General features: G+C 42.0%; 1 protein-coding gene across 1 annotated transcript; it reads right to left on the minus strand.

The window, feature by feature from the left end:
- Positions 1-3,022: 3,022 nt before the first annotated feature.
- FSHR (follicle stimulating hormone receptor) lies at positions 3,023-87,265 on the minus strand. Its single transcript, XM_055726107.1, has 10 exons — positions 87,068-87,265; positions 56,009-56,080; positions 32,342-32,416; positions 31,888-31,962; positions 24,273-24,344; positions 22,009-22,086; positions 18,398-18,466; positions 18,210-18,284; positions 13,500-13,685; positions 3,023-7,077 (listed from the first exon to the last, which is right to left on the minus strand). Exons 1-10 carry the CDS (start codon positions 87,217-87,219, stop codon positions 5,847-5,849), a joined length of 2,085 nt encoding a protein of 694 aa, XP_055582082.1. The 5' UTR covers positions 87,220-87,265; the 3' UTR covers positions 3,023-5,846.
- Between the last annotated feature and the right edge of the window lie 56,914 nt (positions 87,266-144,179).

Here is a 144,179-nt window from a genome sequence, read left to right on the forward strand (position 1 = left end):
CCCTCTCCCTCCCCCAGAGCACTTAGGGATGCCCTATGCCACCATGACATCTGCCAGACAAGGGAAAGATGTAGCTGACAATGTGGGGAAGGAAAACTCTGAATCACCTACATAAAAAGAAGATTCCCCCCGCCAAGTCCAGTGAATATGGCAGGGCAGGGAGAGGGATCCATGTATTTCACTCTGATTTATTGAAGTCAGCTGGCTCAAACAGTGACTATTCAAAGCAGAACATTTTAGGCTGGGGAAATGGGGAAATGGCCAGTGATACTCACAACAGTCACTCAGATGAATAACCAAAATGGGAGACAGAAACTGGAAGGCAGCATAGAAGCCAGGAGGACAGGGCCAGGCTCTGTTCAGGGGTGCCCAGCGCCAGGACAGGGGCAACGGACACAGACTGCAGCACAGGAACCTCCATCTGAAGACGGGGAAAATCTTTACTGTGAGGGTGACAGACCCCTGGGACAGGCTGCCCAGAGAGGCTGTGGGGTCTCCTTCTCTGGAGACATTCAAACTTGCCTGGATGTGGCTCTGTGCAACCTGTTCTAGAACCTGCTTCAGCAGGGGCTGGACTAGATGATCTCCAGAGGTCCCTTCCCACCTGATCATGCTGTGATTCTGTGACGCTGATTCTGTTTATACATGACTGTAGGTAAAAGCAGAGCACTTCTAAGCACAGGCAGCTTGAACCATCACCATGGAAAGGATCAAGATGGGATAAAGCTGAGGCAATGAAAGTACAGACACCAAAGGGACACATGCCTGTCTATACAGCAATGGCAAGAAAAGAAACTGATTAGATGTTTGTAGCTCACACACAATGCACTGAATTGCAATGCAAAGGTGACTGGTGATGGTGCAGTGTGCAGCCTGTATGGCCCCTAAAGGAGCTGTCATCCCTTTTCCCGGAGATGGCACATACATGCTATTTGTCTCAATCTTTTGCTTTTTTCTTCGACGATGAAATAAAAACCCAGGACTTGAACTTCCTTCTAAGTTTATTTCTCCATAGGATTTTCCAATGCAAATTGCTATTGCTTGTTCCCTGGGAACTACAGCCAAAATAGCCCCTTTAATGCAGAATTTTAGCACTGGATGTTTGGATGACTCAACAGAAAAGCCCAGCTTGCTCAGCCCTGCTCAGTAATCTTCCACCCACTCATAAATACAGCACGTTCCCATCTGTGCCTGGTCTCATTGTGATCTTGCTATTTTTTCCTGTTCTTTTTTGGTGTGGGTAAGTGATACAGGTGTCCAGGCTGGGGTAACAAAGATCCAGGTAACACATGGCAAAGTCTGCCTGAGACAGAAAAAAAGACAACACAGTGTTTTAGTTGCAACAAGGTTCTTTGAGGCATTTGTCTGATGTGTTGGACCTGTAAACGTATTTTTGTCTCATCCAGCATCATTTCACTTGGAAAACCAATGCTTTACAAAAGGTTTTCAATGGACTTGGGGGAGGGAGGGGGGCAAAGGGTCCTCTGCAGTTTCTTAATGCTTGAAATCCATTCCTGAGCACTTTCATCCCTAATTAAAGGTCACCTACTGGTTCGAGAACAACTGTTAATGAAGAGTTTAATTATCCAGATGACAGCTATAAAATCCTACTCCCTGTGCTTGAATATTTTAAAGCAACAAGGCTCAGATTTTAAAAAATGTGCTTGTAACCAAGTACTTAGACCAAAAACTCATGCTGAAGAAGAGCGCGTATGTGCAATTCACATTTGCATACACAATGGGAGATTACACATGCCCGCATTAAAGATGCAAATCTGTGAGGAGGTTTGTATGTGCTTACTTGACTGTTTGAGCCAGACCCACCTTTCTTTTCTGTTCTTTCGTTCAGGGAGGAATGGTTAAATTATTCCTCGAGGATAAATTATTTCGCATTATTAACTCTTCTTAACAAAGCTGCATAAATTAAATGTAAGATTATCTGCAGTGTTCTCAGTGGAATGATGAGGAGGGAATCTACAGGAGAGGAATGTGGTCAAATGATTTGAAGACTTGCTAAATGGGATGCAAAGCCTCATCTTGCATTCTTAACAAGCTCGGGCATAGACCTGCCTTCTAATGAGCACACCCCGCCTGGCACAGCCGTGCAACCCCAGAGTAATGTTGTAAAGCAAACGGCTCATGTTTCATTTTCTCTACTGAGTCAACTTTTTGCTTTTAGTGATGCTTTTGACCAGCTGCTCCCATTCCCTCTACCTGTAGTGGCAATTTTTGTGATGTGGCCTTTAGTCTGCTGAGCTGGAGTGGCCACATTTCTCGCTCCCCATCACACCACCCGAGAACGTGTGTCTCCAGGAGGTCAGGTACGGGTTCACCACAAGGTACATGCCGGAAGGAATGATGCTTCTATCAGGCAGATGAAGTTTTTTATAGTGTCCTTGCTGCCAGCTCTGATGATATAAGGGCATAAGGGCAAAGATAGTCATAACTCTTTAACTAGGTGTTTTTCTGGGGCTTGGTGGAGACTGAAATCAAGGGATACGTTAAGGGACTGGAGGGAAATCAGAAGGTATGACAACATTTTTGATGGTCACGTTGTCTTTGGAGCGAGCTAGCAATGGGCTCCCAGTTAGAACAACTCCACGTTTTCTCCTGAGCCAGAGCTTGGCTTTGACTCTGTTTCCTTGATACCCGTGGCCTGTCTCTCCCACACACGTGCACACAAGTGCACACACAGGCACACACTTACTTGTATGAACAGAAGACTCAACAAAACAGAGCTCCAAGCCCTGACTATGAAAGCGTGGGAAATAAAATTAGAGTACATCACATAAGAAGAACCATTTATATATATTAAAAAGGAGAAAAATGCTGGTCAGAGTTCTGTCAGTGGTTTCAAACATACCTTTCTGTGCTTTGTTAACTCTCCAATAGGCTGCAGGAAGGTTTTCTTTGCAGAGTCTCTCATCAGGCGAGTTCCATCTGTAGGTCACAGTGACCCGACTGCGGAGGCTGTGCCACATAAATGCAGCTCTCCAGACAGATAAGCAGTAACGTTTATTGCATACTTTGTCAGCGTATCTCTGGCCATACACTTGTTCTCAAGGCACTTTGTTTTGGTATTTGTTTTATTAAAATAGATTTCAGAAAGGGAAATGTAAAATAGTTCAAAGTTTACACACATAAACATGTTAAGTGCTGAGAAAATCCACAACAGAAACCAGCGGGCTTTTTTTGCATTATAAGCGTAACTAAAATGTATCTTTTTTTTTTTTTTTCTTTTACTTCTTTCTTCAGAAAAACCCCACTGCTTTAGAAAACTGCTATAAACTGACCAATGTCCCACACAGGGAAACGCATAGGTCCTACAATGCCCCCCACAGTTTGGAAGATGCTTAAATTTAAAATCCAAAGAACAGTGAAAGCCAAGGAGATCTGAGGACTACAAGACAGAGGTTTTTGTCTTGGCAACCACACGGGCAGCCTCCCAGCTTTGGAGCTGCTGCCACAGCCTGAGCTGCCATCTGAGCTCCTGCACAGCACATGACGGTAGAATGAAGTGTGCCTCAAGCATTTGTGTGCTGTCCTCCTGCTAGGGACGAGGCAACGTGTCCAGTTATGCAGGCTCTACTTTCTCTTCAAGTACCACCCCGTGTCTCTTCTGGACTTCATCCCTCGGGCCCTGGTCTGACTCTGGCTACAAGACACAAACCTGCAAGGTCTTTTTTTCAGGGGTTTTCATTTGTAAATCGTATTCAACTTGGTTGTGATTCTACAAATGTCTGGGCAAAGTTTTTGCATCAAGGAGCTGAGCCGTACCAAGCTCATGTGCCTGATGTAGCAGCTGCCAGAGGGTTTACAAGGCTGGCTTCTAGACCATGCCTGTGCTGCCCTGAGCTGACAGGTCTCATCCTGCTGCCTTTGCAAACGTTCAGCACCCAGGCAAAAAAGTGGGATGCACTACAAGAATTTGCCCTGTTTATCCACAAAAATGGGCTACTATTTGCCAAAGAACACCCCTCATTTTTGGTCCAAGAATATTCAGGAGCCTTTTTTAATGGAATTAGGATATTTGTCGTTTTGGAACATCACCATTCAGACACTTCCATCGGGGTGGGGTTAAATGGCTACACACCAGTACATTGTATGTGACACAAAGCATTTGTGAAGAAATTATTCCTCTAAGGAATCCGAAGAGCTTTCCAGAGATGAACTGCCTTTCCTGTTTTGCTCTTTCATTCTTCCTTCTCCTGGATCTTGGAGGGAGTGTTACTTGTCTTGGGTAATGAAATTTCTGCCCCCAAACACACTGGTTTACACACTAGGAAGCTGGTACTTCCTTCCCTGGCTAGGACTGAACGACTAATCGTCTCCTGCAGTTATTCACATCAGGTTCAGGTGCTGAAATATGAAGATGATGGCAGGAAATTATGGGTAGAAGCATCAAGATTTGCTACTGAAATTTCAGGAGTTGTGGGCAAGAAACATTCAAAGCACATCACCTTTAACCATGAAGATCCTGAAGTTTTCTCATGGGGCAAAACTGTGAATTGTTTGCAAGGTGGGAATGAAGCCCAGACCCCTATCCTGGTGTTTTCTTTATGCCCACATACCCACACAGAGACACGCAATCAGCATGAGAAAACCCTACACAAGCCTAAATCTTTGGTGTGATTTGGAATGATTAACCCTCAAAAAGTTTGATATTCAAACCATGTAAAAACTCTGTATGATCATTGAGATGTTATTCAAAACCCCTGTAAAATCAGGAAATCTCAATTAAGACTTTTTTCTCTTTTTTGTTATTTCAACAAATGCAGCATATGTTTTCTTTCAGGTCTTTCCATCTAGACCATCACCTGAGAATGTGCATATGAAGGACTTTTTTTAGAAGAGAAGGGGAAAGAGAACTTTTAGGATTTCACAAAAACTTTTGTTCAGGTTTTCAAAAGCCATATCTGGATCTGTCGTCCTTTACACAGCCTAGGCAGCATACATAATGCACTAATGCCTCTGTATGGCCAACCTGCTTCAGGTACCATGTTAGAGCAGCCCACTGGCCTGGCCTGCCATAACCCGGGGGCACCAGCCCCACAGTAGTGATTTCAACCCAACTTGGTGAGATCAACTTGAGAAAACACACCCCTTATTGCAATGGGTTTCTCCTGCTCTTGCTCTTCCTCTTTCTTGCCTTGAAACCAAATCAACCCCTTGATCCAAACTCAGATGAAATCTGGTTCTCTGAGCCCACCATTCTAGATCAGCGCAAATCCTACCCAAAGTTGTGCAGACTAAGGCAGGTCCATGCAGCGTGGAACAGCAAACATCAGCACAGCTGGAGATGTCTCCAGCCCCTCTGCTGTGGCCAACAGAAACGGAAACAAACCAAGATATTCTCATCCCTAGTAAGTCTGTGCTGAAGGAGTTGACCTTCTGCCTCCTGTAAGCCCAGGAGGTATGATTAATGAAAAGACCCAATTATCTGTCATTTTTATAACATGCTTCACAGGCAAAAAAATTAATTCTGAATTTTTTTTCATTCAACCATATATAACCACCACTTAATTCTCAATAAGCAGCTAACATCTTCTTAGAACGAAGGGATTCTCTTCCTGTATGGTGGGAGATACCAGTTTATACTCTCGTTTATTTCTTGAGACAAGTCTACACGAACACTCTGGCACATACTGAAGTTCTGTTCTTTGTTCTTCAAGAACTGATGGAGATGATGTGTCATCTCTTATGGCTGTTCACTGAACAAAAATAGCAAAACAGAAATATTTTTTGCTCCTAAAAAATAAGTTTACATGCTATGCTGAAGTCATTATTTAAATTCACAGTTGAAAGTGATTATCACACTGCTTCAGACACCAATTAATGCAAGCAGTTCAGTTCAAGTGATTCAGAGGCACCAATGAATAAATAGTCCCACCACTGCTTTTTAATGCAGGAGGAGGGCAATGGCCATTTCTTGTGTGCAAATTATGAGCAGATGAGGAGGTCTCTGTTCTGTACATCTGGGCTTGCATTTCACAGCAACCAAACTTGCTCAACAGAATGAAGAAATCCCTGCGGAAGGTCTTTGTGAAAATGGCATAGAGGAAAGGGTTAGCACAGGAATTGATGGGGTAAAACAAAACCAGAAGGATCTTGGATTTGGACACTGTGATGAGAGGAACCTTGAGTGAGGCTGATATTGCAAAAAAAGATATTGGTGCCATGCAGAGGAAGTCCGTGAATATCAGTATGGCCATGCGCTTGGCAATCTTGGTGTCACTCTTTGACGAGATGACATTAGGGTTTCTCACAGTAAAGTAGATGCAGATGTAGCAGGCACATATAATAAAAAATGCGAGTACATTCAATACTAGAAGAAATATAACGTAAGCTTGAGAAAATGGTGTTTCTATATCCATGGGCAAACAGATGCTGACCTTCATGTAGCTGCTGACTCCGAATATGGGAAAAAGTGCCACTGTAAAAGCAAACATCCAGCCAAAAATCATGATAATCACAGCATGACGAAGTCGAACCTTGCGGTCCAGTTGCATGGCGTAGGTGATGGTGTGCCACCTTTCCAGGGTTATCACAGTCAGCGTATAGACTGAGAGTTCACTTGCAAACACTGTAAAGAATCCTGCAGCGTTGCATCCTGCCCCAGTTTGCCAGTCTATGGCATAGTTATAATACTGGCTTTTGGTCTGGATATCTACCGATGCGATGAACAGCAGATAGATACCTATGCAAAGGTCTGCAAATGCAAGATTGCACATGAGAAAGCGAGGTACGGTGAGCTTGTATTGACTGCTTATTAAAATAATGAGGACAATAATGTTCCCAGTGATTGCTAAAATGCTGATAAACCATATCAAGACTCGCAGAACGTTGTATCCCATGATATCTTCACAGGGATTGAAAGCATCAGGTTTAGGTGAGCAAGCTACGTTAACTACTTCATTGCATAAACCATAGTCAAATTCGTTCTCTGCTGGGTCAAATCCTATGCCGTAGTTGGAAAAATAATCATCAGCTGCAGATCGTCTGTGTGTCTTATCTCCAGGCTGCTCATCAAGGTCTTGCTTGGCCTGAGACATGCTACATATCGGATGTAATTCGGTGCTGAAATGGTAAAAAGAGTAGAGTTGGATACTAAAAGACATAGCATGAGGCATACTACAAACACAAAATCATCCAGTTCCCATTAACAGCTCAGTTTTTCTGGTTAGATAATTATATATTCTATCTTGGACCTTGAAATTAATAGTCTGGCTGGTCCCTGTTTATAAAATATTACATGCAAGTGTAAATAATTTGGAAACATCATAAAATGTAAGGGAAAGGAAAGCCTGATGATTGCCTTTACTAACAGTCATGATGCTGTTATCCACCTGGATAACACATTGTGTAGGAAGCCTCCCTTATTTCAGCCAAATCGCTCACATAACCTGTCACTGATAAGCTGATTCTTGCATGGAGGAAATACATGATGACAAATTCCGATGTGAGAGTGAACTTTGAAGAACAAGTCAATTCAGCTGCGCCCATAACGAGTTTGTATGATCACAATAATGCTACTGTCCCTTGGTATTACTCTCAAATTCTCTTTTTCCTAAAGTTTTCGACAGTCACTGTGCCATAACTTGTACCTCTGTCAGGGCACAGAACCACTCCAGCCTGTGCCATTCATTTTAAGTATCTCATATCATATTGGAAACTGGCCAGTAACACAAATAAATAGCATCAATAAGTTCATGCAGGTTTCCAAATAATCTCTATAAGCCAGATGCCAACACAGATACAAACACGAGACACAGTAGAACATTTTGCTTAAAATCTGTTCTTCAAAGAAAATGGACTAGAAACCAAGTGAAGCAAAACCAGACCAAGCCAAGTCAAGCCATGCCAAACCAAACCATGCCGAACCAAACCACACCACACTACCCCAAACCAAACCAAACCAACATTTCTATGGAAACAGCAGTTGCTTTTTTTTCTGTCAGAAAGGTTTTTTTTAAACATTTTGATAAATCTCAGTGAAGGCAAGTAAAGGAAAAGAGTTTCAAGAAAAAAATGCCTTTGAAGGTAAAGCTAGTATTTTTTGACAGTTTTATGTTTGGCTTTATTTCCTAGATTATTAACTCGATGCCCTTCTCCATGCCTAGACCAACAGAAGAAACAAATGTTTTGGCTGAGATGATAGAAAGATGATCAGCTCCGTGAAGCTAAGAAATATCAAGGCATATCAACAGGAGATAAAGGGTCAGACTTTAGAGCTGCTTCTCCAAGGCCACCTTTGAAGTTTGCTATCTCAGAAACTTGCATCCATAGCTCTGCACAAAATGGACCCAGACCTAACCTGAGTTAAGGAATAAAACAGGTGACCAAGTGTTGCAAAACCAACGCAGTTCAGCTCTGCCTACTTCCATCTACAGCAATATAGGTGTATAATTTCTGAGACAGGAGCTCAGCTTACCTTCCACCCTGACTTGCAGTACATTTGAGACTTTCCAAGCAAGGTAAGTTGAAATTTTTAAACAATTGCTAGCAGTTTAAAAGGGGGAATTCTTTTTTGTAACCTAATTTTACCCTTTGACTTTGTGCACTCACTGCATCTTCCAAAAATTGAGTTTAAAAGGTCTGCAAGAAAGCAAAACTAATGAAGGCCCAGTACCAGAATGTGAGGGACATTTCCTATGAGGTTCTGAGCATCCTTTGCTATTATCAATATTTTTTATCTTGCCTGTCAACTGAGGCAGAAAACTGATTTTCTGTGAGGTCAAATATGCACTATGAAGGTCACAACAGCAATAACAAGGCTTTATATTTTGCTCCCCTGTGTTTTGCTCGCATAAGGATGAGTGAGGTGTCCGGTGTATTGATCAATATATCAACAGTTCTCTAGCTGAAAGGGAATATATGCTCCAAGGAGAAATAATGGGAGAGAAAGTCCCTCAGTTTTGAGAGCAACAGGCACTTGAGGGCACTGAAAACCACTGCAGCTGGTGGTTCCTCATAAAAGAACTGAAGCAAATGTTTCTATCCAGTCATTTCTCAGGTATGAGCCAAAAATAAACCTTTTGGAACCTGTAGTGATAGGATAAGGACTAACAGCTTTAAACTAAAAGAGGGTAGATTTACACCAGGATTTACACCAGTATTAGGAAGAGATTCTTTACTGTGAGGGCGGTGAGACACCAGCACAGGTAGTCCATGGCAGCTGTGGATGCCCCATCCCTGGCAGTGCTCAGGGCCAGGTTGGACGGGGCTTTGGGCAAACTGGGCTAGTGGACAGTGTCCCTGGCCATGGCAGGGGGTTGGAACTAGGTGGTCCTTAAGGTCTCTTCCAACCCAAACCATTCTACGATATGACCCTATGATACGATATGATTAGCAATTTTCCCCCCAGATTATGGAGGCACTGCCTGGAGCTAAATCTATCCCCTGACAAGACTACTACGTAAGGCCAATTAAGTATTTCTGAGTATTAAAATTCTTTAATTCTTGAATTATTTTACGGTCAGTGGTCCCAAATAAAACGTAGAGCGAGCTGCTCTGTTTGCTGTGAGGATGGGCGGTGAGGGGTGACCCTGCTGGTTACCTGCACCGTGAGCAGATAAGATGGGCAGTTACCTCTCAATGGAAAGAAGAGATGTCCTCTGGTACTGACTGTTCTTTGCCCTGGGATATTTGCCCTCTGGGGTGTGCAGTGCATTCAGAGCAACAAGATAAAACATTTTTTGGCAAGGGATGGGTCCTTTCTTTCTTTGGAGATGGTGGGTATCATAACACAGTTAATTCATTCAGTCCCTTTGTAACATGCTAACTGTTTAACATCGCATCGCTTGGTTCAACCCGCTGAAAAATAAACTAGAGAGAGGACAACTTAAAGAATAACATTAAAATTGGCAGAGTGCTCTGACAAAAATAAACAAAAATTACTACCTTTGTGCAAGTTGTTATTTTATGTGCTTTGTCTGGATCCAGTGACAGCAAGATCTTGTGTTGAGAAACACACTTAGCAGAATAAACGGTCCCGACCTAGGTTCTGTATTGAGCCCTATCTCAAACCAATCATCCTCACTGAAAAGTGACATCAAATGAGTTGTGAGCAACTGATATTATGTTCTCATAAGATGAGGCCCAAACACGACTCCTGATGCTGCCACATTTTTTAAAAAAGTAGTATTTCAAGTGACAGCTCCTCCAAAGAATAATGATCAAGTGTAAGGACAGAGTCATATCAATGTCATTCTTTCAGGCTGAAGGTGATCTTTATGTCTAAGAAAGCCAAAATCTCGCTGAAGTTCATAATGGTCTATGTCAAGTTGAGGGTTTTAACATCCAGCCTCTGCCCTATCTGCACTTCCAGGATATTATTTTCCCATCACAGAAAAATGTGAGGGGGTTTGAACATACTGCACTGGGCTTGTCCTAAGAAAGCAGTTTACCTTCTGCTAGGCTAGAAGTTCAATATTCCAATCTGATAAATCCACAGATCAATATTTATCATGGCATCCTTATTGGAATGGGCAAAAAGAAAGTATCAAAAGTGTCTACGTTTTTAATTTGTGTCTCAGTCTGCTGGAGCTGTGCTTGATGTGACAGACTCCAAAATCTAGAAAGCACTGCTGCTGTGACAGGTTCAAACTCTCCGTTATCAGAACAGTGCCTGTTACATTATCAGAACAGTGCCTACTCCAAGGTGCAGGCAGATCTGGGAGAGGTGATCGAGCATGATCCACTATGGCAACTTATTTTATCTAAGGTTCTTAGACAGAGTGCTGCAAAAGTCTCAGACAGGGGAAATTAACATAAATAGGGCAGCCAGAAAGGAGCCACACATCCCTGATTTCCCATGCGAGCACCAACTGCTGCTGTAATCCTTAGAAATGAACTTCTGGGGATGATGAAACATCCTTTTTATCCTCTCTGGACTACCTGGAAGCATTCTGAGACCCAATCAGCCATGGGAGAATGACCGCCTCCTGTGAAGGTGCACGGTGGGTCAGGTCCTGTCAGGGTGTCACCACCACAAGTAATGCCCGCTGCACTGAACCAAGCATAGCTTTTGCCAGAGAAATGATACGCATCGTGTGACCAAGGACTGCAAACTATTAATAACGCTTAAACAACCCAAGCAGTCTTCAGTGCACTCGCAGCGTGTGCCAGCTGTCAAGAAAACTGCTTTGAGATGAAAGCAGGTGTAGCTACTGTACGTGTGACTCATCTCTGCTGAGGTGTGTGGCCATACCTTTGGTATTCCAACTGATCGAAAATGTGTCTGGTTTCTCTCTTTAAGCTGAAGAGAGGATATCAGTCTCCTACTCATTTCAGTACAAGACACATGACTGTATGAAAGAAATTACCATTTTTAATTGTTTTAAAGCAGTTAACAGGAGGGGTTGATCTGAGTAATTGGTTCTAATAATTTTGCGTTTATGCTTAATATTTTGTAAAAGATACATCTGGTAACTATTAAAAGTTACATATAAACACATTCAACTTTGTTCTGTCGACTAGGGTGGCACAGTTCACACGGACATTCATTCAAGTGATCCTGGCTTACGTATCATAAAGAAGATGATACATACTCCAACTTGAGTACTATTTCTTACCATTGCACCACACCTGCTGCTGCTGGGGACTGTGAAGTTGCTCCAGCAGCAGTCCCACCACCGCGTGGGGCTCCAGCCCAACTCGCTGGCCATCTGCACGTGGGTAACGTGAGCTCTGTGCGGTTTGGTGGCATTTCTCTGCAAAATTACACTTGCCCAGGCTGTGGGAAGGGCTGTCTACATTCTCTTTGGATTCTTACCTGCCAGGGGAGAGGCTTCCAGTGGTGGGGCTATACTAAGGGGGAAGTGAGTGCTGTGAGCTTCAGTGCCCTGGGGCAAGTGTGACACAGAAGATATTTAAAGTCCAGGTGAGGGGACTAGATACTGAGAGCCTACCAGAAGGCTAGGGCCATTTCCTCCTGTAGCTTTCCTTCAACAGTAACTCCTGCCTTGTGTTTGATGAGTCCAGTTGCCTGATTTAAGGGGTGGATTCTGAGATTTGGGTCCTGATTTAACCCAAGCAGCCCAGAAGCCAAGCACCTTCAAAAATATGAATCATGATGATATCAAGGTCCCTTTGCAGATTCAGGACTAAATGTGCTTCCATTGGACTCATTGGAAAATAACACTTTGCCACTGGTGCTGGAAGGACTGGACCCATTCCTGTGTAGCAAGCTACCAAGCACCGTGCCTGCACAAGCCTGCAGAAGTACATAAAAGTGCCTCCTGCTGATAAACTGTCCTAGAAGAAAGTTTAGCATTTTGGATCAAAAATGAGCACAGGGGGATGGATTCTGTCAAATACTTCCCTTATCACTGCAGTCTCCACCACCAGACTTGCACCCTACACAATTTTGCAAACACATGTAGGAGATATTTATTAGCTACCAGCACAAGCAAGATCAGTTTCCATTGCCTGGTGACAGTACAATGCTACAAGTGAAATAAAACGCTACTATTACAATAGAATCTACTAATAGTTTATGCTTCCCCTCTGTCTGGTTTTATTTTTCTTTGAAGTGTTAGGCAAATTCTGAAGACAGTGTCTGGAGTTATAACAATGATCCACTTTTTTTTTTTTTTTTTTTTTTTTTTTCCTGTCATGGCAAATTCCAAGTCTTTGAGGGCATCCAGTAAAGGAAGAACTTCAAACAATTACAAAGGCTTCTGTAGGTACCAGTTCCTCATGACCTCCAGCTGCAAAAATTTGGGAGCTTCATTAGCTAGTTAGCGTGTGCATTTAAATTCTATCTAAGCACCTGAAAATACTCAATGAGCATCATTAATACCTGAAGTCTCACCGCAACTTGCTAACGGAAAATTAAAACAAACATGGAAAATTACTTTGGGAGTCTAAAAAGACCCCTCGCCCTCCCACCCCACTCTGTTGATTTGGGTAAAAGGGGTCAGCTCTAGTTTAACCGTTTCAGAAACTGTGTCCAACAACATTGTGCATGTAGACTTGACAGATAATCTGTGGTGCTTGGTTGGGTGGTGTTCCAATATCAGTGTGGCTTTCTGAGAGAAGAGTTTAAGATCACTCAGTGGTCCTGTTACCCTCCTGGATTGATAGCCAAGCACTGACCAGCTTCTCTGCAAACACAGGTTTTCCTCCAGCTACCTCCTGAAAAGTTATCAAACTTTTTCCTGTGGAATGTCTTCAGTGTGGCTCCAGGCCGGTCCAGGATGGCAGGTCCTGGTGAAAGATGGACCTACGACAGGCGGGGGCTAGAGCTGCAGCTGGGCAAAACACTGATGCTAAGACAGCTATGGAAATTTATTACTTCCCTGTAATGGAGAGGCAGTGCACTGTGCAGCGTGCATAAACCTGTATGTATTATATATTTATTTATCTGCATCCATTTACTTACCTGCACTGAAGAGATTTTCTATTCAGATTTGGAGGAAGTTTATTTAATTTGCTATCAACTGCTAAGAAGCACCAAAAAGAAAAAAAAAACAAAAAAAACCAAAGAAACCACTTACTTTTGTCTTTTCCAGTTTGTAAATGCACAGCAATGGCTAGGATAGGTGAAGTTTGCCTCAATCAAAGATCTAAACTTGCTTAAATCAGGAAGCTTTTTTAAATTATATGTAGACCTTGCTCTTAGCTTCTTAATGAGTTCTAATCCATGACTTGGCAGGAAACTGATTCTTGTCCTTGAAATATCCCTTTAAGAAAACACATGAAAACCTTGGTAAAAAGCAAATTCATTTCTGCTCGGCAGTGGATACGTGTTTTAGACTGTCCTACTCATTCTCAGAGTAGCGATTGGGAAGAGATCAGCTGGAAATCTACACTGAAAAGAGAATCCAGGGATAAATTAGGTGTCCCTCCAGGAAACCTAAACTAATATCCATTGTAAACAACAATCAAGTGATGCTAGTCTGGTCTGGGGAAAAAAAACCCCAAACAAATCTCATAACCTTCTGGGTAAGAATTAGCAGGACAGAAGCCATTAGTGCCATATGATACTGGGTTTAGTAGATGCCCAGCAAATGCAACAATTATCCCAGAATACTGTTACAGGTTAAAAAAGGCTGATGAAATCACAACAGAAGTTTGCTACATGACACACATCATGGGAAGGCTGCTGTGGAAAAAGCAATAAACACAAAGAGAGAGGCTCACGTGGGTGTACATGTATGAGAAGTTGGGGATATTAGGTTTGGTACTCATTTAGAAGAAAAAGAGATTAAAGAGAGACAGGGGTGACATGGTTCAAACTGTGAGAAACAAAAAAATAACATTTCCAGAGGTTTAAAAAAAACACAGCCTGAAGAGAAGAAAGGGGCAAGATTACAGGAGGTTAGGGGAGATGTACCTGTGTGGAAAGCAATCAGTGTGGGACAGGCTATCAAAGGCAGTGACGGAAGCAGCAGCTATGAATGTATTACAGAGAGCATCAGTGGGGCTTTTAAAAGGAAACACATTGCACAAACAGTAAACCTTGACTTGTGCCATGCAGGTGAGGAAAGGGAAGAAGAACCAAAGGTGCTCCATCACCACACTAAGAGATACTTGGGAACCTGTCCCCATGGTTCCAGGGTGCAACAGCTGGGGTAGAACATCCCCACATTTCCCTCACTGCTTCACAGACTGTGTCCCTCAGCTCGTGACAGGAGAGCGTGCTCCATTCTCTTAAGAGCAACAGTAAAAATGAGCTGTACAAAATCACCCTGCCCTTCAGCCCGTGTGTTCTTATGGCTGAGACTGATCCAGGATACAGTGTTTGCTGAGGCTGCTCTGCTCTTCATTCTCCAACAAAAGAAAGGAATTTTCCCTAATCAAGGAATTGGACTGACAATATTTGTAATTTTCTCCATGTCCCCTCCAAGGGACAGTTTCCAATTCATCTGTAACAGTACGATGCCAGGACAACATGTTATTTGATCTCTATTACCCAACACGCACAAATTGTTTTTATTTTCATATTAATGCAATACAGTGATGCCACGTGAGGGGGAGACCAGGCTTTAACAACATGTAATAAAGTTTAGACAGTCGCTATGTACATTTACACCTCTGTTCTCTATCCTAAGAAATGAAATTAATGGCATGGAACGGCTTGGTTTGACCTCCCAGTCTGTACCCCAGGGTGGCCAAGTCTAACAGGTGCATAGGCAGCTAATCAAGCGGTTAGAAAAATGGGTGGTGGGCAAAGGTGATCTTTGTGTCCGTGCTGAGGCTTTGCATCCAGGCTCCGAAGGAAGCAACCGGACCATGAACGGTGGCAGCAGGGGAGCAAACAGACGCCGCTCCACTGCCCCGGGCTGGGGCCACGGCTGCTGCCAGCAGGGCAAGGCAGCCTGGGGGAGTGGGAAACGCTCGGAACTTCGTCAGGTCGGGCTGACAGAAGCCACGCTGTGGTCCTGAGGTTTCTCTGGTCCTGACCTGTTACTCGTGGGAGCTAAAAGCTGATGAGCCATTTTAGGCTATCGATTTCTGACTTAGACAGTTGAAGAAGTAATGAGGTTGCAACAAGCAACCTCGATTGTTTCATGGACTGACTATTGCCCTTCGTGTGCTGCCTAGTGAAAACTGTCACCTGGAGTATATGCACATGACTCAACAGCTAAACAGCAGTTTTCTGCCTAAATTCATAGACAGCACCAGTCATGGCATCGTTAAGAGCCTGTGAAGCTTTACAGGGGCTCATAATTCTGAACAAGAGCATGGGAGATGTTTTCTTTGCCTTGTTAGCTGAAAATCTTTACTGAGTCCAAACTATTATTACACTGGATGGAAATAACAAGTAAATATGAATAGGAATGTCACCTAGACTTAAAAAAACCCAAAATGCTACTGGATTTCTATCCATCTCTAAATAATTTCTTAAGTATTAAAAATTTTTCCATGAAAATTCTTCTGCTAAAATTATTTTGGTTTATCCTCACTTTTGCGCATCAACAGAAGTAAGTTAGGGAAAGTGCATTGCGTACTCCGGCGGGGTTTGTTGGTATTCTGTTAGGGATGGTTATAGATACACCGCTGCAAATCCCTGAACAACAAACACCGACGTCGTGTTGGTGCTTTAGCAACTTATTTCGCTGAGACATCACACGCAGACCTCAGCACAGGGGTTCTTCGGGATGTTGCTGTCTAGTTAGAGGCTTGATAAATTAGATAAACATGATGAACAAGACGATAAAGTGGCAGTAGCAAATCAAACCAGAAAGCATCAGTGACTGGGATACATGTTCTTGTATTATTATTGTTTGGCTGCTAGTCATCAGCCTTGACAGCAGCCGGTGCAGAGCAGCAAAGTGCATCTGACTTCTCTTCCAATCACTTCTCCTTCCCACTGGGAGTCTCTGTTGGATTAGCAAAAATACTGACCAGCTGATGAGGTTTGAAAGGCACATACAGAAATAGCAAGAAATGGCTGGTGGAGCAGAAACCAGAGAGGGGTAGACTGATCAGCGAGAAAAGGTTTCCCTGTGCTTATATCGAACCTGATCTCTGGCTGTGCCGCGGGGGCTCGGCTGCCCAGCCACGGGTCTGCTGGAGCTCTCCTGCAGCCGCCTCGCATGGGCTTCCCGTGAAAGACAAATTGCAAGCGTAGGATGGACCACAGACATACCTTGCCCTGCGTCTGAGTCAGGATGCAGTGAGAGAACTCCTAAGGACTTCACTAAAAGCTGGTGTAAGCCACTACAGCTCCGGGAGCACCAGGAGATGATTAAATTAAACGCTACGGATGAAAATTGAAGCTATGAAACTCCAAGTTGGAAATACAGTGTATTTCTGTATAGAAGGAATATATATAGGTGTGGGAGTAATTAGCTATTTGATTTACTTGCCTACTGTCAGCGCTGAAATCCTTTAACTCAAAACTTGATGTCTTTCCAAAAGAGAAATTCTAATTCAGCCAAGAGCTGCAAACCCGAGAGAGGAATTGATTTGTGAACCTGTGTAGCCTGCACAAGGGCTAGGATGGTGCTTTCTGACATCGCCCTTTGTGTCTGTGGCTCTTTCACCTTATTTCAGTATGTGGAATGACAAAACAGAAGTTGGCATTCAGTGACTGTAGAGCACTGGTTCAGGAAGATCAGGAGTTAAAACATTCTGACGCTCATTCTAATGAAGCGTGGCAGTCAGTGACACAAATTTGATTGCAACAACACTATTTGTCCCAGCAAAGATATGATTATGGGTCAATCATTCCTGTGAGTGAAAGCGTATTCCTGATGTAGTCTGCAGTGACAGATGAGTAAGAAGGCTCTTCTTTCATGATCTCAGTCAGGATAAAAAGGAAGTTTCCCATCTATAGAATAGTGGGTGTATTGGTAACGGAACAGAAAACTTCTTACAGAAATAACCTGGTGTTAGAAATTGAACTATCAAACAAATCTGAACTACAGCCAAATCCATTTGATAAACCTCCAGAATACGACTGAGAAAGCCTCTGATGAACTGGTGAGAGTTTTTTTGTCTCACGAGTTACAGAGACTCCCATGTCTCTGTGGCAGCTCTTGTGTGCTGTGGCTCGTGCTCAGAAACACAAGCAGTTGCGGCACTCACAGGCATTTTCAGACCCCATGGCAAGCCGTGGCTTGAAGCGATGGCTCTGAGATCCATGAGCATCCTGCTGCTGAATTCCCTCCTGCTGAGAGCTCACTTCCCAGCTTATCACACACCCAAGGCACTCCGCTGTAACCGCATGAGATATCTCATACCTCTCTCCGCAGGGGATGGGACACTGCTAGTCCTGTAGGGTAGGGGGCTTATCTTCAGAATATTAAGCTTCAGAGATGCAGGGGCAGACCTTCACTGGTAAGCAATTCAGATTTAAGCTACGAGGACCCCCTCACCTAGTCGTGATTTTGCTCAAGCAAAAAACTAACAGCATTTTTCTCTGGGAAAAAAAACCCAAAGTAGAACTACTCTTACAGAACTTAATCAGCTGTGGAGAGGAATCTGGATCTAAACCCTCGGATCTAAATACTCCCAAAAACTTGAGGACAAAGTGGAAACATGGATTTAGACTGAAATTTCAGTTATGGCTTCAACTTTGGTTGTTTTGGTGTTGGTTTGTGGGGTTTTTTTTTGTTTTTTTATATTCAGAACTACACCCCCAGTTTTGAACTCCAAGGTTTGTGAGATGTTGAAATCCAGACTGGCATTCACATGTTCTTCTCTGTTCTTTTCTAGGGAGTGACTAATGAGAAAAACAGTATCTGAATGTTACTTACAAAACAACAGGCCCATTGGCTCCTTGGAAGACCTCATCCGGTAATTTTTCCAGGTTGCGATTATCACTTAGATTTCTGAAAAACAATGATATTTATGCTAAAACAATCTGAGATTAAGAAAATAGCTTGCAGCATTTACTACCTTCTGATGATTGCTTTTCAAAATAGTAAACAACAGAGATAGTTACAGCTCATCCAGGCAGGTTCCATTGAATGCATGATTCTCAATTTCCTGAATCCCATTTTTATTCAGCCATCTGCAACAGAGAAAAAAAAAAAAAAAAAAAAAAGTTGTGTTCTTATTCACGCTTCTTAACTAAAATGTAATCCAAATCAGTGAAAGGGATCTCAAATTTATTTATTTAATAAAATAAATAATTAATCATTTAATTAATTATTAAATGGATATTCAAATGGTGGCATTTCTACGAATGCTAGGTTGTAAGATCCCATTAGCTGGAGGAAGGCTTTGGAGATGACAGACATGAATGGGGCAGGTGAGCAGGACCTTCGGGGACAATAGCCGGAAGTAGTTTCTGAAGCAAGGGTGGATCTGATGGAGATGCTGCCCTGCTGATGGCTCCCCTGGGAAGGCTGCCGCAAAGTCAGCCAGGCTCTTCCAGGTTAATCCCAGGAAGGGTGAGACCAGGATCTTTTCTACCAGTGCCATTGGTGCCACTTAGTTTTACTTTTTGCAAGATGCTTTTGAAACACAGGGTCATGGCTTAACCTTTGCCAGTTATTAGAAACAAAAACCAGACCGCTATCTGCAGTGGTCTCATGTCGGCTGGGCAGGCGGGGGTGATGCTGACTGTCAGCGAGCAGGGCAGAAGCATGGTGGGGTGGTAGTGGTGCCAAACTGCCCGGGGAGCAGCGGATTCCTCCTACATCTGCTGCCTCAACAAATTATGCTGCCTGTCTGCTCTTCTGCCCCAGTCCTGCCTCCCCGGGTTCCTTCCCCCAAGAGGAGACACAGGTAGTAAACCTGGAAATTGAAGCTCCTGGGGCTTTCTGCCAAGTTTTTACTGTAGTACATTATCTAATTAACATTTAACGTCCTTCCCTCTCTTCCCTTCACAGTCCTAAAAATTTACATTTGGGTCAGTTATATTTATCATCTTTATGGTGCAATCTTTCACCTCACTTTAAACGTCACTTTGCAACTCACGCCCTCTCCAAAAGGCAATGACAGGTCTGATTGATAGCAAAAATGGCCTGATTTAATTAAACTGTCAGCAAACCTGGATGTTTGGTTTCTAATCCACACTGAAAGCTGAGCATGCAGGTGACCCACGTGTCTAAGGTCTGAGGTGGTGAGCTAAGGTCAGCATGAAAATCAGTTATGGGTCTGGCTGGAAGAATTATCCTTTTGACCATGACAGGCAGATGTACATAGCTCCATGTCTATAATGTCTGTCAGGTCAGATCAGCAGAGCTGTCACCGTCCCCTTTGCTTGCAAGCACTATTAGACATGAGTGAGCAGGCACAGAGGAGAGACATGCCCCTGCTTATAATATTTAAAACATTTATTATATTACATTGATCTTGCCCATTTGTAGCTGCCAGGCTGATATATATTAGTACAGTATTAGCACGTACCGCGCTCCCTCACTGAACATGATACTAACGTGATGAGATACTAAGGTTGTAAAATCAGAGTCAGTCTTGCCATACAGTGTGGACCGTACACTTCTGTCACCTGGCTAATTGCATTCAAGTAGTAAAAAGAGAAAAAAAGAAAGAAACCCCCGACCCTATAATCCCAAGACCTCATAATACCACATATAGACAAGTTCTATTTAAGACAGGTTCTCCCCCCACTTCAGCCAGCATCCTTACTGACTTCACTAACTCTCATGTTAGGAACGAGTGACAATGGAGGCGGAGATGCAGAGCTTGGACATATGGGCTTTTACTCACCATTTCATGGCTATTACAGTATTTTTAAAAGACACTTAGAAACTCACCCCGTGCAGGAGGCCACTGCCCCTGAGGTACTATGCACCCCCTATTTCAGGGCAGGAAAGCTCTATTTTAGGCTCTAAGTGGCACGCAGACCTGGAAGCAAGGCGAATTACTTCCATAAATTCCTAGTACTTTTTTACCAAATGTATCCATAGTTCCAGCCTGTGCTGATCCCTTGCACAGCACAAGGTCACATGCAGTCCAAATTACTGGTTTAAATATACGTGGAGCCTGCCACAACTGAACCTGCTAAAATTGTGCCTCCCTAGAATACGGGAGTTTAATGGGTCCTGAGTGTTTTTAATGCCATCTTGACATGCCTGGTTTCACAAAAGGAGGTTGCTGTACCGGTAGCTTTCTATTGCATTGCATAGTGACTCCAGTTTTGTATAGTAACCCAGCAGATTTGGGTCTAAACTGCGGTAAGTTCACCACAGCACAAGGAAAGCCTGATAAGGGACCGTCAAAAAGCACACGTAGGGCCTCTGCCCAAGGGACAGCTACACTGAGCCGGTGGGTGGTGGCACAGCTCTTGCTGCTCCTGCACGCACCAGTAGGCGTGGGGAGCCCCTGGCAGTGGGGCCGTTGCAGAGGCAGAGCAAAACAGCTGGAAGAGGACATGGTCCCTATCCCCAGGCCAGTTCTGCTAGCAAACCAGCAGCCTTAAGTCCTCCGAGAGAACTGTCCTTCAGTGCCCAGGCAGTAATCATAGAAGCAATGAGACATCCTGGGGAGAAAGGGGAAGCCAATTTCATGGTGCTCGAGTGGCACAGAGAGGTCAAATCACAGTAAAAATCTGAGATATTTATCTCACGCCTTAGTGGTATTATGGAAACAGATACAGCGCTTGTTGCACAGCACTCTGAAAGCACGAAGTCCCACCTGAGTAGCAAATATCATTGCAGGAGAAAAAGATAAACCAGTGCATTTGGGGTATCATTACTTGAACATATATTTGAGAAAACTGTGCGCGTTTAAAACTTCAGGGAACTTGATGCAGACGGAGGTTGTGCATAACTGATGGGGAAAAAGGTGAGATAACAGCCGAGTGACTTGTTACTGGCCTCTTTTCAAATATTGATGGTCTGACCTTGCTCCCACCAAAATCAACGTAAACGCTATCAATCAATTGGATCTTGCTTGTTTACTTCAGCATACGAGGTAAACTGCACGCACGCAGTGGGGAATTTTTCCAGTCCGGCTACTGGCTAGGTGAAACGAAGGCAGTTTGTTAGCCAGCAAACATATATATTTTGATATACCGACAGAAAGAATCAAAGGAGCCAGTTAGTTCATTAAAATGCATGACTGTTCAAGTCAAATGTAGAGCCATCTAACCATGCAGCTTGAAACTGCATTGTCAACCAGCCTGTGTCAATGCCTTAACACCGTGTACAAATATCCTGCATTTCAGCAGCATCTACATATATTTTGCCTGAGTAATAAATGTTTTTGAATGATGTGTCTGACTGTAAATATTTATGAGTCGTGCCACCCTTTTGAACACAATTTGTATCACATGGAGCTGTTGTTGTAGGTGGAATATGTTTAACCTTGGCATCAGTAATTACTAAATTTGCTCTATGCTGTGCTTCTCAAATAAAGAGCAGGACTAGAACACAACAACAACAAAAAAACCCAAACCACAAAACCATTCATTTTTCATGGCAGGGAAAGAGAATACTGAGATTTAAGGGGTAGGGGAGAAGTCTAAAATCTCAAATTGAATGTGGAAGCATATGAAATAGTGCCCATCCCCTGGTTTCCTTGACCCTATTCTGGGAAAGAAATGAGCTAACAAGGAGAATAATGTACTTGCAATGTCTTACTCACAGAATCACGCTTTCAGAACTCAGGCCTGTGAATGAATTTCTTTCAATTGTACGTATATTGATATTGTCTTGAATATCTCTGAAAAATAAAATAAAACAGAAACTACACCATTTTGTACCTCTGTGACCCTTTCAATATGATGTACTACTTCATTTACTACAAATCAAAATACTACAGTATTTTCCCTTATATTCGATCTGAGGAAGTGTTACAGGCAGAGGGTAATGACTTAAGGTTTGAAGACATTTTTTCACAGCACAAACCTTCCTGATAAAAAACGCCGGAGCACAGCATTTCCAGCACCCCCATACCTTCCTCCCAAACAAGCTGAAGTCATTCAGATGCGTAAAAGCTTGGGTCTCCCAACCCTGAGGCGGATGACATCGTTCCTCCCGCAAGCCTGCTACCCAGAAAATACAAGCCGAGGGGCTGCGAGGCCACCCCTTCCCGCAGCCTCCCTGCCACGAGAAGGGAACACCGTTAGCCTTTTGGGCCTGCTGCAGGGGGTACCTACCAGTCCAGCAGTCACCCCCCTGCCCATGCCAGCAGGATTGCTTATAATCTTTTTCTGACGATGTGGGACCCCTGTCAACACGGTCTGTTGGGCTGACAAGCAGGAACGGCAGATATACATTCTGTTGCTTGCTCAAAATAGACCACAAATAAGTTAAATAGTATTACTCATGATTTAGACTGGGGATATGGCTGTTTTCACGCTGTTTCTGTTGGAAAGCATGGAACGAAATTAATTATCTGCAAAGCTCGAAATTAAGTGTGGCTCCAGAATTATCTCATGCTGACAGTCGAATGCAGCCACAACTCTGCATTAAGTGACATTTACATAGAGGCCTCGTCCAGCAAACTGAGGGCAGCAGAGGTGGGAATAGGGAGGGAGCACGGCCCCCATACAGGTGAGGTGTACCCCTCTGCTAAGGACCTGCATGAGCCCTTTATAGACATCAACAACTCATCAAGACCTATCTTTGGGTCTTAAATATTGGCACAAAGGAAGCCAACAGGAATTTTCTTATTGACCTCAGTGAGGCCAGGGTTGGAGCCAAGGTCTAGTTTAGGGCTCCAGCAGTACTGAGGGTTGCTTATTCTTACGGGAAAGTGAGGAGTTTCATGTGGAAAAAAACACAAACCACTTGCTCAACAGGACAAAATATTCAAGTCTAGTTAAGACTAATGATAAACATACAAGTATACTGGAGGAAGGCTCTGTAGCTCCGTGTCTGTTGCATTTACTTGATGGTTTCAGGGAGCCCTGAAGTTCTCAGGGTTATGTATGTCAAGCATATTACAGAAATGTATTTATTTTACATGTGTGTATACTATAGTCAGGCATCCCCCTCTATGTTTTCTATGCATTCTTATTTATATTAATGGTCATTGCTAAGACAATTGCAAGGATTAATTTTTCTGCAGCTTGAAATCTTCTAATCAAAGATGTGAACATGCAGAACTTTGCCTGTGTGTTAACAATAGATCTTGTCGAAAGGATGAGACGAAATAGCTGGTTATTTCCTGGGTTTTCTGCTTTAAATTATACTAAGAACTGATTGAAAAATGTATGTCAACATATTTTTCAGTGAAAAAAAATCAAACTTTTTCTGACGTGTATTTTTCACAGAAGAAAAAGTGCTTTAATAGAAAAACAGCCCTCCTTCACACAAAATTTTACACAAATATTTTTTTTCCTTGTTGGCACTGGAATTTTCCATTGAAAAAAATATTTTGTTCTCTGAACAGCTTTACTACCAGTGAAAACACATGAGCATAGCAGAGGTATTTTCCCATGGGTTGGTTGGGGTTTTTTGTTTGGTTTTTTTTTTCCCCACCCCGTGATGTGGCCACTTCTCCACAGAAAACAGCTCTGAGACCAGCAATTCTTCCCATGCTGGCCAGAGAACTGTCACCAGGTGGCAACAAATTTCCACTGCCACCAGCCTGGTTTGTATTTCAACTGGTGAAAGAGGAGTAAAAGGCTGTTACCCATCCCTTGGGCCATCCAGGTAACGCTCTTAGCAAAGGAAGAGCGGTCTGTAAAGTGGAAATTACAATGCTTTGTAGAAGGGAGACCTAGAGAGAACTGAGACCTTTCGGGCCATATTATCAGCAATGCCTGCAAAATGACAACCCAGAATGCTACCGTGAAGATAATAAGCAAACACAAGTGGAATCACTTCTTGAAAGGTTTTGTTGGAGCAGGAGGACATTCAGAGGGAACTTTTAAAAAGTGAGAAGCAGATGTTCAAACTTACAGTAGAACCTTCTGGAAAGAGTGCACCTTATGGACAGCAGGTAGAAACCGGAGGCCAGTGTTTGATATTAACCTAAGGGGGAGAGAACAGATTATTTGCTCTGCCCTAGGAATGAAGCAATGATTAACAAAGAAGAAAGAACATTGGACTTCAGATGGCAGCTACAAAAGGCAGAGTTTAGCCAAAAACCCGGGCGTTGCCCATAGGAAACTTGACATTGTAACGTAAAACGGTTTTCCTCCAAAGCACAAGGTGAATTCTGCCCTGCTGAAGTCAAGGGAGAACCACCCCCCCTTGGGTAATTACACAGTCCCTCCCAATAATCTCAGGAAACTGTTGGTGGTGTTAATTTCCCAGCCATTTTCTAAGAAATCAGCTGCACTGACTGAATTATTTTCAGTCATGAACTATTTTCATAGTAGCTCTTTTAAGACAAAAGTATCAATTCACACATCACAATTTTAACCTTCTACTCTAATAGAGGGTATATTAATTCCACTGGAAATAACAATATTCCCTGAAAGCAAGAGAGAATTAGGATACTTTATTCCCCAGCACCTCAATAGCAAGGAACCGAACGCACGGGAATGTTTCAGCAGTTTGTGAGACTGGAAATGGGTCTGAGCCTCCGTATTTAACTACCTCCACCCTACCACCACGTCGAGCATCACTGGCCTCTGCGTTGTGGTCCCCGTCCGGAAAACGCCACCCCAGAAATGCTGACTCTGCAGGACAACCCTTTGCCCACAGCCAGCAAGGAAACACGGTCACAGGTATCCACAGAGCTATACTACACCTAATTTAAGAAAATATTGTTATACGGAGCATCAGCAAGCGCAAGACAAACATGAGATTGCCATGGAGCCGGAGGCGGTTGGTCGCTGCTGGTGTCTGGAAGGAGGGCTGAGCGCTGGAGGTGCAGGAGGAGCTGGGCTGAGCTGGGCTCTGACCAGCTGCGAGCTCTTCCCAGCCACCAAAATATCTCATTCTGATGCTACCAAACAAAGCGAAAATTTTGGTTCTTGAAAGTTGAATTATATCTTTGTATTTTTAATATGTCAGGTAACAGAGGTAGTAGCCTTTCACTGAGAATATTGGTTCCCTAAAGAACGTATTAGTAGTATATGGAAGGTAATTTTGTTCCTAACACTTAAACAGAACAATATTTTTTCATTACTGGATGTGATTATTTTTTTTTCCCCAGATTCATTCCTGAATAGTTAGATGGTGGTGAACGGGACTGGTTGAGGCTGGAAAAAAGTAACAGTGTTCATTTGTTGTTTATTATGAACCTAGATTATTTCAGGAGAGCTGCAACCTTTCAGGTTTCATAATTTGAACACCTCTATGGGACAACCAAATCCTCCATTTGGGCACTCAGGGTGACACACAGGTCCATAAAATAGTCATTCACTTGCATAATCACTGCTCTGAGCTCCCTGAGGTGGTATCTGGATATCCTCAGATGCTGAAGAGTCAACTTGTTACCCGTCTCATAACAAAAAGCAATGCGTTATATGCAGGAAAAAGAAGTATAGTGAATATTCAAGAAACCAGTTTGGGAGAATTCCTGGCATGTCATGACTGTTTCACCTCACGAGCCAGAGTGGTCTGACATTGCATTAGCTTAAAAATAACAGCTGCCACATGTGACCAGGAAAGCTCTACCAAAATGCCTTTGAAAAACCATTACCTGTAGTTAAATAGAAAGCACGATTATTGATGCAGGTGGATTTCACAAGGCCCTTATTATTTAAAGTACTTCTGCAGTTATATTTTGTAAAAAGAGTTAGCTGAAAAAAATTAGAAGCAATAGAAGAACCTGTAGCTCCCCCCTTACAGTATTTTAAAGTATGCTCTCTAAACTCCTGGAGATGTACAGGTTTTTAGTTGAAACCTGCCTTTAATTTTACATGAGTCATATGCTAAAAATTCATGCAATTCGTTTTATGAGGCCCTTGTTAAATGCGAATTATGGCACGCATTTCCTTTAGTGGGGAAATGAAGAAGCAAACTGCTGCCAAGTTGTGTGCGGCTGTTGCAGGACAGAGAAGACATGAGCAGCTTTCCTTTCTACAATACTTTCCCAAGAAAACCTCAGTCCTCACGTGGCAGTCATGAAAGGCGGCGGTACTCTAAGGTATGCTATCCCAGCACTGCTCCCAGTGGCAACTTACTCCCGACGTACCAAAATGCCATACTGGTTAGCAGGGCTTCCACCATGCGTGTGTGAAAAAAGACATTCAAGGTGATGCCATAGTCCCGGGCTTTCCAGTAAGCCCAAAGTGTTCAGGGCTTAGTTTGTACTGGTGCCAACCGAACATCATGAGGCGAAGAGGAAAGTGTCTTTGACAAATCCTTATGTATTGAAGAACGTCTACAGGTGGCACAAAGCTCTGATTGCACAGAGGCACAGAACAGTGATTAGGAGCAGGAGAGGATGTTCTTTTAATTAATTGCAGAAAAAAGAAGTAAAAAAAAATAATACTTGGCTAGACTGCAGCCTAGACCTTCCCTCTCTTTTTATTCAACCAGCAAATCTCCAGAGGCCTTTAAGTGGATAATCTTGTTAGAATGTAGATAATCCAATTTACTGAATATCTTTCCTGCAGGACAGTTTTGTCAATATATTTACCATACAATGTATACATCCTTAGGAGCCTCACTTTAAACAAGTGTCCTCTTTAATCTTTGTTATAACCAAGTCCCCCATTGCCATGCATAAACAGCTCGGTAAGAACCTGTTTTTCGGATGGCTGATGGCTGCTTTCCAAAGCATTAATTGTCTTTCTGAAAAGGCTTACCGCAGTCAGCACTTAAGAAAACATAGCACCATGATCAGTGGAGGAAAAAAAAGAAAAAAAAATCTCGCAGAAACTAGTTCCTGGAAGATTCTGGCTGCTTATCTCCAGATGTAGCATCACGTCTGCTCTTTTTTTACACCAAATTGGTAGAAGCTATTCTGACAAAACTGAGAATACAGTTTACCTCATCAATTTATTGTGAGTATTTGCTAAATTGCAAACCCAAGGTAGGCAGAGATAAATACAACATCACTCAGGGAGCATTATTTTTGTGTCCCTTAATCATGCTGGTTACTTTATCCTGCATGTGAGCCTGACTCCAGCAGGAGATTTCTCTGCCTTACGTGCCCCAACCTCACAGGCTAAGCTGAGCCTGCAATCCACAGCACTCGCTTCTGGGACAAGGTCTTTAAGCGCGAGGCAGCTGTGCAAAAGGAGCGAGGGCAGCCTCACTTCTTTTGATTGAAGAGCCGAGTCCATGCAAAGGGTCATCGATTTTGTGGGCCTCGCTGCATCTGCAGCAAACACAGGTTTGGATTTAGGAACCCTACCCGCTACACGTGTCAGGTCCTCCGCAAAACAGCAACAGGCAGGTATAAGTAGCCACAAGGCTTCAGACTTGGGCTCTGCTCTCCACCATGCACACTATTTTGCAGATGAAACACATGCTTTTGCAACCTCTTTCCCCTCCCCTCCAACAACCCAGTAGTATGCCCTCAAAATTGATCTGGAAGGAGTGTTATGCTTAAATCTTTCTATCTTAAGCTGAGATTGCTTAATGCAGGACATCCATGACACATCCACTGTAAAAAAACACCAAAGGACACAGGTTACACATGAGAACTAATTTTTGAAAGAAAATAGGTTTGAAAAGCCATCACTGCATTATTAAACAGAGACTGCCACAGGTCTCCCTAATGAGAGCCAGATAAATAATCTTGTACCCATGAAAAGGTCAATAAGGTACCATTTTGAAGCAGTCTGGCTCTTTGGCATATATCCAAGAAGACCAATTAACAATTCTCTTCACTTCTAAAAGACTGGTAAGAAAGTAAAGGTTGCATTTTTCTAGAAGGTTTAGAGTATTTGCATTTTTTTAAGCATTTCCCCCCTCTTTAGTGTTTTTGCCATACTAGTAATGATGATGCAGGAGACAAAGGGAGTGGGGTGAGTGGGAAATACATTTGTACCCAAGCTGAAAGAGATAGAAGCATATTAATGTTCAACAGCTGGCAGCTGTAACGAGCCCGTAAAGCTGATGAGAGGACTGACATGGCTAGCCAGAACTTTTTGCCTGCCCATAGGTAAGACCTATTGGTTATACAACTATTTTTGAAAGAGCACAGAGGAAACATTGCAAGCAACAAGTTGAAAAAGTCATTAAACTGATGGGCTATGGTGCCCAGGCTCAGTCTCAGGCATTAATACTCCTTAATTTTTCTCTTTTTGGGTCTCGCTATACCTCTTTACGCTGTGATATGGGGGTGCCCATGCCAGCTGTTCTGACTGGTGGGGTCAGGCCAGGAAGGGCTGCAAAGGTTTACAGTGGGGTCTATGGCAGAAGGTTGGGCCAAGGACCTCTCTGAGTACAGGGCTTCCATCTCCAGCTCTGCTGCCTTGATGTGGACTGTTTGGGAAGCTGGCACGGACACCAGCTGGGAAGAAGATACACAACACGGGCAACAGGAGTACGTCCGAGTGGGACCAGCATCAGGTTTGCTTTTCCACTCACACACAACCCTGCACAGAGTTGGACAGAATCTCCTAGTCTGTTTTGTGATGAGGAAATTATGAAAGCACTTGCTATTCCTTCCTAACTTCCAGTAGTTAGTGGGAGAATTTAGGCTGTGACATACAAAGTTTTTTGAGTTTCCCTTCAGGGCCTTAAAATTTTTATCATTTCTCAAGTAGCTGTTGGTAGCATTTCTACCCACACAGGTGCTGAACCCTTTTCTCAATTGTTTTAAACTCTCCCACACGTCTACAACCATTTACTTCTGTATTGTGTAAAAAAACCCAAATCAAAACCACAACAAAAAGAACCCAAAACTGAACACTAAACCCATCAACCCATTAACTCCCCTGAGCATCTTGCCTTATATTTTCACAAACTGACCCTTCCTCGTACGCTCTGGCAAGGTGAATACCAGGACTGGGGTACCTTTACCAGCTGCTATTTTGCAGCCTGCTGTCAAGGTTTCTGCTTTCTCTTTAGCAGTCCTGTTCTTTCAAAAAGTACCACTTTCTGCCTTTTCAAGGGAGAGGTTCTAAAGGGGCAAGTGAGTGAAACAAGGGGATGGAGACAATAGCAGCCTTTCCTACAGGAACGTGCCTAGAGAGAGCACGAAGGTATGGCTACGTAGGGAGGGTGACCTGAGCATGATGTGACTCAGCATCACGCTCGGCTCGTTGCTAGTTTGAACGCTCCTATGGGGACTTCGTGTCCTGCTCCCGATCCCTGTGGTGTGAATTGATGTAGCTGCAGTGAAGCCAAAAGCGTTGCACTGATTTATACCCCTAGCACAGCCACCTCAAACCTTGTCATTAGCGCAAAAGACACATTTATCTGTTCAGAGACTCGGAGCCACGAAGCTTGCACCTTTTGTACTATTTATAGTCATACAAGAGGGTTGTGGGTATTTTTTGCCTCCTGGAATGAAGGCACAGAGGGGATGCAGCATAAATCCATTAGTGGAGTAAACACCAAAGCTTAATTTTATCAATTTAAATTAGAGAAAAGCTTTGTCACAAGAATGAATGTGAATTAAGTGGCCATGAATAAAATTAGAGGAAATATTCTAGTCACCAAATCATTGCATTTCTGGAAAAGCCTCCCCTGGAAAAAAAAGAGAGAAATTAGGGAACTGTGGAGTGCATCAAGAATGTCAATAAAGCACTTAATTAATGGGATACATGAAGTGGAACCAGTAGGAAATAGGATACAGTAGCCTGGAGAGTCTCTTCCAGTCCTGTATGCCCACAAGAGAGAAAACCTTCAAAAATACTCCAAATATATTTTCCTCTGATTTCATCTGGCTACTAAAACTAGCTAAAGAGGAGTGGGGAATAGTTAGACAAGCAAACCTCTATATTTTTAATCTGTTGCTTCTATAGATCACAGTATTGCTGCTACAGCTGAATTTTTATACAGGTAGTATCTATGAATGTTTGAGTCAATGCATATAGGAGCATGGAATGACAAAATGTTCAAACAAGGGAGCATCCACTAACATCAAGAGAAAAACTTCCACTACCAGATATTTAAAGTGGGGATTTACCTGTTCCTCATGACCTATAATTTCTGTGCCCCACATCTAAAAAAATCACTGAAATGAGTGTGTTCATTAGTGCATTCATATTTCTTCTTCTTCTTCAATTTTGTATGAGATCAACGTGCTCTCACACTTTCTACCCACCTGTACACCTGACAACTGTACGACCCATAGCAGCTTGTTCTGGGGACTTTACATGGGGTAAACAAACATTGTGGTTTTGTTCATAGGTAGACAGAACTACTCAAAGACAGCAGTCACTGCTGAATGACTATGACTTGAAAGGAGAAAGGCGCTGGATTTTTCCTCATCAAGATGCAGGCTTACAGCTTTATTTCCCTACTGTTAGGAAAATCTGTGTTTCAGTTACGCACATACAAAAGTTAATCAAGATGCCTGGTGGATTTGATAAAGCAGGTACCAGTCAAAATAATACTGGGGAGAGCAACAATCCTACCACAACTCTAACCCCATATTCCACTTCAATGAGAGTTCAGACTATAATGGTTTGTGTAGCACTAAATAGTCCTTATCTCTAAAAAGTGCAAATCTTACATCTCAGATCTTCAAGTTCAAATCCAGAGGAATGCCTCTTGGCATTTTTGAGCCCAGAACCTGTCAGATACTAGTGATTTTCAGAGACTTTAAACACTCATTAGTTTACTGGGAGCTATGCTGATTAGACCACTGACCTGATTTCATCCCGTTTTTAAGAAATATCTAACCGGGCAATTAAGCACTTTTATGTACTCCAATGTAGAGATGGTGATCAGGCTCCTTGGATAAGTAAGGAAAACAAGGCTTATAGTATGAGCAAGGCTTCTGGTATAAGTCAGGAAAACAGGACCTGGGTGCACGTGCTCGGGTGGATGGACACACAGAAGTTTCGTTGATATCTGCTGGGTGTATAAGCTGTTGTTCAGCAAAGAGCGCCATGGGGCTTATTTAAGCTACGGCGATTAAACCCAGTTACTGTTAAACTGAGCCCATTGCACGTCGTTGGGGGTTTAGCGCAGAGGAGAGATTATTAGTCATGTTAAGGTCACGCGCTAAAAGCTTTGAAAATATTTGTAACAGTTTATTTTAAGGATAGATTCAATTATCACCGACTTCTGATGGCAACCCCATGGGGCCAGATGTAGCAACCACAGCTGTGCAAACAGCGCTCTTGAGCAGGCTGGCAAAGACCCACAGCAAAGAGAGGGGAGAGAGGTTTTGTCCCAAAGGTCTCAAGAGGAGTTTCAGCCTAAACCTGGTTTTGTAGACATAAGAAAGGCCCGGCTCCTCTTCTCCTCGCTCCGTTTCAACCTGTTGCTTAGAAAGGCTGAAGGATCTTGCACATGGAACTATGCCATGGAAGGTATTACCTCCAGCTTTTCTGAGCACTGTGTGCGGGTCTGGGAGTAAAAATGTGGATCGGCAATATGCAACTAGTAACAAGGAAAGGGCATAATCCTGTTTATCACCAACGGGTTAGACAGTAACGCATCTGTATCATTCAAAATGACCGTAGTACTTGCAAAGAACAAAAGATCTTACAAATATCTGAGGCTCGGAAGGTGTTGGAAGGCACCTGGATCAATGTACACGAGTTTGTTGGCCTTCTCAATTCTTCTGCAAAGAGGAAATGAAACATTAGAGGAAATGTGTCAATATATTGATCTGAAAATATTTATGGCAGCCCCATGATGTAGTGGTAGTATATGCTAAGATTTTCTTTTTCACAGCAGAAGATCTACATGAATTCTGCCTATCACGGACTGGCAGACCACATCACCTTTTGATATTGGCAATGGTTTGAGGATAAGTTTCAGGCTGACTAGGGAAAGAAAGGGACAGTTAGATAAGAAGATGGAAAAGACAAAAGGAGATTTCAAATGTTCTTGTATTGCTAGAATTCTTCAGAGTTTACCTGAACCAAAATGCCTTTTGTACTTGCATATAACGAATTTTTATAATTGTCTCCTTTGAATTTAGATCGCTCATTACTTACATTTCATGTAGTTTGGGAAGATTGGAAAACACATTTGCTTCTATGACCTCCAAGGCATCATTCTGTGAGATCTCTCTGAAAAATAATTTGAAAGTCAAGATATTTCAAACCACAGTGAAGCAGAGAAGGGAGAAGTGAAAAATGCGCAAGGAACTTCTTCCTAGATGACCGATAAGTTTTAAAACCAAGGTGGAGACCAGATAAGAAAACAGACCCCAGGAACACTGATGAGATGCCACCGAGGCAAACACCAACAGTTAGGAACAGACATCTCCGAGCCTGAGGTTTGTGTCGGTAATAGCGGCCCTGCCCCTCCTGCTGGCACTGCTCCCTGTGCGTTGGCAGTCAGGCTCTACCCACCGTGGGCTGCTGGATGGCTGACATCGCTAACTGCCAATAGAGATTTAATGACATTTTTTAACTGGGTGAAGGGGGAGTGAAAGGTGACTGAAATAAAACCAGCTCAAAAGTTCCCAGGAAACATGACTCAACTTCAGCTGTAGGACATGCTGCCCTCTTGACCCAGTGCAAACTACAGAGTGTAAAAGGAGGCCACCAGCAGCCCCATCCTTATTACATGGAGCTGGAGACCACAGGCATGAAGAAGTCTTCCACACCTTGGAGAAAACCCCCTCTGATCTCAGCTCTATACAGTTAATGCCCGCTTACAGCCACAGGGCTGCAGAACAGAACTGGACCATTTTCTGTTATCAACACACCAGAGTGCATCTCCTGCTGGTCCCGAGTACATATTTCTTTCCTTCCTTAATCTGTGGGATGGCAAAGAGAGGTCTCAGGCTCTGGTGCAATTTAGAGCTCAGGAGTTCTCCTGGTGAATCAAGCGGGAATCACTGCAGCGCAACCTGTGCCCTTATGCTGGCAGCGACCAGGAAAGTCAAGGTAAGGACGGCTATGTCAAAAGATTCCCCACTGCTGTGTTTGGAAACGGCACAAAAATGCTATTTTCCCAGGCTGACGTCAGCTGTAGGAAGTAAAATTTGTAATATGGAAATGATGTGGTGGTAGTGTGATGGTCTATTGGACTCTAATGGCAAGGGAACTGTGCACTTCTGTGGAATGAAACCTCAGATAAACAGTAAGATTGTAAGCTGGCTGGAACTTCTTCCTGGAGATCTTGTTCTTTTGGAATGATGATGGTTGCAAATGGATTTGAACAGGCCTGGGGTAAAAAATAGGTTGTAATGATAGGTGCACAGTCAAAAAAATAATAACAAAAATTATTACAAGTGGTATAAAAACTATTCCACTTCCTTCTGAGTAACAACTGAACCATACCTGACACATTACCTGCCCATTTAAGACAAAAGCCTTGTAAAAGAAGATAAGTTGTTCAACTGACCTTTTCCACTTTAAAAAATGCCTCAATATTTTGATATTTCTTGGTTTAATAAGAAGCTTTCCCTCCTGTTTCCTCAAGTTGATGTTTTTCTTTTTTTCTTTTTCTTTTCTTTTCCTTTCTTTTTTTTTTTTTTTTTTTTTTTTTTTTTTTTTTAATGGAAAAGATCCAGCTCTCCTCTGCTCTGGGAGCTCTAAACTGACTGGAGAACAAGAAAATAAGAGTACATCAGGGCTGACAACAGGCGCTTGGGAGGGTGCAATGAGAACTGGGATTGCTTAGCAGTGCTGACCCACCAGCTCACATGCCAACAAGTTCCTCATTGTTATTTAGGTTTGAGCAGGAACAAAAGGCTTTGCCTGAGACCAGGATTCCTTCATGCCATGCAAGGTACACAGGTATTGCAAGGGATGTTTCAAAGACTTTTTATCATCTTCCTGTTTTCTCAAAAGTGATGTATTATAGAACACATGGTAGAAGCAATCACCCCCCGTGCTGTGTTTATATGACACTACAAGTCACTTGCTTAATTAACTCGTCTAGAAGTTTCAACAACATGGGATGTGTCTCAGACTTTTAAGATTCACTTTGGTTTTGCTTGTGGCAAAACTTCTGCTCTTTTTTTGGTGGTCAGCAGTATATTTGCCATTTCCCACAATCTGAAAATCAGTTGTCTAGAAAAAAGAAATCCACAGAAAAAGCAGAACACTTAATACCAACAAATCCATTTAGCCAGAAGAGACTTCATGCCACGAAACAGCTCAGGGGAAAATGTTGCAGATTTGTTGGCTTTATACAAACAAAAAAATATGTTAATTACGAAACCACAACATGCTAATGACCTCACCCAACAGATAGGGCTGTCGAGGGCAACAATTTTTTATGATCCAATCTGCTATCTAACGTTGGAACAACTTGGACCATATACCTCCTTTAATGGGATGCTTAAACCCCAAAGTTTCTGCATCAGGAGAGTGTTTTGGCTTTCTGAGAGTGGGATAGGTTATGGGCTTTGTTTGAGTTCAACAAATGAAAGATACAGATCTGATTAAAGCAGGACGTGAGCAGGTCATGACACTTTGGAAGGCTTGGAGAATATATAATTAAGGAAGAAATAAAACAGAGGTAGGAAAATTGGAATCTCTAAGATTGCAAGTCTAAGTTTTTAAAAGATTAAGTTTTTTAAAGACTAAATTTCTAAAAGAAATAAATAACACTCACTTGAGGGGGGTGTTTCAGAGATTTGATTCCGAATTCAGAACCAGAATTCAAAGATGATTTGAATCATTTGAATTCATTTTAATACTCCCATTCACAGGTAAAAAGGCAACAGCCTTTTTTTTTTTTTTTTTTTAAAAAAAAAAAAAACATAACAGAACAGGTGGTGAAAATATGTCCATTTAAAATATTTTTTGCTGTCTTCCGGCTCAAGCAAACAACTACTTCGGTCACTGTGGTTAGGAGCCCCTCAAGACAAGTAAAGGGAACAAAAGGGACACTAGTCAATGGCAGAAGGCAGTAACCCTTCTGGCGCTGAGCTTTGTCCTCCATGTTCAGGGGGTTGCAGGTGGTGAGGGAAAAGGACAAGACCCTCTGTCCCCAAAATGAATTGTGCCTCCTCTGCTACACTTTCTCCAGGAAATCCTGTTAGTGATGACCTTACTTATCATTGTTCTTTGTCATTTTCTGGCAGAAGGCCATTGCTATTCCTGTCCTTTGGGATGTCCATATACCTGTTAAGGCTGTCATTTAAGTAAGAAGGATAAATTAAAAAAAAAACAACCCAAACATTCTGCTTTGGAGGCCAGTCATACACAGGTAACAACAGGCAGCATTAGCCTGGGTTTTGGCTGTATAATTTGTGTGAACAATTTATTCACACCTGGCAAAAAAATGCACACTGTGCTCATGAACACTGTCTTTGATACAGGTATCTGTGGCATTAACAGTACAAGCCACTGCTGCTCACATCAACCAACCAACCCAGCAGACTCAGATCCTCTGCAGAGGAGAGCAAACAGTACCTGCAGCAGCAGCTACAAACAGAAAAAGGGGATTGTGGGCTAGTATTTGTGCAAGTGATTTGTCTTACAGTATAAATATACACAAACAGATGATTGCTCATAATGCATATCTTATTATATGTCATCACAAGCGAAGATGGGACTGTTATTACAATGTTTGTTTGTAATGAATGATACTATTAACTCTACTACTAGCTATCACAGCAAATCCAGACAGCAATTTGAACATCATTTCTGACGCATGCAAGCCTTTGAATAGACGGTATGCAAAACACTCTAGGGGCAATTTCGTGAAAAAATCCAGACCTCCAAAACCCCAAACCACTCGGTGCATCTGCCTAAGCTTAGTTCACACTGCATGCACAGCTCTATTGAAATCCACAGTGATCCTCAAAAGCATAAACTGTGTACTCAGACACAGCTTAAAAGAGGAAAAACCATTCGGTAAAAATGTTTAGCAAAGGGACAAAGAGTAATAGGTTTTCTTCAAAGAGAATATAAGACTTTAAGGTCAGACAACATCACACAACTAAGGAATTTCCCCTAATTTGGCATTAATGCAGAAAACTGTAATCGTCATTCTTTATCCACAAGCAACTAACTGCAGTATGGCAGTTCCATGTGTAATAGCCAGAGCCAGGGACAGGAGGGAGAGAGAGGGAAAACAAAGAGGAGGAGGAAGGTGCTGCCTCATGCCAGTACAGCCTTAGCTTGGTTTAACCTGCCTGCAAAGCTGCCCTTAGGCAGGTCTAGGGGTAGAGCTTCACGGCATGTGCAGCAGAGCCCAGCACAAAGCATCGGAAGGATTCCTCTGCAAACCAGCTGCGCTCAAAGCACACCCCATAAAAATCAAGATACATTGAAACAGCCTTTTAAACAATTCTATTAGCAAGGAATTTATAGTTCATGGCAGTTTCTTTGTAGTCCTCTAAAGAAAAAGTCTCTTAGACTAATCGAAGTCTTATGGCAAAAGCAAGACTGTATTAAACTCACAAACTAATGGTCTTGCAGCCAAGTGGTCTCGTATTTCAAAATAATGAAAGAATAAAAGACCGGACATTTATATGTCTTTTATGATAAGAAATCCTTTCAGGATCAAAGCAGAGCACACAGGCAGGGATAGGGTCATTTTTCCCCTGCTAGGAAATGTGCCTATTTAAAACAAATGTGTGTGTGTGTATATACAGGTATAGAAATTTAACGTAGATGAGTAAATGGAAACCTGCATCAAAAGAAGAGCAAAGCACACGAGTGGCAGAAGACCAGCTTAAGGCAGATCACAGTGTCAGTCCCTCACACGGCACCCAGGGATGATGCTCTTGGGCATGAAGACCTTGTCATACCAGCAGCAGGAATGACAGAGAGTAGGAACTGGTGCCCAACTGGTGAACTTAGCAGTATGGCGATCACAGTAAATGTGGGATTTATGGATTTCCGCACTTCATCTCCCCGTGGCAGAGCAGCAGAGGGGCTGCCCTGTGCGTCGAGTTTTCTCAGGCATTTGTTTGGTGGCTGTGCTTTGCCCACAGGCACGGCACGTGGTGCAAAGGGGGTATCCTCGCCCCCAGCTGCTGCCCTCCCCTGTAGCGCTGGCTGTGACCCCCTCCCTGCAGATTCCTGCACTTTTCCTTGAATTCCCTCCCAGAGCAGGTATGTACATGGTGTATATACATACACGTATATACATCTTTTCACCTTATATTTCCTGCGATATGTCATAACATTATGGCCTTTTACCCTCAGCATTTGAGGCAGATTTTTGTGGCATAAATATCTTGTGGATTCCTGTGAACAATTTTTTTTTTTTTTACTTTATAGGTACCTGAAATCACCAGATACTGGAGTATCGGGTACCGCTTCCCAGAGCAGGCAGCCTCACTGGGCTCTCTGCACCGCCACAAATCAATAGCTTTGCATTGTTTTAAGGGAAAAGGGAAGGAAAAAAAAAAGCCAACATTTTAAATCTTTTTTCACCCTTTCTTTAGAAATAAATACTCTTTAGACCAATTTGCCAGGTCAGTTTGACTTGGTAGTTTGACTGATGTCACAATTTATGTCAAACTTAAGAAGGAATTAGCAGTAACATGGTGTTAATCCTGCCCAGCATTCACTGGGTGAGCACCCCTGGGTCCAGCCTGCAATGTGTCTGAACAGAAAAATTAAACACCCTGCTACCTCTGCCTCCATGTCCTAAATGAAACAGCTCTTATTTCTTTCAGTCTGATCAGAAACAAGCCAGTCTGAAACCTCCTTTTGAAAACTTCCCTCTAAAGTGACAGCAGAATGCTACTACATTGATTTAAACAGGTTACAAAAGAAAAGCTATTTTTCTTAGAAGTATTAGAGACTTTTGACCTTTTAAAAATAGATAGTTGACACTTTCTACTGCCACTTTCCTTGTGAACATGAAAAACTTGTCTCCCTACCATGATTTATTGAACACCAGGGAGTTACAGGCTAATATATCTTAGCAGTTATTGACGTTTCAAAAATGAATTCAAGCACTGACTCTTCTCATCATCTCTTTACTTTGCTGAAGATATACGCACCTTGTACTGACCTGACCCAATAAGTGGGATACACATTTAACCAACTGAGTATTAATAGTGATTTCACACTTAGAGCAAAATAATGTATATGTAACTCTTTGAAGGAGATTATCAGGTGGCACCAATACTACTACGTCTTCCTGCTTTCCCCAAAGGGCATGACACTATATTCTCAAATAAATCAATGCAGGCACGGGAGAAATAAAATGCAAATTTCCGCACAGCAGACGGAAGCAAAGGGGATTTTATTTCTATCGGTGTTTTAAGCACCATCCCAGCAATCCAGATGAAAGTCTGTTGAGAGTTTGGTTGCATCAAATTAATTGTCCATGTAACAGTTTTAAATTGGTCTCTCTAATCTGAAAAAGTGCGCGATTAGTCTGCAGAATTGGAACTGATAACAACCGGATCCAACAGCAGAAGCCACATCATTATAAGAATTGATTTTATAATCAGTACAGTTGTGGGGGGGTGGATATCTTCTCATGCTCTAGCTCTACGGGGATGTATTATACTAGTTTTAGTTTATTGCCAGCAAAGCTGAGAAGCTGTGTAGAGTCGAAGAAGCAAGGAGTGGAGCCTTGGAGGCAGCAGCACCTTCCCACAGAAACGCCGGCTCCGTGCAGGCAGCCCACAGGGATGGGGTCTATAACTTGGTCCCTCCAGCTGCTGGGGCAGATGTGCCTGCTGCCCCCTGCACTCAGGCATCACTAAACTTGACCTGTGACTATGAAAGCTTGCAGAGAAGGCAGAAAAGCGTCTCTAAAATAAAAACACCCACCGTGGCAATGACTTTTTTTTCTGGGATGGGCTCCAGAGGATCTTGAGACCGTCCTGGCAGACAAAGGTGGTTGTGCAGTTGAGGAAGGGACCTCCTCGTTCAGAGATGCTGACGCAAGCATCATGCCCATATCCTAACTCCTTCCATGGAAATGGGCCAGCAGCATTTACTGCCACTTATCTTTCATTACTTCGCACTTGGCCTTGATAGCCAGCTAATGATGAATAGTTTTATTAAGATGACCTGGGTAGATGAGGAGATTACATTTGAGATAATCACTCAGGAAAGCGGCTCAACGAGGAAACGGGAAAAATAATTTATGGGGAAAATCAACAGGCAGACCATCTTGGACTGGGAGAACATGTGGCTTCCAGGACGCAGAGGTGAGTTACAGCCTTTCCAAGCAGACCATCTTGAAGCAGATGTTCCCAGACACTCAGCAGCCCATTTGGAAACGCTTTAAGGAAGCACACATGCACAAGAGGCCTCTGGAGGACAGTTCACTACTAACTCCAATGCAGAACAGATCCAGAACAGCAAGCGTCTAAGATAGGCACAACCAAAATTGTTAGCTAAGAGGGAAAACTGTAAAAAATTTCCTCTGACTCCTCAGTTCTGGCATTAGAAATCTCCCCAGGTTTATGAGAGGACTCTGAGTATTCAGCAGAGCAAATCATGCAGTATGTGACACCCACTTCGATGAAAATAAATCTCCATGACTCGAGCCATTATGAGAAAAATATTAGCATTACCTAATGTTAAACACAATCACGAACACAGACATTATCTTACAGCTTCTAACACCATCCACTACATCTTTCTGATGTCCTCCTGAAGGGATTTAGGTTTCTCTTACTCAATGTTACAGTCTCCCTGTGAAATACTTTTTTTCCAGCACAGAGATTTCCTTCTGCCTTCTTTTCTATTTGCATACGTTCTTCCCTTCCATAAAAACTAGTTACTGTTTCTGTTGGTTTGTGTCTAACTGAGGCCCTGCAAACTCTTACCCCCGAGCTTTGGCTCCAGGCTCAGCCAAGACCCTGCTGCATAAATATTTGTATGATTGGGGCCCTCAGGTATTACCTACCTGGGAAAAGGAGATTCTTTTATGCTTCCAAAGTTAAACCCAAAACTCTGCCTTGCAACAGATTGCCAGAGAAAACACAAGCATCAGCAAGAAGCTACTGAGTCAAAAGCTTTACAAAACAAGTGTGTAACGGCTGTTACTTATCTGATTGTGATACTGTGCTATTAAAAGCAGAAAAAAATACCATTAAGCCCAAACCTGCAGGTTCTGTATTTGGGGATGCAGAGGTGACACACAATACAAACATGGCAATTACATACAATCCCTGAGCCTTTTGCCACGTGGCTGATGGCAGCAAAGAGGAGCCCGATTCAATACATCTAGAGTCTTATTTGACAAACGACTGAACAGCTTTCCACTACGAAACCTTGGAAAATCTCGTGCTTCCACCTGAGTTTCCCTGACACAAATAACTCTCTTCATCAGCAAACACAGCAAGACCGCACACTGATAAGTCAGTCTTAACAAGGGCGAGGGAACATGTCATCAGCTTGGGCCGAAATTCAATATATTCGTACGTTTCTATGTTTGTGTCTGTGCATATACACAACCTTACAACAAAAGCACTAAGAGTAATAGACCCATGGCCACACGATGGTGCTTACTCCCCAAAACCAGCCAGTAGCAGCCTTTCTGCATATCTAGCCTCGTTTACAAGGGAGTTGCTCATATGCCACGAAGGGCTCTGCCACAACTCTGTTCTGTGACACAGGCTGGTAGAAATGCCAGGCAAAGAAAGACTGATCTGCTATCAAGGTTCAAAGACTGACCTGCTAGCATCTGCTGTTGTGGTGCTTTAACGAGAAAGTCCTTGGATCGGGCTCAGCCCTTTGGCAGGGGCCCCGCAGTACTGATTCCCCCAGTGCAGTCTCCATAGGAATGAGGCAAAGCCCTCGAGAGCCCAAAGGCAATTCCTGGCCTCTTGGGAATGACCTGTTTCTCCTACATACAAGCCCTTTGACCTCCCTGGGAGCCCTTCTCCAATTTATCCTGGGTCATATATAACCGGGGACATAGAAGCTGGAGCTAGAGATGATGCAAAATCTGTATCTCAATTAGTTCTTCCATCTTCATCAGGGGAAAAGTAAAAGGAATCTTCCTCCCCAGCCACAGCACTTAAAGAAGGAGGCTGAACAAGAAACGTGGTTTGAATAAAAAAAAGATGATGTTTTCCTCAGAAGATGCTGTGTCTATTTCTTTGTGCACTGCATTGCATATTCTTAACGATATTTTTCTGTCTGGCTTCCTGTACTGATGTAAACAAACTGGAACTTACAGTGTTTTCACAGCACAAGCCTGACAAAACCCTTTTTGTTTCCAGTAAAACACTTTAAAAAAAAAATGCTGCTGATGGGGAAGGTGGAGGGAAATCCTGAAGAGATCCCAAACCACAAAAATTGCCATTTGGAAAAGTCATGGTGATGAAATATGCTTAAAAAATAATAAAAAATTAAATTAAATCCATCATTTCTGGTTACTATCATTGCTTTAGTTGGGACTGAAGGAGATTTCAGGCTCTGCAGCAGAAGGCACGGAAATCCATTGGTTTTCATATATTGGATCTGTATTTCCATTAACATTCTACATTTTAGAAGAGAGCCTATTTTCATGTAATTTTAAATAAGTACTGTCTCTAGAAAGCCGGCAGCTCAATACACAAAAGGACACAGAAGTACATGCGCTTGAAGGCAATCCTGTGAGAGCAATTTAGTTTTCAGATTTAGAGGATTGTTTTCTGTATGTTAAATACTGAATTAAAAATGAAAAGGTAGCTACTATATTGTTTCTTCCATTTGAGTGAAAACAAAACTTGTATTTTTGGATTATTTTAACAGGAAAATGAAGAAACAAATATAACATGTATTATGGAACATGATCAGAGCTCCCTCTGAAAGATGTTCTATCTTGAAGTTACCCACATCCCTACGGATTTGGACTGGATCCCTGGACAGGAGTGTATTTTTCTTACATGCAGAAAGGTACAGCAAACAGAAAGCAGCCAGCAGTACCAGCACATACCTAATTTTTCTATACAAAGGTAGCAGGGTTTTGTTATATTCTTTCTATCAGTTTGAAGATGGCTTTGCAGGATTGCTCTGGTATAAGAGATTCCCCAGGTGAATCCCTTGTGCCCCATACCCAGCTGGCGACCTTCAGTGAGGACACATCAAGCAGCAGCTGAATACGAGGGATTTAAATTATTTTTCTTTTCCGTGAGGGCTATATTACTGGTAACATGAAGTGGTTACGTCAAAATGGCATGCTCAGGAATTGTCTCTACAGTGGCACCTATTTAACTATTTAACCAGGCAAAGCCTCAGACCAGGTGTTTTTGGTTTCATTGTTAGAGTCATTTTGCTCTGGTTTAGTTGATGTTAATCACTTTAAACATACTTCTATCTTTTGGATGTTTTGTTTTGTTTTTTTTGTTTTGTTTTGTTTTGTTTGCTTGTTTTTTAAGTGTCACACACTTCTTAGTAATCAATGTTATATCTTATTTTCAGTTAAATAAATGCAACTCTGTGAGCATACGAGTCCCAAGAAGCCATAGAGAGAATACTCTGTTTATTTATGAGACCTGTTAAAAGAGATTTATGCTACACAGTAGCTGCACTGCTGCTCACATTTTTCGTTATGTGCTGCTAATGTCAATTTAAGGACATTCATCCACTGATGACTGAGACGGGCAGAGAAACTCATGCTCACTTGGAAGTGATCTGAACTCAGCACACTCCTGTCTCCCATCCAGTCCTGTGAGTCTCCTAGATACATATTGCCTCATCATTCAAACTGTCCAGGAGGGTAACAACAGGATGCATACTCATATTCCCCTCCTTCTTAAAGACGTGCAGATGGAAACTCATTAGGAGAGCTAAGATTTGTGCGTGACATGATTAGTTAGTAAGGTGCCAAAGGAGGAGAAGGAAGACCCCCATGAAACAGGGAAGGATGCCCTTGATTTTCCTTTGCGTCACATTTAGCTAAAAAAAAGGTGAAGAGACTCTATTAGACATGACTGGCAAAATCTTCCATTTACCCACAGATGAGGCACGGCCCAACCAAAACCGTCCAACCATCCCGCAGTGCCCCACCATGGAGCGTGGTCACCCACCGAGACACCAGCGCTGCCGTGGGGCCGTGCCAAGGTCTGGCCAAGGGGGGCTACTGCTGAGAGGCAGCCCTGACAGCCCCGGCTTGCCATGAATCCCCGTCTCCTGAGGGCACAGTCTGAGCCCATGGGCATGCAAAACCATCAACCTACCCGTGTGGAAATCAACCATCCATCACACACATGCAGGCTAGATATGAACAAGTGACCTACAGATCTGGGGGGTTCCCAGTCCTATTACCCTCTGCCCGAGTCATTCTCCCATCACGTGAAGCTTGTTGTGACATATTGCGTGTGGGCTACGCGGGGGTTGTGTGTGGGGTGGAGAAGAACGCAAAGTTCACTTTGTTATTTAGTCCTAAAATTATGCACAACTCACTCAACAGACAAATAAAAGGACAAAATGTCTATGAAAGAGGAAAATGTGGCAGCAAGGGAAAAACTTCCTTGTTGCATATTGTATCTTCATTTGAATTCCAGAATAAATCTGAATGAATTATATTTTTTAATTTGTTTAACTATGCTAATAGTCACCATGCACTAGTGGTTTTAGCAGTATTTTCTCTTTATATGTATGACTCAAGAATTACCATAGCAACTTGCTTCCTAATTAGCCTTCAGTTACTAACAATCAATATGATTAGACAAGGTCAGTGCTGGAGTAAGCTCTATAGATTTTTAAAAAGGCTACTGAGAGTCGATAACGGTGAGAAGAGGAGGAGCGGGCTCCTGAGCGATCTCCCCCGAAGGATGGTCACTGCTCTGCTGTTACTCACTCTCCTACCAACGAGAGGAGCTGGGGCAGATGAGAGCTTCGCCACCTAGCCAACTGCAGAGAGCTTTTAACCTGCCACCCAATTCACAAAATATGGAGAACAGAAGCATCCTCAGACCCGCAGATAAAAAGACACCTTACTGTCGCGTTGCTGGGATGGATGTTGACTGCACACCACCAAAATCGAGAATAAATGTGTCATCGGTTTTTATCCATGTAGCTACATCAGAAACCAGTCTCCCGATATGGGAAGGATCCCTGAGTCCTGGAATAAGGTGAGACTGGCCAGTTCACCACAAGGCGCTCCCTGGGATTTAAATCTGTGCAGTGCTTAGCTCCCCTTAGGAAGTCCTCCCTCTAGTGACCTGGGTGATTGTCCACCACCAACACGATTTCTCCCTCATTTTTACCACCTTTTTCAAACTTTAGCATGCTGTCTGTTACGCTGAGCAGCACAGAAGGATGAAAGCATTATGTGCTATTCAGAGGTACTCTGGGTCCTGTGAACACAGAACAGGCTGCTCGGTACTGCCAGATGAAGGCTTGTGAAAAACCACTCTACTTGTTACCATATTGAAGCCTGCTACCAAGAAACACAAGCAAAACCAACCTTACTTTTTAAATAAACAGCGTGTGTGGTCGGTTATGCCCAGGCACAGGGGTGTCACAGATGGACTGTGATCCATTGACTTGCCTCTGTAAAAGCGCGCTGTCGCGGGGGCTCGCTGCTTGCATCCCCCGGCGGTCACCTCTCTGCTGCAGTGGTGCCTTCAGGCTCAGCGCATCCCACCTCTCAGTGCCGGGTCTTCAGACAGAGGGTCAGGCTCAGGGAACAGAGGAGCCAGGACATGGCACGTGGTGAAAATGGAATGACAAGACAGTGTGGATAGTGCCAGACGATGGCATTTCAAGCCACAGGCTTGGAGGCAGTATGTCTTGACCTTCCTCTGCACAAAATGCCCCAAAGAAGGACGGAAGGGTTTTAAAATCAAAAAAGGCAGTTTTTATTAGAATATAAACTAGGATAACTAGCTTTAAAGAAGAAAAACCTCAAAGGATATTCGAAGAGAGCTAAGAAGAGTTTATATCCCCCTCTACCCTGACACCCAGTGCCCCTGGGGAAAGTCTGGTGTTCCTCCATGGCTTACTCCAAGTGGCAGTAAGCTCTGCCCAGACCTCCTGCAAAACCCCGTTCGTCATCCCTGGGTTTGCTCCCTGCTCTGCAGTGCAGCCCTTGGGTGGCACATCCACCTCTGGCCTGTAAACTTGCCACTTGTTGTACCTCCGAGCTGCTCCCCTTTGCATGTGCCCATTAGCAGGCAAAGGGAAAATGCACCCCCCCTTCCCTCAGGGAGCTCCGCTGCTGCCAGTTTTCCTAAAGAGCATTATCTAACTGGGAACAGAAGTCATAAATAAGCAGATCCTTTTCACCATACTGTGCTTGCCTCTTCTCACAGCACAGATGGGCAAAGCCAAAATCTTAAAAATCCAGCACAAAAAGTCTTAAAAATATGAAAAATAAAGCTGAAAAACATATCGTAAAATCTCATTCAAAACAAGAGATTGACAAAGGGATTAGACACGTCTAATGAGCACTTTCACTTCATAAATACATTAGAAACAACAAACATTTCCAGATAAAGATGTAAATCTTTGTGCTCTTGAGCAGGCGAGCAAGACAGAAGTAAATGATGCTTCTAAATAACAAAGACTAGTTTAATTCAGTCCTTATGTGAAATTCTGCATCATTCCTTGCTTTAGTGGAGATATTTCACAGCACAAAGACAACACAGAGAGGCCATTCCAGGAGTTTGCGCTGAGCAGCCCGTAATTAATTAGGTGCACTTCTCTTCCTCAGAGGAGCAGGCACCCTATGAGATGGACAAAACATATTGTCCATTTGGATGAGCTATTCCGCAATTGTTCCAGAAACGTTCCCTTGACCATCCTCCTTCAGGATTTGGCAACAGTGGCTCTCAGGGAGGAGGTTCTGAACTGCAAAAGCCACCAGCCTGTCCCTGTCCCTGTCCCCAGCCCCTAATCCTCTGCTGACTGTTCTGGAAAATGCACAGACCCCAATAGTTTTCCAGCGCTCTGCATTTCTCTCACAATCATTTGCAGTTTCCATCTGTGGTGTTCGCTCCCCAAGCATTAAAAATATTTTCTGGCTTAGTATTTGTCTACCATTCTACATCCTAGCAATTTAAATCCTTTCTATGCTACTCTATACATATACACAGATATGCATGTATAGAAGTATATATGTACATGTATAGTCTTTCATGTGGTAAGTAGTTTAGTCAGAAAAGGTACACTACTATTACTTATTTTTGAAGAATCAAGCACATATATGGAAGTCTTTATCAAAACCAGGTTCCTGCTTGAGAAATCAAAACAAATATTCACACTATTTTGCAAACAAACTGTTCTTGGCTTGGTCACGAAACAAACAATGGGCCCAATGAACCTCTGGTTTTACACCTGGGATGAATTGAAGCTGGCAGTGTCCTTGATAGAAAAATCAAAATGCAGCTCACTAATAACGATAAAATGTTCAGCTGCCTCTCCACTGAGCAAAGCAGCCATCAAACTAATGATTAAATCCACATCAATCATTTGGCATAATAGAAATAAAGACTGCAATGTAATGTTGTCAGAGAGTCAACATCTCCTGCTTAGAAAATAAATGTCTTGACTTCATCTCAACATTTGTTTTCCATAAATGCTGAGGTTTGTATCAGCATTTGTATTGCAATGGGAAACAATCCTTCATTGCAGCATGCCAATTCCACTAACATGTTTTGGTTGTTGTTTTTCTTTTTTGTTTGTAAAATAAACAGAAAAGCTAGATAAAATTAATATGGGAAGGTGTTTCTGAAATCCTCCTGAAACTGAATTACCATTTCCAATCTGGTGCCAGCCTTCCCCTTTCTAACCAACAATTTTTAGTAGCGGCAACAATAAATATTGAAGAAAATCCCATTTAGAGCAAACTGGGCACAATTTCAAGTAGGTCACAGATTTTGCACTCACTCACTCACTGGTATAGTTAGATATGCACACAAAATTATTAGAAAAAAAATCCTGTAAACCCCTGTTTTCTCATGAAAAAAGAACTTTTCATGATTCATACTTTTTTGCTTGTTTGTTTGTTTTAATAGCAGTACTTTTTAAAGAAAACCTAGAAGCCAGCTCTATCTGGAAGGAGATGGCACTATGATGCCTCTTGGGATATACCATCACCCAAATTCCCAGGCTCCCAGCAGCACAGCACCAGGGTGTATTGGGGGGCACGGACCCCCACCCGCCTCCGCCAGGTGGAGGAGATGGAGGTGCTGCGTGTTTGAGCTGAACACCCAAGTGAGGTGCAACCGCTGTAATGCTGACCGCATGTCTGAGCTCTCAGAATTACTTTGTTATGCAATTTCACACAAGAATTAAAAGTTCCACTCTTATTTTTTTGTGTAGGAAGAAGCCTTTTAATAATAATTCTCTTAAAACTCTTTAAAAAAATGTGTTGATGTAATTCTGCTGACTTGCATTGATTTTGTTTAAATCTTAATTTTTATTTACAGTTCTCTCTTTTCAAGTCAATCCATTTTATCTCAAATTCTATCCAGAGATTTTGGAGTTAATAAGTAATTAATAACCGAAAGAAGAATATTTTTTTTTTTTTTTACAAATTATTTAGGGATATTAGAACTGAATATACTTATTTTATCAAGAAAAAGGTAATTATTTAAATCAGAGCAATATTCTGAATGTCAAATGAGAAGAACCAGCTTTTGCCATGTATGAGCTATCAATTACATTTGAAAATGTAAAATGTAATTAAAACCAGCAATTCTGAGTTCTCATTTCATTTTCTGATATACATGTGTAAGTCTAATAAACATATCGCTCAGCCAGCTTAAGAATTATTTTACTTTTCTTAACAAATACTTGTTTTTATACTTACAAAGTCACTTAGACGATCACTGATTCTACTTTGAAAGTACAAGAACCTCATAGTAAAATACAGCTTGGAAATTCCTTTACTTAAAAACAGAGTGAAGTTCCTGGAAAGAAGAGATGGAAACTGAAGGAATGACATGGTCTGGGGAAAAATATTTGACCCTGCCAGCAGCTGTCTTACATTTCACAACACCGCTTCTGGCCCCTCCTGAAACAAAAAACCCATCTGAGATGGCCCTCAGATAGCTGGCCAGTAAGCAGGCATCTCTGCCTCTTCAGTATGCATAAAGCACATCCCGCAGGTGAAAAGAAGAAAGGTTATAGTATTAATTCTGCACCACGAGGTGACGATCGGTTCCGAGGTACCTTCCTATGTTTATCAGTAGCAATAATCAGCTTCATGCCCCTGATGCAAGGACCTAAGAAGCTGCCTTGCAAAATGTAGTGACTTGGAGAAAGCAAAATCTCTCTATGAATAACCACAGCACGTGAAACCTGCAGTCCGTCTGGCGCCTTCCCAGAAAACAGTGGAAGAGCACAGCAAGCCTATTGAGAAATATTCTTAACAATTCAAAAATTTTTTGAATAATTCCTAACATCTTCATTTGAAGAGTTTTTTCTGATCACTGGGCTGAGACCTTTTTTCAAGAACTGTGCATTTCATCCTCAAACCTCATTTTGAGGGAATGGGGCTACTTCACAGCCCACATTTAGTTATGCAAAAGAGTTATTTTTATCTAATTTGTTTGTGTAGAGGAAGAACACTGGATCGAAGTTTCCTCCGAAAGAAGAGTGGGAATTCACACAAACATTTGCTCACATTTTGTCTTTTATGAATTCAGGTAGTCTCAACAGCATGCCACTGGGGAGAGGCATTAAAGCACTTAGCATACATGCAGGCAAGTGGATTTTCCTTTTTTTTTTTTTTCTTCCTTCTTTACCTGTCTTTGAGTCTACACAGCTGTAAACCAGGGACCAGAAATTATGTCCAAGATGATTCTTCCATTAAATACTTCAGTCTCTAATGCTGGCTTCATACCAGTGGGGTTAACAAAGATTCTGCTAACAGTTCCTTAGCCCAAAACTCAGTCTTGCTCAACAAAGGGAAGTAATGACAAAATGTATTATCTTTTTTTTTTTCCTTTCTAAATCTTTTTTATCAAAGAAAGCAAGCATCAAAATACCAAACCACACAGAAAGAATTATGGACTACTTCCTTTCTTGTACTCTAACATGTTTCAATTAAAATATGCAAATATTAGCATGATTTTCTGGTTTTTTTTTTTTTTTTTTTTGATAGAAAGTTAGCAAATATTGATATGGACACTATGAATTGATTTTACTTTTCCTAGCTTCTTCTTTCAAGGGTTTTTTACTTTATTTGTAATTTTGTTCCAACCAAACATTGGGAAAAGGTTGAGATCAGGTTATGCATTTACTGAAATATAACAAAGCTGTAATTAAAATTTCTGCTCTTTGACATCAGCAGTGAGTTGCTGACACAGATAATAAATTTCCACTTCACTTTTCTGTAATTGTGCAAGGGATGACAACAATCACTGTGAGCGCACGATCTCTTCCACAGATAAGCTTTGCCAGGGAAAAGCAGAATGCCGGGTGATGATGCAGCAAAACGTTTATAGATTATAATAAAACCCACCTAGTCTTCGCTCACTCCTTGTTATGTTTAGAACACAAGGCATAGCTTCTACTTGCAGGAAATGAATTGAATTAAGAACACGCCAGGCTTCCTATGTATTCAGAGCAAACACTACAGTTGGCTGTTCAAGGGGAGATGTGTGTGGAGGTTGCAGAAGGACCAGCTGAGTGATGGCACTCCTTCGAGGAGAAAATATACCCCAGCTGCTCGTGGCCACACCGCCAGCCCCTGGCACGAGGCACCGCTTTGCCTGTCCGCACCACCAGCGATGTGTCACAGGACCCCGGGAGAACCTCGCACAGCCGTTCGCCTTTCCGATCCCGTTTGTGGGAACCCATTTCAACGGGCAGAGTGTAGCGATGGGCAAATGAAGACTGACACTCCGGCTACTGCTTGGCTAAAGAAGGTGTACAGCGTGCAGAGCAAAGGATAAGCTTTCTTACATGATTTTGCTGCTGAAGCAGAGGACCGGAATGCAAGCAACCCCTCCAGTATCTAAAAAAAGCCAGTTCAAAACCACTGATCACCAGCAGACATGGACAGTCAGCTGGCACGGGGCCATGCGGGGCTTGCGAGTCCACCTGCGGGAGCCGGGAACCCTCCGTGCTCACTGCCCGACCCTGGGCAGCCTTCGGTGCCTGCTCTCTCCTGTAGGATTAGACCTGGCAGACAGAGGGGAAAGCCCCGTATCATAATGGTAGCCGCATTAAAACATTTATTCTTTGAGATGTCAGCCTGCACTTTGAGTTTCTTTGCCTGTGCTGGTTACTCACCTTAATGTTTTTGAACTGTAGTGCTCTGCTCCCTGAGAGGAAATGTGTACTTAGACTAACTTAGATGCATTAAGCAGCATACTTATTGTCATACCTTGCCCTTAAGATGCAGAATGTTACACATAACTCCCTATAATGTAAATTAGAATTTAATATCCATGGAGTTGCACCTTCAGAGTATACCCTGGAGCATTCATTATCAAAATATGATTGCTACCTGATTCAGGATATATTTTGGTACACAGAATGCACCACGTCCCCCTTTCACCTTCGGGATATAAATACATATTTTTGTAAACATGCACTATTTAACTTGCATATCACAGCAGATTCTGCAAATCCATATTTTACTTCTTGGAGCGAAAAAAAAAAAAAGGAAAGGAAAGGCAGATTTATCCAAATGATGCAACAAAAGATAGAAAGGAAGTCCTGCTTAGAACCAATTTCCAAATATCTTGGTTACACTGAATCATAACAATTTTCTCAAAATAACTTTAATGATCTTATTTAATCACAGCCTTTCACATACCAAATGAGGCAGCACACAATGCAAGAACAACTGGAGAAGTTGCAAAATACCGACCAGCTTTCCTGGTAGCAGAAGACACAGCCTGCTCGCCCTTAGGTGATCGTGCAGTTTCTGCCTCCCTGCCTTCATTCCCCTCTTTTTGGGCTGTACGCTGCCAGGTATTATAGAATCACGTGCTGGGGCTGAATGAAACCGATTTCAGGAGCACGTGGGATGATGGACATCCCTTAGCCATTTGCTAGCCTGGGCAGCTTCGATGGCTGCTGCCAAAGAAGGTCTGGATGGTGAATCCACCACTTTACCAGATTGTTAAAACTTGCTAAGTAAAGCGAAAAGTTCCTGCTACGACAAATTGCCCTGGTGAGACTTTTACAATCAAGCCAAGGACTTTGCTCCTTCCCCACTCACAGGAAGAGATGCCTTGATTCAGCAATGTACTTCAGCACGTGCCTCAAAACACTCTACTGGATGCTCTCCGCTATCCTTGGTTTAGATAAAACATAAAAGGTAACTCAGTCTGATCGTATTAAGTCCAAGGAAAGCGTGACCTGCCTTTTAGCCTACAGGGGCAAACAGGAGAGATTATAACATCGTACATCAGGTCAGTTGCTGTGCATGAAATAAGCTGGTGCTCATGTAACTAGGTCACAGACCAGCAGCATTTTTTCATATGAACCATCACTAGATAAACAGTCTTGGCAAAAAAACATAAAAGCTTGAATGCACTGAGTGATTAAGTAAATACAGGAGGAAGGCTTAGGTAGCTGGTGTGTATATTCCCGCTGCCTTCGACAGACAGAAGACTTATTTCCAGGAGTATCAACTCTGGCAGATTTCCTCAACCGTAAAAGTTTTATCTTCCCAGGATTTCCAGAGCTCATCAGGAGTTTAGCTCGTCAAGCTCTGTTAACCATAGCACAGTTCATATTCTTAAACTGTGTCTTTGCCAAAATCTGTTAAAGAAATGCCCTTCTCCTATTACTCCAAAATACAAACTGGGGCCAACAAGGGTGGTTTTTCTCTGTGACATCCTCCAGTTCAAGAAGTACCTCGTCCACATGGCCACATTTACTGGGGATACACACAGGTTGGATTTGAGAGCGAATGAGGAAACAAAGCATAATGATTTAGCTTAAACCCTTCAAAAGAAGAAATAACTGAGGATGAGTCGTCCAGGGGATTGTGCCTCAGGATGCCAACGCGTGGCCTCTTTGACTCGCACATGGTATGGCCATCAGACCAAACTTCCCACAAATACGATGCCCGAATCAGGTCTTATTTGACCAACATTCACAACTCTGCTTTGCTGCCTTATAGTAACAGGAGGAGACTCAGGAAAAGGGAAGACCTGATATTGCTGCAGACTGTCTCTCCTCCAAATTAGGCCCTTTCAGTGCAGGTTGAAGACAACATAGCAGGTGCAGAGCTTGTTGAATTGATTTTGCCAGGTGTGTGCCTGCATGGGGCCGCTTTTTAATTTAGTAACTGGAGGTTAATTAGTTCTGGGAGTGTAAACAGGTTGGTTAAACAGGAGTCCAGACAAGCTACCACGTTCCAGTTGCCTAAGACTTAGAAGCAGACTAAACACGTAGTAAGAATAACTAACCCGCTTCCCTGAACAACTATTTGCTAAATTAACATGAAGCCGGAGCTGTGCAGAAGTTGGAGGGCTGCTAGCGGCAAGCTGGTTAGGCTGTTCCTCAGATCGGTGGGTTTCTGAAATACTTTGCTATAAGAAAATTCAAGTTGCACCTTTAGCAAGAGAAATCTGAGATAATTAGAGCCTGTTAGCTTATTTCATAACTTTAAACATTTTACCTAAAAAGAAAAGAAGATCCTTCTCCTAGAACATACTGGGGGAAAGTTGTTTCTCTAAATGACAGTCAGCAGAATGGTCATTTGATGTTTTTTCAGTAACTGAAGGAATTTAGGTGGGTGATAAGATAATGACAAGCTAGAGATGGCTCAAATGGACGCTCATTCTTTCAGAAAACTTTAAAATGGCAGAAGAACTCCAGCGACAATTTTGCCATTTTTCTTTTTCTTTTTTTTTTTTTTAATTAAAAAAAAATCAGATTAAACCCCAAAGATTATGTCTTGGTAACTAGAACTGGAGCTTCACAAGGGAGAGCAGATCGGGTGCTCCACACTGACATTTCCACGTCACACTGGTTTTTTCCATTGTGTCCATTCTGGAAAGTCCTTGGACAGCCCAAATGGAAATCAAACGAGATCTTTCCTGGGTACTGTGATATGATGACTGGGGCCTGACTGCAAGTATCTGGAAGAATTTGACACTTTGTGCCAAAATACATTTGTTCAAAGCTCTCAGCTGTTCAAGTGTTCAGGAAGAAAGTAAAATGCAGACAGAAAGCAGGAACAGTGAAAAATGTCATTGAATGATTTTTCTTTGAAAACCAGAGATTTTTTGGTCACTGTATTCAAAAGCCTTCATTCACTTTGAATGTAAATACAACAGAATTGAGATTCTCATGGAGGACTCATCTCTGCTTTAACTTGTACTCAACCAGCTCATCCCCAATGGATGATTCTGAAGACCACCACTTCCTTGCAACCTCTGGGCTTTAAAACCTACCCCGTTCTCAGAAACACTGTTAGAAATGATCTAGTAATAAAAATCATGTGTCTAGATATGCTGGACTGCATAAAGCACTTTTTCTTCAGTAACACATTTAGGAAATACAGTCACTCTCTTCATTTTTAGTCTTTTTAGTTCTAGGTGGGCACATACACATTATGCATTGAAGTATCTCATTTGTATACATCAGGCTATCCACATTTTACCGTATGGAGGTATCACATTATTAATAGCTGTTTTCCTTAAATAGAATACAGTTTGCTTTAATCTTCCTTTTTGTGCATGATCTTGCAAGAGTAAAAAGGCTTTCATACAAAGGCTATGTTTTTATATGCAAATCCATTATTTGATTACACACTTTTTTGTCCCTACATTATCATGAATATTTCTGATGAATGTTTTATGGGTTAGGTTTAGGATTTGTGAGCTATTTCAAATTTTATCTGTTTGCCATATCATCTGCAAATACCACATCTTTGTTGATGTTGATTGGTCTCATTTACATATTTATCACACTTGTATTTTCAAGGATGTTTTGCTATAAACTGTCTGTCCCCATTTCTCCTCTATGTACTACTAGAACATAGATAACTTTTCCAATTGAGCTCATTTCCATATATAATTTTTTTCATTAACAATAAATCACCACTTAGAGACATCTATTCAATGCGATCACCACCTTCACACATACCAGACATACAGTTTCTGAGTAATTAAAGAGAACAGAAGTGGTTTACAATGCACTTTGCAACCCACTTCATAGTCCAGGGAGCTCAATGATTTTCCGTATGGACTAGGCTAAAAGGAACCCTGCAGGACTGGGATGAAACAAAGGCCATCAAAACTGTTGATGCAGAGCTGATCTTATTCCTAACTGGTAACTTTAGCCTGCCAAAAAATAAGATTTTCTTTTTCTTTTATAAAAAAAAAAAAAAAAAAAAGACCATTTATAGCAGTGCTTGATGGGCTTATGAGGGTCCACTTGCTCCTGAACAGCAGCTCTTCAGCTCCTGAACAGCAGCTCTTCAGTCTTTGCATGTTCACTGCTTGTTCTTCATCCATCCACTCTCATCTAGGTTCAAACTCCTTTTCCTTTCCTTGCCGCACCTCCTGCTGTGTTCCCCTTCTTGCTAAATCTCTTACTTATGCAAGAGTAGGAGGCAAGAGGGTAGGAACATTGCAGAGAAATGCTGACAACCCATCCCTTTTAGTGTTGCCATTACATACACAATCCATTCCTTTTTGCCATTACGCACACAGCACTGAAAAAGGCACTGACTTTAAACCGAATTTCCCCACTCCCACTCAGACTCCTCTTGGGTGAACAGCCTGTTTGTGAGACCCTTCAGGGTGCAAGCACTGGGCATATTTCTCAACAAAATGTTGCGATTTGCTGATATATGAAATAATTCAGAAAAATCATACATGCCCCAGACCAGTTCAGACTGGACAGTAATAGTTATAATTTCTGGTGCTAGCACCTGTTAACCCATAGATTTTTTTGTCACTAAATTATAGCAGGAAATACATTTCCAAGGATTTTTCCTTCTAGTGGTGTAGGGCTGCAATACATCCAAACTAGTATACTAATGAATCTATGATACATCTGTGCATCAAAGGTGCTCATAATTGTATCTCCAGGCTTATCACTAAAATTCACAGAAATTAGGTGCTTACACCCTTTATGTGCTAAGATTTTCAGATCTATCGCTCACAAGAAACTTCTCTCACACACTCTGCCAGCTGACTCTGAAGAGAATCACAAACTCTTTTAGGTTGGAAAAGACCTTTGAGGTCATCGAATCTGACCGTCAGCCTTGCACTGCCAAGTTCACTTCTAAAACACTTCCCGAAGCATCACATCTACGTGTCTTTTAAATACCTCCAGGGACGGTGACTCCATCACCTCCCTGGGCAGCCTGTTCCAATGCTTGGCCGCCTTTTCCATGCAGCAATTTTTCCTAATGGCCAATCTAAACCTTCCCTGGTGCAACCTGAGGCCATTTTCTCTTATCCTATTGCTTGTTACTTAGGAGAAGTGCCCGACTCCCAGCCCGCTACAATCTGCACAAAACAATCCTATATATTCATTAGTGAAAAAAGGATTGGCAGACCTGCTATGGACAGGAGTGCTTTCCTCCATAATATTTCCACTGTTTAATCCCCAAATTCTCAGAATAATCAGTTTCCCATTACCTTCTGCTATGGCATGGTTACTAAATGCAATGACACTCCATGCTGAACCAACCTGTCGACCAAGGACCACCCGCTTGCTGATATAAAAATGTATTTGTGACAACAGTGTTTTGGGACATGCTGTTAAAAACAAAAATATTCTATTTTTTTAAACAGAAAGATGAAACTAGATGAAGCTCAGGATAGGGGCTTGCTCACAGGTGGTAAAAGGAGCTGCAACCAGAAACTGCTGCTTGGAGTGTAATAGCTGTTTCCTAAATATTGACATACATACATTTTCTCTAGGTCACCAAGTCCTGCGAAAGCTCCTTTTGGAATGACTCTCATCTTGGTGAGGACAAATCTCCTGAAAATAGAGAAAATAGGGTGATTATTCACTATTCACAACACAGGCCCTTGTCAGTGTAGGAGAGGCCTTTTATCACAGGTACAAGGACAGTCTCCAGGCTGAGGGCTTTGGCATCTAAATATAGCTGTGATGTTCAAAGCCTTCGTGGGACTCCAGCTGCCTTCCCGGACCACAATTATAGCACAGCGTTAGGCAAACTCCAGAGGTCCTCAGGGAAAAAAGCATCCGTCAGTAGCTGCGGTGTCCCCGTTTGCCTCGGTAAGAAATCCAGACGCGGCCACCGCAGGTTTGCCGGGTGCTGGGCAGGGACAGTGTCTTTCTCACCTCGACCTCTTTTGAGAGATGCTTAAGTGCAGGATGAAGCAGCCCTGTCGAGCCAGACTGGGGTGAGTTGCTTACACAAGGCTGTGCGGTGGTACACACGTGCTTATGCAAGATAAGCCTTGACCTGCTGCACAGATAATTGAAGGAGTCAGCTACTATCTCCCGTCAGCACAACTTTAATACCCTTTATTGCTTTTCACAGTCTCTTTTCTAATTAGTTCATAATGTGCCACAAAACCGGGACTTTGGAATTCATGACTTGATCACGTGTGCAGTGAGACAACATTTTAATCATTTTCTAAAGGTCACAGAATACGCTTTGTGAAGAAAAATAATTTAAAATATCATATAAACCTTTCTGTTAACCTGGACTTGTCTCCTTTTATCACAGTAAACAAAGACAACTACAAACCTCTTGATGGCACTCAGCAAATGAAATGTAGTGTTTCCACTACTCCTTGGAGGAATAAGGTGTTGCCTGGTTAATTGTTTTCTTTCACGCATTTAATCGTTCATAGGTAGTGAGCGCAAACAATTGCATATATTAACATGACCTGCTCATCAAGATACATCCTTCACGTGATGTGTTTACAGAATTATAGAATCATCAAATCGTTTAAGTTGGAAAAGACCTTTAAGATCACCGAGTTCAACCGTATGACTAGATGCCAGGCCAAGAAATCATAGCTGAGACATGAGAAAGCCCACAGAGATGTTGTAGGGAGAAATATCGTAGGGAGAAAAAAAAAAAAAGTATTTTTTGCTGAGAATAAAAGTCATATTCAAACTCCCGGGTATCAAACACCAAGCACATAAATAAACAAGAGATCAGATCATAATGGTTACATTGAGCAGTAGTGGTTGAAGAATGAAATTTTCTTTTTAAAAAATAAATTGCGTGTGCTACGTATATGTATACCACCCTGTGATTCAGTTTCTTACTCTATTTTCCCTTGGAAACGGAAAGGGACTGTTTCTGAAGTACTATGGAATTCTTTTTTTCTGTGAGCATGTCTGCCAGACCATCTCTCATTTTTATCATCTCAGAACTGGTTTTGCATGGCTGCTTGGGATCACCCTTCAGCTCATGCCTGCGCTGCCCTACTGTAACGTCTGCAGGAGGGCAGAAATGGGAGCTTAGCCTGGTATGACCCGCTGTGTAGTCCTGCAAATTTTAACACAATACCTCAAAATTAGAGACTTACTTTCTTATTCTTCCCATAAAGTATTCATGCAATCCTCATCTATTTTTTATTTCAGCTGATTAGTTTAGAATTTTCATGGGGAATTATCATGTTTTAATCAAAGTCTTGGGGAAAAAAAGTATTATTCTAATAGAATACCGCTGTGAAGGGTTCCTATTTTTTAATGGTAGGTCTTTAGTAGAATCTACCCCCTCATTATGACTTAACATTTACATAAGGGGAGCAAAGTCGGTGCATGCCTCACTTAGCTCTAGAGATGTCACTGTGATTACACCAGGAGTGAACTTGGCCCCACGCTTTTTTAAACATTGAAATGTATGGTATTCTCAGTCCTGAAAGACAATGAAGTCAATTTGGCATACCATTATTCTTGTACTGTCATTAATGTAAGTCAGAAAGAGCTTCAACACACTGTCACACAAGAATCACAGTGTTGAGATCGTTATGCAAATGTTAGAAGGATTAAAGAGCTTCCAGAAAAGCCCTAACCTGGATTAGGCAATTTGTAAAGCCCTACTGAAAACACAGCCGGTGTAATGCATGCAAAGGTACAGCCGCGCGCTGGGAGCGCGGCGAGGTACAATGGATCCGTGCAGAACACCCAGCAGGCTTAGTGCTACAAAGCTGAACCATCAGGAAACTCTTTAACTTTCATCTGCTTTGAAACCCTTCCTAAACTCTCCTTTGTAGAAACACATGCCTAATTTTGGAGCCCTAGAAAGCAGGCTCTGTCGCAAAAGCCACCTATAATATTTTTTATGGCAGTGTTCTAAAATGAATCCTCTCTGCAGATGCAGTTCATCAGGACTTTTGCAATTTTGTAATGAAATGCTGCCCTATTCCATGCTTTACCACAACAAGAATTTACAGCCTGATCCTGAAACTAATTAAAAGACTGGAACCTCGTTCGTAGGTGAGGTTACCTGTATGAGGAAAACCACAAGTGCTCAGAAGCAAAAAGCAAACCTTGAGTTTCTTTGTCTAATACCCTGCCTTCCTGCTTTAATAAGGTGCCAGAATTCAGGAGCCAAGTGTCTAATGCCCTGGAGCAGTTAAAGTAGAATTGAAGTTTAATGGCTGAAGTCTCACATTCTACTTAAAAAAAATGAAGGTTAATTGTTTTTACACATCCCTGAGTAGTCTAATAAAGTCAGCCTTAATGGTATAACGGACCCTGAAAATTCACATCAGCTACTTGTTGAATTATCAGCTGTATAATGAATAAGTCTATTATAACTAGCCAAATGCTGTATTGTCGATAAATCTCACCAATTAGGCTCCAACAATCAAACTGTACTTAAATTGAGATACTGGCTGTTCAGTACCAATTCTTTCTGAGGTACATGGAGAAAATAATTGAAAAGCATTTTCTTGGTTTTGTTGCTGGTGTTATTTTAGGGTCAAAGAAATAAATACAGCCCACCTTCATTCAAGCGTGTTTCATGTCAAGACAAGTCAGTAAACAAAAGCATCCTTTAAAAAAAACTTGTGCTTGATGGAGAGATGTAGTATTTGGTCCTAAAAAAATACGTTAGCACTTAGGCACCTGCAGGGAAAGCAGTGGGAAGCGTAAGCAGTCAGTGCATGGCATGGAACTGACACCCCAGAGCCAGGTGTAAGGTGCAAGAAGGGTTAGAGTGAAGGTTGGGTGATCCAAAAATCTGTGCGCAGAGCTAGCACTCTCCCGGAGCTTTCAGCTCTGCACCAGAGCTGCAGGTGTAGCACCACCCTCCAGAGACATGGGGAGCACCCACTCACAGGAGTTAACTCATGGGAGGGAGGAAGGCATTGTGGTCTCTCAACACAACTCCGGCAGCCTGAGCACGGACACAGGGAACGCGAGTCCTGGCTTCAAGTTGCCCCTCACCCTGAGGGGGGCCATCTCCCATATTTCATGCCCCAGGAGGATGCTCAGCGGCTGAGGGACCTCTCCCTCTCTGGCCCCGAGGGTTGTACAGCCAGGGCTTGGCTCCTTGTACCACCCAAGAGGACAAGGGGAAACTCAACCCCACCATCTTCTTTACACGTATTACAGTTAGCACTGGTTTCCCAGGGATAAATGAAAAAAAAACCGAAAATTTTTTACACTTTTTAAAGTCCAAAGTTCAGTGATGTTGATGTTATTTGGGCTGCAGTAGGTCCCAGAAGTCCTAGCAAGGACTCCAAAAACTTAACACTTGAGAGAGCAGAAAGGAGCACAGGGAAGAAAAGAAGCCCCAGATGGTGCCATGGTTGGTTATCCTGCGTGGCGAGTAGGCAGTACACGTGGCTGGAGGTAGAAGAATGGCAGTATTAACTATTGCTGTTCCCTACGTACAGAAGTATAACCTAACTTAGATTTAAGCCTGACCCATTGCTCCTACCACACCTGGATATCCAGGAGAGGTTTCTAATCCTGATTGATTTAAAAACTTTTGTTGGAAGTGATTCTTTGTGAGTTTGTTGGTAGGAACTGAGGCTGTCTGCTGCGGTTGTACAATTGCACTTACACTTTATATATCTACATATGTGTTACGAATGATGTTTACTTAAATATACAATATTGTTTAAAATTTAACAGATTTTTACTTGCTTTTTTCTGACCAGTGTGAACAATTGCTTTCTGTTGAGCAGGAATAGCCTTTTACACCTGGAAGGAGGGGTAAGCTTACAGTCAGGCTACCTTCCTCTGGGCTGAACATGCACAATTCCCACAGGTTTTTCCATTTTTCATTTTTAAGTGTTTTATAGGCCTCTTTGTTACATCATTTCAGTTTCTCCCATGAATGGGTGTGAGTAAACTCTCCTATTATTAAACTGCTAAAAAACCTATTGCTAATTGAGGCTAGACCTGTCAGGACTAGGGCCGAACTATCTCCTACTGGTTTGTTTACTTATACAGAGACATCTAAACCTGGTTATTTAAAACAGCAGGGCCTCAATGGATATGAAGCCACTGACACAGGTGACTTACACCACTTTATATCACCACGAAGAGCGAACAACCCAAATACATCTTGTTTCTGCATGGTTGTATCTAGTATAAGAGAAATATAGTGCCAATGTAATCTCAAAGCCTATAGAGGACACGATATAAACAGCAGAAATTAGCAGGTACTGGTAAAATGTTCCTGAATAACCCTCTAACATTTCCAATTATGAAGACATTTTTTGAACTTTTCCAAAAATAGAGGCTTCTGCAGCTGAAGTAGTTCAGCCAGACAGAATACAAGACATGAGGGGAAAAAAAACCGGTCCACAAAATTATTCTTCCATCCAGCCTCACATGAATCCAGTGACAGAAATCAGACCGATCTCATCACGACAGGATGGAGGGCTGGATGTCGTTGTTCAGGTACCTGGTGACAAAGGTATGAGTGATTAAAGAGACTTGGTAAATTACAACGTAAGGGAAGTAGAACCATACGAGTTATTTCTGCTAAATGTCTCTGGAAAAAGTACATAGTAAACATGAAGTATGCACATTAAGTAAATCCATGTAATACAGTGTGCTTGTGAGGTTGGCCATTTATGTGCAAAATTATACATTTTGCATATTTATCAAATGAGTTCTCAGATCCTGGTCCCACAAGCTTTTTCTTGAACAATTATGGAGATGCTCTTTGGCATAAATTCTCCACCAGAACTTACTCCTGCACTGCACTGGTGCCTCCTCCTCCCAGCTCCCTTCCTCAGCAAATGCCCCCACCACTGGCAATAACCTTATACAACAAAGGACTGCACTGATTATCAGAAATTAGACTAGTTAATATATATATATTCTGCTTCATAAAGCATGGCTGCATTTATGTCTTTCAAACCCCTCTTTTAAAACCCTTTTCTCAGATCTACTTAAGTCACAGTTAATCAGAAAGTATGTGCATTGTGGAATTATCTTCCCTGACTGATGTAAATTGCAAATTCATGATGTTAAAATGAACTGTATCAAGCAGTTACTATAAACTTAAGGACTAAAGGAAAATAAAATAAAAAGCCAAAAAGATTCAGTGACCATAATGCTAAATCACCAAATTTGGTTCCAAAGAAGTAAATGTGATAGGATTTTGAAGAACACTTTACTTTAATCTCTCAGCTAATAGACTGATGTTATCACCTTCTAATCCTCTGCAGCAATGTGTATTTTGTCAAACAAAGATTTACAGTGAAATCTAATTTACTCTCTGTAATTTTTTTGTTTTGTTTTGTTGTTTCTTTGGTTTTGCTTCTTGCATTGGGGATGGGCTGGAGGTTCCAGCACAAGCAACAGAGGAGTCTTTGCTTTACATCAGGAGAAGACAAAAGGATGCCATGACCTATTCAGTACACGCTTGATTAAATGCAAAAATCATCAGAACCTTGCCCCTGTTGTTATTTTTTCTCCCCCCCCCCCCCCCCCCCCCCCCCCGTTTTCTCTTGATTAGTCAATGCAACAGTGAAGGGCTATGGTGCTTTTATGCTGTAACAAGAGACCAAGAAATACTGCAGACTTTGTCCCAGGTGGTGCAAATCAATCTGGCTGTGTCATTTTTGCCCTAATTCTCACTGGAATGAATCATGAGATTCCTTTGGGCTAAATGTTATTTACTTTAAATTTACGGAGAACATTTGCAAGCCCCTAGCTCCTTGAAATGTGTTCACGTTGCCATACGACCTCACTATTACTAGGGTCTGTTTCTAGTAAACACCTCACTACGAAGGGGCATGTGTAAGATATACATGAACATGAAAGTATTTTTCCTAACCAGCTGCCTAGGTGGAAGATCTCTGTAATCTATTAAGCCGTTTGTAGCTGCTTTCAGACATAGCTATGGTTTCCTGGTCCTAACAGCAGGCAGAGAGGAGTCCAAAACTCATAAAGTGGGTGCTAAAAAAACATCAGGCTTCAAAACCCATCAAGCTAAATGCCAAAAGATTGGTTTAATTTGCTTTCTGGTTTTAAAGTCTTTAGAGCGCATTCATATCATGCTGCAAAGCTATTTTCAACACTCACGAGGCTTTAATTTAAAAACAGAGAAAGATTTATGTTAGTTGCTTCAATTCCAGGAGGTATTGAGGTTGGGACTTCATAAGGCTGACAGGATCATGAGGAACGGCGCTGGCAGGGACAAAACACCGCTCCCACCACTCTGCTGGCTCACCTTTTCAGGGAGCCACGCCATCACCTTAAGGGAAAAGCAAAGCCAAGCAGAATATTTTTCTAATAATGACTATTCATGTAACTACAGATTCATTTCAAATAGGGGACCCTGATGGCACAGGCAGGCTCGAACAACGGAGGAAGAGCTTTGCAATTCATTTTTCCAACCAAGGCGTGATCCACGCGTTCGAGAGTCTGCGAGCGCCTACTTTACACACATGTAAATTGACTTACAAGAGAGAGACCGTAATCCCTTGCTAATATGCACAATCTGGCTCGAAGCATCTAATCACTGCGTTCACCTAATGTGCTTAAATCAGCTGCTCATCCCCTTCAGATGCTTGTGAAAGGACAAGTTATCTAGGCTGTGCAGCTGGTTCTTTTTTTTCGTGGGATAATATAAGCAGGTAAAGGTGAGTATTCCAAGGAAAAATTAGGTAATGTACATTTTACGGAGCAGACAGAAACCAAAGATCCCCTCCTGAATTTCAGGCTGGACTGGGCCTGGTGAAGGTAGATTTAATTTTCTTCATGGCAGCTCATACGGTGCTGTGGTTTGGATTTTTGATCAAAACCATACTGATAACACACTAATCCAGCTTTCACCGAACAGCACTTGCTCAGCACCGACGCAGCCTTTGTTTTTCCCTTTGCCCCCTGCAATAAATAGCCTGGAGGGGGATGGGGGGTGTGTGTGTGTGTGTGGGCCACAGGCTTGGGGGCACACAACCGGGCAGGTGAGCTGAACTGACCGGGGGGGATGTTCCATACCGTATAACGGCACGCTCAGCGATACAAGGGGAGATCATTCCTCTACCTGACTGAAAAATGTGGGGTACACCTGGGAGGATGCACGGCCTCCTTTCAGGTGTGCTGCTTGGGGATTTCTTCGGGTCTCAGAGTGATGTAAGGGGCATCTGAGAAAGAAAATATTGTGCCATGTGTGCTATCAAACGAAGCCTGTACAGACAAAGTAAACACAATTAGAACCATGATGATCAAGTTATTAGCAATGCCCCTCTGCTTTGCAGGTCTGAATCTAAAAGGCAATATGTGCAGTAGCTTGCAAAAAATCACTCCTTAATCCTTACCAGTGGTCTCCCTTAAAATTCAATTTCTTTTTTTTTTTTTTTTCCTGAATTAAGATTAAAAGGATAATGAACAGTACTGATGGCATTCCTATTCTAAATGTAGTGAATACTTGCTCGGCGTAATAATAATGCCACCCAGCCACCATAAAGAGCTGAAGGAAAGCATTTTAAGATCACACAGCTGATGTCCTGCTGGCATTTTGCTTGCCGAGTGCCCACAATACCCTAACAGGGGGAACAAAATGCCCATTTCCCCAGCAGAGCCATGCTGCCGCTCGCACAAGCACACAGCAAAGTTGCTGTGGGATTTGTTTTTCTCCCAGGACCCCGCTTAGGTCAGCTAATAAGTTTCACACAGTGCCCCTCAGCAGCTAACAGCTGATAATGAGAGATAAGGAAGGATAGAAAATTGTGGTGAGGGGAAAAAAAAAAAAAAAGGCATCTAAAAGACTGCAAAAGTAGGCAAGCAACATGCTTGTAAAGCTTAAGCTCCCTCCCCCCTGCCTTAGTTTTCCAAAACCATGGTGTGTTTAGTCTCAGCACTGATACCCTTTTCATTGCTGGACAAAGCACACACTGCGCATCGCCCCGCTATGCTGCAGATAGCTTCTTCCTGAGGTCACACATGCAGGCAGTGAAAAATAAAGAAAAAAAAAATTAAAGCAAGCTGCAAGATGCTTTTAAATACCTCTGCTTGAATAGAGTGGGATGAATCTGGAGGCGGGGGATTAAAAAAATATAATCTAAAACAAGATGGAGAGGGGAAGGAAGAGAGAAGATTGCACAATTCCCAATCAGACACAGAGATGCAACAGCAGGACTTTTACTCAGTCTGAGCTGTTTAGTGCTCTATACTTAGTGCAATTATCTCACTGTGCTGAGGCTGGATTGCTTGGCGCTGGTACAAAGCTGGGGAGGAGCAGAGCTGTGCCTATTCAGACCAGTTGCCGGTGTGTGTTAATTTATTTTGCAAAGTGCCTGACAAACAATTTTGTTGAAGATGTAGGTGCGAGCAGCAGTAAAGCACAAGGTATGTAGCAAACCGAAATGACATCTGCCCTGAGCAGACCTACTGCAGAGCACCCTTGGACACAAGGACGCTGGTCCCTTTGGTGGCCTGGGGTGGCTGCAAACCTGCACCCTGCACCCTTGCAGCAGATGCAGCAGACAGCAAAGCAATGCAGTCCTGGCAGGCAGGATCTCCCCCTCTCTTTTCAGATTACCCAGAGCTTGAGCAAAGCAAAGCAAAGCTGGAGATCTAGGTTCCTCAACAGTATGTACACACAGAGAAAAAGGTTCGCCATGGAGCACAGATTGCAACAAACAGGTCCTTTGTAGGGCTCTGAGCAGAATCCAGGTTTACTGTGCTGGCATCTGGGAAGAGTTTAACTGCTAGGAATGAGCTACCTGCAAAAAAGGCCAGCAGTAAGCTTGAAAGCGCAGTTAAAATTGCTTCTATTAATGTCAAAGGCATGCTGTGAAAAGTGTTTTGTGTAAGATAAATAACACAAGTGAATCAAGTTATCTCGTCTTGGTTACACAGCGCCAGAAAATAGCCATTGCTTTATTTTTACAAATAGCTATAATTTTATTAGTATCGATTATCCTGTAAGACACTACACTACTTTCAGAAGAGCACATCCTCCTTCCTCACAGCTTACTCACACAGGCCTTTGAGAAACGTACAGAAATGTGCAACTTCCTTAAAATCTAACCTTGATATCTGCAACCGCCTTTATGGTGAGGAGCCATTAAAAATTCATTAACTCTAAAGGCACATGCTCAGTGTTGCATCTACTTATATTAATATTTCTGCATAGTGTCCTAACACTGCATAATGTCCTAACAAAAGGACCATTGTACAAGCACTGGCTATTTTATTCTTGCACAAAGAGTGTTTTACTTTGTGTTCCCTCCCGTGGGCAACTTGTCAAGGCAAATAGGGTTATGGAAGATGTCCACAGCCCAACCAGATGGGGAGCTTTTTAGGTGCTGGCTTCAAAACTTGCCCCTCTCTTTTTGATTCAGAGCAAGAATAGCCACCCTGCTCACACACAGCCGGCCACGTCAACCCTTTTCCCATCCCAAGAATGTGTCAAAAAAGATCTTATTCCACAGCAGGGAGAGTACAGTGGCTTGTTCATCAGCTGAGGTCATAGCAGAAAGGTGACAAGTGTTCTTTGTGTGTAGTGGCTCTGCCTCTAAGACCTCTGGACTTTCTACATTGGCAGGCCCTTCATACATGGTGCTATTTTTAATGACTGAGACAAGTTGCCCAGGGGTGAAATTCCTTAAGTTCTGAGTTGGATGCCTTAGTGTAGGTAAAAAAAAAAAAGAAGAGAAAGCTTTTCTGCAAAATATCTTGATGAACCATTGTTGTTTAGCAGAACACCAAACAGCTTACCTCTGTCATTTTATCTCGCTTCACAAATTAATTAGAAAGAACTAGTGTGGTTTTTTACCTCCTTTCTCATCCATATCCTCACAGACACTATACTATGCTGCTTAATGGGACACAGCTGAAATATCACAGAATATTAATAGAATAAAAGAAAGATACTCACCGTTACATTCCTTAATTAGCACACACAGCCTAATAAGTAACAGGGTCCCTGCCAAATATTTGGATTAATTTGGATACATTCAAAGGCTTGTTTGAAGTTGTAATGAGATATCTGATACTCCTTGATGCCAGAACAGTCAGAAACCATTTAAGGAGTAGCACTTGGAAACTTGATCGTACTTTTTTTTTTTTCCGCTCTGGAGCTGAGCATGAGCTTTGTGAAAGTAAATATTCTCTCTGCTATCTAATACGTGCTGTATGTTCCAAAAAGCAGCATGAGTGCCAAACACAGCTAACCCAATCGACAGTCTTGGGAAAACAGCATCTCCTGAAGGGGGTCCTGGCTGCAGACGGCGCATACTCTGCTGTTCTCAGGGCAGCAGTGCTGACATAACTGTACTGAAATACAGAAACATGCTGGACCTGTGCCATATGCTCCCACTTCGCTCTCACTGTGGCGAGTGGAACATTCCCTTCTTTTTACAAACTAAAGTGCACATTTAAATTTTAAGTACTTATGCTGTGAAATAACACTGAAAGTGGCAAAGGTGAAAAATCCCCACCTTTTGTTACATTAGCACCACGCAAAAAAGCAAAACCTGTTCGTCCCCTCTGGTCATGCTCTCCTCTGATCTGAATGTTTCTGCTGACTGTTTCGAGGGGGACAGAAGCTGGCTTCTGGAATTGCTGTTGCCTGTGCGAGGGGATGAACCACACAGCACATCGAGAATGGAAGCACCTGTGAGATTAACGGGACCAACAGGCTCCTGTGTGCGTAAGATTGCTCCTAGTCCTCACGTTGTAATGCTCTTTGCACATTTACACAAGTCTGGTAAACATTCCCGTTTACTGCCATTGCTCACCACACATTCCCACATCACCAGTGCTCTTCTTAGCCACACAGCTTCCACGTCAAGAACTTCTCCTAGCTCGTCAGTTAGCAATTGCTGAGGGACATGTTCACATGGATATGAATTGCAGGTGGATGGACTCTCAATTTTATCCTGCAATCTCCTGAAAGCACCTCTTCTCCCTCACAGTCTTCCTCTGTTATTGAGATCTCTTCCCCACAGACATCACCAATTTGATAGAAAGGCAATGACAAAGCAAGGAATCCTTATTATTTCTTCTTATAGTAAAAAAAAAAAGTTTTCCTACTATTTTAGCAAGAATTAGCTTGCCACTGCAAATGCTGTGTATCTATTTACCTTCCACTAGCCATGGATTTACTCTCACGTGTTAAAATGATGCTCCTGAATATGTATAGCATGGCAGCTAGTGTACCAGCAGCCTTAAAAATACTAACCATACTATTTTCCTTAAGATTGACAGGTTTCTTTCCAGTAACACACAGGGTGAAGCTCACACTGGTATCAAGCATGGATCTCTAATGCATTTGAAAGTGAGAATTATTGTTTCAGAAAGATGCCAGCTTGACCACTCTGGCAACTGAAACACTAGCTTATATTCAGAATAAAGATGTGCTTAGCGCTTTCACCTTCAGTGTGCTTCTGGAACATAAGCCCTCTATAGAGCACTTAAAAAGGGTGACAGAACAGTGAAATAGAGATGGGAGAAACCTGACCTGCTCATGGCACAGCTGCAGGTTATGAAAGACCTCTAAGAAAGAGCTTAGTGGTTATGCCTGGGAAAATATAACCTTTGCAACATCTAACATCAGCAGATGAAACCTAGACATCTGTCCCCTTTCTACACACCTTTCCATCAGCTCTCTAAATGACTGTGATAAGCATCTGCTCACGTAAAATTGGATAAAATCTGACTGGAAGAAACAAGGATAGATGTAGCAGTCATCTGAGTGAGGGCAGGTCATGCATGGCACCCCACGGGGCTTGCATACCGTAGTTATAAGCAATCTGGGAGTCAGGAGCAAGGTGACAAACATGCACGATGATCAAGGTAGTAAGACAAGGGCTGGGTGAGAAGAATCGCAAAGCAGAAGGAGTTCAGTCTTCACGCAGCAAGTAGCCCAACGATGCAACTCCTTGCTACAGGACACTGCGGATGGTGGACGTTCAAGAAGAAATGGATAAATAAATACATGAAAGCAAAAGTGTGATGAGTGTTGACTATCAAGGTATCACTCCTCAAGACGGCCCTGAGCCAGGCAGAGCTGCAGAGGTACACAGCTGTCTGCTGGGATACACATCAGAGCAGCCAAGAACCTGCACTGCCGCCAGCCTGGGGCAGCTCTGCCAACACGGGGAGACATACCCAGGGCAGCACACGCAAACACCACCAATTCTGGCACTCTGAAACAGGCCATCTCTGCCTAGATTGAAGCATTGAAGTATTCTTTCATATTTACAGCCAGCGCAGGTTTTTGTACATTGCAGAAGTGTTGTGCCTTAGGTTAAAAAAATTCAGGGATTAGTCCCATCCCTTTGCAAGAAGACCAAAGAGTAAGACTGAATTGTGGCAACATTTTCAGTGCTCTGCACTCAGACTCCTATTTCATTGCAGAGAATTGACTCTACAAGAAGTGGGTGTTGTTTGTTTTTTGTTTTTTTTTTTTTTTTTTAAAAAAAAAAAAGGCAAAAGAGCACTTCAACATTATTTAATAATAAAAATATTAAAAGAATGTTTCAGCTCTCCACAAATTCTTTTCCTTAGCCATTTTGATAATCTTTGTAAAATCAAGGGAAATGCACTGCCACTGCAAAATGTCCCTTTCCGCCCTCCCCACTCCTACTTTGGGAGATGCACTATAAAGCAGACTTGGGCTTATAGTACTCTAAATGCTTACGGGTTTTGTTGCAGTTCTGAACCCTGTCATCTCAAAAACGGTACATAAGTGTTGGGAAAGGCAAAGAGGAGGGCAATAAGGCTGATCAAAGACATGATATGGCTTTCATAAGAGGAATAACCAGTTTGGGTAGGACTTTTTGGTGTGGAAAGCTTAAAGGGATGCTGGACATCTCCAAAATGTCTTGGACACGGTGGGCAAGGACTGATGCTTTATCAGCTCTTCCATTGCAAAAACTTAGAGGTGAGGCCTGCGGCAGCTAGACTCAGAGCAAGCAAGAGGACCAGGCGGTGCACATGAACTGTCAAAGCTCCTTCACGCAGCTTGCCTGGGTGCAAGAAGCTGATGTGGGCTCACGGGTAGAATGTACAAGTAATTTGAGGGGAGATAAATCAGGGTTACCAAACAAACAAGAATTTCAGGCAATCCCCTGGGCTGGAAATAGTGGGAGGCTGGAGGTGTATTGTGGCAATGCATCTTAAATGCTTGCCCTAATCTTACTCTACCTTTAGCAGTTTTTAAGAATCCCTGTTGTAGGCAAGAGACCTGTTCCGCCCTACCATAGCCATGGCTTATGTTGCAGGGGGAGGGCAGGCAAAGCAGGACCAGCCTTTCTACAGAGGAAAAACTGATGGTCATCTGCCTCTGCTGGGCTGTACGCTTGCCTGGGAGCAAGGCGGGGGGTTGTGAAAAGAGGATCCAGCATGCCCTTGTTGGTGCCGATGGGCCAAATTTGAGCTGTGACCACTCACAGGAGATCCTCCGTGGGCTATACAACCCCCCTGTGAAGCTCTGGGGCAAGACTGCATCACAAACAAGCTGAGGGGCTTTGCTTTCTTATGTTGGTTGCAGCAAGAATCTAATCAATACTCTACCTGTGGCTCTCAAGTCAAAACAAAGCTACCTTCCTCCTTCACTACACAAGGCATTTCTTACCTACCAAGGAATATTCAGTAATATTGACTCCATCTTTCAGTGTCCATATTGATCCTGAAGTGTAATGTTTTTAAAAGCAGACCAAGACTTCCAAGGCTATTACCCTGTTTTCTTCATGCGAATATCTAGCCTTATGTTTTGTCTGATTGATTCCAGCTGATAGTTATGGCATATTGCAGGAGAAATGACAGGCTTTAGACCGTGAGGATGACCAAGCAGACCTCATGATAAATTAGAAATAGACTATAAGGTTGTTTTTTTTTTTTTTTTTACTGTGGAAAGAATGCGTTACAGCAGCAAACTCAGAGATGCAGTCCACACAACACGCAGTCCCTGTGCAAGCAGGACACCCAGAGAACTTTTAACCAGCTGAAGAATTGGTAAGTAGAAGATTTAAAGTGTGTTAAACTAAGGGAAAGAAGGCTACAACAGCATCACCAGCAAAATGCACTGACAGTAAATAAGTACCACTAAGTCACTAAATGCTGATCCTTGGCCAGAGACTCAAATCCAGCTCGGTGCTAAAAGGTGCCTGGATCCTTAAGGCTTTATTTTTTATCTGTTTTCAAAAGTAAGGGCTTTGTTTGATTTCTCAAAGTCTGAATAAAGGTATTTATTTTCAGAGAACTATCCCCCAGCCCTTAGAAAAACCTGTGCTTCCCAGGAAGCAGGGAAAGGATTTCCTCTGTTGGTCCTTAATTCAGGAACACAGTGAATCCCATTAACTCCAGGACAGCTGGATGAGGGCATTTAAGCAAACACTTGGATTTCTTTTCCAGCATAAAGATAGGGCTTTGATTTAAGACAATAGAGAACAATACACAGTGGGCTCCATCTGAGCAAAACCTGCATGAATATGAGCCAGGTAAACTTTCCTGGGCTCAATTCATGTATCAGAAAAAGGAATCTAGACCTCCCTGCTCTCACTGGAGGTGTGAAATTAAATGTCTCTTTTCTCAGAGGGAAACAGGGAAAGAAAAAAACCAAAACCACCAACCAAATGAATCACAGAACAGAACTCTGCTTGAAAACAGTGAAAATAAATCAGCAGTGAATGGATTAGCTTCAGATCAGACTGCCCAGAGCAGCCTGATCTGGAACAGCAGAGCACTCGGGGCTTGTGTTTTTTAAATTAGTTTTAATAAATAGAATCAATAGCTCAAATTATTAAGAAGGACAAAAGCACAGATCAAATCGATCAAGGCTGTAGCTTATCGTTATAAGCCAAGGGGTGTCTTCTCGTGTCTGAACGAGATAAGGTGGCACAAGAATCCACTTGCAGCTTTTCAGTATCTCTCCCAGAACAGCTGTACATGGAGTTGGATACAGAGCCTGAAAATGCTCCTGGGTATCCAAACGCAAACACAGCCTCCCTTTCTTTTCCTGCCCCAGAAGGGAAAAAAATAAATTAATATTTAAATCAGGAAACGTATTCTTAGCCCTGAAGATGAATGTAGGAATTTACAGGGAGGACAGTACTATAAATGGACAAACAAGCACAAAGTATCCTGCATTATATATAGGATTTAATGCTCAAGTGAAGACATTCTTGGTCAAATCACTGGAAAAGTGTTTTTCCACATATTAGGTTAGGAAAGGGCATGGGACAGCATTCAGGAGTTCTCTCTACTCCAGAGAGTCATTCAAGGATTATCCGGTGGAGGGGAGTGAGGGGGATGTCATTAACTGCAGTCAGGTTTTTGGCAGTGGGAGGGGGCATTTGTACACAGGCACCTTATTTTCCTCTTTGTGGTTTGGGTTGGTTTTTTGGTTGGTTTTTTTTTTTTCTTTTTTTTTTTATTCCCCCCCAAAGGGCACACAAAGGGCTTCACCTGGGCACACAGCTGCATTGGTGCTCACAGCAAGAGCTGGTCTCCAGATCCATCGTGACAACAGAAGGGTACAGCGCACAGCCGTGCCTGCTACCCCACATGCCACCTACATGCCTCCTTACTTGGGGTGATAGGGGGATGATCCTACCTCAGATGAGCTTGTTTTGATTAATAGCTGCCTCTTCCCGCAAAAACAAAACCCACAAAAAGCATATTGCAGCTCCAAATGTCTTTTCCAGTCTTAGTTGAGCCACAGATCACCAGCCCTGGGTCTGAATTAGAGGGCTTGTACTGTTCATCCCCAGGACATCACCATAAACTCCCCTTTCGTCCCAGGGGTTTTATCCCAAACACTCCAAGCACCAACTCTGGAGCACAAGTGCTGCAGAGGAAACTAAAACACTTAAAAAAAAAAAATAAAAATTCCCCTCCTCCAATAAAACTTTCTTGTCAAAATTAAGCCAAGTACAAACTACGAGCCCTGAATTTATTTCATCAAACACTGTACAACTGTAGAAGTTTTTGGCACCCCACATGGCACGCTAGAGGTGTGAGAACAATGCACGACACTGATGACCTCTGCTAACTCTGATCCATCCGCAGGTAGAAAAACTGGCATCAGTTACATGGGCTTTGTGCCCCCGTATAACACATAACAATCTTTTTCATTGTTGTGGCTGAGTTATAGATAAACAGCAAAAGGGGAATAATAATCTTATAATAATAGAATATATGACAGATATACTACTGAAAGTCATTCACCTGCTCCAGTGATGAGCATGGTTCAAAGACTATCAGGAATAGCCTTCCATCTTGCTAATAAATATTCAGACACTTTTTAATCTTCAAGGACACACTATCGAACATCTGACAAAATTCAGCGTAGATCCATAAGTGGGTTTTAGTACATTTCAATCAGAAGTAGATTTCATAATCTTTTGTAGCAAACAGCGCCTTTGCCAGAAGATGTAGAACTTTCCTGGCCGAAGTACTCGGTGGTTAACTGCAAGTCGACCAAATAAACAAACTACCAATTATGATTCAAGTATAGCGTGAGTTATTTTCTATTCAGTGAGGAAGAATTGATTTTCCCAGCAGTGTCACTTTACACTATAATGATTATTGCACGTAAGACAACTTAAGAAAATGATGGAGAAACAAATTAGGTGGGCTGCAGATCATTGGCTTATCTTGACTGCTCACCTTGAAGAGAGACTTGGGGAAACATAATATACAGTACTGGATGTCAGCGTGCTTGAAACCTCCGCTCGCCTTCCACCTCCTTGATATTTCATATTAAAATTTCAAAATAGAAATAAACATTTCCAGCAGGGATAAAGCATGAAGCAGCACATCTTGCCAGGCTAAGGACATTTGCTTAATTAAAAACAATGATAACTTGCTGTGACAGAAGATAATTAGAGAGGTATAAATTGTATAAGAACTTGACTTTGTCTAATGCTCCCATTTTATACACACATCTATTCATGACTCATATGAGAAAAACATTGCCGTGGCTCCTTGGCTTCTGTTAGTTAACACTTCAGCACTGATGACCAAGTGCTAAAGCAATGCAGTGAAAGACGGGGGCCAATATTATGGCAAAATCTAATGGGAATCAATAGGAATTCTTCCACTGATTTTTCAACATGTGTTGGATAGACCTTTCATTGCATGCATAAGCCTGCACAATGGGAACAGAGGTTAAGCAATCAGTGACGCACTGATAATCTTTTTGCGTAGAGATGGAATCGTCCCGATCAAAGCTTGTAATAAAGTAGTGAACCGGCCTCACATTCTTCTCTAGCGACATCCACAATCAGCCAATGTACTGTACATTGAGTGCTGCACATCTTATCTAGCTGATAGAATTTGCTGCAAGAGGCTTGGTTAACCATGTTTGGTTTTGCTATAAGGCCAGCAAAAGTGACAGTCAGCGTCACCACCAAACCTGAAATGTCATTGCAAAGTTTCACACATACCCTTCCAGAATCATTCTTTTCCCTCAGATTCATTTCAAAGGTCTGCATCACTACTGTACATCACTCTAATTGCAGCTTCTTTGCAGCAGCTCCTATTTTTTTTCTCTGTTTTTACATGGCAAAAGGTCTCTTAAGTTTTAAGGGTGAGTTTGCCTTGCAAAAAATGAGAGAATACATGAATTTTGTAGTCGATTACTTTGTCGAGAAAATATGCCACTAATTTATACCGCTTGACCTGTTGGGTTTGATGTAGTGCTTGTTATTTCAGCCCTTTTGATTATTTCCTCTCGCTAGCCAACCACATTTTTTTTTTTTCTTTAATGTAACATCCATATCTATTCCTGCAAATAGATTGTTCAAAGACTAGGCATGATAGCGGTCATTCTCGCTCACTTTCGCAGATTAAGGCATGCTTTTGGCAATGAGAAAATGAACATTTGCTCTGAGTTTTACAGTAGTAAAGGATGTTTACTTCCTAGGGCTTTGTTTATAAGTCTGCAGCGTTTAAAAGGATATTTTATGCTGCTTTTGGCAAAAGTTGCGGTTTGTATAAGTGTTACCGTTACTATTATTCACCACAATAGTATTTAGTACCCATATAATGACTTACAGAAGAGGAAATAGCATGCAATGAAAGTATAGAAGCCACAAACAACATATTGTCTGCCTTTGTGTATGCTTTTTCATTTTCCTACCTCCTTCACCCAAGGGTAATCCTATGAAACAGGCAGATGTTTCAGCTGATTATCCCTTTATCTGGCAGAAGTAGCCTCTGACACAGTGAGCATTGCTATTTCAGCATCGAGAGAGCAGGGAATGGTTACTGATTGGTTTGACACTGTTTTTTTCCAGAAAGTATTTTCCATCATCACCTCTTCAATAAGATCAACAGAAGGGAAGAACATTCAGATGACCATACCAGCCAAGAATAACTTAGAAGCTTGCCGTTAGGTAGGCTAGCAAAGGAAGAATCATCACTGGGTTCTGTTAGAGCAGCTGCTGACATACAGATTCTGATGCCGGAAAGTGACTTTCCAACTGGGGGAACTCCTATACTTGATGGTGTAGGTGAAATTTAGACCTCTGTATAGTCTAGGGGCACCTTTTTCCTTCTTTGGAATGTTTTAAGGAAAGCAGTTGAGATCATATTGAAGATTAAGGCTTCTGGGACTTGTGGGCTTCTAGGATCGAGAGTCAACCCATGTCAGTTGAGTTCAGACTAACAAAACCCTGAGTGTTTCTACGCAACATAGGCTGAAGCCCAAAACTGTTCATAAAAGGAAGATACTAGCATAAAGTGCTTTATAGAAATGTATAAATTCCTTTGTGTGATGAACATCATAAAGATGTACTGTAGCTGGCAAGTCAGGCGCTGCTAATAAAAATAGCAGCCTGCCACCCCTCCAAAGCAGAGGTTAACAAGCTTTCTGAGGAATGCAGAAAATCTTCGAGGAGAAGCAAGCAGGAGCTTCTGAAGCACCCCCTGCCTCATTCGCTATTTTAGCTGATAACCACTGCTACGTGCACGCAGCCTGGAGGACGCTGAACAGATGAATCTACACCTAGAACCAAGGCCACCTCTTGGCAGCCTGACATGGAAGAGGAAAAAAAAAAAAATAATAATGAAGCCTTTCAAAGCCTTGAACAAAGAGCCAGTCTCTCTGTTTTCTAGTGCCACTGGAGAATTTCTTTCAGGCAACATTCACGCCTCCAATTGACAAAAAAAATTTGCAAAACCAGGGCTGTAGACCAGCACCAGCTATGAAAGTACAAGGCTGTCTGCACCAGACCAGGGCACCCTCAAGGGCAAGCACTCCTCCACGGGCGCCTTGTGGAGACTCACACCTCCATGTCCAGCCTGTACAGCGCTCCTGTGAAACCCTGGATGGACCTGCTCCAACTTCTAGGGTAAAGTGCTCAAAAACCAACACGATTCTGGGGGTGCGTGCCCCTGCAGTACACTCAGCTGCACTGGTATAACACGGTGACATGTACAGAAACGAGGGAAACAAAGTAATACTGTTTGCTACACAAATACCGTATATAAACAAATAATCCTGTAGATGCATCACTCGTATTTATGAAAGGCTTTAGTGAAGGAGACATATACAGATAGTATAAAATCATAAAAAGGTGAAAACTTTGCAAGCAGTGCTCCCTAGGCAGCCCTCCTGACCACAGCAGAGCACACAGCTGGCCATAATTGAAGTGCCCACCAGAATCTCCACCTCAGCTGTCTTTAAATTACTGACTGTAACACTCCTGTGAGATGCTGCTCTTCTAATGCAGTGAAACTGCCACAAGAAAAGGGCAAAAATGAAGAAAGTGGAAAAGGCGATGATGCAGAGGCACTATGTAAGTAAAAATATATTTGGGGGGAAAAAATCCCTGAAACTGTATGCATCACTTGAACACTAAAAACTAATATAGCTATGGCTTTGTACTGCCTTATACAAAGGATTTGAGAAATAGTTATTAGAAAGGAATATGAATGTGCAAAAGGTAATATTATTTTTGTTTTTTTTGAACAAAGATATCTATCCCCATAGAAGTACAGTCTGGTGAATATGGCCCTGAAGGAAGGGGCTATAGCCCAGCTAAACCACGGGTTTGTTACGTTGTACTCCTGGGAAATGCCTTGTCCTTTACAACCTATAACTCTGCTGTTTCTATAACAGATAAAATTATGTTTATACACTTACTAGGAATATTGGGAAGTCTGTTGGTATTTATAGAAAACTTTGCAAGTCCTAAGAAAATCTCATCATTTCCATATGGCCCATTAAAACAATTAAGATCTCCCCTAATAATTTTAAACAAATTTAAACAGTTGGTTACCTATTTCATTTGTGCTTTCAACACCCGTTTTATTTTTCCCTAGAGTGGTTTCCCATCCACCGCAGCAGCACCAAGTCCTGAACCTGCAGATCCGTACAGATGGGCAGTTTCACACCTGTGATCTGTCCCACTGGAAAGCAGCGGAGCTGCTTGGGCAAGCAATTAGGATGTGTGAGAATGCCGGTGGAATCCAGCCCTAGATCTTCTTGTAGGGTTTTCCCTCACAGGGGCCACTAAAGCCGATTTCAAAGGACTGAAGAATGAGGTCTGGGCTTCATCTGCCATGGCAACAATATACTGCAGATAGGAAATTACAACCCCTGGGATTCGGATACAGTGAGTATTTCCCCAAACCAGTAATTCCACCTAGAGAGAGCTGTTCTGCCAGGGCATTTCTTGTTCTGTTGTCATTTTCTGACAGACTGCACTTCTTTTACAACTCTCCACTTGAAAAAAGAAAAATAAAAAAAAGGAAAGAAAAGCAAAAATTTCTATAGCAGCTCTGTCGGCCAAAGAAAACTTTGGGGACAAGGCAGGGTTTTTTTAGCATCATCCCACTGTCCTCCCATAGCAGGGGGGCTTATAGCTCCTCTTATACCTTGCTTATTCAGAGATTTCTGTATGTCTATAAATATTCCTGCTGAGAGACTGGACTTAAAGGAAAGACACTTCAGAATTAATTGCTTCCCAGTTGTTAACAAGAAGGAAAAAATGGATTTGGCTGGTCTGTGCTCCTTTCTTGCAGCTGCAGAGAGACTGGAGATGCCGGAGAAGGCAGCAGAGCCAATGCTTCCACTGCTGGATACTGATCTGCGTTCTCACCTCGGTGAGCATCCATGACTCTCACAGACACGAGTGTTTCCCATTGAATAGGATGCCCTTTCACAAAGGTTCTCTCCTCAAAAGTGCTTATTGGGCTGATAAAGGCAGCAGTCTAATATATTTTATATCACGTGATGGGGCATGTGAAAAAAGGAATCAAAGCTTATCCTGAAGTTAGCACTGAAATCCAAACCTCTCGAAGCCAGGGGTAGGCAAGAACGTTACACAAGGATCATTTCTAAGCACAAGGCATAGCACAGACTGTAAAACCCTTCAAAGGCTTTCAGCAGGTGTGTACAGAAAACCATTATAATCCTTAGGCTGCCAATGCAACAATCCTTTTCAGGGAAGAAAACCACCCCCAAGTAACTCCGTATCACTTCTTCCCATCCCATGTTCCTGGTTTTGGGAAAAAAGCACAGGTAGACAGTCCCTCCTTCTGTTGCTGCTCTCTCCCACCTGAGCCTTGGCTATATTACCAGTTACAGCTATATATATGTGCTACTGTTTTCCGCTCTCATGTTCTTTGCCCAGAGTCAAACTGGTGGAGGAAGAGGTTAAACACCCAGACAGCCTGTGCACGTGCACACACATGTGCACGCACCCTATACCCCAAAACCAGATCCCACCAAAGCAAAGAAGGGAAAAGGAGGGGAGGTTGCTTTATCAATATCCCACTGCATCCCACAGTTTTATGTTCAAGTCATAAATACAGGACGCCAGAAACTGTCCTCAGAAAACAAGCACCACTTTCTTTTCCAGTCTTCACAAAGTCAACCCAGCTCTTCATTGCACCCTACAATCTCAAATTAATAAATTATATAAATCAATCAATCAATCAATCTGCTGACCATCATTTGAAAGTATATTCCCTCCTTGCTTCACTCTCAAACAAAAGAATCAAACATTGAGAACTTGGAAGCTTTCCCCACTGCATGTTTATGAATGCAGTGTTTTTGGAAAACCACTGAAGACTCACAGTTTTCTTACAAATAAATATTTACAAATTAATTCTGATTAACTGACTGTATCTGGACAAGAATTCATATCAAAAAGTACATCTTTGTATCTGCTATGGGGAAATTTTATGTCAGTAGGACCATTACCAGAGCAACGCCCCATAGCTGTTCACAAAAGAGGATTTCCAGGCAAATATGCTAAAATGCTGACTAGTAACCGCATTCCAGAGTAGATAAGAGAGCAGGCAGATGTAAAAGCTTCAGCCTGCAGCTTACCCAGTGGGTATATGTTTAAAATTGAGGCTGCCCTGTCTATAGCAAGTTCTGAATATGCTACAGTCAAGGATACAGCATTGTTTAGCTAGTCCAGGCAGAGACAGAGGCTCAGAAAGCTTATAGAAAACAGAGACAGGTTCATTTGAGCTGGGTTGAAGGCTATTTTCATTTCACTCAGAAACATATCTCCCTCTGCATATTATAGCAGTCTGTAAATTATCCTCTAGCTAACCAGGAGCAAATGCATCTCAGTGGCTTGATAAGGTACTGGGAGATAAGAAGCATCCATACCTTCCAGGCTGAGGTCCTGAAATACCTAAGCATATTAGGAGGAAAATATTAAGCAAAAGCAAACAAATCATAATCTTTCCTGATCCTAGACCCCGCAAAAATCAAGGAAGCTGCACCTGAGTAAAGACAGAAATTGGGCTCCTTATTACAGTGTACGCAAGACAATTAGAAAAAAATAATTTTCTATACTCTGATATGAAATCCAGGCTTGACTCTGACCTATAATTTGAAATAAGCTTCATTTAATGACTTAAATTTCATTGCTAGTAAGAGTGGTCCAATCAAACTACAGGCAGAGTGTGAAATAATTTACAGGTTTTGTCTGAAAAGGTCAAGATCTTAAACAAAGAAAAGTGCCTTTGCCTATTAAAGTGCTTGCCCCTTGCTGTGTAAAACTAATAGACTTCTATGAAAAATAATGCCTCTTTTGTGCCCAAAGTATCTTGTTTACCAACACTCACACATTAATTACCAATCAGTGGCTGCCAAAATGGACAACACGCAGCTGATAGAGGTCCTCATCACCAGACACTGAAAATGAACTTAGTTCTTTCCACTGAAGTTAATGAAGCTATGACAATTTAAATTAGCTGTGAACCTGCCCCAATTATCTTTTAGCTTGCCTGCACAAGGACACTCGGGAAAGTTAAGCAGAACTAACTAAAATGCCATCAGGTTAGAAGAGAGTGAGGCACGTTGACCTTTGCATGGATTTCTTTCGCTCCTCAGGTGTCTAACAGGTTTGTTTATTTGTCTCTGGTCGATAATTCGGTTTGGCTCTGCAGGCGCCCCTCCTGCACGCACACCGGTGGCAGCTCGCGCGCCACCCCCTTTGGGATGCACAGTCGCTTGGCACCTCTCTGCTGCGTGACTGTTCTCTGTTCTGGTGGCACTGCCTGTCCACCCTCCCACCCTCGTTAAGCTCTCTACATACCCTGTATTCTCTGTGACACCCAGGCCTGACGAGACCCCCCTTGGCACCTCAAAGAAACCCCTGAGCTGCACAGCGGACTTTCTCCTGCTGGCTTATCGGGTGATATCACGTGCATTTTGTGCGTGATACTCTTCCAGAGGAATTCAATGTGGAGATTTGAGAGACACCTTCCATTGGAGATCTCTTCGTGACACCTCAGAAACACTGATAGGAAGATCAAGCATTTGAGAAGCCTTTTTTATATATATATATTTTTTTTTTTTTTAAAGAGGCATAGCCTGGGTTTTGAGGCAGAAAAGCTTTATTCTTCAGCTCTGCAATGCAGATATGCCTTTGCTAAGGGCCAGATTCAGAAAATGATTAACTCAAATTCCCAAGCTATCATTCATAAACCTGAGTGAGATGCTCAGCATCTCCACAGACAAATGCAGATACAGGGATAACAGATGAGTTGTCCCAGCTTGGTGGTGGCTCTTACAGTAGAGCAGCTCGTACCCTGCTGGGTCAGGGCAGGAGGGGCACCCCCCACACCTTTCTGCATCCCCGTCTGTATAAATACCCTGATCTCCCTATGTAAGGGATTGGGTGGCAACTCAGCGGAGACAGAAACACACAAGCACTTTAATGTCTTTCAAATTCATAAAAGCACCCTTCAAAACTTTTCACTAGAGCTCTGACTATGCTCTGCTTTCCCAGCTAGTGATGGTCACCTTTGGCTAACAGTAAGATTCCCTGTGCCAAAGTGTCTTGGCTTCCCTGGTGGGATGAAGGATGAAGTTAATACATTCTAACATTAGAAAAGAGAAGGCAACAAAATCTAAAATACAGCATTTTAATTCTGTGCACTAAAAACTGATGAGTTGTGAGAAGCTGTAGTAAGGGGAGTAAAGGAAGCTAGGAAATCATCTGTAATGTTGAAGAGTTTAGCGTGGCATCCCATTCGGAGCAAAGGAAATTAACTGCTGCCTGACACCAGTGAATCTGTTTTGTGATTCACATTCTTGTTGGAGAAGTAAAAGATAGACCTCCGTCCTACTTTGCAATGCCCCCTAGGGTTATCAGCTTCTTCATTTTAACCACATATTAGTTTAAAACTACTTATTTCTGATCTTACAGGGGCTTCTGTCTCTTGCTGTGCCTCTGTGCTAAACCTGGGTATTTACCAGCTCACATCTCATGAATAACATTACTGTCAAACTCACCTAGGTTATAATTACGTGAAACAAGATTTGAATGGGGAGCCACCAAAGATGAAGATACCATATTCAAGACAAGAATATGTAACACCTACAAATGACTAGCTTAATCTTCCAAACACTTGAGAAAAACATTGATGATAAACTCATTCAATAGGCATGCTTTGATTCCTATTGCTGATATATATAAACTGAAGCAGAATACACTTAAAATGTCTAACACAGACTTCATTTCAGGACACAGAGCTGATCAGCCCCAGGAATGATTTTGCCTGGTATCAGACATGTGGGGACGGCATACGGGCCCTCTGGTTTTTGCCTGTGTGTGAGACAGAGGCTGCTGGAAGAGCCAGAACTTGTCCATCGGTGGAATCTCTCTGTAGCTGACCCCAGAAAAGGGCATCAGCTGGCAGAGACCTCAGCATAGACCTCCTAATGCTTCAGGCAAACGACATCAAGTCTTGGCTTTCACTCTGTTTCCCTGCAAAAAGCGTAGTGATTTAACAAGTCGCAGACTTGCCATTAAATTTTAGTGGATGTGCTTTCATTTCAAGGAGACCTCAGATACACATGCACACATCTATACATCTTCAGGCTCGATCACACATCTTGCACAGGTGCATCAAGCTGCAGTCATTCTAAGTAAGGTGAAAGTCGTGTATGTGTTTACTGCCACAGCACCATGAGTAAGCCAGCAGAGTACAACACTGCAAAGCAACTCCTATTGTGTGCAGCATACCTCCTCTTATTGCAAAGCTCCTGAAGCCCTGGAAACTGGATGTTTCTACAGAGATATATGCTTGGTAGTTTATACCAGCTGAGGCTCTGTCCTGCAAAGTTTATTATCCTTTATTGCCACTTCCTTCCTTTTCTTTCTTCTCTCTTGTGCTCTGCCTATTTCTTTTTATCCTCCCAATGAAAATGTCAAATACAGAATCCAGGACAAGCATTGGACCACACCACCGATATATATATATATAGCCAGTGATCGTACTGCAGCCTCTATAGCTTTTTGCTTCAAAGTACCAGCTGATCATAAATTCAGGAAGAGAAGAAATTAGCACTAACTGCAGATTTTCTTCTACCCTAACAGAAGCAAAGCTGTTTTAAATAATAAAAAAACCCAAACAAACACAAAAACTTTAGATGGCAAGTAAGATGTTCTCAATATGCTCTGCTGCACAAATATTCCCATCCCCTTCTGCTAATACGTGGGTTTATTGATTAACTGTATGATTAACCAGCATAACACAGGGACGTGAAAGCTTCATGGGTCTTCATTTCATTAGCTTGCTTTATCCTCTCTACACACTGTCTGTCTTAGTTTAAGCTCAGTCCACCAGTACAAACACCTGTGCATGAACTGTAATTGTTTGCAGGTTTCAATGTAATTTCAACTTTAAGTGTGAAAGCATAAAAAAAATTTCCTAATTGCAGCTGTCAGTAACAGCGTTGTAGCTACTGTTCACGTAATTTTCAGCTTGTTGCAGGGAAGCACATCTGACTCAGTACAGAACAAAGAACTTGCTATTTCAAGGCAGCCAGTGTTTTAGTGGTCAGACATCTACTCAGCCTTGACTTGATAGTCTAAAATAAATATCCTTGTACAAAAACACCTATGCAGAGAGCAAGTAAAAAACCCCACTGTTTTTCATTTGCAGATGCTTAGGAGGAAATGCTTTATATAACACACCTCTAAATGGCTCTGACAATGGCGACACTGGCTAGCGAAGCCAGAGAATGGTTTTTAAAATACAAAACACCACATGATTAAGCCTGGGCCTCATTTATTTTACCTGCAGTCTCCTCTTAGCGCTTTGACAGATGGGTGCCAAATGATGGACTGTCTCTGTTGTCAATTATTTGTCACCTCAGTTATTCCTTTCTAAAACTGGCTCCACTCTCCCGTTGAAGCCTCTGGAACACTAACGCATTAGACAACTCCTTTTAATTAGTTGAGTCACACCCCCAAGTTTGCAAGCTTTCTTTGAGGAGCTTCTATTCCCAAGAGATGTTTCTTATATTGCCTCCCTAGTGTAAAAACAGGCAGAAGGAACCGACTGGTCAACATCTACATGCTACTGTTGGCTGCTGCACTTCCATGGCGGCTAAGGAGGGCTAAACATCAAGGGAGCAAAGTTCAGGAGCAGGAGGAAATCAGGAAAGTAACTGAGTTGGAGGCAGTTTGCCTTTATAATGAATACAACATGACCAAATTTGATTTCCTGATACCTTTTTATCACCAGCATTAGTTTCAGGATGCAGGTAAAATGCTGGTATTAACACTCGTCTCACAACACTCTGCAGGACTGCAAGCAGAATTGGACCAAGCAGCCTTTTTGACCTCCCTTCTTAAATTGCCTTCTACTGTTGCTTTACTTTGTTGAATCAGATATATCGCCTATTGCCCAGGTGGTTGCAGCTAGCTGCTGGGGCAGGGCTCCCTATTTCCCTGGGATACTGCAAGAGCAATTTCAAGCACTGCTGAGATGAGAAAGCCAAAAGCAAGGAAGGGTGTTGTAACACAATGAGTAAGCTTTTCCCAGAATTTGGAGTTGTATTCTCAGCTGATATTCATATGTTTCTGCTTAAAGCAGTTTGCTAAATCTTAGGAAGGATCTCTTCCATTCTGAGAACAAGTTATTTTGGTTTGCGTTACTTTTTCAAATCAAGACACCTCTAATGCCTAAATGAAATCTTAGTACTAAGGATGGATTACAAAGCTTGACACTGGGTTTTAAAACTGCTTTAAATCTTCAAGGTGTAAACTGCCCTAGCTGACTACTGAGTTGCTCCCCACCTCTCTCTGCGAGGCTATTAATAGCACTTTGGCACAGATGAACCTCCATCTCCCACCTGAACTTTCAGCCTCTGGTTTCTCATGTATTACCTCCAGAGAGCTGTAAGTCAGGGCCACCTACATTTCTCACAGGCATTTTGGTAGCTATAAAAAAAATGCCCAAAATTCTTTTGTCCAACTCCTCTTCCAGGCAAAGATTTCAAAGCAAAACAGCTAATGACCACAGTCTCCCCTGCAAACGCTCGGAGCATGCCACCTGCACAGCGCTTGCAAATCTGCAAGTGGCGACAAACAGACCAAGCTGTAACCACCCTCTCCTGAGATTTTGGCCTGTAAGTGAAAAAGTAGAGGTGGTAGCAAGAACAGTAATGAAAATCCGTGGTTTCTTATCCCTGCTCTGCTCCCATGTGATAAACGCAATCTGAAATCCCTCACCTGAGAGGCTGCCAGTCCTCCCCTTTGCAACACCCTTGCTGAAGCAGATGCTAATCCAACCAGGAGTAAAACCCTAGCTCTTGTACCATGCTGCAGAGCTCATGTTTGCTGCAGAGCGTAAGCTCTTACTTTTGAGAAAGCAAGCACAAAGAAACCCATCACAGCAGCAGTGGTCAACCCTCAAAAAAAATATTAAAAAATCAAAAATTTATTAAATAATCCATGGCAAAAAGCGAGATAATGGATGTTAAGGGCTATTTTTTACCTTTATCCTGAGTCTTCCTACCAAGTAACGGAGCTGGCTGCCACATGCCACTGTCCTGACTTAAGAAACAGCTGTAGTGGAACAGAAACACACAGCAACAGGGGAAGTGCTTGAGGCTTATCAGGCTCCTGTTATCTCTCCAAAGCTTTCACTGGCACATTATTCAACAGCTAAAAGGCGCTAGGAAAAGACTCTAGGATAGCTTAGTAAAGCTATCAAGACCACATAAGAGAAGGTGAAGAGCTCTAAATGTACTAAAGAATGCCCCCTCCTTTACATCAAATGAAAATAGACTGCACCCCACACTCCCAGGATGACCTCTTAAGTGAAAAAAGTACCTTGCAGGAGCTGTACCTGGCAAAAAGAAGTCTCTGCTTGTGTCCTGTGCAGGGTCCTTGGACACCATGGCCATCTACCCTCAAGTTGCTACAATGATTTAAAAACCCTTTCAACTCATTGAGGCTTTTTGAAGAAACACAAAGCAAGCTTTTTCTGTTACCGAGTCCATTTGCAACAGCACCTGGAGCAGTAAAGTCTGGTTTAGTCACCCGAATCACCCCACCGGGCACTCAGTGGAGAGATGCATAGGAAGGCACCTTTCCAGAGTTCACCTTTGACCCTGAAGGAAAAAATCTAAGGTTTATCTGCCACTTAATAGCTCTTCACCTAACGTAACATGGCTTAGTAACACCGACATTTGATACTTTCAGAGCAACCCTACATCCTTTCCATGGGCAAAGTTTTAAGCCATGCTGAAATCAGTCCTAGGGCCATACTGATTGAATGGGACCAGAATTACCTCCTGAGGAACAAAAAGTTGGTGTAAGCAAGAAGACAGTCAAGTCAAGAGATTCTAACTCCAAGGTTTGTGCAACACTGCCAGGAGAAAGGATTCTTTCGCCGTTTTCGGTTGCAGTAACGTTGCAGGCTGCCTGTTTCAGAGAGTACGCACTTGTGCTGAGGAACCCACAAATTAGCATCCTCAACAAACCCTTGAAAAGTTAACAAGGATCAGCTGTGAACAAATCCCATTTGACTAACAGGTGCTTTTTGGCAATATAAAACTACTTCTTTGCAGAAATAATTGTAAAATGTTCTTGCTTAATCCCTAGAAGGCAGACCTTAACTGTGTAATCTAAAGAAACAATCAAAGCAAAATTAAACAAAATTAACAGTATATGCCTGGAGCACAGTTCACTCAGAATTTAGATGACCTAAATCACAGATGGATTATTTTTCCCTCTAGTTGTGAGAATGATTTAAACTTTTACTGACCTTCTGTGGTTAATTCAGACATTTTTCTCAAGTTTTCACTGCAGTCTACTTATTCAGTGAGCATAACAACTCCTCCTCCTGAACAAAACAAAACTTCTGCCCTAAGAAAACTGTGGGATAGTCACCATGGATATATTGTGGTGTGTAAAGTCAGGGTAAGGGTATATTTTTCTAACTAGTGACATTTTATTCTTTATCGTAACCTCCCTCCAAACTTGCCGCTGTATACTAATCAAAGGGTTTATACAGGACTACTCCTAGTTATGAACTAAAGCAGAAACATGTCAGACAGTCATGGGTGCAGGCAAGAGGTGATATAATTTGCTTTAAAAAAAAAAAAAAGTAAACAACCTCTTGCACAGTTACATAGTTACCATTGCATAAGCTCGTTTGCTTGCCCATGCTACTAACACAGAAAACAGCTGTCATACAGTATTGCTCACGTTACTTTATGGAAAACAAAGAGAAGTTTTAAGACAGATAAAACCCTTCCTCGAGTAATGCAATACGATTTCTTTACGTGGTTCACTCTCTCCAACAGCAGCCGTTCTGCTCCTCTGATAGAGGAGGCTCGCTCCCTGAATGTTTATCAGAGCCCTTTCCGTAATGCCTTTGTGATTTCCAAAAGAAAACATTAAGTTGCTTCTTGGCAAACAAGTGCAAAGCTTTGGAAAGTACAAACACAAACGCTCCTCATCAAGTTGTTTGGGGCAGACAAGTTGCGCTACGCGTTTCGGCAACGCTAAAGCAAGCTGTAAAGGAAGCTTAGACTTTATGCTTCAAATTACAGTCACAGCACCAAGGAAGCTTGTTTAAAATTTAGTCTGCGCTTTGCATTATAACATACCATATCTTTTCTTAACAGAGATCTTAAAATGAGTGTGATCACAGTAACGGCGAGGAGCTCCAAGATGTAATTAAGCGAGCGTCGGAGGAGGGGTTGTGCTTTCCAAACAGCTGGAGTAAGTCTCCCGAGTGACTCCCTACGAACCCCGACCCTTGGCTTGCCAAGCAGCAGCTTGTTTTGAGAGCCAGCAGCAAGGCTGCCGATGACAACCGTTCCCTATTCCTACTTACAGCTCGGTGGTGTTGGCAGGGATGTCCTGGGGAACCTGGACCACCTTGCTTTCCTGACAAACGAAGACCCTGCCCACGCAGCAGCAGGCGCGGTGCTGACATCCTGAGCAGCCCACCAGGAAAACCAGCAGACAGGCGAGGACCAGAGACATCTCTGCCTTCACATCTGTGCCTGTCTCCTTCACCTCAAAGGGAGGAGTGCAGAGATCTCCCAGCCCAACTCCCTGAATGGAAGATCCGCCCCAAAAGCTGGGATGAACCACGTGGCTCTTGGGGGATAACTTCTCAGGAAGTTTCGGGTCATAGCCCCATATCCTGTGTGGCCTTAGGGCAGGGATGGATTTGCCATGACAAAAGTGTTCTGTATTTAAAGTGGCTTTGAAGTCACGGCCCCCAGCTGGACTAACCAGGGTGCTTTTGGCCCACTGGGTACCTGCACTGGGAAAAGTTCCTTCCTTCTCAGGTACACTGTTCTGCATGTCTTGTTTGGTAAGACCAAGGGACAACAAAGCATTTTTACCTTCTGCAGCCCAGGCACTTTTGTCCCTGAAGGAGAGGCACTATTTATGCTCCCCTTCATGGTTTCAAGAACCCCTGCTTTTGTGTTGCTCCTAGGCAAAAGAAATGTGTTATATTTTTATAGGGTATATAACCTATTTGATAGGTTAAAGGCTATACAGTCCTAAAGCCAGAGATAAATAACATGACTTTATTTTCAGCTGTGAATATTCCTCATGCACTTGCTAATTCATCTCCTCTTTTCTTTGGCACGTTTATAGGAACCCAGACAGGAGAAAATGCCACAATCCAAACAGTCCCTGTGGACTGGTAAACTAATTACATCACCTGAAAAAAACCCCAAAAATATACAGAATGACTGACTGTGACACAACAGGAGGAAAACAGCTTCAAGAATGTCATCATGATGTCTAGACCTTGAATCCCATCTTCTAGTCCTTATTTGTTTTGTTTATTTTTTGACTGACCTAAAATATCTTTCTTGTTACATATATTAACTTTTGAGGAAGGGCTCTTGCAAACTCTTTCCTTTCACTAAGCCATGCTGCACCAGTTGTCTACAAGACAACTGGAATGAGAATTTTCAGATAAAAAGGTAGGGATTTTTGTTGGTGGCTATTTTTGTGCAGTGTTTTTTGGTTTGTTGTTTTGTTTGGTTTTTTTTTTTTCTTTTAAAATGTAAATAGCTGTTTCAAACACACCAAACTTTTAAATCACATGCATTTTAAGTGTCTGCTGGAGCTGGATTGCCATGGGTCATTCTGCTGAACTTGACTCACCGTCAATCTTCCACATGGCTCAGAAGGATTTAAGTTTTGTTAAAAGCAGCTGTTATGTTGTTTTCCCATGTTTTTTAATTGTTTGGATTTTTTTTTTTTCTTCTCCCATAATCAAAAAGCATAAACAAATGTGATGGGACACAGGACAGAAACTTTTCTCTGCAGTGTGCTGGCCAAAAGATTCCACCATTCTCACCTTTAAAACAAATCTCAAAATGCTGATGTTTCCGAGAGTTGCTAATTATGGTCTTTAAAACTAATTCAACCAACTCTTGAAGTTACACTAAGTGTTACCCTAATTTTACCAAATATAAAAAAATAATTTTACCAAATATAAACAAATATTTGTTATTTTTCCCTCGCTCATTTAAGCCTACTCAAGATGAGAACAGTCATATTAATACACAAAACATTAGGACATTTTCTAACAATGGCAGGCTTGCAGTGAATTTTACGTGTTCATTTAGCTGGTTGTGTAAAACAGAGTGTAAAAAAGCGTGTGGTATCTAAATCAGTTTCATGAGAATGCCAGTGACCACCAGAAAAAAGTATTTTAAAACATTAGTCACTTTTTCCTCATATCTATATATATAGTACACACACACACATATATATCTGTCTGCCCGCTTGCCTCTAGTTCTATCCTCTTTCTTTGAAAGGTCTTAGACTTACAAGATTTTCTCAAATGATTACAACCTTTAGTTTCCTTCATACTCAATGGATGAAAACTGCACAAGTCCATCCTAAAACAAATTCCCACTTAGTAAAAATCTGCTGTAGCCCACTGCAAGTTGATCTAGCCAGACACTTCAGGACTGAAACAAGGGCCAGGAGGACAATTCATTGGAGGCTCTTCTGGTTTTGTCTTTTCAATAGCAAGTCTCTAGTTTCTACAGCTGTAGACTGAAAGTAGGCTAAAAAACCCAACCCCAACAGCAAACGAACCCTCAAAAAGGAAGAGGTGAAGCCCAAGGAATATATAGGGCACAAGAACATTTGGTTATGAATGAGTGTAAGCCATATCTCTTCATCCTGAAATGCATCAATATAAATGGTCGTGTTATACTGATGAAATGGATAGTAATATTTATGACATAGTTTAAAAAGTGGTAACATTCTCTGCATGTCAAAATAATTTGCACTGATATGAAGACATTTCAGTTTGATTAACTTTGGGTTTCATATATCAAAAGAAAAAATTTGTTTCAGAACATAGTAATAATTCTTCTATACGCAAAAGTCAGAAGATTAAAAAATATCACTAGGGCTACAAGAGATCTCTCCAATTATTAGTGACTTTCGAAGCTCTACCAAGTGTGCTTATTTTAACACAAGTAGTAAAACAGATGTTTTAAAACATCAGGTCAGGCTCAGCAGCAAACCATGAGCCAAATGAAGAAAAACTGAAGGGAGGTTGGCTCCTCATTTTCATTTGGTGAAACCATTTTGTCAGCACAGTACACATTGCTCCGCTTCCATTTACAACAGTTAAGAGTGAGATGGTGATTATTAAATAATAATAAAACAACCCGTAAACCCCCAAGATTGTCTTGAAATACTGTGGAGATAAGATTTTAAGGGAAATATCCAGTTATCATTAAATTCGATAAAATCAGACTAATATGCAAAACATTTCAGTCATATTGGAGCAAGCACTAATTCAGGATCACACTAAAACAATCTGAGGATAAATGAAGTTTCAGAAGGATTTCCGAGGTGTTTGATACATACAATCCAAGGTCTTGAAGAGTAGACTCTAATGGTTATTAGTTTTTTGAACTGGGAATCTCTCTCCTGATTTCTGTTCAGGACTGTCAAATGACAGACAGACACATCACTATGGTCCCTGGATGGATTAATCAGCTGATGAGCCTCTCTCTACCAGTTCAGGAGCACAACTGTCTCCTCTCAGGAAAAAAATCCATGTAAAGGAGGGGGGAAAAAATGTCATGATACTTCCAGGTCTCTTTCTGGGGATATTGCACTCACAAGTCCTTCTTGAGCACCAGGTTGCAGCTACAACCATGCCCGAAAACTCAAAGGACCTGTTGCAAGGGATCCAGGAGAGATACTTAGAGACAGTCATAAACATGCCCCTCATCTTTGTGCCACCACACAGTTTCATACTTTTTCCTCAGTAGCTTCTTTGAAGCAATGTGGGGGGAAAACTCATGCCCCCACTGACCTGCCCCAAGTACGCGCTGTGCCGCTTTCAGAGCCTCCTGTGCCAGGAGCAAGGACCTGTCTCATGGAGATGGCTGGCTGTGGTGGCCTGGCGTTGAGATACATGCTGTGAAAAGCATGAACGCAGAGATGATGGTGCTTTGAGATATTTACAAGAGCCTTATCTTTACATCCATTGCAGAAGAACCATTCTCCAGCTGGCAAATTGGTCTTGAGAGTGTAAACTGTTTTCCCAAGTAAGGAAACAGAAATTTTCCCCAAATTGAAGTGCTGTAGCAACAGCCATGCAATTAAGTGGATTATGAAGAAACGCAACAATGATATTATAGATTATGAAATTAGATGGCTTCTGGGATAGACAGTTAATTCAAGGTTATATGGTCACCAGGGGATCTTTTAAAAGACAGTAATAAAGGAGCCTGGTTGATAAGATTGGCCTCTAATGCCAGCGTTGGCCTCTCGAATTAACATTGGTCTAATTCTGCAAGCACTGAGCCAGTGGAACTGAAGGGTTTTGCAGACCCCATCCTCAGACCAAGCAGCGATGCCTGTCCCAGGCCATGCTGTCGCCTGGATGGGTGAGGATACAGTGGGAAGTAACACAAGCCACCCCAGCTGCCTTCCTCTCGCCCTCACTGGACGTGCTCCAAATATACTGAAATGACTCTAAGTCCTTCCACCGCGGTGCAGACATGGTTGGCTCAGCATCTAAATCCAGCTGTCGGAGGCATGGGAACAGCTCTTTCTCATAAGGTGGGAAGCTTACTGGGTGTTGGAGTGCATCAGCCTATAGGCAAGCACGTTTGCAGCAGTATCTGGTTGCGTTCCTCACTTTTGAAACACAACATGACAACTATTTAAGTAAATACTCTTTCTGCTGATGTTTCCCAGCCTCAGAGCAGAATTTTATTCCTGAATGCCACTGTAACGCTGTTTAACCATAAGTGCTCTATACAATTGTGTAGGCAAATAAATGGCCTGTATGAACAGATGACACACAAACCACAGCCAAAATAAAATTTATTCTTCAAAGAGTGGAGATTTCTCACTCTTTTGATGATTTCCAGTGCATAGATTCTCCCCTATGGGTTTGCAGGCAGCAATAGCATCTATTGTCCCGACTACCATACTATGATCAGAAAAAGGTGTTTTCTATCCAGAAAAGCAGCTTGCAACATGAGATGCAAATGATCGGCACCTTAGTAAGAGGGAATTTGACACATCATTGATTTACCTTTTGCCAGTGACCAACATGGGTTTTAAAACAACATATCACCGAGGCAAACAGACCATTTGCCTGCTAAAAATATAGCAGTTTAGGCTGCTTTCCAGAAATAGTCTTTCTGAACACATTTCTTTTTTTTTTTTTTAGCTTCATCTTTTTACACACATGGGGGTTATTTTTAAATACATCAGAATGGTCAGACTTTATCTGTGTCCTCGGTGTTGTGAACATAAAACATTAAAGAAAGCCTAATAAAACCAGTAGTGTATTGCTCTCACAGCATGCAATCTTAAGTCAGAAAAAAAAAAAAAGACAAAAGAAAGAAAAAAGAAAAAAAAAAAAAAAAAAAAGAAGAGTGAAATGGGCAGTAAATTAGCCACCAGAGGGAGTGCATTCACTCGGGAAGGGAAAGCACACGGGTCTGAGGAAAGGATTAGAAATTGTGGATTGCACTCATGCAGATTTCCTGTGACGGGCTTTTGACTTCAGAACTTGGCCGTGACTAGTTCCCCTGTGTCTAACGCAGCGATAACCACCCGCGCTGTGCCTCTGGCTTCCCTCCTGTTATCCACCCCCCCTCCTAAAAAACCTAATTAGCATCCAATGTCAACAGCCCTGCCTATCTGTTTGACTAGGGAAGGACACTGCCCAGTGTGGAAGGGACCTCAGACACTTCTAATATTTTTGCTGATGCTTCTTGTCGGTGAGCACGTGCTTGTGTTATGATCTAGGGGAGCAGGGGCATGATGCCTGCCTTCATTTCACTCTGCTCCAATACTTCGGTGGCTTTGATGGCTGACAAGCTCCCAGCCAGCCCTTCGTCTATATGATTTTTCAGAGGTAATCTGAGGATATAAGCACCTCATGTATTTTCAGACCACGGAAACATATGCAAGAGACAACACTGCAGAGAACAGCCTTTGCCACCCCATCTAGTACTGCTCCCCAAGTTCAGGTCTGTTCATCCCCAGTGGATAATAAAAGATGCAGCCCATCTGCCAGGTTTCTATCACATGTCTGTAGAAGCACAGTGATAGAAGTACTTTTTCTTTGCACTGCCCATGAGTGGGTTTGACTAGACCAAGATAATGCACAAGAGACACCCAAGCCTGCCTAGAATCGCACTTTGCATCCTATATTCTTCCCTGATGCCTTTCCCAGCCAGCAAAGCATATCTGAAGGTCAGAGATGTGAAGCAAGAGAAACCTTGCCTAACTAGCGCCACGTAGACCTGCCTACAGACAGCAGTAACCTTACATTGCTCACATGAGCACCAGTAGAACCTCATGAAATCCAACAGGGACGAATGCAAAGCCCCATACCTGGAGAGAACAACCCCCTCGCAGCAGCACGGGCTGAGCACGAGGTCTGCCAGTAGACTGAGAGAAGCAATTATTGCCCCTTACTCAGCACTTCTTAGACCACATAGACAGTGCCGCATCCAGTCTAGGATGCTTAATAGGAAAAAGACATCATTTAACTGGTGGAAGTTGAGGGAAGACCACCAAGATGGTCAGAACAGGAGCTCTTGACCTGGGAGCTGAAGCTGCAAGACCAGGGCTTGTTCAGCCTGGGGCAGGGGTGGTCTGTAGGGACCAGGCAGCAGTCCCCAGTGCCTACGAAGAGGTGATCAAGAGGCAGACACAGGCTCATTGCAGCGGTACGGGGTGGTAAAACAAGAGGCAACAGGTGTGAGTTGAAACAAGAGATGTTCAGACTGGCTGCAAGGAGATTGTTTTTCACCTTGAGGACACTCAAGCCATGGCACAGCTTGCTAGAGAGGTCGTGCTGTCTCCTCCCATGGAGGTTTAAAAGACCAGATGGAATAAGCCCCTGAGCAAGCCAGTCTGACCTCACAGCTGACCTCACTTCGAGCAGGAGGTGGGACCAGAGACCACTCCATGTCCCTTTTTCACCTGAATTCTTTTGTGATTCTACTTACGGCTCAGAAGAAAACCCCAAAACAAACCCCACCTCCCTAGGATGTTTAAAATAGAGACTGACTATTCACGCTTTTCCTTAAACATACACTGTCAGTTGCTTTTTAGCATGGTTACAATCCTCAGCTATTAGTCTTTAACCCATAAATAAGGGAGAAATGTTCGTCAGCATGAAAAAATAGGCTGGCAATGCTTGCTCTCCACAATGTCTGAGCACATGAGCCTGCCACCCAGGAAGATATGCAGTTCAGCAGTATATATATATACTATATTATATAAAATATAAACCTGAACTCCTCAATCACTGAAATTCAAGAGGCTGTTAATACTTTCAAGTACAGTTTATAACAAAATAAAATGAATTAAAGAAACTTTACCCTAACAATGCCTCCAAAACATGCCATGTAATTAGCAACTCCTGTTCAAGAAAGGGAACAGCCTGGCAGAGCATACATGAGGAATTTCAAGGACTGAATTACTGAGAGATCTCCAAGGAGAAATCTTGTTTAACTCCTCTAGTACTTAAAACCTGCCCGTAGACAGTGCTAGCAACCGGCTGTTTGGCCAGAGCAACTAAATGAAATTCATTCAGATTGGATGAGCATTTCAGGCATTGAAATACATTAAAGAGGTCTGAAATGGAAATATCTTTACAGCACACCACAGGTCACAACTTTCTACTTCTTATATCTTTATTTTCAAGGTACTCTGCAATGTGTAAATCTATATCTTTTCTTGACCTCATACAGCTTAGGAGAAACCATCCCTGCATGAGAAAAGGAAAAGCTCAGCCCTGATTGATACATGAAAGACACTAAATACCCTTCCGGGAAATTAATTTTGTTCTGACACTTAATAAGAAAAAAAAAAAAAAAAAGACGACAGGTAAGAATGACAAATTAACATTTGTTAAGGCCTCTAAAGAAGATGCAAATGACTAACTAATCCCTGTAGCAGACTGAAGAAAACAGAAAAAAAAAAAAGCATTGTGCAATTAGTGTACGTTATTAATATTGATAAAGGAAGGCTAAAAAAAGTGGCTCAATTACTTTGCAAGAGTTACAGTGTGTTGTATACTTCTTACCTTCATGACAGGTAGGCTAAATAAGCTGCCTGAGGTGATAATTAGGAGCCAAAGAGTCACCAAGTCTTTTTTTAACACTATACAGTGAGAATGAACATTGCACCTATGTTTTAAAACATCCCTAGAAGGTCATCCAATGTTTTTCCTCTTCTTCCTGAAGCTTTTACACCAAATTAAAAAAAATAAATATATATTTTACCGCATTCAGTGACTAATGTGGAGCTACATTAAAACCTAAATATTGATCTGATCTCTGTATCCATTTTCCTCTTCCACTTTTCCCTGCTCTTCCCACTGGGACTTCTCAGCTGCTGCTGAACAGTACTGTTTTCCATAGACGGATCCACTGAAGTTAATAAGATTATTTATGGAAAAAGTTTCTGCCAAACATGACTAAAAAATTTAGAATCTGCCCTTTAGCATATAGAACAGTGAAAAACGACACATGCACTTCAATGTAAGCAAACGAGCGTTGAAAGGGAAGCTGGGCATGCCTAAGTCTCTATGCAGCTGGAGCCCTGGCAAAATAAAAAAGGAACAGCTTCCAGTTGCTTCAGCAAGCTCGTATTGGTGCTAGAAGACTGTTCAGTGATAGATTCCTCCTTGGAATAGTTTTCCTTTAACACTTTTCCTGCTAGGAAGCAGGTTACTGCCCGGGAGGTGACAGAGAGGAGCCTCCAATTCCCAGTCTGCTGACAAGTGCTCCCAGAACACAGGGAGCAGGTCGGTCCCTGCTCTCTGCAAAAGGAGAAGAATAAGGTCCTGCCATTGCTCTTAAGGTAAAGAAAAAACCGGCAGGTAGACTAATGAGTTTCTGCCGATGATGAAAAAGGAGCTTCTCCATCTCTCTCAGGAACTTTATGGCTCTCATTACTGAGTTACCAAAGATTCTCAGAATTCTAATGCCCATTTTTGTCTCCACGCCTGTAGCACAGGAAGACCTCTAGCATCATTTTACAGACGATGCTGGTTAAGTGTCAGGGAATCTAACGGCACATCCACAGCCTGCGGGTGGGTGGATCCATCAGGGTGCAGAGCTGAGATCCCCAGGGGCAGATCCCAGGGAGGTGCAGGGCTGAGCCCAACACGTGTAGCCCCAGTGATGTGCCTCAGCCAGGAAGCCGGGCTTCATGGCCCCACACTGCAAACACACATGCGGGACTTCTGACCTCCCCCCGGCCAAACCAGGGCTGCTTTTGGCATCTGTGCATCCAGCTGTGACCTGGCAACGGAGAACCCACGCTGCTGCCTGCCCCCTGGGGAGCTCACTGGCATCCACTGGGGGAAGCCTGGGGAAGGACAGAGATACTCTGAGGTTCCCCCTCACATCCTCGTCATCACCTCAACTTTCCCCATCCTCTAAAACTGTATCACACCTACACATTTACTACCATTTTCCTTATCCTTCTGACTCACATGACATAGTTTAGCATGATATAACTTATCAACAAGTGAGACATCCTAACATGCTAGAACCGTCTGAAATGAAGAAACCAAATACCTTTTGGACTAGAGTTGACACTCCTGGCACACCAGCCCATCCTGCCTGCGGAAGGCTGCAAGGCTCTTTCACCTTTCACAACCACCCTTCTTTGCTGTTTTTAAGATGTCCTGCAAAGGCAAAGCACAATCTGTTAAGTGCTGCTAAAACAAGTGATGAAGACCACGCCCTGGATAATTATTGCTAGTCCAGGTGAAGCTCAAAAGGCCTGGAGACCAAAATTGCTCACAGGTGAGGTTTTGTATCCTGTCTCTTAAAAAAAGTGTTTACATGGTATTTTACAAGCCTGGTCTGCAGGTGCTCCAGGCTGAGCAGAAATGTCATTAGGACTCATTAGTTTCCACTCAGTGCTAACCGATCTTACTCATGCAACTCCTGACTGGCCTGGCATGTGGGTAAAGTGACCTTGCCCCTGGTTGCAAAATAACACATGGTGTGCCCTTGGAGAGAGGGGGTTGAGTTGCCAGCCTCAGGGAGATTGCTGTTGTTTGTCTAAATAGAAAGCAAAAGAAAATTGCTTTGCACTCTCCCAAATCACAGCAGCTTTGGGAAGTGGAAAGAAGGCTCCTGGCCACATGTGGATGCCCTCTTACAGAATGCAGGAAGGCTGCACATTTCCTTGCAGATTCCTCACCCCAGCATAATCTGTTAAACTCGGGTTTGCAGCGCTGCCCTCAGGAGCCAGTGGTACCTGTTTACCAGTCTGCCTGAGCCAAGCAGTTTCTATCTACTCAGGATATGGGGCTACTGTTGGGACCCATTTAAACTGTCCATCCCTTCCATGCATGGCAGTGTAACCATAAGGGTCAGTGAAAATTTGTTCCCAAACTGTTCTGACATTCACCAAACTCTCAAGGTTTTCTGTTTTCGTGCTGTCTCCCACAGCCTCTATAAACATCCCATCGTCGATGCAAAAAACATGGAGCAAACCTGATTCCAATAACAGATCCATTCAGTTGATGTCGATGCGCTTTTTATACCAGCTGAAGATGTGGCAATGAAAGAAATGGAACAGTACCAATAGGATGCAGCAAACATTATGGAATATGAAGGGATATAAGTGAGAAGGAGCCAGGCCATGTTCCCCTTGACTTCAGCGCAGCTATGCCATTGCAGCGCTGCTGAAGATTTGGCCGGCAGTAGTCTGGATAAACAGCTTGCCTCTGGATCAGAGCAGCAACAGAGAGGCATCAAAAAAGCAATAAATCTCAGAGAATGGTGGTGTGGATGCACTGCTGGACTCTGCTGTAATCAGCTTTTATGGAGAGCTTTCCATTGCTTGCTCTTAAGGCCTAATTGCAAGGCATTATCTGGCCAAACAGTGTATGAAGTAGCACATAATAATGATTGCCTGCAGGAACCTCAGGTAGTGCAGCACACAAGGTGAGGAGCTATTCTACCTTGCTTATCACCCAGGAGCTGATTTGAGAAGTAGTTACAGTTGAGCCATTAAGGCACTGGTCACCCTAATGTATCTCAATTCAAATTCATTATAGGAGTGATTTTACCAAATGCTAGCAGTGACACCGAACTGTGGGAAGAGGATTGAATTTTGAATGAGGCAGAAAATGACTAAAAAAGACTCTCCAGGGAAAAAAAAAAAAACCAAACCAAAAAACCAACACTTAAAGAAATTAAAATCTTTAGCCTCTGCTTGGTTGTTATGCAACCCTGCTGTACTGGCACAAGAGCAGGCACACCTCTGCCTCAAGATAAATGGATGAATAGCAATCAAGGTACGTCAGCCAATATAAAGGTCTATAAGGTTTAGGGGAAACAGAAGCCCAGCCCAAATGCACCCTTCAGATCGGATATTTGGCCAAATTTAAAGCTAGCATCAGCTGACAGAGCACCAGAAAGTCATCCAGCTTCTGGGCAGAAAGCATGCCAGCTCCAGGAGGAAAAAGTTCCCCCGGTTGATCATGGCCAATATTCACACTTTCACTTCCTACTACAAACTCTGGCTTTCGTCACTGACAGAGCACAGCTGTCATAGGGAGCATTCTCCAGCATGTGTAGGAGAAGGTGACATTTCTGCCATGTTTGAAGGTGACTTAACCAAAGTTAAGCCTTGCATCTGTAAACAGCTTCTGTTTCATCCCTTTTCTTCTTCTTTGTCTCCAGTGGATCTGTCAGAGGGCAATGTGGCACATTTCTGGCAGCAGGACAAGGCAGAGGGATAAATACTGTTTGCTCCTGCTTAGTCTTCGGATCCCATGATGAGATCAGGGTTCCAGGGTTCATTAGGAAATATCAAACATTTCTCAGACACAAAACTCTGAAGCCACCCCATTTTGTAAGAAGCTTGAAACAATAGATCTCATGCTCCCAACTGTACTTGGCTTCTCCGTTCAACCTCATTCTGAAGCCAGATGCCACCTTCAGAGGGAAGTGCCCATGGCACAGCACAGAGCAGGGTCAGGCCTGATGCAGAGGAAGGTCCAGCATTCAACTTTTCTTCCCTTTATTTTTAAGTTCTTCTTCCCAAGAAGAGGATGGGGAGAGGCTTGTAGGGGATTTTAGCTTCAGAAGCATCTTTAGAACAGGCAGAGTGGGAAATGATCACACTGGGCCACAACCACGGACCCTCTAGTGACACGGATATCCTTTAGGAAGCATCTCCCACTGAGTGCCCTGCAAGGCTGGTGCCAGTGATTGCTCCATGCTGAGAGGAATCAGAAAGGCAGTGAGGGCAGACAATTTAATTACCCTGGTTAACCTCAGCTCCAGGTGAGTGGTAACCAAATGGAAAAAAAAAAAAAAAAAAAAAAAGGCACTAACCCAGGAGGTCTAAAGAGAACTCGAGCCAAGTAGCTGAGTTACCAATGGCAGTATGTAAGCATATCAACCACTTAAAATGTCCTTCAATTTAAAGAATGGGTGTAATGTAATGTCAGTCCTAAAGAAAAGATCCCAGGGAGGCCTGGGGAGTTGCAGGTTTGTCATCTTGATGGCAACATTGGACAGATTAACAGAAACTGTATTAAAGGATGCAGCTACAGAACACGGGGAAATGCCAGAGATGTGAGAAACTGCGAAGGGAAACCCTGCCTTACAGATCCTTGCAGAAAAGGGGTATCTAGTTGATATGGTCTGTTTGTATTTCCAAAAGGCTTTTGAAAAAATCCTTCATCAAAGTGTTTTAAGGAAGCCAGATAGCTGTGGGAGAAATGGGACAATTCTGACCTGGACAAAAAACTAGCTAGGACACAGGGGTCAAAGAGAAGAGGCTGGAAAAAAGAGCTGATTTAGAAGAATTTGGCATAAAGCTACAAAATAAGGAGTGACATGGAAGTGATTGACGGGAATCAACTTTTTTATCATCTTTTTTATTCCAATAGCTAAGAGGTATCAAATGAAGTCAGGAGAGCCGGTTGTTGACATACAGATAGCAGACCTGTATAATTCCTTCTTAAAGTGTATTGTGGGTACAAGGGTGGACAGTGATTCAAGGAAAGATTGGATGATTACCTGGAAGGGAGATCGTTTAGGGCTGCTGAATGAACAAGCAAGAAGAGAATCCAGAAATCCGCAGAGCTGTGTGAAGTTAGAGGCTGAGAGAACATTAGGGGAAGGTATCGAGTAAGTTTGCCTGCTCTTCCTCTTCTTTTTCAGGTGTCCATTTATGACCACTCCTGGGGGCAGAATAGTGCATCCTTGGTGTCAACATTGTCACCAGTTTTAGGCATGTGAGACCCTACAACAGCTAATCCTGACTTAAGGAGAATTAGCTTTCTACAGTAGCCAAGGACTTTCTGCTATGTTCACTGGAATACTTTATTTCTACTAAGCTCTTAAGTTTTCTCCCTGACAAACTCACTGTCTTGTGTAGAAGTTACAGCACTGAAATATGCTGTACTGATAATTCTAGAAATGGGAGAAACTTTCTAGCAGTTAGCTCCTGAGTCATATGTCCCTACTGCCTCCAGATTCATCTAAGGACAGTGGTTCATTACTAAGAGTTGAAATCATTGCTTTTCAAGTACGTGTCTAATTTTATGCATTTGAATTGTTTCATGCATACCAGAATAACAACTCATGCTTAAACTTGGATCCTTGCTTGAGAATATTGCTCAGTTAGGGGCTTCCACTGGCGAGGGATGGCTTCCCCTGTTTGGAAGAAATGCATGGAAGTATTTTCTTTTTCCTTCTCTTTTGTCAGGCTAATCTGCTTCTGAGCACTTCATAACTGAAAGACTATCTCTGGTCTCTCTGTGCATGGAGCAAAAGAGGCAAAAAAGTTGTTTCTCTGATCATTCACTTCAAGTTTGCTTGCAGAAGGAAGCAGGACCACCTGAACTAAGATGCGGAACAACCACAGCCATGCCTTAAACAATATTACTAGCAAGTGTCACAAGCCTAGACCTCATCAGAGCAAACTTCAGCTATGAAACACACCATTCCCTAGGTTCTCTTACGGAAGCACAGTACCATAGGGCATGGCATGTTCTTTTGATGGTTTCTTTTTTCAGACTGGTAGAGAAATCAGCTTGCAAATTGTCTTTGCTTTGGAGGCTGTAACAAAATTTCTTCATTCAGTGAAATATCAAGATAAAATGCAAAAAAGATGTGTTTTGAGGGGCAGAACTAGTTTTTCCTAAAAGCTATACATGGTTATGAAAGGGAGAGAGATGTTTTTAGGAACTGCAGAGTTCCATGAAAGAAAAAGGCTTAGCAAGTACAGTATTCAGAAGCAAATACCTTCATTTGGCATTTCTAATGTATTTTAACTTTATGCTTTTCATCCTTTGATAATGATTCACAGAATTTCAGTTTTTCTGCAAAACAATGCACTGATATCTGTATATATAGAAAGATTATATGAACTACTATATTTCCTGATAAAGCTCTGCAATTGCCTCGGAGTCCACTATGTACCTAATGTTCAGGCCATTTGCAGGCCTGAACAGGGACCAACTGCTGTGCTGGACTATGGATTTTTTGTTCATTAATATTTACCCTAGGTATTTTTTGTTTTGTTTTAGCCTAATTTTTATTTAGTCCATGAGACATTTTGTCAATAAATGATGATGGTATTTTGCCTATGTGGCACTCCTTGCCCTTGTGTGTCTAACAACTGCATTAGCAGAACATAACGTTATCTAGCCACAGCCTCTGGGAAACTCTAGAAACAAGTTCACTAATAAAATCCTGCTCTTTCTAAGGATGCTATAACTTCTGGAAGACTCCCTTGGCTTGGATACATCAAGCTCTTACTAATGAGGTGGTTTCTTTCTCTAAAACCAGGGTTCTCAAAACTTGCCATTAGGAATAAGAAGTTCCAGTTAAGTGCAGCTGTACATCCTCCTAAGTGTACTGCATTACATTATTTTGCATAGAATTACCCTTATTTTTCCCAGGAGGGTAATGCCCACTGCCACAAGCTGGCTCGCTCACATCAAAGCATGCCAGATACCTCAAGCAATATCACTGCTGGTGGGAGGTATCAGCAAAAAAGCTGGTGCAGGCCACACAATCCGTTGGTTGGTAAACATCTGTCTTGTTGTTTTTGGTTATGTTTTATGGTCTTGCAGGGAGACAGGACTTGAAGTGACCTTTGAAGGGAGAGGAGGTGATGTCCTCCCTAGGAAAGGTCCGGGTACGCTCTGGGAGAGGAGGCTGTAAGCAGGCAGGGCAGCCGCAGCGGAGCAGCACAGCGCAGGGCTGGAGGCCTGTAGCACAGGCAGGGCTGCAGCAGGAGGAGGGAAGCAACCAGTCCAGCTCCAGAAGGAACAGAAAGACCTCCAGGAAACAGAAAAGGCTGGGCAGAGTTTGCTGCCATTTATAAAGTAACAGAAACCAAGCTTAGAAATACTGAGCAATTTGTAAGGACATAGGCTGTGGAAGAACGATGTATTATTTTTTTTTTTCCTGTCTGTTCTATTTACTTTGATGTTTCTCTATTGGTAAAAAAACCCCATAGTTTAAATTCTAATAAAATCTGCCTTTTACACCTTTACTTTTTTGTTTGTTTGTTTGTTTTGTTTCCATCTCGTTTGAGACCTTCTCACTACCACAGATCCTCAAAGCCCTGGCCAGCTGGGGTTCCCATCTCCTAGAGGCTACAGGATCTCTACATCAGGAAATAACACTCTGATGAGTGCACAGCCTCTGACTTTGTCACCTCTCTGTCATCTGTTTGTGGAAAGTCTGCAGCTAAGCAGCACAAAAAGGACTGGAGGTCCATGTTTCCAGCGCCATTTTGGGGCATTTTACTCCTGAACTTTGTCTACTCAGCATTTGCTCCCACGTGGTGCCTCTGCAGAGCTGCCTTCGATATCTGTCAGCTTATGGAGTTGGTCTGAACATGAATTGAAACCCAGTTTCTGCATGTTAGGGGCAGGGCTTGATGGAGAGTCACGTAATAAGGGAATAGGATCAAAATATGACACCTTTTGGTAAAGAGGCAGAAGAAAAAAGGAAGGATGGTGGCAAAGAGTTAATGTTCAGACTCCTCAAAATAAATACATCATCAGGGTTAGCAGTTTCTAATGAATTTGGTGATTCTATTTAGCAGAGGAAATGCTGTTTGCTGCTTGGCATTTCAGTGCTTACATAATTTATAGTCTATTATTTGATAATGTATTGAAGCAGGTTGTTGTCTTTGGCACCATCAAAGCTGTCTGCTAATTCACTGCTTGACCTTCTCTGCATGCATGTAAAATGGAAAAGAAGAGGTGCAGGGCATGCTGCAGCGGTTTCAAAAAATGGCTTAGTATTCAGACAGTTTGATTTGGCTGAAGCTCACACCCAAACTACAGCTTTATTTATATATGTTTGGAAAAAAGAAGCAAACAGGTGGTAAAGCGATATTTTAGAAGACTGACACATCTTTGTTTTGTTTGGCTTCTCAGCCAAGTGTTATTTTATATTAGGATTAGGGTGTACCTGGACATGTCTTGCTTCCACCCCACGTCTATGAGTCGCCTATGTAGCCAAAGGCGTCCTGTCCTGGGTGTTCAAGGGTGTTCATCCCTGAGAACACGAGGTGATACACTGATAGCCAGCACACATATGGGAAGAAGGACTCTGCTTGTATATAGGGGCATTTACAGAAGTATTCCAGCTTCCAGATGTTGAACATAAACAGTTTGCATTCAGTTTTCAGAGAAGTTAAAAACGTTATATGAAAGGGATCTTCAGGTGTTCCAGAAGTCACCAAAGCATCATGAAAAACAGACAGAAATATAAATTCTGGAGAACGCTTTGCTTTGTGCATTCCCTGTAACAGGGAGAATAGAAAGTATTGCTAGGACATGACAAATGGAAGAAAGCTGTAAGGCTGTCCGCTGGCAGGGGCTCCCCAGTAGTGACAAGCTGCTCAGTAAGCAGTTGGGGGACTATTTGCTTGTGCCACGAAGCCACAGTTCTCCAAACAAGAGGAATCGGTTTTTAAGCACTGGCAGATTCCCATTGACTTCAGTTTGGACTGCAAGACTAGGGACTTTATCTGCAGACATTGCAAAATATTAATAATAAAAAAAATTATTTAATGCCTACATTACTCTGCCGGTGCAGGCTCACTGAGGGGAACATATGGAAATCTGCACGGGGTGACAGAGGTGCCACCCGTCCCGGCCAGGCTTCACCCTACAGTCCACACTACACCCATTGCTGTTCAGCTGCTCCAAATCAAAAGCACATTCCAATATTTCTTTTCCTTTTTCATTTCATTTTTGTGTCTAATCTGGTAGAAAAATAAGTAGGGCAATGTATTGAGAGAGGCAAGGAAATTTTAAATGACTTGTTAGTGCCAAAGTCATTGAAAGGGTTATTTAATCATAGATGCCTGGTAGGGGCATAAGATGGAGAAGGCTACATTATGACAGGGTTTTCTTGATGCTCTTTTCCCCAAGTGTGACTTTTCTTTTCCCCCATGAGTCACTTTTATGTTTTAGAGAAACAGTTGTGAGCCACAAATACATGTTAACTGGAATTGATCAAGGACAAAATGAATAATTTACTATCTGAAGAAGAGATCATCTATATTGCTACAGACTTTTTAGCCAAGATTTTTTTTTCCCTGATGTTACAGCCATCCTGTTTTAGCTGCATTTACATGTAGCAAGAGTGCTGCTTTGTTTCTAAACTGGTATGTCCCAGCAGAATTCCCCACCTTTTTTTTGTTTCAACGCTTCTGATCTTAAAGAGTATGAATTATTCACAAAGAATTCCATACGTCTTCAAAACAGTTCTGTTAAACAAAACTGCATATTTAATTTTTCCCCTCGTTGATTATCCACAATGAGGAATAATGATTTGAATTGTTGAAGATGATGAATCCCAAGCAGCTTTCTACAGATGGCTACACATACCTTCCTCCTCCCTGCCCCGCCCCCCCCGTTTTTTGTCAGACCTGTTCCCAAGCCTAACAGTTTGGCTACTTTATCACAACAATTTATATTTTTATAGGTTGCTATATTATATCTATTTCTGAGATAGCAGTATCAAAGGTGTTTTAATACTCAAAACCAAAAAAACAAAGTAAAGGGTTGAATAAGACATGAGAATTCTCCAGGCAATGAAGAAAAGTTGCAAACAGCTAAACACAGGCAACTTAACTGAAGACAAAATATACACAAGTATAGTCAAAGAGTCAATGTGAACTCTGTCATTTTTGTTAACCTTCTTTTAAATTTCTCATTTAACGTATACATAAACAGCAATTAAAAAAAGTGCGGATGCAGTATAACCACATTCACTATTTAATTAAAAAAAAAAAAAAAAGTTTGAGCTTCTTAAATCTTTGTTTTCTTTTAACAGTTCTCAAGCCACCATACTGTGGTTTTGTTTCTCCCTTTCCCTCCTGTTTGTCTTAGGGTTCTGAGTAAGACACATAATAATAAACCTATCACAGACATTCTGCATAACTTCTGTACCCATGTGCATCTTCACTTCCATGCCTTCAAATGGAGAGAGAATTACTTCCCATTTACAGGACTAGCATAAAAAATATCTTTTGTTTGTGTGGCACTCCTTTACTGAGGCCCTAAGACCAGTAAATATTGCATTGTATACATAACGTGAATGTTATAGTTGCATATTAACTGCTCCCTTGAAACCTGTGGCTTAAAAGTTCAATATGTAGAAATTCTTTGGACATTTTTGGGCTTGTGTATCTCACAAGCTTTGTTATGTTCTCTGGTATATCAAAAGTGCATTTTAAAACCCCTGGGTTTGACTTTCAGCGTTCACCTGTGAAGCTGAGGAGAGCAGCACCAATGCACACAAAAAAGACACGCTTAAAGAAGCTGTCGCCATTTTTTTCACAAACTGTGCATGCAGCAGAATCTCCCCATGGAGCAGGCTCGGTCCCCTGAGTTCTGTCAAGCTCTAACCCCATCTGAAACACATGTTCCCTCCTCATTCTGAACTGAGGTTTTTTTTGGGTCTGGGCACATTTTACACAAAGCTGGAGGGGCCAGTTTTGACATTTCACTACTCTGGTAGCCAAAGAGTACCCCTATTCCAAACCACTCACAGTAGGTAAGGCAGGCGATGATGCCTGGACATCACCTTACAGAGAAGATCTAGTCACTGGTGGGTATACGTGTCTTGGATGAGGTCACTGAAGTCCTGCAGCAGCTCTAGGGACTGAACCCAGGCTTCCCACATCCCAGTCCAGCACCCAGACTCCCTCTAACCCAACAGATTTAAAAATCCTATTTCTGCTAAAAAAGTGTGTGGTTTTTTGTTTGTTTGTTTGTTTTAATTTTTTTTTAGTGGGTGGCTAAAGAGAGGGAAACATTTCCCACAAAAGAAAAAGGATACACGGCAGTTATGCACCTCTAGGAGCACACTCGCACCGATGTGATATCCATCAGGGTGACTGCCTGTCTGGCACAGGCTTGGACTGTTGTCCGTGTACATAGTGAGCAGCCTTTTCTAGAAAGAGTAGGTATGCAGTTTGCAAAAGTACTAAATACTCGTGGAAAACATAGCTTAAACTACTGTCACTGTCTCTGCCCTAGAGATATTCTCCCTGTTATGACCTGAAGTGCATAAAATACAAAACAGGAGGAAGAATTTGAGGGAAGAACCATAACACCAACCTATATATGGTGGGTGGAGCCTATGCTGCATTTGCAGCACCTCTGAAGTAAACTACTAAATAAAAGGCAACAGATTTACCAGCATGAAACCCTCTTTTTTTTTTTTTTTGTGAGCCAACATGTGGTATGTGGTGTGTGGTGGAGGCAGTCTAGTGAGATACACAGCAAAGCAGAGAAGGTGATTAGCATAAAGTGACTCAGACCGTTGGCCATGCTGAATTTCTAGCAAAGAATCTGGCACAAACATAAATTCTGGGATAACAAAGTCTGTATACAGAATGAGTGATGGCTGGTAAAAGATAAAAAACTGAAAGGGGGAGGGGGGGGGGATGTTTAGCCGTTGCATTGGGAAGAGAAGAAGGAAAAGCAAGAGAAATGCCATTGCCAAGAACAATAACTGAAACACCAGTCATCCGACAGAAGTGTTGAATAAGCATTGTGATCCCAATCAAATTAAGCCAGAAGGGACCCACCATGTACTTACATGAAAATAAGTAGCAAGAATTTTAAACTGTGGAAGTGAAAAATTTCTCATGTACCTGTAGTTTTGGAAATGACTCCCTGCCACCCTAGGATCCCAGCTACAGGAGAGTCTGCTGTGAGAGAGCAATGCTTTTCCTCCAGAGGCACCTCCAAATGCTGCCACCCCACTTGGGACACCCAAGCGATTAGAACAAACGGCAAAAATGATGGTATGGAGGGGAGGATCCCACAAAACACACACCCCACCCCACCCTGTACAAAGAAAGAGGTTTAAGCTAAAAACAACTGTGAAGAACGAGAGAGGGAGAGATGCAAGGAGGATGTGAAACAGAGCCATCTGTAATCCCCAGTGCTGCAGCTATTTCAGGAGGAAAGGAGTGAGCAGTGCATACATAAGGATGTAGAGGGCTTTGGTTCAGAGGATGATGCCTGCAGTGCAATTTCAGTAAAAGCAAGGACTCTCAAAGTGTATGCACAGCCAAAGTCAGTCACCGATCGTTCAGCTGCCATATCTGAAGCTATACTATTAAATGAATGACTGTTTTGATTCCAGCTGGATTGTGGCGCCAGATGCAATATCATTAAAACAACAATGATAAGCAGCAATCTTAGACCGGGCAAGTGCGGCCAACTGCAGGTGATGGAAAATAAGTCTTCAGAGGCCAGCTGCCATGAGCAGGCTGCGGCTAAAAGCAGCACAGAATAAAATATGATCTTGTTTAGAGTTTACATTAGCTTCCAGAAGTATTGTATAAAGCAAGCAGCTTGCTACAGCGGTGTCAGTGACTGGGAGACACTGTGTGCAGGTGTCAGGTCTGGTCCAAATAGCTGCTGGAAACTACAGTGAAAGGTAAACTGCAATGGGACTGGACTATATGAGGCAGCTATGGACCCCGGGCAGCAGCGGAGGCTTTAGGACTCTGGTCTCCCTTTGCTAAATATTTAAGAGAATGTTGCTAGTGGCAAGAAAGCATGGAATAACTTTAGCTTGGCTATATGAGTTACTACAAAAAGATCCAGAGGACCAAGACATTGCCAAAAGATGAGGCAGTGTTCCTACCCACTTACTGTCTAGAAGGACCTACAGGCTTAAGAGGTACTGGGACATGGTGGTGTGCCAAAAGGGCTGCGTCCATAGTGCAGCTGAGGAACTAGGAGTCTTCGTGTCAGCAATCAGGAAAAGGTAGGGAACAACTCCTCCAAAATTTACAAAGACTTCTAGGGGAAAAAAGATGTAGTGCAGTAGGAGAGTGTTACAACTGTTCGTTGCAGAATAGTTTTCTGAAGGCACCAGGGAAGGTACCAGAGCCACTCCTAGGCTGACTTACTACAGTTGTGGCACCTTTACAAATACATTTCTTCACAAACAACCTGTTTAGTTTGACAAGCCTACAGACCGTTTGACACCTGAATAGTGTGCGAGTGCTCACTGCTGATACTGCACGCCCATCTCGCATGAAAGCAGCTTCATTTTGCAGTGCATCTTCCACTGGTACCAAATCCCTTTAATAATGAAAGAGGATGTAATCATAGTAGGACTTCAGAGATTTTAGTTTTCTTGTTATATTTATTGACAATTCATAATAAAATGTACTCTAGCATTCTTTTTTTTTTTTTTTACTGCCTCACCTTTACATTATAATTGCAGATTTTTTTTATTTTCTTTTATTTATTTATTTATTTATCTCTTAGTTGATTAATAACCACAGGGACTGCATACACTAGAAACAAATAAACTTTAGGCCTTTCATAGAATGATTAATTAAGGGAACCATTAATTAAATCACAAATACATGTGGGACCTAGTACGGAGGCTTAGAAGGAGGATGGTGAAAGTACTTCACTGATTTACTTAGGTTAAAGAGGCTGCAAAACTTGAAAATAATGATAAAGACAGTATATGTAACCATGACCTAGTAAGTACAAATGTAAATGATGATACCAGTTTGCTACAGCATCTTTGCAATTTCTGAAAAAGGAATCAGCCCATTCTGGTGCCAATATCGGGATAGTTCATAAACTTGCAGTTATCTTTCAAGATAGTCAGGTAAATACCTTCAATCAGAATACTTGTTATTTATGTAAAAAAATTCTTATTTATGTAAAAAAAAATATGTAAAGTGAGTTCTCTTTGTGAATATGTGTTTGAATTAAAATCAGTTTTACTTTGGCTTTACATCACATTTTGTGTTTGCACAGTGCAGATTTGTTTTAACGCGTTTACCAAACCAGAAACTCCTGTACTTCATCATTGCATCATCACAACGATGCGACACTGGATGAGTACCATGCCATCACTCGTGTGTGACAGGAGAGATTTCAGAGAACATCTGAAGCCAAGAGTCTTGCAGAAATCTGCTTCACTCTGTGCTAACTTTGAACTCCTCCTCATGGTGTAACATGTGGTTCGCATAATCACGCAGTAACTTGTTTCTAGTAGTTACAACATAAACATCTTTAAAATTCATTTCCCAAGAGCTATCCTTCCAAGCTGAACACAGCAACCCCCAATAAGAGAGCATTCCCACAATACAGAATTCAAATATATATGAAACATCAATATGAAACAAATATATATGAAAAAAAATATATCTTCTATTACCTGTGAAGGTGTTCTGCATGGAGACCTATGGACTTCTGAGTCGTGAGGACTAAGGATGTCATCAACAAATCCATTTACTCTTGCACTGTTCCTTGGAGCTCAATATGTCTGGTTAACCATTAAAGTGAAGCAGGTAAAGAATAATCCATGTTATCCACTATATAAAAACAAACAAAAAAACAAACTCTCTGAATTTCCTTAACCATTATGCTGTTTTCCTGCCATGAATGAGTTTAATTGATTATCTGAAAATTTACCTAATTACAGAAGTAAGAATAGGGTGGGATGGAGTGAAGGGCTTACAATCAACTTTCCTTTGTGCTAATGCACTTTGTGTTCATTAAGAAAATAAAGAAGTGTTAAAGTCTTTGGTCATCCAACACAACTGCTGGATATCTGGGCCACATCTGTATTGCATTTCCCAGCCCACGGAGTCTGGGCATGACTATTTTCCCTAATCAAGCCTGATTGTCCTTGAGTGTGTTTGCAAGTATTTGCTGGGTACCTTGGAAGAAAATATATTAGAAGAGGACTTGTGTTTGATCTGTGAGCCTTTTGTTGTGGCTGTTTGCTACTCCTTGCTGTTGGAGTGGTATGATGGAATGGCCCCCAGGAAAAAAAACCAAACATAACCTGTGTGAATTGTGACAGATAATGTGGCTCCCTGTATAAAATAAACATTTGGCATGAAAGCCCCTGGGTTTTATAAGATTTGTAAACGTTTCAACTGGAGGAGGTTATGCAAGGAATGAGGTAACACAAATACTGTAATTCATGCTGATTATTCAGGAAAAAAACACAGAAAAATCAGATGTCAGCAAAAGAAGAAAACAAACATTTTTGTTTTCTGGTTAATGCAAAGATAGAGAATACACTGATGAATGTCTTTATGTTGACTGAACCTTCTACCAATCACAACCTTCTTCAGACAAGAGAAATCGGATCCCTTCCTGGGAACAATAAAATGGTTGCTAGTCTCTTTCGGCAATTTAATGTCTTCTGTAACAGCAAAACATCTTCTGCAACGGCAGGTTACACGCAGAGCCTTGTGGGGCGCCCACACTGGTCACAGCTGCTCATCAGCCTGCGTCACAGAAGTCATTTTCCCGAGGACTGAACCGGAGCAAAGACAGGCTCCAGGCTCCGATAAATGATCCTCGCCCACTGACGGTGTCACACAAGCGTTCCCCTACTAAAAGTGACAGACCAGAAGCAGGGATGGCTCTGTGGGACATGTGTCCATGCCACAGCAGCGCTGGTTTACTAACTCACTGATGAATTTAAACTGTCAACAACAAAGGTCTAGTGGTGCAAGAAGGGCAGGTTTGAGACGGAGAAGCCACACGGCCCCAGCACCCCAGCTACAGAGAGCCAGCCGGTGCCAGGAGCATCTCAGGTACATCTAGATTTACTGGAGGATGCTTTTCAGAGAGCTCACTCGCCATATACTCTGAAACAATCCTCTTCTCCCTCCTCCTTCTGCCCTTGAAGTCAATGGTGTCTAGCTGCCAGGACTAGTGCAAGTAATGAAAATGTAACAGACTTTGCAGAGACTATGGGTGACCAGTTGGCTACAGCCGCAAGAAAAAAAGGTAAATGTGCTCTTAAGCTCCATTAACAGAGATATTCCAATACAGACCTAATAGAGAAACTATTCCCGAGGACGTTCTGCAAGACAGGATGTATGTATGCATATTACTTTGCTTATCCCTGTATTTTCACTTGATAATTAATTTGCTCTGCATCTTGCCCATATGTTGGTAAATCTTTGCAATTTACCAATTCAAAATTCAAATACAAATATATTCTCAATATATACCAAAATCCCAGTAAGAATATGTCCTTCTTACGGAAGAAATGAAGGCATAAACTGAGATCATTGGCAAGTGGGTAAACTTTATAGGGAAATAAAGTGAACGACTTTCACCTTTTAATCACAACAGCAAACTTAATGATGAAACACAAGTTTTACTTCTTTCTTTTTCTTTCCAGCAAGCCATGGAAAGCATGCTTTTAATAGCTGTTTATGTTCTTCTACCTCACCCCCTACCAAAAAAATAAAAATAAAAATCAGGTTTTGAACACCATATGCTGAGCTGACAAAATAGAAAATCTGTTTGATAAACTGCTGGTGAGCAGTGACACAGAATGCATTCCTAACAAAGAGAAAGACTCTTTTTTTTTTTTTTTTTCCCTTCATTTTTATTATATGACTGCAGTACAACACTCTGGTGGTTTCAATGGCAAGGCATTAAAAAGACCCAGACAATTTAAAGAACCTCTCATTCTCTTCCTGGAAGATGATCTTTGCAGTGTGGTTACTTACTATACCTTAATAGACAAGTGTGAAATAAAATTGCCTTAATAACCTAGTCAGAGTGTAATCATTGCTTTGGTCTTTGTGACAAGATGTTATTTAGCAGTGTGCTGCGTGTACTCTAGGGCAGGTGTCAAAGACAAGAGAAAAGCATTTGTGAGAGTTATAAAAACTGGATGTGCTTGTCCTCCTCCTCTCCTACCTCCTTCCCCCGCCACTGCCTTTATGCTGATCTTTGTCCTAGCCCTGGAGATGTGCTACTTTCTCTGAGGAGCAGAGGATGCTCCAGCAGCCAGCATCCCTTGCTGGCCTGAGCCCTGCGGAGCTACTGACCCCCAGCTGTGTCACAAGTCACTCCACACACTGCTGCTCTGATGGTGGTGGTGGCCTGTGAGGGGACAAAATGTGACCAAAAAAGCTAATTCTAGCTAAATTTCAGATGCTGTCCACTGCCAGTTTTTTTGTTTGTTTATTTTTTGGTTTTTTTTTTTTTTAAATCCTCTGGCCATTTGCTGACGATGATTGTGTTCCCCCCCTGCTCCCCGGTTTACAGCATGCCTTCAAATTGTACTTGCCATAACGAGCCAATCTGCCCCGTCTTCCCTGAGCCACAAGCAGCAATAGTGAATGATGCATTGCAGGCAGCATCAGGGTTTGTTACAGCTTTCAAGCTGGATGACAGGAACTGTGCAGCCTCAGTCTTTCATTTTTCATTTCTTGCATTCATGAGCAAGATCAGAAGGACTTTGGGAAGCAAACTTTGGGGTCAGCTTCCAATATTTGTGCTATTAACATACTAGGACACCTTCAAGAATTCTACATCAGCTGTGAAAGGAAACAGGCACAATTGTTAAAGTTGCCATAGAAATGTTTATAGAGATGGCAAAGATATGCTACAGAGCCAGTTTTACCAAGAAATACATATTGATTGGGATGGAGCTTATGTACTTAACTATTTCATTGCATGGATTTTATAGATGACATTTTAAGAAGGTTAATATATTCATCCCTTCCTGAGTCAAGGAGGACCACAGACTATCATTTAATAGGGTCTCCTTGAACATACTGGGCGGAAGTAGTTTTGATAGACAACTTTTAAACTATTTTAAATATGTTAATACCTATGTAAAAATACACATTTTAATCAATTTGTTGTGTCATATTCTTATTAACCTTAAGGTGATAATAACAGGAACATCGAAATGCTATCTCCAGAAATTTTACAAAGGAAGAATAGGAAAGCTAATTTCATAACAGCTTGCCTCTCTGCCTCACTCAATAATAATCCCTTCAAGATGGTGTTCTCAGACTCACACAGTACACAGTGATTAATGCTTTCCAAAGGTACGCTACGTAAGTCCTACTATAGTAAAACAATCATAATTTAGCTCTTGAAGGTACAAAAAGTGATTGCTTCACTTTTACAAAAAAAAAAATTACACAACCCCTCAGACAATTAGAACCTTATAAAGAATGATCAGCTGAATGTTATTTTTAAAGTTTATCTCCACTGCATCACCCATTTTCTTATTGTTCTTTGTAATTTTGGCAAGGTATGGAAAAATGCTTTATAGGTGCTCTCCTTCCCCAGGCTGCCTATTAAATAGTCTGTGTATCTACCAGCTGAGATACCATGTAGCGTAGTCAAACTTAGAGATGGCCAGACTGATGCAGATTAAAATAAAATTCCGTCTTAACTTTGGAGGTGTCAGTCTCTGGTGAGGACTTTAAAGCACTGTCCTCACCTGAACACTTGCAGAATTGTTTGATTTTAGCCCTGACCTGAAAACAAACTACCGTGCCAGAGGCAACGGCACTGGTTTCAGGTGGGGCTGGGATAAGGGAACCCTGAGCCTGCTCTCCCACAGGTTTTGGTCCAAGCCTTCGACAAGAGAAGAGAGGGCTGGTGGAGAACCTGTCCCCCTCCTCTCCTTTCAAGAGCAGGAGCGACAGCAGCGTGACATGGGGAGGGAAGACCAATCCATCCACAATGCTGCAGTCCTCTCTGCCAGCAGGGAGAGAAGCTCAGTCTCCAGGCTACACTTCCAGCCCTGGTCTGCTAAGATGGAGTATGAACGAGGCAAAACAGGGCCCAAAGATGTCATTTTCTAGGGGAAAGCATTCCTGGTGATGAAACCACACAGTGCTTTGCAAGGCAAGGCACCAGTGTACCAAGGAGTTCTGGAGAAGGCCGTGAGTTTGGATGTACAGACACGTGCAGAGTCTGGAGGGTGGAATATAATCAACTAAATGAATCACTGTTATAGGAAAGAAAGCAGTTCTCCCTGATGATAACACCAATAATCCCTTGCATTTAATACAAACTCTGAGAACACTCAACTTTTTCACAAAAGCTCTGTGAATCCGACATTTTACAAACTAACTGCTTCTGCAGATGTCACAGGGAAACGATTCGATACAGGACAGTAGTCTGCTTTACTGCCTGTTTCTGAGCAATTGCTAAGGTTTTGCAGAACCAAATTGAAGATCGTTATCTCAAATGATCTCTTAATAACCCTTACACAGCAAATATCCCACAACGTTCTGAAAGTCGTCACTTCAGAAGTGTTTGCTGCAGATATTACTTTTGGAATAGGTATCAACAACTTATGCCCCCTGAAAAGTCAGTGCGGGGTCTCCATCGTAGTTCACTTTCATTAAAAACCTGAGCATTTCTTGTCACATTCTGGTGTCGGCTACATAACTCACATTGAATACTTGCATTTTCTATATTCTAATCTAAATATGACATAAAAAATAATTTATAGTCAAAAATTTCATTGTTAGCGTCCCTTGGTGACATTCAGCTTCTCTAGCTCTAACTGCCCATATGTCCGGTGAGACCAATCATTCTCTACTGACAGATCCATTTTTAGAAAGAAATGAGAAAATCTTTCTTATGCCATGGGATATAGCCACGTCGGAAGAGTTTCATCTCCAAAACGCTCTTTCTGTCTTCAGCAGGCAAGCGCTGAAGGAAACAGATCCCATGTTAAATCACTACCTTGGAGCGAGCTGGGTCCAGAAGCAAATCAAAACGGACTCGTATCTTCAAAGAAGCCTTGGTGCGCTGCACAGGACCTGACTGCGGGAGCCCACGCAACCCCACGTGCCAGCTGGGTGACCTCTCCGGGTCAGTGGTGCAGAATAGCACACTGGCCACGATTTTCAAACTTCTATCGGTGAAAGAAAGATTAGCAATGTGACGGTTGGCAGGTGTCTGTAGAACTTCCTATTCCGCTTAACATAGCCACTGAAGGCAAGGCCTTGTATGCTGGGGTAACTTAAGCTGTACCTCTAAGCATTAATCTATATAGATGTGGTATGTGTTACTTGTTCCCTCAGCCAGCACTCTTCCTTTCAGCTTCTGGGACTGCACTGGAGAAAAATCCACTGTGGATCCTTCTTCTTCTCTTTGCACATATGCGGAAAAGACCTGTTCCTGCTGACAGCAAACTTCCTACAGCACACGTGCAGCACAAACAAATCAAGTCCAACCAAGCAGAGACTCAGGGAGCATGAACGGTAAGAGGGCTCAGTACAGAGCACCCACAGTCATCTAGTTTTCCAGCTCCGTCTTCTTATTTCCTACCTTCATAATATATTACCTGAATTACATAAAAATATTATGCCCTGTGAATTCCTCATGGTATTTTAAGAGTCTGGTGGAGTGTGTGTGCATGGCAGAGGAAGGAATCCAGAGAAAAATGTTTTAGTACTCTAAAGTACTAAAGTACTTTTTCTTTGGCCCCTCCCTGCCAGGAAAAACAAACAAACAAACAAACAAAAAAAAAAAACCAAAAAAAAAAAAGAAGAAAAGGAAAAACAAAGAAAAGGATTTTGACCTTGTTATCTTTAGGTAAAAATCATAAGCCTTACCTAATAAAAATACATGATAATTTCAAGTCTTTGGAAGGTGTCTTGCCTCTCTTAATTTCCAAGGAGCATCTAATAGACTTCCAGGGACTGATACTTCGATGCATGCCCAAAATTTGATAGCAACACACACATGAATGTGTCTATGACAGGAAAGAGGAACAGGCAGATACAGGTGTATACTTCTAAAATAAAATCCAGTGCTGCCAAAACTCTTCGTTTGCCTGCCAGGACTGGCATTCAGCACAGCCCCGGTGACAGCAGAAGGGAGAGAAGATGACAGCTGCTGGCTGAGTTGGGTTTTAGCAGTGTCACCAACTGGTCACTTGTGAGCAGCACTACTCTGAACTCAGTTCTGGCTGATCAAATGCTGAAGTTCACTTTTTGTTTGACCTGCAAGCCAAATTACAGACTTCATTAGCCTGGAGGCTTTACTAGCAAGAAAAACCCCACACAGGAACGCTAGCATTACCCTTGAAGTTTTGAAAAAAATATACCACCTATAGAAACTTATTTAGAAGAAGAAACTTCTTCAGATCTAGTGAAGAAGAACATAAAAAATCTGCCTTTTACACCTGCGAATGAATCTGGCTCTTTAAGACAAGCAACGTATGAACAGCAGATGCAGCAGAAAACAAAACTAAGGGAAAAACATGACTGGACAAAACAAGATCTCAACGACTGTATGTATTAGTTGCTGGTGGATGCTGAATGCTGCCATATCACTGAGTGTTTAAGAATAAGTCCGTACACACACTCTGTAATTGAATGTCAAGAAAAATGAAAATATATTGTTTTATTGCTACTGTTCATTGATTTATAGAAGTGATTTATTGTCATTGGACATGAGGACCAACAAATCATTTTGCTGACACCATCAGCTGCCTTAACTAGGTTGTCAGTTCACGACATTAAAGGTAATGGATGGTGATTATTTTACTGTAATGGGTTTAATCAGTGCTTTGAATGACTTAGCAGTCATGTCATAGTATAGCCAACTCATCATTCATCAAGGCGGCATTTTGTTTACCAACATCATCTATAATTCATTTGATTGTTGACAATCATCAACAAATACCTCTCAGGCTAAGTTTTATCAGAAATGAAAATCTGCACAGCTGCAGCATGCTAACTAACCCCGCAGTTTACAGCCAGGGGAGGAACACTGGAAGGTGCTTGCTCCTTCTCTGCAAAAAGAGCCGTCAACCCAAAGAGGCAATGCCAGCCAAGTCTAAGTTCCCATGGGCTGCTTTGCAGCCCAGCACTAGGATTTACAGCTTTCTGAAATAGACAGTGCTTGTTCTGTTGCATGGGAGCGCTCCGAGAAACCTTGAATTCAGCATTGAACAGAAATTTTGGCTTTTTTTTTTAAAAAAAAGAAGTGTGACTAACCTGCTTCTGTATTCCCAACAGAGGAACAAATGTAAGCATAACTGTCTGATTTTCTCTCCCTGAATGGAGGTGAACCCTGCACTTATGTATATTATGGTGAAATTAATCATGGAGAACTCCAGATCCATAGAAGTGCCTGTTAACTTCATGGAAAAGGGTACAGTATTAGAAACACTGTGGTGGTATCATCTTAAGATAGGCCTTTCAACCATTACTTGCGTCATGTCTGTTATAAGAAAGGGACAAGATGCAAATTGCTAAAAATGTTTCATGCTAAGCCAACAGATTAACAGTTTAATTATTCAATTACTAGCAAAGGTAGATTAATAACACAGACCAATGGAAACTTTCTACAGCTCCAGTAGCTTTTCTGCTGGCTTTTAGTGCAAATTTTTCACTGACATCTGGGTCACAAACCTCAACATTGATATTCTTCTACTGATCTGCTGGTGCACGGACAGAGAGCTACCTCAGATGTAGCGAGAGAAGAGTATCTGAGTTCTGCCTTTCCCGTGTGAGAAAGACCCTGGCTGAATAAAACGCAAGCGGTGGCTGTTCTGGATACCTTAAATGTTGCAGGAAATTATTTCAAAGATTTGACAGAATCTTTTACATTTCAAACCCATATTTGATTACTGTATATAAATATGTAAGAGACCTGCAGAAATGGAGTTTAAAGGAAAGGCATTTGAAAAGAACATTCAAAGTAAGGATAACCCCCCCCTCCCTCACTCCATACTTAACGTTTGGCCTACAAATCTTAAAACGAAGAAATTAATGTGTTTTGTGAGTAGGTGGACCAAATTTTAAGGGTGCGAGCAGGATACCTTAGCTTATAAGGAATAAAAGTTATCTTCAAGGCCAACAGGAAACACAAACCAATGTTCCAGTCCAAATACTAGACTACAAGTAGCCAATGCGGCAGAAAGAAAAGTGTTTAAAATACTACAGAAAATATTAAATTATGCCCTGCTTGTTCAAGAGAAAATGTAAGACCAGATGTATAAGCACCCATACTCACTCTGACATAAAGTTATTGAAAATATACAGTGAAACAGTAACAGTGACAGATAGCATTAGGAATAAGATATCATACATATTAATGATATCCTGGCAATATCCTAAACTGAGATATCCATGGATTAGATGATCTACAGTAGGAAAATTACTTTTATTACAGTTAAAAGGTTAAATAACCTATTAGAGATTTCTTCCAACCCTAATAGTCTTTCACACATAAAAGTGAAACTGAAGTGAAGAAGAAGAACAGGTAAAGATTAATATATAGCCTAACAAATGTCGTCACTATAAAATGGAAGGTTATCGATGCCAATGCAAAACTAAGACTACAGAAACGACACTTATTTAGTAAGATTTTTTTTACAGTAAGGATTTAACTGTTTTAAAAGCAATTGATATTCGTGTCTGATGTCAGATATTAGTTAAACCCCTAAAAAGCTTTGGAAAACTCCAAATTCACAGTCATTAAATATTGAGTATTTTCACAGAAAAAGACCTTGAAAACTGAAATGCAACACTTACTAACATCATGGTAGTTACAGATGTTTTAATTAGCAGAAAGTCCTAATTCAGTCACATCTTACATTCTTACGAGTTTTACAAAATTGTCACCTAAATACCTTGTTCAACATTGCAAGATTCTGCAGCTAGACATCTTTGTGGAAAGGCTTTTTCCACAAAGTTTAGTTCGCACAAATAATATCCTATATGTTTCTTTATGAACTTCGCAGTTCCAGTGCCTACTGAACCTGAGGCATATCTAACTCTGCAGATACAGTCCCTGTATTTAGTGTATGAAACTGAAGTTTAAATGCTGTGAGGTTGAGGTTTAGGCTGACCTGGCAGCAGCAGGGTAGCTCATCAGAAAGATGGTATGACATTCATCAGAATATCCTATCTAAATAGCAGTTGCTAAGATCTTACAGTAGATGAAGCAAACTTGAAATATATGCACAGAGCGTATCCCATTCAGAGAAGCTCAATATTTGGTCTATCCTCAAATATTTTCTTGATTAAACCTGGTTTGGGAAGGCTTTTTTTTTTTTTTTTGTTGGTTTGTTTTTTTGGTTGGGGTTTTTTTCCCCTAAATTGGCTGTAGGTCCGAACCCAAATCTGCTTCCTGCCAGCAAAACCTTCTGCCACAGGAATATATAGGAACATTCCTCCCTTTCAGCCACCTGCTATTACCCTTCCACACCCCAACCAAGGTATTTGTAAAGGCTTCCCTTCTCAAAATTGAAGAATCATAGAATTATTTAGGTTGGAAAAGACCTTTGAGACCATCAAGTTCAACCCTTAACCCAGGACTGCCAAGTCCACCACTAATCCGTGTCCCTGAGCACCCCATCTATGTGTCTTTTAAACACCTCCAGGGATGGTGAATCCACCACTCCCCTGGGCAGCCTGTTCCAATGCTTGACAATCCTTTTAGTGAAGAATGTTTTCCTAATATCTGATCTAAACCTTCCCTGGTACAATTTGAGGCCATTTCCTCTTGTGCTATCACTTGTTATCTGTTAGAAAAGACTGACCCCCCCCACCCCCCACCCCTGCCTACAGCCTCCTGTCAGGTAGTTGTAGGGAGCGATAAGGTCTCCCCTCAACCTCCTTTTCTCCAGGCTGAACCCCCCCAGCTCCCCCCGCCGCCCCCCACCAGCCTGGTGCCCTGGCCCCTGCTGCCTGGCTGCCCAACAGCTTCTAACCCAGCACAGGACAACCCTGGCCCAGCCATGAGCAGCCAGTTCCTCCAGGAGATGCTGTGGGAAACAGTGTCCAAGGCTTTACTAAGGTCCAGGCAGACACCATCTACAGCCTTTCCCTCATCCACTGGGCGGATGGATGATCTTGTAGAAGGAGATCGGGTTTATCAAGCAGGACCTGCCTTCCCTAAACCCGTGCTGGCTGGGCCCTATCCCCCAGGTGCCCTGCACATGTCACCTGGCGGCGCTCAGGATGACCTGCTCTGTAACCTGCCCGGGCACCCAGGCCAGGCCGACCGCCCCGTAGTTCCCTGGAAGAACAGAAGAACAAGCTATGTACCTACAGCTTTCCCTGTCATGATTTCCAAGATAGCTAACCCGTGTGTGGCTCCCTTTCAAAGAGAGATTTTCTTCTCAAGATGTTTCACTGATGTCAGTAGCAGCCCTGGGTATATTAATAGCAAAACAAATGAGGCACCTTAATAACGAGTGACTCTTTGAGTTGCTTTCATGGCACACCGATTTCAGACATGCACGGATATTTGGTAAAAAGCAGGTAGAGGCACACTAAGTGAATTATGAATATGACATTTGGGTTTGAGATTAGTATCCATCTAAGGTGACATACCTCAGTGACCTGAGGTGGCAAAATGCTCTGTTGTAGGCAGTGCTTGAGTCATGCCCGCGCTGCAGGCAGGAGAGGAGGCAGCAAAGCTACTGAGCTTCAATCTACCCACCTCCAGTAGTGCTAGCAGCGAGGATACAGCAGCACTGCCTTCAGCCTGCAACGCATTAGCAACATACTGAAGCCCATGGTGCTGTGTCTTCATTTATCCTCACATTTCATCAAATCTCCAGAGAGTGGTGGGGGAGGTAAAATCCCTCAGCATGGGATTGATTCGACTGCCTTGTGGAGATAATTCACACGTCAATATTGTTAACCATTTCTTTTTTTTTTTTTTTTTTCCTTGTGAAAGAAGGGAAGAAGGATAACAAATCACATTGGAAGCTATGTTCAAGCTTCCAGCAAACTCAACAAATCAGGAACTGGAAGCTATATTCAGCTGAAGAAAATGGTAAAGGGAGTGTTAGGAAGTCAAATCTGAAAATCGTAATATAGACAGGCAAAAGAGTTTTTAAGGAACAATTTACAAAAAGCAATTTCTTTTTTTTCCCTAAAAGATTATATTAATAGTAGTGTGTCTGCCAAAGAGTTGCTAGAAGCAACAGCTGGCCAAAAGGATAGCGCTTTATTAAAGAACTTAAATTAATTCAGTGTTTGTTTGGAAACTATTAAGAGAGGTAGTACATAATTTACAGGAGAAAGAGTCAGAGTGACTGCCTCAAACCGAAATGTAAACAAGAAAGGTTCAAGATCAGAAAAGATGAGTAATATCCCAATCAGAATCCTAAAAGAACCACACATGGAAGTACTCACCACTTAAACAGGCTTCAGTAGAAACACAGAGATCGTTGAGTTTTTTGTTAAGGGAGTAATGGAAATCTGGGGAAAGTTCAGACCAGAAAACCTGACTTTTTATACAAAGTGAACTGATAAAAACTGTAATAAGAAAGAAGTAGCAAACAGACAAATAAATATAATGTAGAAAAGCCAAGACAAAAAGTCACGTCTCATGAGGGTGTTCAGGTTCTCTGAAAGGGATGATAAATGGGGATGAGCCTGTTTCAATTGATCTTCTATACTTGGATTTCCAATAAGGTTTTGACAAAGTTCCTCACCAAAGACTCTTAAAAAAATTAAACTGTATGGAACTACAAGGAAGGTCCTTTACAGGATAGATGTTTATTAAAAGGTAGAATGTAAAGCATAAGAATAAACACTCATTTTTCATAACATAGGGGAGTTAAACTGTGGGCTTGTAAAAATCCTCTTCAATGTATTTAAAGCTCATGAGAGGAATGAACACTGAGGTCACAGAGTTTCTTCATGATTCAAAATTATTCAGGGTACTAAAAATGAAAACTGACTGTGACAAGGAGCAGAGTGATCTCACAATACTGAACGATGAGACAATCAATCAACGACAAAAGAAATTTAAAACATAGCATTTGGGGCAAAACTGGTCTAAATATACATATATTTATTAATGTACTCTAAATCATCTCTCAACATTCAGGAACTATCTTGGAGTCATTATGGATAGTTCTTTGAAAATGTCAGTTCACGGCTCAGGGGCAGTGAGCAAGGAAAACAGAATGGTAAGAATCATTAAAGAAGGATGAAAAACAACAGCAAAAACATCATTATGCCACTTTATAAACCCATGGTGTTCCCACAGCTTGAATACTGCATGCCTTTCTAGGCACCCCACCTCTAAAAGGACAGAGCAGCAGAAGAAAACAGATTAAGGCAACCAAATGATCAAGAAACAATACAGCATCCATACAAAGAAAGATCACACAGAGTAAGGCTTTCTAAACTTGGAAAACAACGGCCAAGGAAAGATAAGATGGAATAATGCAAAAATAAGGAATGTCATTGCAAAAGAGTTTAGAGAACAAGTTATTCATTATGCCCCGGTTTTATTTGATGCTTCTTAATTCATGTATTACCAGGCATCAATTTTAAAACTAGGAAAAGAAAACAGGCTTATCTTTTTGACCACAATCTATAACTAAAATGTCAAAACTCATTTCCAAGGACACTGTGGGAGCCAGCCGTATAAACAGGTCTAGAAAAAACCCCAACCAACCACATAAGCAATAGATAAATTAGTGGAAGGAATGACCTGTAACAGACAGAAAGATGTGGTGACAACAGTGGGCTTGATCTGTAAGTCAAAAGGCACAGACCTCCAGAGGCTGGGGAAGTGCTGGGAGAAGTGTAACCACGTACTTGCTCTGCCTTTATGTTCTTTTCACAAATATCTGCTCCTGGCCAGTATCAGAAACAAGACAGAGGGCTACATGGACCACTGGTCACCCCCAGTATTAGACATTCTTGTGTTGTCTGCAATGAAAAATGCTGAGAGAACAAGCACAGACTTAATAAAACAGTAATCAGGTCTTGGAGTTTGGATCTTTATTTTCTTTCTACTAGCTTTGCTTGGGTTTGTCTCCTGTCTGTTCAGACATTTATATCTCACTCAATTTGTACTCTGGATCTAAAGATCATAACACTATAACACTGTACTTCTTTGCCACTTTGCTCCATGTTGTGATGGCTTCCCTGTTGCAGTTAGACATCATACTTCTGAGAAGCTGCATTGTCTTGTGCTAAGTCTGAATTTGGATGAGTATGCTCCGGGCAGCTGGATACAGTCTTGAGGAAAAAGGCCCCCTAATAACTACGTGTTTTTAACGGGCCATCTCTCAGGGTTACAAAAAGTCTACTCAAAGTTGCTGAGTTCCGTGGGAATTTGGGATGTGAAATGTCCCCCATCCCCAACCTACCGTGGCATTATAAACCACCTGCTTCCTCTGCGATGAGCCTAGACCGCTTTGCTCTCACTTCGATCTTCCCTTTCCCAATTATCAAAGACTCAATTACAAGCTGCCCAGTCCATTTAAATTATGATGGCACAACGCAAAAAGTACAGGGATTGAAACCCTGACTGGAACCTCTAAATATAACTAAAATAATAATTGAAGTTTGACAAAAGAAGGCGTCCGAGTGGTACTCATCTACAAGATTCTCTGTGTGTTGCTATATTTACCTGAAGCTACCCATAAAATATATATACACAAAGTATGAAAAGAAACAGAATAAATATTCTTTTGTATCCTTTGGTGTCTTCCACAGCAACAAGGATCTTAAACCTGTTGAGGAGATATGCCTGACACCCGAATCATAAGTTTGACTCTATTCCTCTGTATCAATACATATCATCTTGCACTCCTTTCCTTGACTCCATTCATGTAAAGAAACCATGTAGATCCAGCAGGACCCAAAAAATGTCCATTACAGTGTAACACATCCTAATGTACACAGAGAGGCAGACACTCGAGTTATCCCAGAGCCTTTGGAAACTGCACTGGGCTTCAGAATGTTGTTTTAGTGCCTAGTTTGGGAGAAGAATGATGGGATATTTTTCCTCCCCAGAGAACTTCATCCATTCAAGTTCAGTGAAGGCTCAAACAGAATGAGGAAAAATTGAACTGGAAAAGCAAAGGATACCTGTAAAACAGCTGAAGGAAGCTCTGCCTCCATCCTTCATGGAAATTGCTCTTTTTCCTCATTTACCTGAATTTGGTGACAGTGACTGCACCAAGTTTGTAAGCAGCTCTGCCTGGCTTAATAAGAATACACTGGCTAAAAGAAACACATTCTTCGTCTGGTTTTTATTGCCTGCAAAATGTCATGAGAGTTTCAAATTCAAGCAATCAACGTGAAGGAGAATAGACCATAAAAGCAAGGATTATTGCCTCAGAAATAGCTGTACTTCGCCTACCTTTCAATAATGAAGCAAGAACTTTATAGAAGATACCAGAGTGATCGGCATGGTATAAAGGAGAAACAAACACGTACGTGATTTGATATCGGAACAAAATGATTAGATTTTACACAGTGTGCAAGAGAGAGCTAGAAAGAGGGGCCTCTCTTCTTTGCAAATAGAGCTTTTAAGTCTACATATGCAAAGAATGTAGGATCTGTCTTTTAAAATCGGTTCTTAACGCTTCTATTCTGCACTGAGAAAATGAAATGCAACTACCAGAGAAAAGTGCAAAAAGTCAAATGTATTTCTGCAAAAATGCAGTGTGTAAATTGCATGCAAATGAGTTGTCATTTTCTAAGAGCACATCTCTTCCCATTGGAAAAGAAAAAAAACCTTAACTCTAAAGTATGCTGGTTGCATGCTGTTTATAAGCTATTAAGGTAAACCGAAAGACATGCTCTGCAAATTCTATTTTCACCTGTTTCTTGCTGATGAAGTACAGCTGAAAGACCTACTTTTAAAACACACACTAAGTTAATTTATTCTTCAGCATGAAGCAGAGAGAAAATCTGGGGTGTCTTTGATCACGAAGACATACCCTGTTATGAAATATATGCCAGATGCTTGGATTCAGAGGGACTAAGTTTTTTGGTCAAACTCTGTCATTAAAATACATTTTCTTTACATCAAACATTTTAAAACATCTGTTATCAAGTTCCTTTGGAATTATTTCAAATATATTTGTGCTAGTTCAGATGTTTTCTTTTTACTTTTACATTATTACACATATGTCAAAATTATATCAAACCCAGCTAGACTACTAATAGGAATTTCTCATCTACTTTAGAAATGCTTAAATAGCAGGTATTTAAAATCTCAAAATTACAACAGAAACAGGGACGGCTTAACGTAAAAAACTCCCCAGCCTCCAATTCCCCCAAAGCAGTCACAGCTAATCTTCAATAATAGCTGAAGCTCCAGTGTCCTTAACAATACTAAAACAAAACTCGAAAGAAAAATGGTACTTGCTGCCTGTTCCACTAATGCACGGTGTCCATACTCAGAGTGCTATGCCTTGAAATGATGCAAGAAAATTCCATATTTCAGGATTTCAGTTTTCCTGAAAACTAACATTTTTTTGAGGAATTAATTTTATGGGAAGATGTAAAGATTTGCTTCTCTGTTGAAACAGAATGAAAATAGTTATTGACACATCAACCTTCACCAGGAAGAGAAACACACAGTGGCAAGAGCTCTGCCTAGCAATGCAAGAGCCTCCAGAGGCTCCTAAGGGTCTAACCCAATTTTTTGAAGAGATGCAGCATTTGAACTCATTTAGATCCTGCAGCAGTGAGGGGTGAGAGGTTTAATGGCTTGCCAAATCTGGGACGTACAGCACATGGGCCACCATTCCCCATCTGCACACCAGAGTGACAGGAGGGGAATATCCTGAAAAGCAATACATCTGTGTGAGTAAACTCAGGCAGTATGTTAAGAAGTCACCTGACAGCTAACGTTGCGGGATATAAATTAGAGTCCAAATTAGAAATAAATACGATAAATGTGCAACTCAAACGCCCAAAGATTTCCTCTCTTTTCAAATACGTTTTTTACAGTATATTTTGGGACACAAACATAACAGCACTCTCAAAATATCCTTGTTCCCTTTTTAATGTAACATTTATTCTGTTATGTTGATTTTGTTCATCTCTGAGCTGGAATTTAGCAGTAGATTAGATCACTTTAGAGCTTTTGTTACTATGGTAACGCTGTACTGCTGTTATATTTCTTCACCTCCAATCTTGATTTTGAGGTGACTGGTTATATTTATTCCTGTCCTTTACAGGAACTCGGTGTGATGGAAAAGCATTTGGTGGAAGAAAAACATTAGCCTAAGCTCCCGTCGTAAGGTGGGTAGCCTGTACCGGCTAGTTTGTGCTGAAGGTTGTATGCTGTGGGTTAAATGCATTCACTTAACTTTTCAGGTTTTTAAGTTCTAAATTAAAGCGAATTACAGGTGAGTAGTTCGCGCTGCTCACTCCTGGATTGCCTCTTTCAGTAGCTTAGAAGCAGTATGGCACTAGAGAGCTTTTCTGAGAAGGGACCGGTGCCAGCTCCTCTGAGAGACGAGAGATTTATCACCCAACACAAAGGAACAGAAACCATCCCAGCAGCATCACCCAGATCTTGCTTCATGTTCTGCAAAACCTTCTTCCTCACCAAAGCTTTGGTCCACACTCCAAGACCTTCCTGGACATCAGGGAGCTTCCTGCACATCAGGACCACAAGACCTGCTGCTGTCCCCAGCCCCGGAGAGCCCAGGTGTCCCACGTGCAGCTCAGGCCACCCGTGCAGAGGGCTACAGCACGACTGCTCCATGGGAGGTTCCTTCTGTACCTGGCTGCACGTACCTGGCTTTATCAGCCTGTAATAGCAGGCACCTTACGTGAACACTAAACATTCACAGAAGTAATGCTTTTTTGCATTCATAAGCAAAAATAAGCAAAAATACATTTTGCATTTTAACAAAATAAGCCAGGCTTATTAAAACCTCACCTGACACTCCCCACTGGAGGCTTTTATTTTATGTTGCTTATAATTTTGTGCAAACCGAGCTGAAGTTTTAAGATAGTTAAGATAATGTTAGTTAAGATAAGAAGATGCTTATGTAGGATGGTTTTAAGAGTAGGGGGCTTCATTGTCTCAGTCTTTCTCTGGAAAAGGAGAAAGGCTTCTCAGGTCAGGTAACCTGCACACAGATAGTCTCCTGCATAAAATTGCCCTTGGGAGGCAGGGCTCTCTCTCGGAAAACTGCTAAGGAACTGTAAGGCTATTTTCTTATTAAACTATGACTAATATTGTGGATAGTCCCCTCTAGGGATTTGTAGCATGCTGATTTTGTTCCTAGGACATTTCAAGAATAATGTTTTGACAATCTCTAATGTAGAATTACAGAAAAAGATGCTTTTCCCATATGGCTTTTGTTTGGGATGTTTCTTTCATCATCCTGTGAAAATCAAGTCAAATTCCGACAACTCCGGAACCTACAAAGTACATAGCTCACACACAGAGGTAAGACTCTCATTTTTGGAAGTAGCTGCAAAATAAATCCTCTCTCTTGAGTCAGGCTAGAGCCTCAGCTCTCACCCTCCATTTCCAAGGGAGCAACCGGTGCTGCTCCATCCCCGCCGAGCTCCCAGCTGCATCGCAAAAGCGCATGCAAAAACCTTTGCTGCAGACAGCAGGAAGGATTAATTACTTTTAATTAGGGAACACATTACATTAGCCTAATTCTACCGGCAACCACAGGGTGGCGATCATGTTCTGTGCTAGCAAATTGATGGCTTTTGGAGCACAAGGTCACTTTGCACAAACAAACATCATGTACACCCTCTCGAAGGAGATTCTTCTGATTCCTTCTCCTAATGCTGAAGAACTGCGGAATTCATCACGTCCCACCTGCACCTGTTTTTCTTTACCATAAATGTAAATCCCCATTCTGCCTGTTCTGTCAGTTGGTCTTGTTGCGTTTTTCTCCTCCTCTGGAAGAGTCCAATGAAAATTATTGCATGATGTCATGCTAGAATTCATTTCAACCCTTTTTCAAATCCTTTTCAGGTTTGCAGGCTACCTCTCATAAAGATATTTGATAGAATAGTAACTGGTAAACACTAAACTGCTTATCATGTAGCATAACTCACTCCAGTGGCTCACTAAAGCTTCATTAGGTTTGTCCTTGAGGCAATGAAAGTAACTACTTAATATTTCACCATCTCTTTGATCATTTTTATAACATCTAGTTACCAAAGAACATTAGCTGAAATGCAACATCTGCTTGTCAAGGAAAAAAAAGTACAGTTTTATTTTATTTTTGTAAACTACTCCTTCCAATGAGATTGATTGAGACATAAAAGTGACAGGTATCTGCATAGAAACCAAAGTAATTCCACAGGATCCAGCTAATCTGCATTTGTACAAACAGCAAAATAATGAAAATAAAGAAATTATTCAGACCACAATAAAAGCCATGGCTCCATTCAACAATTAGCAGGCAGTAGATTGATCATATCTGGGGGGGGGGATGGGGGGGGGCGGGGAAGGCAGCATTTTGTCAGGATAAAAGCACATGGACAATTGCTCGTTAAAATGACAGCTTGTTTGGCCTGTAACTTGCACGATCATTTGCCTGTGTGGCTGTAAATGCTCTCAGGACAGACTGGCAAAACTCAAGGCTACTTCGTACAGGACCAAGGAAGCACACCAGAGGTGAAAAAGGAGAATCAGGCTTTTCAGTATTCACTCTGACTAGATGTTCACAGGTTTTCCAATTTGGTTTTAAAATAAAAAGATATTAGCATCTAGCTAGGCAAAAGAAAGTTTACATATAAAGTAGGCCAGGTTGATCTTGATGGAGTGAGAGAACCTGTCTGGAATAAAGATGATAATGCCCTACAGGAAAAAAATAAGAATGGGCAGCTTATTTAGGATGCAAATATTTTGACATTTATTCAGTGCTTTGCTTGGCAGCAGCAGCAGAAATAGCGCATATCCTTCCTGTATCACTCGGCAGAGACCTCCGCAGGAAAAGCCAAAACTACTGAAAAAATACCGGCAAAATACCGGCTTGATGTAGTATTACCGGGCAGAAATCTTTGGCCATAAAACCAGTGTGCCTCGATTTTCACAGCCCTGAATCAACACTCAGATTGGTTCGAGGCATGCACCTCTCACCAGGGAAGAGCACGATGTGTGTTGGTAGAACAGAATTCAGTTCGCTTTGTGGACATATACAATTTTGTCACCAAACCAGGCAAAATAACCCATCTTTTCCTGGTCTTTGCTTTGAAGCATCAGGTTTGTATTTTTGATCAGTGCTAACTGGCTTTTGGGGAAGACCTCTGATGGACGACATATCTCCGGCTTCTATCCCAAGGGGAATTAAACACTGCAACTTTGGTGGGAATTGTCTCCCAAATTCCCTAGTGTATGAAAGCCATAGCACACGTCATATGCTCAAGGTACAAAACAATCCTTCTGTATTAGGTATCATCAGTACTGACTTTCAGCAAGTAAAGAGAGAGAAGGTTTCTGGCCAAGAGAAGAGAAAACCTGTCTGCTACACCTCCAGGAGAGCTCTGGCTCACAGGAGGGTCCCGCAGGTAGAAGCAGCTCCAAGTAGGAAGCTTGCTAGATGTGGTGGCTGAGTCAGCCAGTACACTCAGGGCTAGAAGATCTTTTCAGACATGCCAGCACAGGCAGGCACCAAGGAAATATCAGGAAAGGCTGGGACGAGGAACTGGAAAACAATTGTTGTAGGCATTTCAGGAGGCATTCATGCATGCATGGAGCACAAGCACATGCTAGCCCTGCAGGGGAATTCAGTGGAGTAGCTGAGAAACAGAAGAAATGTGAACAAACTTGCATCCGTGGGCAACTCTTCTCTATTGTTAATCAAATTCAGCCTGTTCTCGGAGGGAGTCAGATGCTCAAGAAAGAAGAACATCTCCAGACAGAGGTCTGTAACCATTTAAATGACTTTGTCTTCCTCCTACGGACAGGCAAATGTAGCTGGCAGTTTATGAAGTTGCAAGAATCAATCAGATGTAGCTGCCCTGGGTGTCTGTCAGCTGAGCTTCAGCTTGCTGTCTGTGGGCAGAGACGGCTCGGAAACCCTCCCAAGGCGAGGAGCTTGGAGCTGGGGGACTAGCACTGGTAACACTGGGCGAGGGAGCTCGGCTTGGTGTGCAAAGGTCCCGCGCTCACAGCTCTCATTCCTCAGCGTCTGGCAAGTCCCTTCATGCTCACTGGGCTGGCATCACTCCCCCAGAATAAGGAAGATATGAAGTGGAGACTTCAAGCTTGTCTCCCCATTTAGCAGAACTGGTGCTAGTCGTGCTGCTAGTCCTGGCGTTGTACTGCTTCTTCTCCTTCCCTTTGGGGGTATAGCAGCAGGTTGGTGCTCTTCTGTCATGGCATTGCAAGCAGACAGGCAGCACTGTGTCTCTGGGAGAGCAGGAGCAGCCATCTGCTCTTGGGTACGAGACCAGATCCGAAGGGCAAAGCTACACTGCACGCAATCCTCCTTAGCAGAGAGGCATGGTGATGCTTTGAGCTTCACTGCAAACGCAGCAGTTTGCTTTCACCAGCTCAACTGCATCATGGCTACCTCCATAACATCCTAAAGGTGGTGGAGTATCTTGTGGATCCTACCTGGAGACCGAAAGATGAAGTGTACTTGTGGCTCACCCCATCCAGCGATCTCCTCATTAAAAATCGTAGTGACTTGTGCTCTTTAGGACTCGGCAGTGGGTTACGTGAGATGTGCTGGCTGCCTCATGTCACCCCCTGCACCAAGACAAATGCAGTCCAGCTGACAAAGATGGTCTGAAGAGAGAGCTGTTTTCTTGGATGCCCGCTGAAAAGTTTTGCTTTCACTAAGAAAAATGTATGACATTACCATATAGTCGAGTTGGCTGAAGATGGCTGTACCCTCCTTAAAAGTCCTTAAATCAACTGGTTCAACACACAAAGAAGCACCTTGTCTTGATTAGGTTTTCAGAACGGTCTAATTAGAACAGACTAGCTGGCAGGAACCTTGTACTGAAACCTCAAATTAGGCAAAGCGTTTTTGAGAGATTGGCAGCCAGAGCCCACAACCAGAAGAGAACAGAATGAGATTCTGATTCTGTTCAGATGGAGAATTTCAGGCCTACCAAGAGGACAACTGTGATTTTCTCTCTGCGGAGAAATGATAAAATGATAACATCAATAAAGGTCCTGAAATTCATAGAACCATTTCATGGAATCATTTAGGTTGTAAAAGACCTTTGAGATCATCAAGCCCAAATTCCTAAATTTTTGTGCTGCTTAGTGTTTCAGGTACTTAAATGCAGCACTTTACCAGGTGTGAAGGCAAAACCTGAAATTTTCCTAATTACTTTTGATTTTCAGAACAGGCCATTCTTTTTCACTGTAACTTTTTTCTAAGTTCAAGTATACAACAATAACAAAAAAGCATCATCCATGTTTCTGGTCACAGATGAGACTGGGTCATTCTGCTGACATTTTCATTAGATAAATCTGGCTGCTTTCACACATTTTCTTGATTAAGGTTGTTTGTGTGTTTTTTTGTTTTGTTGGTTGGTTTTTTTTATTGTGTGGGGTTTTTTTTTTTCTTCTTTTGCTTTTGACTTTAAAAAGAAACTGATTCCTTTGAGGAATTGATAGAGAATTGATAGAGATGTATAACATGTCAGAACCTCATCTGTTGGAAAGCAATGGAAGTCAAGATGGCTCTAAACTGGCCAGGTACAATCCAAGATGCTTTACTGAAGAAGTGGTGTAGAAGCAATCCAACATACCTTTCATTTAAACACATGCTTTTCAGTAGGTAAGTAGAATTCTTCTTAACATATATTTGCACGTACTCCATAAACGTTCTGTATATTTAATCTATTTTTCCTTTATAAAGGTGTGGAAAAGCATTTCCTTTCCAATATTTATTCTGTTCTTAGTTCTGTTTCTGTTTCAATTTTGTACTGCATGTTCCCTAGTCGAGGACACTATTTCTGTTCATGTTTTGTTCTTCAGTATTTTGTGTCCTTGCAGCTGATTCAAAACAAGGATGCTAAAGAAAGAATAAGAGAATTTTTATAGCAGTCCCTGGCTGATAACAATATTTAAAGTGGCAGCTGATCACATGCTTTAAAAAAAATATCTCAAAATCAAAGATAATCTGAATGTGACATACTTAAATTGAAACCCTAAGTGTTGTCTGCTGATTTGATGATGCTTGTCCTGATCTATCCACAGCTTTCAATGAAGGATCACACTCAATGAATCAGGCACCAAAATGTGAAACATTTGGTTTAGAGGCTTATTTGTATAGGAGTTAAATCTTACCAAACTCATGAAAGCTTCCAGCCCCTGAGTTTTAGAAGTGGTGAGGCAATTCCATGCTGCTTTGTTTCTGACAGTGCGAGTCCAGGGGCTGTGCAGTCCACCTGCAGTGAAGCACTTAGCCACAGGCAATGCGGTCTTCTTGCTTTTGGACGTTGCTTAGATGCTCCACAAAAGTGATAGTAAGACTAGCTGCAAGAAGGTAAATGCTTGACCCCACACTGTGTAGCGATGTTTCATACCAGAGAAGTGTTAACTCTATGTAAAGTTCTAGTAGCCTCTAAAGGCTGAAGTATCAGAGGGAGACGTTCCACCACCGAGGCCAACTTTTGTTCGATAAACGTGCACTCTTGTGCCATTGAAAAGAATGGGATACTCTCTTCAAGAGGAATATTTTGGGCCCTATTTGCCCTGACTTGATGAAACACCCTCTCCTACTGAATTGTAGGTGTGATTCAATGTCTAAATTTTATGCTCACTTCACACAAATTACCATGCTTTGTGTCAAACTAATTATTATTACAGGCTTCCTTTCATAATCTTTGAATTCAGAGTAAAACTGCAGCTCAATAAGATTTTAAAAGAAAACCTCAGTGCCATAATTTATGGCTCAAATCTTTGTCTCCCTCCTATTAGTGCCTCCAGGTATAAACCCACTCCTCTCTTGTCAGGGTAAGCTCTCTCCTTTCCCCCAGAAAAAAAAATAAAAAAAAAAATCCCCCAGGACTATGATTTTTGGCTTCCAAGTCCATGGCAATTCACTGTGATTGCCCCCCAGAAGCTACTTGCCTTCACATTCTTTCTTAGGGGCAACAATGGGGGGGAACTGGGGACCCATTAGCTTTCAGGAAGCTCTGTGTTATGGACAAAGAATTAAAAGAGAAAGTAGATCATAAAAAACCAACGAATCCACATATATGCTATATTTACCAGCTATCATTGTCCATCATCCCTTAGGTATCCTGATATGCAGGAACACAAATTCAGCTCGCTCTCCGCATTCCCACCTGCACCTCCTTGTTAGCCTTCACTCATCACACGTCAAGACAGGCTCTTTATCCCCTTGTCTTCTCCGTGTGTCTGGTTTCTTGAACTGAGCAAACCAATACTCAGAGTTTTCTCCTAGAGGAATAGCTTTGGCCAGATGACTTGACCCACAGACTGATGTAACTACTCATTTTTTTTTAACAACCAAGAGCAAACAAATACACAGATATGCACGTTACACAGAGCACTAACAAAAGCCTTTTTTATCTTTCCTGTATTTTCTATCATATATCATTATATTCGTCTCCTTAAGCCATATAACTTGAGATGAAGGCCTTTCAAAAACAGTATCTAGGGTGTTAAATTCTGTCTCTTGAGTGCCAGGTTTGTTATGATGGTTTCAACAGTCTTCTGCATTTATACTGATATGTTCAAAGTATAGCTGGAAGAACCCCAACTTTATTTCAAAAAGATGCAAGCTTTTATTGTCATAATCTGTTCATTTTTGTTTGACACAGGCAAGTTTTAATTGGTCTGGAGTGTGCATGAATGTAAAAACCCTCAAATCAAAACCAAATCTATGGTTTGGGTTCCAGCGAAGCTACTCATGGAGAGTTGGCAAATTTTCAGGATATTTGACAAGCTTTGCCTGAAATTGATGCTGCTAATGAAACTTAGAGGTCTGCGTATAAACTTCAGCAACATTCTCTCTTTTCCATCCTCTTTCCTAGGCCAGCTTCTTTACTACAAAAATGCAAAAACATAATTCAAGAGACACTTATACTACTGCTGTTATATTAAGCAATGCAGCTGTCTTCTGAATTATCCACTTCAAAGGATATTTTAATAATAGAGGGTAAGCACTGGTTTACTAAAAGTCTGATGCTCTTTTTGCACAGATGCTCTGGCGGAATGAGAGAGACTTCAGTGGCTCTGGAAACTTGGAGGTTCAGTCAACACAGGTTACGTGCAACAGAAAATGGAGGAGTTGACCAGTACAGGAATTTACTTTTTTTCATATCTGCTAAGGTGCCAACCAATGTAGACCTTCCGATACAGACCCAGGCCATCACCCCCTGTTTAGATGCAAATAAAGCAGTGCTCTTCATCCGCTAGGTACAACTATGTTTCATTCAAACCAGCTTTCAATGACAATCAGCTAACATAACTATATTGCAGTGGGCACACTTATTTGGGTGCCTTCTCACAATCAAGCCTTCTGCTGGCTGAACACCTCCTTCCAGAAAGCGTCAAGAAGTTTCCAAAGCATCTTTGCTTCCTAAAACACAACGCACCTCTGAAGCCTGGGCAACACCAGGCAAGTGTAGGTGTGACTAGCAGTGGGGCTACATACAACCCCAGCCATCAGGTGCTAGTCCCAGGAACGCGCAGGTTTGCCATGAGGATGTGATCCATGAAGTTGCCTCCCATCTGATCAATCCCTTTTCCCTCCTTTCCTTTCCCTTTAGTTTTTTTTCCTGCTTTCCCATTAATTGCATTCCCTTCCTTTTCTGGTCTAGAAGGAGGAGAGAGGAGCCCAGCTGCAACCCTGGAGGTGGCATGTTGTTTAAGAAAATACAGCATTAGAGCAGACACTGATTGTATCTTTACTCCTCCTTCAGTTATACTATGTGCTGGTGAGAACTAATGGGCACTCTTTGGTTTCTTACTGAGGCAGAACTCTTACTTGGACCAGTGGGATTTTTATCCAAATAATGAAAACATCACAGCAAGTTCATGATATTATATTTCACAAGTGGGACTTCCAGAGGTCAGAAGATTTCAGTTATTGTAACGTGCATTGCTGGATTGAAGTGCTTGCACTATGAGGAATAAGAGAGTGACATCCGGAAGAAGAAGAAGAAGAAGAAAAAAAAAATAAAAATAAAGCATGTATAGGATAAAGAAAAGTCGCTTCATAGAGAGCAGACCTTTAAAAATGCTACATTAATACTAAAAATATCTACTGGTGGCTACCACATCAGCCTAGGTGCACCAACAGTTTCTACAAAGACAGCCATTTGTTTCACTAGATATACCTTATCATGGGCAGTACGCAGTGCTAAACTCTAAAAACTTGCTTTCATCTTCAGTACCTCTCTTGCGGGCGAGACAGCAGTATACTGCCGAATGTGTTACCTGGCTCAGGGAGTTACACAGAGTAAAGAACCTTCTACAGACATTTAGTCATAAATATTGTCATTACAGAGAGGCGCAAGCACCCATGCTCTTGCGATTAATGCATCTGCTGCAGGTCAGTACAGCCATTCAAAGGCCATGCCACAGCAACCCAGTCTTGACCCAGCTGGTATCTGTCCAGTCAAGCTGGACTGTAATTGATATGTGTCCGCACACTGCAGGTGCACAATGGATAAAAGCAAGGAGCTGGTCATATGGCTATAACATATGTTTTGTATTTAGATATGGCAAGAAGTCCTTACAACTGACAATGAATGAGGCACAGTCCACATTTTCGGTACCACACAGAAAACAGGCTATTTACACTATTTTCCTTTGTTAGCTTCAGGAACACCAGCGTGTTCATCTGTTTGGCTTGTTTTGGCCCTTAAGAAAAAGGCAGCGAGTTCTGATAAAGTCCAGCAAGGTGCAGCACAGCTGCAAATTGTACAGACTGCCAAAGCTACGAAGGGGCAGCGAGGGATCACCGTAAAGGCACAGCAGCTGCAGGTGGCTCAGCACTGTGAACCTTCATAACGGCGCTTCCTTCTATCAATATTCCCAGATCCAGTTGGTGTCTGAAGAAAAGAACGATATCAGTAAACGGCACCTCACTAGTGCGCAGTGGGAGGGAAGCAAAAAAAGAAAGGGATAAGGGGGAAAAAACGTATTTTGAGCGTGACTACTTCAATGCAAACCAAACTGAACACAGTCAGTACCTCTGCTGAACTGCCAGGACTTTTAGGAGCCATACAGAAACAGACCATTAATACCAGTAGATTTTGAACAAAATCATTATTTTAGTCCCATGATACAAATATTGACTTTCATCTCTTCTCTGTGTGGGCTAATCCCTCTTGTCATTTTTGTAATCCTCATTCCAGCACCTTGTAAACTTCAATCATGTTTTCTATGTAGTAGCATGTTATGTCAAATAAAGATATTCAAAAGGCTCCTGAAGTCTGGTGAAAGGCCTTACTTTTACTCAGTTTCTTCAAGTAACATTTAATTTCTCAAAGGAATAACTGCAACACATGTCAGAAAACACTGCATTTCAGCCACTGCCTGCTGGCTGTGGACAGGAGCATAGTACTGCCATTCCAGGTAACGGGGGGGGGGGGGGGGGGGGGGGGGGGGGGGCGGGGAGGGGAAAAAACCAACGTATTTTGGTAAAAAAAAAAATCCTTTTAGACTTGCTTAATGAATGACATGCCTTGCTTGCATTTTACAGTGCCTTCAGAAATTCTGTTCTAACCTCTTTTTATGTTGCCCACGATTTTCTAATAGTGTCAATTCTCTTCTCCCCCACCCTAAAGGTGTAAGATTTTTATGCATTTTGGGACTAACCAAGAAAAGATGGAAAAATCTTATTCACTCACAAGAAATTTATTTATCCCATCCCAAGCAAGCAGTTGGAGGAGCAGGGGAATTTACAAACCTTGACTTCCTCATGATTCTCAACCCTTTGGATTATAGGGTGTCCTTTCTTGATCATAAAATAACCCTGATCTGCATTAGTAATTATATATGTTATGGCTTTTACTATAGAAAGTAAGGTTTACAATCTTATTTCTGTAATAAAGATATTAAAGTGATGAAGAGGACAGATGAGCTCTTTTCTGTTACTATCCCAAGATGAAAGAGCCAGCTCTCCTGTAGAGCGAGTGTGCATGATCAAGAGGAGGCAACGTAACGATGATGATGATGATGATGATGATAATAATATCAACAACAACAACAAGGCACTCTTTTTCAGTTCCATCTCGCCTTCCAATTGAGTAAAGCAAGAAATCATATGAAGCCTTCCACTCTTAATACTCAAAGTGGAATGCTCAGAGCAACTATCATAAGAAAAACCTCTGCTGTCCATTTGTAATGGTAACACTATATGTATATATATAGAACAGACAAGTGATTAACGTAGGGCTTGGTGGAAAATGCATTGCATTATTCTGCACTAAGGCAAAAAAAATTGACTTACAGCATGTTTTCGGTATATTTGTCATTACAGATACTTAACAGTTTCGAGATGTGTGGAGATAGCTTTGTGCTCTAAAGATATCGCTGAATTTGCAATGAATTGCAAATTTGTCGATGAATTTGCACTGCTTGCTTCCCATAATTTGCTGATCTGTTGTCTCAATGTCACAGCAAATTCCTCTGGAAAGTGGAAATTTACTATCCATCAGTTTGTCTCTTTAAAACATTGTGATAAGAATCACTTTGGCCCATTTTTGACACCCTGTGAAAAGCTAAACCTATTCAACTCATAAGCTTTTATTACTCACCTGAAAAAGCACCACTGATAATTCCACTTTGGTTTGTCCACAATTTGTGTTCACTATTCATATGTCTCCACTGTCAGATTCAGTAATTCATGTATGGATTAATGAACATCAACAAAGCAAGGACTGAGAGTCTGAAGTTACCACATTAAATACGAGGACAATTTAGAACAGGACAACTCCTGTTCTATTATTAAGAGGTTTGCAAAGGCATTTTGAGGTCTTGTATTTCATTTTTCAACCACACACACACACACACCACCCCGGTCCCTTGAAAGTAAACAGGAGATTAATACTTCAATTGTTTTACAGCAGGAGAATATCTCTAGCTATGCCTAATATTTTGTTGTGGAGAAAGGCCAGTTATTATTGGCTGAAGCACTGCTGCTTTGTTTTGTTTCAGAAAATAAGCACCACTTCTGTGGTCATAAAGAAATGGATGTTGTGAAGGTGTGGCACAGAAATGCCTTAACGTCAAGGAAGGAATAACCAACCAGACGCACAGCCGGATGAACAGCCACGGCGTGCCTCACCTACCGAGCATAAGGCAGCAGCACTGCGAGTCTCTGTCCTGTCACTCAGACATCCACTCCTATATGCTGATGATACTATAGTTACTACCCCTGATTATAGACGTATCAATAAAAAGAGAATTTAGACCACACACATATCAAGTTGAGCAGAATTGATGCATATCGTTACTGAGTTTCATTTCCTACCATTACTTGCTATGCTACAGATAAAATTTCAGCCTTCTCATCAAACCAAATCTCACCTTTAAGCACTTATCAGGCCTTAGCAAGAAAATACGGAAGTGCTGTTATATGCAAGATATCACTTGTCTCCTCATCTGCTTGTTGCCCAACAAACTATGCCTGTTTAGTTTCATTTGGAGTCTAGGGCATCTGTTTTATACACCTATTTAACTGCTGAAAGGCTGTCATCCCAGCTCCAAAGCAGCATTTTTCAAAACCATTAGTGAAGACAACATATACCTCTTGGATTAAAGTCTTTTTGCCAACGTTATATTTAATTACTGAAATTATGAGACAGTTATAACCAGCCATGCAAGCTTACCAAGCCTTTAAAAGATAGTTCCAGGTTCAAATACGTTTTCTTCCTTTGTTCCCAGCACAAAGTACCACAGCACAGCCCTGAAGTGTACATCATGGTATTGCTGCGGAGCCTTTATCTTTGGATGAAAGCTGGTGAGCAAGAACCGACATAGCAACAAAGGGCTGTCTCCTACAACCCAGAAACAGAGTTTCATAGGAGACATGCAGAAAAAGAGTTGCTGATTCAAGTACGTTTTCAGGTATTATCCACCTGCAGCCTGATTATATCAACCCAGAAGAATACAACAACTTACAGATGCCTTCTTGGCCAAAACGAACATATTCGTGCTCTATAGCAGCTGGTCTGACTGTGGTACTTCTTTTTGTTAACATGAGCCCACATTTAAATTATAAAGTTATTTCACAATTCAAAGCTTAGTGCCTAGAGCTACTTTCTGTGCTATAGAAAGCTACACTGTGATTTTCACGAAGAATAATACCTGTATTGTTTACAGAGCAGGGCTTGAGACAGCTTTGCTCACTACCACCTGCAGGCATTGAAAATTAGAACAAGTACATGCTTAATCATTTACCAGGGAAACAGAACAGCTACAATAACAACAACCACACACACAAAAAAAAAAAAGCTTTACTAGATTACAATGATGCTATGTATAATGCAGTATGCCACAAAAGTGTCAAATGCCAGCTCTTTTTGACCAAACTCTCAAGAAGCAGTTTCTCAAACAAACCCCCTCATTTGCTACTAGAGACCTTTTTGCTTGCTGGCTACTCAGGTGCAGCTGAGAACATTTAATGAGAGCAAACCCAACTGCAACTGTGGAAGCTCAGCTTCTAGAAAATAAACACAAATGATTTTTGATTAAAGCACTGTGCTCACTTATAGCATTATTTGTATATGACATTCATAGGTAGGAAAGTGATTGGTAATTTTTTGGCTTTGATTTAGTACAATGAGTTGATTTGGTCAAGCAATAAAGTACCTGAGAGATCACCAGGTGGATGCCATTCATCACTGGCTGCCTCATGCACACAGCCTTCCCGCTGGGCTCCTTTCACTCCCTGATTGGAAGTACTTACAGCAAAGGTACATTTTAGTCTACTCAATGTACGCTGCCCCACTGTGGACTGAAAAAATAACACTCAAGATCAGAACCTGGCTAAAGTCTTCTTCTGGTGAGTTTTTGGTGAAGGTAGAGTGAATCTCAAGGTAGCACCAAAAAGAGTCTGAGAAGGTCTGAGCAAACTTGGTAGAATAAATAAAAAAAAATATTTCTTATTGTTTAACTTGTTCTCATCCTTATTAGTTGAGTTGTTAATTAAAAGCAAAAGAAATTTAATATGAATTAGAATTAATAAAGCACAAATGTACTCAGTTTATATGCACTGTATTCTGAAGTAAAAGGCATTTGACAGATCTACTTCATCTTAAAAACATGAATAAACCGCCACAATTATATCATTAACTATGTTACATGAATTTAGAGCTTCATCTCTTTCCATTTAACCCCTATATTAAAGTCAAGATTTTTCTTAGCAGATTAGCATCCTTCAAGATGTACAATTTCCCAGGATATAAGAGGCCCCTGTAATGCCTAATGTACAAGAACTTGATGTCACAATGTAAGACATCACAGGGGGATGAGAAACTTATTTTTATTGATGATACCATTCTAGCTTTGAAAGTTGTTCTTCACATACTCTTGAGCATCCACACTGTGCCTGCCAAGCGGCAGTCAACCACTTTTTTTTATTGTATTTTCTGACATGCACCGCCTATAGCTGCTTACAAAAGCATTTCAGAACCAGGCAGCCATCAGCATCATGGTTTCAGAACCTGTGGGGTGAATTTTACCTGGTACCATCAAGAGCTTCTGGTAATGCATACTCCCAAAAACTTATCTACAAAGGCAAATGTTTTGGGAATGCTACTGGAATCAGGCAGAGAAGTGAGGGAGCTGGCCCTGGGAGCCCCCCTGGGTGGGAGATGCTGAGCCATGCAGAGAACTTAGCTGGTTTGTCAGTTAATCCTCACCCATTACAGACAATGAAAGTAAGTCTCCTGTCTCAAATAATTTCAGTTGCATAGTATAAAGCTGTGGTGACAAGGCTTTCTAACCCTTATTTCTATTACATCTACCTTGGATTCATGAGCTTTTCTGCCTGTACCTGTCCCAGGACGACCACTGGGGTAACCCCCTTCAGGCAGGACCATTCTGGAAACCCACGAGCTGTGTATTGTGAGAGAAGCTGATCTGGGTTGTAAGAACAAGTGCAAATGCTTATAAATTCCAGTGGTCAATGATGCATTGATCAACAGCCTTCTTGAAAGAAAGCTTTAAGAGGAAAACACCTAACCATGAATTAGCGTCATCCACGTTTACATGTCACCCCAAATTACTCCAGGTAGGCTGTCTTTTAATTTCCAAAAGCGGAATCAAACATAGTTCAGAGTCTCTAACCAAAGCCCAGATGCTCATGCAAGTCTGTGGATAATGCTGTTTATAACAGAATTGCCTTGGCCTCCTGGGTGGCCTTGATGGAGGTGTTCACCACGGGTACAGACTGCAACACCAGCAACAAATGTGGCCGACACAAGCGACCTTGCACGGGTATTACACCACCTGCAGCGCGGGGTTTTGCTGGCATTGCTTTACACACCTTGCAAAAGTGCTGAAGCAGCAAAACTGGAACAGGTCTCCAGCTCCGGCCTTGTTCATCTCAACTACCTGTGATCAAACTCATTTTAGTGCTCCCTGGAAGAGCAGGCAGTGGGTGTCTTGGCTTGTTTCCTTGCTACACGCAAACATCAACGGTAAGGAACCTGAAAGCAAGATCTTCCTCTTCCTTGACCTGTCCTCCTTAGCTGCTCATGGGGGCAGGACCCCCACCATCATGCCCACTATGATCACGTGAGGCTGACAGCAGATAAAGGATCGCTGTAACAGGCACAGGTCATCACCTTTGTGCCAGCCTTCACAACTACTATATTTTTACAACCCTTATATTTTCCTAGCTAAAGGAATAAGAAAGAAAGGAAAAACATATCAGGATTTATGTATAACATGACAGACACAAGCACACATGGAGACAAGGAGCACTTTTTTCTGTTAAATAAAAGCCTCAGTACTTTGTCTCAAGTGGTTGTCAAAATATTGGGCTACCCCAAAATTTCTTGTGGTTTGAATATTGTGTATGAAATATTTTATATATTTTGCCTTCAGCATTCTCCGAGTACTCAAATTTTCCATTGGGAAGCAGCAGTAGTTTATGGTAGAAAGTTCCCCAAGTAGCTAACCTAGTTTAGGGAGCTAATGATGCTATTGTAAAACAGGCAGAATAAAAGTGTTTGGAAGAGACCCGATTTTCATTTTCTTTGGGTTGGATAGTTTATTGGAAAAAATTTTTTTGTTCAGCTGGTTTCACCCTTTAAAAAAATGCAAAAGTCTCTGCATTACCAATACATGCATCAGACCACCACCACCAACAAAAGGCTTTCAGGATCTGTGTGAGTTTGTGGTGATAAACGGGTCAGTCTGGGTTCAGAGTAAGGATCTGTGCCCAGCCTCTACAGCTTCAGCACATTCGTGGAACAAAAAAAGAAAATGCTTATAATACTGCCAATAAAAGCCACTAAGAGCCTCCTTATTTCCTATGAGCAAGTAAGAGTCTACAGAGGCAGAAATAAATTAGGTAAAAAATTAATAGCTTTTTTAATTCTAACTAGTAAGCATATCACCCAGAGCTAGAGAAACCGCTCAAAAGAAAGAAAATACAACCAGCAAACCCTTATGATTTTTGTTTTTCAGTAGCAGGGAATACTAATGCAGGACCTCAAGGCAAATACATTAATTCCCCCCAGGCACACAGAAATAAAATGTTGTGTTCAGCACCGCTTTCTTCAATGCCATTTCAACAAGGGGCTTTCCCACCAGCTTCCTTTCGACAATAAAATTTAATTTCATTTAAATAACAAAATAATATCTTAAACAAAACCCAGGAAGGGTACACATTAAATAGCGTTCAACTCCTGGCTTTAAGAAAATAGATTACATCTTTTCTACCAGTTAAAAATACAGATTTTATTTTTGCTTTGTGTTTGAAGTCACCAGTGAGGTGCTTGGAGTTCAGTGATGCTGAAACAGGAGGGCCCATGCTCAGCCAGGATGCAGGCTTTTCCCCTTGGCAGTGTTGGAAAATAACCTGGCATATGCACAGGTGCAGAAAACTGCTCTACCAGCAGGGCAAATGCAAGTTTGATGACAAACTAGAAATGCCCTGTAACGTCATGCCAGCATGCAGAAGAATCCATTTAACTGGCCCTGACAAACTTGATTTAACGGAGGAATCATAAGGAAGAGCATCCTTGAGAATAGGGGCAGCGGGGTTGAAGTGTAGAGGTGTTTGAGTCCCTTCCTGCTTAGAAAGGCCTGCAATGCTGGCACTGTTCTTCCCAGTACTCTTGGAGGATGCTAACATTTCCAGTATGGGTAACGATACAAATTTCAAATGCAAAGGCAAGTAATCTTAGCACACTTTTCCCAGGCGTTTCTCAGTCACTAGAGTCAAGCAGAACCTAGCAAGCAGGTCTAATCAGCTATCACTTTTCACTTATCTGAGTTTGACTTGCCTGAAATTTCTTATGTAGATGAGAAGATAAAACACATTACAACAACCTGTCTCAACAGTTTTCCAAATGCAAGATGAAGTTAAGGAAAACAAACCAACCAAGAAAGGATGTTCCAAAATGCTTCCCATGCTTTCTTTTAGCAATCTAAGGTTGCAGAAATGCAGCATTTTTTCTCTCTATTTGTGTGTAATTCGACTCGGGAGATTTCCACAAGGCATAAATCAGATTCATTTTTTCAAAGGCTGAGAATAAAGATCAACGCTTTTGATTCTTGTACCGTCTGCAAGCCTATCCAGACATACAAACTGGAACTAAAAACCTTCCCTGGGTTGTACTTCATTCATTCCCTGCTCCACTATGATTACAAACCAACTCTAATTTACCATAAAGAAGTTACTAGAAACACATAGTGCACCGATGAACCTTGCATTAGCGTGGCTTTTAAGAACACATTCATGCTTTCAGCAGCGCAGAGAGAAACAGAGACAGACAAGACCTCTTGAGGGGAATGTGAAGAGGGGTGCTCTTCAAAAACCTTAATTTAAAACAGCGTTTCCCACAGATCAGAAAGTGCAGGTGAAACATCTGACATCAAACAAGCAGGGGATGGGGAAAGTTACGGTGGCTGAACATGGTTTCAGCCTTAAAGCAGTGGCACGTTTGATAGGAGTGTTTTTATTTTTTTTATTTCCTGCTTTCTAAAGAAATCCTGTGAGCAACTGTGAGTCTCTACTGATGTCGAGCATCCCCCAGCCTAGGGAGCAGGTGTGTGTCCGTGAGGAAACCACCCTGGTGAGATCGATAGAAAATCTTCTGAGGGCCTTCTGTGCTTTGGTCAGGTCCCTCCCGGCCAGAGGCCCATCTCCATGTGGCAACAGACAGGCACCAGCTCCGCGGGGCATCTGTTAACTCAACGGCACAACTAGAGCAGAATCTCTGCTTTTCCAAAAATACCCTTAAAAAAAGAAGTTTTCTCTGTCATCATC

The sequence above is a fragment of the Falco cherrug genome, chromosome 13 (genome assembly GCF_023634085.1).
Source record: "Falco cherrug isolate bFalChe1 chromosome 13, bFalChe1.pri, whole genome shotgun sequence".
NCBI lineage: Eukaryota > Metazoa > Chordata > Aves > Falconiformes > Falconidae > Falco > Falco cherrug.

What these genes read in the sequence shown, in the direction of transcription:
- FSHR (XM_055726107.1), bottom strand. Translation starts at nt 87,219, where the DNA reads ATGTCTCTGGTCCTCGCCTGTCTGCTGGTTTTCCTGGTGGGCTGCTCA. An exon ending in CCTGCCAACACCACCGAGCT is followed by an intron (nt 56,081 to 87,067) that starts GTAAGTAGGAAT and finishes CTCTATTTTCAG; the next exon opens with GAGATTTGTCCTCACCAAGA. An exon ending in CTTCCGAGCCTCAGATATTT is followed by an intron (nt 24,345 to 31,887) that starts GTAAGATCTTTT and finishes TCTCCCCCTTAG; the next exon opens with GTTAATATCAAACACTGGCC.